Here is a 134,976-nt window from a genome sequence, read left to right as displayed (position 1 = left end):
CTTGTTGAGAACTTGAGACATAATCAAAACATCCAAGAATTGGCAACATTTACCACAGATCGTCACCATGAAAGCTTCATCTAGAAACCAAACAAGGACCCAACTATCAGTGATCATAACGCGAACAATTTCACACAAGCACAAGCCCGATAGATTCTGAAATTAAATTAGCACTGGAACTAGGCCAAGCAAAATTCTCGAGATGATAGATTACGTTCTCTGACTAGTTTCAGTTCAATCAATCAAGAACATTAGTTCAACCTCAATTCTCAACTCCCTCGGCACAGAATCGAGGGAGTCGGAAAAACTTCTCGTATCGCCGAATCAAAGAACAAAGGAAAGAATGAATCAAAGACAAGAACTGATCGGATCATGCGGACGCCAAAACCCACTCTTCATCTCGAGCAATGTCTCGGTTCTTCCTTCCCGCCGCCGTACAAGATGAACTCCGAGGCGTGAAACTCCACCTTGGCCGCCGCCTGCTGCTGCTGCCTCCTCGCGGCCGCCGCCGATGCTCCGGCCTCTCTGGACGCGGACTCCTCCCCGTTCCGGCTGCCGTCGGCGGTGCCGGTGGCCGGAGTCGAGGGGGGCTTGTAGTACATGCGCCCCGTCTGGGGGCAGTGCCCGTAGGACCGCACGGCGACCCGGGCGCCCATCTCCAGCAGCTCCTCGCACACGCGGCCGTACCGGCTGCCAATTGGCGCCGACTTCCTCCCCATCTCCTCCCGCCCGGGCAAGAACTCCTCCCAAGAACGGCGCGCGGACGACGGGACGGGACGAGCGCGGCGAGGCCGGAGCTGGTCGAGCCGAGGGATCGAACGTCGCCTACCGCGGGCGCGAGTTCTCGGCTTCTATCCTCGCGGCGGATTGATGGCTGGAGCGCGGCGCGACTTCTTGGTTTCTCTTGTCGCGGCGGATTGTTTGTTGATTGCTGGAGCGCGGCGCGAGTTCTTGGTTTCTTTTGCGCGGCGGATCGAGGCTGGCAAGAAGTACCTCGGGAAGAGGAATGCGTGGGTATTTGTAGCTGGGGGAGGGGAGGGGAGGAGAGGTGATGTCGGTGGTCGGCGGGCGGGCGAGTCCGACGACGGCGGGGGCTGCGACTGCGACTCGGTTTGGACTCCGAGTCGGTCGGGGGCGCGCGCGGCCGCCAAGGAAACTTTTCAATGGCCACCATTCAGTTACAACATCATAAGTGATTCAGTCAGTGGCCCAGACAGAGCCCAGGCATCAAACTTGGCCCATCTACAGACAATAGGGCCCAGCCCAATTTTCTATCTTCCAGTTCCGATCCTGAATCCTCTCCATTCCAATCCCCCCATTCACGACGAGCTCGCGGCTCAGGGCACCGAGAGCTGCCGGCGAGAGGTGGGGACGACGAGGGACCGTGAGTTGCCGCGGGCGGCGAGTTAGCTGCCGTTGCTGCGGCGGACGGGTTACAGATCCGGTCTTCTCCTTTGTCGAACGACACATCCTCAGCGCCGGCGACGATTGGCCGACGACTGCTGGTGAGGTCCAAGGTCCTTCTCTGCCTCACCTGCTCGGTCGCCGGCCCCCTTTTAATATTTCGTCAAGCTGAGCCTGCAATCGATTAGATTTATAGTGATTTTTTGCTGAATTGCTGAGTTAGACGATGTCTGCATCACCTTCTAGAACGTCGCGTTTTCTCTTTCCATTGGTTGCGACGATTCTATCTGTAATGATCAGTTGGATGGCTCCTTTTGGGGTTGGGGAAACACCTTGTTCCTGAACAGGTAGAGCATCGTTCTAGTCACTTTATGTGCGAGCCTCATTCTGCAAGTGGATTTAAGTTGTTCATTACCTTTCAAATCCTGTATACATTCTTTTTGTGTTAACTGACCACATGCATGCTCACTTGTGTTCAGGTATCGCTATACTTCTAACTAGTGAATTTCCATCATGCATCTCTGTGCATTCTTTTTGTGTTAACTGACCACATGCATGCTCACTTGTTTCTGTGGAGTGCTCAACAGTTTTCCCTTCATCATTCTTTTGCACAAATTCTCTCCACCTGTTGATCAAAAGCTTGAACTTACAGTGATCTGATGGAAGATCAGAGAAGCCAGCTTGGTCAGATCGACCCAAGAAGAGCCCGATTTCCTTGTTGCATCGTTTGGACTCCAATACCCTTCATCACATGGTTGGTGCCATTTATCGGTCACATTGGTATCTGCAGAGAAGATGGTGTGATTCTGGACTTCGCTGGTCCAAATTTTATATCAGTTGACAACTTTGCATTCGGAGCTGTTGCACGCTACATTCAAGTAAATTGTGATGAGGTAATACCCCGCGCCCTGCGGTTTGTGCTTCTGTCAATGACTTGCCACTGTTTGTAACATTTTGAAGTGGTGAATGCTTGAATCATGCTAGTGCTTACTGAATATTGATCTTTTGGAATCTGCAGTGCTATAAGCTTCTTGAACCTGAAGGAGGTGCCACATGGGACGGTGCGTTGAAGAAAGGCACGCAGGAGTTTCAGAACAGGAACTACAACCTATTCACCTGCAACTGTCACTCCTTTGTCGTGAACAATCTGAACCGACTGTTTTACTCCGGCCACGAGAAATGGAATGTGGTCAGCCTAGCTGCTGTGATGTTCTTACGAGGCCGCTGGGTGAGCACGGCGTCTGCGGTGAAGACTTTCTTGCCGTTCGCGGTCGTGCTCTCCGTCGGTACCCTCCTCGGCGGCATGACATTCCTGATTGGCCTTGCTGCTTTCGCCGCTGTGATGACTGGCTGGTTCCTTGTGGGCACCTACTGCATCAAAGGCCTCATAGAGTTGTGATTAGAGTAGATAAGACTTGTGTTCGGGGTTGAAGAGTGCGCATTTTTATATGTTAGCACCTTCTTGTATGTTTAGTTCTTGATGATATTCATCATTTCATCTATGGAGCCGAATGAATTATGTAGCTTGATGAACTGGTGGTTGTCACTATTAATTTGTGCTGTTGAAGGAACACGCCACAGCTTCAAGTCCGTACTATACATCTACATGGTCTATAGTCAAGAAAAGATTGTGTTCGATACAGAACTTTCAGTTGCCAATTTGCCATGATTCAAAGTGCATGATCTTGGGTAATCTGTAAGTAGTGTTGATCTTTTTCACTGGTTAATGACTTACAGTTAAGTTATAAGTTCACTTGTGATATTATTCTCTCTCTGTTTTTTTGAAAAGTAGCCATGCGAGTTTTAGGGGGTGTTTGGGAGACAGGGGCTAATGTCGCATCGGATGTTTGGACATTAATTAGGAGTATTAAACATAGTCTAATTACAAAACTAATTGCACAACCACTGGGCTAAATCGCGAGACGAATCTATTAAACCTAATTAGTCCATGATTTGATAATATGGTGCTATAGTAACCATTCGCTAATGATGGATTAATTAGGCTTAATAGATTCGTCTCGCGATTTAGCCTAGGGGTTCTGCTATTAGTTTTGTAATTAGCTCATGTTTAGTCCTCCTAATTAGCATCCGAAATTCGATGTGACAGGGCTAAAGTTTAGCCCCGGTATCCAAACGCCCCTTAAGGATTGATATTACATAGAAATAATTTAAAATACAAACTCAAACATAAATGGCTTAACATGGGGAAAACTAAAGGATCTCTAACTCCGGTGTGCCACAGGCAGCTTGACCTAACGCTACATCCTCCTTGGTAAGCCCAGCACTTGACCAGGTAGTAACCGTTTATGCTCAAAAATCCGCATTTGTGATATTATTACAAGTTCAGTGGCCTCGATGAGTCAGGAGCAGATTTTTCAGCAGCAACCATGTACATACATCCAGCCAGTTTGCTGCAGTTGCTCCAACAAAGATGAAATAATTCAAGAGTACGCAACCGACGGCCGCGATGTGTTCCTGGTAGCAGTCCAACGGCGGATGCTGCGCCGCAACTTGCTTATCAGTTATCTCCTCCCCCGCGCAGGTGCCACTGCAGCCACGCCGCGGCAAGCCGGCAACACCACCATGGCGCTTCTTCTCCATCCCCGCCTCCCCTCCCACCCTCTCCGCGCGGCCACCCAGCATCACCACGCCATCTCGGATAGCTCTTGCCTCGTTCCCCTCCCCGGCCTTGCGAGGAAGCGCACGCCGTTCGCGGTCACGTGCCGGGCGGCACGGGTCAAGGAGGCCGCTCCGACCACGCGCGCCGCCGCTCCTCCTACGCCGGCGTCGCTGGCGAAGGAGGCGCACAAGTACTTCGACCACGCTGTGGTCACGGTCCGCGCGGGCGACGGCGGGCACGGCGCCGTGCTCGCCATGCCGCCTGCCCCCTCGACCGACGCCGCCAAGCCCCGCGGCAGGTTCAACAGGGGCGAGAAGAAGAGCAAGAAGGTGTCGTACAAGCGGAACTACGACGGGTCGGTGGCGCTGCCCACGGGCGGGCACGGCGGCGACGTCGTGGTGTACGCCGACGAGGCCGAGGAGACGCTGCTGCGGTTCCACGAGAAGGCGCGGTACTGCGCCAAGAGGGGCGGGAACGTGGGCGCCGCCGGTGGCACGCTGAGCTCGAGGATGCACAGCGGGTTCGCCGGGGAGACGCTCAGGATACCCGTGCCTGTAGGTTTGTGGATTCGGTGCTGTGAATTCAGAGCATTTTTGGAATTCTAGTGTGTGAGGGTAGGTCCATAATCAATGCCTTGGCATCGAATTGCAGGAACTGTTGTGAAGCGCAAGAAGGGGACTGTTCTTGCTGATTTGGCTCATCCTGGCGATGAAGTGCTCGTCGCTAGAGGTGGACAGGGCGGGGTGAGTTTTTACTTATTGACTATTTTGACCCCCTGATGCAAGAAGAAATGTGCATTCCTAATCCCAAACTCATTTCATTCGGTCCCTAATTCATTTAACCCTTTTAGTAAGCATTTCACCATCATGTTAATTTTGCCACATTACTTTAAGCACAAATGTCAAAGGTGTAAAGTGTGCGGTAAGAATCACGGTTACCCCGACGTTTTGAGATGCAGCTGTACTGTTTGGACATATGCAATGAAAGTGCAGCACTGCAGCCTAGTATGACAGATCCATAACTTGATTTTGATATTGTACTATAAATGTTTAAATGGGTGACAGACTAACTGCGAACTTAGGTGTGCTTGATTTCCTTTCAGACAGCTGCTTCCAGCAATTATGCCTATTCCTTCATGTACTGATTGTTCTGTGTAAATAATTTAAACCGCTTAGGACTGGCTTACTTTAAGAAAAAAGGGAAAAAAAAGAAAATGGCCCCTTTCTTTCATTATGATTATTCCCTTTGTTTGATACAATACATATGCTGGATTGATATTATGGTTTTACATGTGTAATACATTTATTTACTTATTTTGCAGATCAGCTTGATAGATGTGCCTGAGTACAGGAGGAGGAAAGCCATGACTTTATCCCCAAACATCATGCGTGATGCTAGTGACAAAGTAAGTTGTGTCACTTACGGTTAGCTTCAGGGTTGTGCCACTTGTATTGCTCTTATTGGATCTTTTAAGTTGGGGGAAGGATTAGGAAAAAAGATGTGTCTGTACTTGTACAATCTGCCCATCAGATAGCAAAGTCTGGTCTCCAGTCTAGTTGACTGCCTCCTCTTAAGCTTTGCATACACTTTGCAAATGTCCAGTCGCTTGCATGTCTGTGATGTCATATTTGCCAATGCACAAATTGATCTAAACTTCCACAAACTGCACTTTACTGGTTGATGACTGATCATGGGAAGAAGATGTTAAAGTTGCTGGTAATTTTACCAGTCAGGAATCAACTATAGATTCTTTACTGAACACGGAACTGCTGGCATTCATTTTTGTTAACATGGCAGATTTTGATAGCTTAAACTTTTAAAAGACATCATCAAGTTGATTATACCTATTATTGACAATTTTCATCATATCTTTTGTGATTTTATCACCTCCTTGCCTGCAGGTATTAACTCATGGTCAGCCTGGTGAGGAAGTAAGCTTGGAGTTGATCTTAAGGGTAGTTGCTGATGTTGGCCTTGTGGTATGACGTTTCACTAATCCATGCATCCCGAGTTTTAAGGATCAGGAAATGTTTTTATCATTTAGTTAAAAATTTATATATCATATACCAGAGTCTTCCCTGTTTCATTTTTAAGATGTGATTATCCAAATTGTGAGGCTTGTTTCAAATCTATTTCTTTAGCATGTCTTCATGTTGTTATAAGTTGCCTTCATTGCATCTTCAGGGACTTCCAAATGCTGGAAAGTCAACACTTCTATCAGCTATTACACTCGCAAGACCAGACATTGCTGATTATCCATTCACTACATTAATGCCAAATCTTGGCCGTCTTGGTGGAGATCCTGCTTTAGGAGCCTTACAGTTTTCCTCTGAAGCAACATTGGCAGACTTGCCAGGTCTAATTGAGGGTGCTCATCTTGGAAAGGTAATGCTTTTTATTTATATGTTTTTTGTTGGTTCCTAGTTACAGTTTTTTGGCAGTTTCATGCCGCTTCCCCTCGCTATAACCTTGGGACTCATCATCCAGTTTAATTAAATTTCAGGGTCTTGGCCGCAATTTCTTAAGACATTTAAGGAGAACTAGAGTAATCGTCCATGTTGTCGATGCTGGTGCAGATGATCCTGTCAATGATTATAAGATTGTCAGAGAAGTAATTTCTAATTGCTTTCAACCATTCCCATTTGCTGTTTAGCATTCACGTCTCACTGTCTCAGCATTACAATGTTCACTATTTATCTGATGATCTGTAGTTATAGCTTTAAATCTGTTAGACTAGCATTGAAAAATATTTGTATATGTTGTCAGGAGCAGAATCATATTGCTTGTTTGTATATGGTAAGCTTAAGGGGGGGAAAGGAGTTCAAGGGAATACGATGAGTGTAACTAATGTGCTCTCAGTATCTGGCTGTTAGAATAAAGAAAGAGCAGACCAGTTCAGATTATGAGGATACTAGGCTTCTAGACAGTTAGTAGAAATATTGGTTCTTAGAATGAAACTTGCTTATTTAAAGGATTGAAAATTTCAATTGGGTATATCAAGTTTGTTTGTGGAAGTGAAAATTGAATCATTTGTCTATAGTTTGTTCACAAGTCAAGGTGCAGTGTTGAACAGTGATCTGACATGTATCTTTTTGCAGGAATTAAGGATGTATAACCCCCAATACCTGGAGCGACCTTATGTTGTGGTCCTGAACAAGATTGATCTTCCTAAGGTACACTTCACTTTCAACTCCTTAATTTGAGTCAAACTATTGTCTTCCTAATTCCGCGGATGCGATTTTCTGTTTGAAGTAATCTCCTGAAAATCTGACTTCATATTGACACGGTCGGTGTTTTAACTACTGGCGATGCTTTTTACCCCCTCCTTGTAGGCCCATGATAGGCTATCATCACTGGCTTTAGAAATATCTTCAATTGGTTGTGAAGAAAGGCAGGACATAAGTGGCAGCAAAGATAATCTAAATGGACACGTAAGCAAACATCAGGTCTCATCGGAGGCTACAGTTGAAGGTGGTGAAAAGCAACTCGGGGACTATCCAAGACCTCAAGCTGTTGTCGCTGCTAGCGTATTGTATGTCTCTTGACCTTACAAAACTAGATGCATGCTTATATTTCTTTCAATTTTAAGCAGTTCATATTCCTGACGAAAAGTGTATAAATTTGCTGTTCGATTCCTCTGGGCTGCCTAATCTCTTAAACCTGGAATCAATATCGTTCAAGTTTGATGTCTGCTTATTTTCATGTCCTGTTTTAATGTCACTTCATTCTGTTTAACCCCATTGCCTTGGTTCAACAGGAGGCATATCGGGATCGATGAGATGCTGAAGGAGATAAGGGCAGCCCTGAGAAAATGCTTTGATCACAAGTTACCAGAACAGTGAGCAGGAAATCAGTGTAACGTAGGCTTAGTAATAGTTTAAATATCATTAGTCCAGTAGCAGAAAGGGAATGAACTGGATGCCCCTTGTCACATGTTGAAGAATTTCCAACGGATTCTAAACATGTCGACAATGGGCGGATTCTAAACATGTCGACAATGGGACGATGCAACATATGTAAATAGGTTGGTTTGAGTTGAGAACACGAGATAGTTATGTCGACCCATCATTGTACCATCTCCAATCTGAACAGATGCATGTTGAGCACGTGTGGTGATCAGTTCTGTCTTCGATCATGTGTAAAAGAGATGCAGTTTGATGGAGCCGTCGCTCATAAAAAGAATTCATTCCACGCGTCAACATCCAATCTGTCCTGATACTTTTTTTTAATAGAATGTCCTGATCGCGTCGCGTGCTTCTTTCTCTGACGACGCGCGCAGCCTGTGTTGTGCAGTGCAGCGCGCACGTCTCACCAACGGCGGCGATAAGCCCTGTCAGCAATCAACTACGACGTGGCGCGGCCTTCTCTTCCGGTTCCGGCTGATTTAACCCCGGCAAACACTCAGGAAGGCAGCATTGCGGACGCAGTCTCGCCGCGCACACCCAGTGCCGCTACTCCTCGGTTCCGCGGCCGGGCGGCGGGTGCCGCTTCCGCGGGGTCGAGAGCGCCTTGGGAGCTTCACGGTGACACCGTCTCCTCCGGCCACGGTCTCCAGCCTCCAGCGAGCTCCGCTGGCAATGATGCACACGCCTATCCGCATGAAGCGAGTCCTTTCCGCCGGCGAAGCCGTGCGCACGCTTGTGCCGAGACGCGACGCCGGCATGGGCGCATGGCGCGGTCGGTTTCACCTTGCGCGGGGAAGACAGCGACGCGACGTGCCAGCCAGGCTAACGCATTTTTTTTTCTTTTTTTTTCTGAATACGGTTTCTTTGTATTAAAAAGATAAAAACCTTAACGAAAGTTACAACGCGAGCTTTTCGCCGGGCGCACGCACACGGCTTGAGAGTTCATCGTCAGTTACATAAAGCATAACAACCAAAAGGGAAAAAACCAACAACTGTGCGACGGGCTCCTCCGCTGGCACCGGCCACCCTAGGGTGGTGAGGTGCTTCCCTCCGGCTGCATACAAGAGCATGGCTTCCTGATGGAGGCGCCCTTCTGAATACCCTGCTATTTCGCTCCTTCCAGATCATCCAGGACACTAGCATGAAGCTTGAGTCAAATCTTCTCCTCTGCCGTGCAATGAAGCCTCTTCTGTTCTGTAACCACCATTCAATGAATGTTGCGTCCTGTGCTGGCGCTTGGTTTTCAGTTCTCAAGAGTGAACTGACGCCATGCCATATTTGCTGTGTGAATGAACAGCAGGCAAACAAATGATCTACGTTCTCTGTTTCCTGGTCACACAAGGCCCAAGCGGCATTGTCTTGCAGCCCTCGGCGTTGTCGTCTCTGTCTTCCAGAGACGGTCTCTGCAAGCCAGCCACATGAAAAAACGCACCTTCATTGGCGCCCATGCTTTCCATATCAATCTGCCCACTGGGAAGGTTCCCGATCCCACGAAGAAGGCTTTATATGCAGATCGGGCAGAATAAACACCTGAGGGCTCCCATCTCCAGGTGATGATGTCTTCAACGCCGGGTGTTAACTGAACACGCTGCGGCTGGTGCCACAAGAGCACATACTGATGAAGAGCTTGCACTGTTAACGATCCGACAACATCAGAGATCCACTGTTTATTGTGCAGCGCTTCAGCCACTAGGCGTCTGTTTCTTGTTCTCCGCCTGACAGTGTTGCAAAGATTTGGTGCAATGGTGCATGGAGAGGAGTTGTTGTTCCATCTATCAGTCCAAAACAAGGCTAGATTGCCGTCTCCAAGCTGCACTTGAATGGAGGCATGAAACATCTGTTTGAGCACATTGTCATTCACAAACTGAACTGGCAGTGACTTACACGGCCTATTGCTGTCTGTTCTCTTTAGCTATAGCCATCTTAACCTCAAAGCATAAGAAGCTATCCTGAGGTCTGATTTCCATTTTTTTTCCTTGAAGTACTAATCATTCATCTGCTGATAATTTTCGTAATATGTTTTGTTCAAGAGTGATAGGTTAGCATTGCTAAGCACTTTATTTAGCAACGATCACTGGCTATTTCCAGTGAACAAAAGCGTGGTGGCGCCATCTCCGACGTTGCTTGATGTCCCACAGTCCAAGGGTTGTGGGCGTGGTCGGTGTTGGTCGTGACGTCGGGAACGTGCGTGAAGTGCCGGAGCAGCTGGTAGTGTGGAAGCGAGACATCTTCTTCTCATACGCTCGGGCTAAGTTGCAGGCATGTTCTAGGTCCCATGGACCCTGCAATTCCACGTCCACGCGAATGTCGTCGACGAGGCCAGATGTGAACATCTGCTGCTCCTAGCGGTCCGTCAACGGGCCGGCGTGACTAAGGAGGGTGAGGAACTTGCTTTGGTACTCCGCCACCGATCCAGTCAGGCGTAGATGCCGGAGTTCTCCTTAGGGATTGCTCCATATTGGCAGCCCAAAGAGGTCCAAGAGACCCTGCACCGACGTGATGAGTTTGTCGACGCTGGTGGCGAGTTTGTTATTGTGCTCTTTGGTGTCCTGGCGTAGGAGCTTGATGGTCTCGCCTTGCTCAGCAATGAGCTTCTTCACCTCGTCAAGATCAGCTAGGGAGCCCATGGATGTAGACTCGGAAGCTGATACCAAGTTGTCACGACCATGGGATAGTCGTGGGAGTCTACTTGGTGATATCTGTGGGAGGTTGCCGGCCGCTGCGCTGCCGATTTCCTGCCCGTGATGCACACAGGGGTCACTGAGATGGCGACGAGCAGGAAGGAGATGAGAAACAGAGTGCAGGGAGACGAGGAAATAGATTAATTCTAGCTTGTTTATTTCTGATTTGTGGCTGCATGTAAATAGTCAGGATTACAGACTCAACAACTTCGCTAGAGTTCCTCAACTAATCGAACAACCTGATAACAACCAAATGTAATCCAATGCTAATTTGAAACAAAACTGAAACAAACTAAGACTTGCCGCTGAAGACAACTAACTGAATCTCATTGTTGCTTTATCCTTGGCGCCTCCTCCTCTGATAGGTGATGCCGGTGGCAGGTTGCATTGGGGGTTAGTTTGTACTATAGGCAAGAGTTGCAATCTCTAACTGTTGAAATATGCAATGCATACTTGGAATATTCTAGAAGATTGTGAAGATCTCAAGAGACTAACTTTGCCATGTAAAATGATAAAATCATGGCAAGGTAAGAAAGTTCTAGAAAATTAGAGAGAATGCATGAGTCATAGTTACCATGCTTCATGGTGAAGTGTAGAATACTCGAGAACTAGATATTTTAGTATGGTAGAAATATAAGAAACTAGATAAGAATGAGGAGGGTTCTAGAGTTAAGATATTTTGTATGGAAGAGTGTGGACACCACAATGATCATGAGCACCTATAAACAGAGGTGCTCCCCTTCCTCCTAGCCATACCATGGCATAGAGTGACATGTGAGTCATAGGTGAAGATGGCAAGGTTGCCATATAGTGTAGTGGTGTTATGGTAGGGTAGCCATATAAAGAATGTAAGAGTGAGTGTTGTATCAAGTTGTGAGTACGTGAATAAAAGATTGAGTTCTCTTGTAGAGAGTTGTCTCCTATGTAGGTGTCAGTGTAAAGTTCTCCTCAGATTAGTGTGGTATAAGATCCACAGAAGAAATGGTGTCACTATTTTGGTGCCACTTTTATGAAGTCGGTGTGATATTTGGGGTGCTGGTTTCTCAACACTAACCTAGAAACATAAGGATAAAAGGTTTTCATCTCTAGAATTAATCATTGCTGAAGCTATGGAAATTAGTCGGATCTTCTTAACTGATGTCTACTTTCTGTGCAACGGTAAACTTGTTGTGTCTGGTATGGTTTTCAGTGAACCATGTACTCTTCGAAGTAGACATTGCTTAAGAGGAGGTCACAGGACTGCACCAATTTCCTTGCAATCTCACATTGAGAGTCTAATGAAATCTGAAAATTGGTTTGAAAAGATTAGTCTCCCTAATGCATTACAGTCTAGAAATTTAGGTATAACCTATACCGTTGGTCTTGGAAATGACGCACAAATGATTGTATCAATGCTGGGAGAGGCTTTTGAGTACCCGCATGAAGATGGCTTTTCATTTAATGAGCTTCTACAGTTAAAAGACTTGTGGTATATACTTGATACTCGTTCTATCGAGATAAGAAACGAATTTAAGTTGGAAAAGCTGAAGCAACCTTTCTATATGAAAGATGTGCTGTTTATTAAGAAGTCTATCTTAGACAGATTCTTTATGTATAAAGAATCAGATGGAAGCTATCAATATCCAATGTATGTTGCTGAGCTTGCTTCATGGATTGTTGGTCTTAAAGATACTGGGGATGAATCTCGGCTGAAAATAAAAAGGTCAATGATATTTTCAAGCTCAGCAGGGCAATAAGCCTGTCAAAGAATCATGGAGATTGATCTTCTAATGTTATATTATCATAAGCTGCCTCCAAATGATGCTATTGCCTTTAGGAAAGTTCTCGGTGAGAATGATCTTGTTAACCAAAAGCGGTGGTCACGGTGTCATGCTGTGACTTGTTCAGAAGGGGCTCCTGAAATGAAATCGGTTTTCTTTTTTTACCTCCTCGCTCAAGTCGGAAGTTATTTAATTTTAAGAATTATGCTGATGATTTCTTTGGAAGGTTGGATTTTTCCAGGTGTTTGACACATGCAAAATGCTTAACGGTAATCATATCATCCAAACCACCTATTGCCCCTGAAAATGTACTTGTATCACATTCTTAGCTAACTAAGTTTTTGTCAGATCTTTTGCTACAGGGGAATGAAAAGCAAGCAGATGCTGCTTTGTACACTATTGCAAATAACCAACTTCAGAACTTGTGTTACCAATTACTTGTTAAATACAAACCTACCCAAAGAGTTGGCAGCTCTGCTGGGATTGGTTGTAGTGCCCCTGGTACTAGCAGCTGGAGAGGTTCATCCGTCCCTGGTGCTAGCAGCTCGAGACGTTCATCCGTCCCTAGTGCTAGCAGCTCGAGAGGTTCATCTGCCCCTGGTGCTAGCAGCGGTGTCACTTCTTATATTGACATCAGTAGTATTCCAGAAAATAATTACACGGAAATTTACGAAATCTTTGGCTTCCCGTCAAAGCCACCGAACTGAGTACTTGGTGAGGTTCTCATGTTGATTTCATATCGAAATACTTTAGATTTGCCATTCTTTCAAGTACTGAATCTATGTTGCTTTCTTATAAAATTTCATTTCTCTTGCCTTTTGCATTTTATGCTTTCTGCAGCTTGCCAGATGCTACATATAATGTTTAATTAGCCTTGTCTAAGTTCTATTGCTTTTGTCACTATGGATTCTTTGCCACTGCAGTAATGGATACACTTGAATTAGGTTGTACTGTGTCATAGACAAATAGCCAAGGGCTACTAAGATATTTTGTATGGAAGAATGTGGACACCACAATGATCATGAGCACCTATAAATAGAGGTGCTTCCCTTCCTCCTAGCCATACCATGGCATAGAGTGACATGTGAGTCATAGGTGAAGATGGCAAGGTTGCCATATAGTGTAGTGGTGTTATGGTAGGGTAGCCATATAAAGAATGTAAGAGTGAGTGTTGTATCAAGTTGTGAGGACGTGAATAAAAGATTTGAGTTCTCTTGTAGAGAGTTGTCTCCTATGTAGGTGTCGGTATAAAGTTCTCCTCAGATTAGTGTGGTATAAGATCCACAGAAGAAATGGTGTCACTATTTTGGTGCCACTTTTGGTACCATTAGTCCAGTAGCAGAAAGGGAATGAACTGGATGCCCCTTGTCACATGTTGATGAATTTCCAACGGATTCTAAACATGTCGACAATGGGACGATGCAACATATGTAAATAGGTTGGTTGAGTTGAGAACACGAGATAGTTTTGTCGACCCATCATTGTACCATCTCCAATTTTGAACAGATGCATGTTGAGCACGTGTGGTGATCGATTCCGTCTTCGATCATGTGTAAAAGTGATGCAGTTTGATGGAGCCGTCGCTCATAAAAAGAATTCATTCCACGCATCAGCGTGCCATCTCCAATCTGTCCTGATACTTTTTTTTTCAATAGAATGTCCTGATCGCGTCGCGTGCTTCTTTTTCTGACGACGCGCGCAACCTGTGTTGTGCAGCGCGCACGTCTCACCAACGGCGGCGATAAGCCCTGTCAGCAATCAACTACGAGGTGGCGCGGCCTTCTCTTCCGGTTCCGGCTGATTTAACCCCGGCACACACTCAGGAAGGCAGCATTGCGGACGCAGTCTAGCCGCGCGCACCCAGTGCCGCTACTCCTCGGTTCCTCGGCGGGTGCCGCTTCCGCGGGGTCGAGAGCGCCTTGAGAGCTTCACCGTGACACCGTCTCCTCCGGCCACGGTCTCTAGCCTCCAGCGAGCTCCGGTGGCGACGATGCGCACGCCTATCCGCATAAAACGAGCCCTTTCCGCCGGCGAAGCCGTGCGCACGCTTGTGCCGAGACGCGACGCCGGCATGGGCGCATGGCGCGGTCGGTTTCACCTTGCGCGGGGAAGACAGCGACGCGACGTGCCAGCTAGGCTGACGCGTGAGCGCCCGGGCCCGGCAGGCCGATTCGCGCGGTGCTCGAATCGTGAGCTTGCGCCAGCGCGGGCGCGCAGCCGGCGCGAGCATATCTCTAGTGGATACGGCCGACGATTCCGTGGCGCACTCCGCCCCGCCACGACTCCTCCGCCCGCGCCCAACGCCTCGCGCCACGGCGGCCGGCCGCCTCCCTCGTCCCGTCTCCTCCCTAAGAAATCCAAGCGCCAACAAAAGCAGAGCAGCGCCGGAAACCTCGCTGAGGCCACCAAGGCGCCACCGTCCACCGCTGCTCTCCTATGGCGGGGAACGGCGGCGAGGGTGCGGCGCTCGGGAAGGTGACATGCGCGGCGTGGATACGGCGGCGGGACGATGACGGGCCGACCGGCGTCAGCCGCCTCCTCGTCGCGTTCGGCCGCGGCGCCACGGCCTCGTCCCCGCCGCTCCTCGAGCTCCTCGAGTTCGACGTCAGGGCCTCCGCCCTCGCCTCCGAGCCCCTGGTGAGCGGTGAGCCGGTGACTGCTTCCCCACGCGGCCGCTCGAGGACCAGTCTGATACTCCGATCGCGCGATGAGCTTATGCTCGCTTGCTTGTGGTTTCGCAGGCGAGGGTCGTCTTGGGCGAGGATGCAGACGACACGGCGCGGGCGATCGCCGTGCACCCCGGCGGCCGGGAGTTGGTCTGCGCCACCGCCAAAGGGTGCAGGTGAGCCTCTCCTAGAAACCAACACATTTGCTTTGATGTTATACGAGGATCACTTACCTTTTTCACCGGTTTTCGCTTCTTGTAGACTTTTTATATGCTCTGTCACTCTTGTAGGGTGTTCAAGCTGGTTTATAGAGATTTTGGTGTCCACCTTATTTCAAGAGAAGCTTCACCTCTCCAATCTGTTGGGCCTCAGAAATGTTTAACATTCAGCACTGATGGTGCTAAGTTTGCTATTGGTGGTGAGGTATGATCTCATCCTGTCTTGTTATTATAAACTTCTATTGGTGATCTTTTCTGTTACTGTATTAATGATATGGTGTGAGTTCCATTTTTTCTCGAAGTACTAATAATTCATCTGCTGATAATTTTCGAAATATGTTTTGTTCAAGAGTATATAGCTTCAATGAGTTACTTTTCGAATCATGTTTTGTTCTGTTTACTAAATAATATTCAATTTTCTATTTAAACTTCCTAAGTGTATTTCGCTATGAGTCTATGACAGGATGGACACCTCAGAATATTTCATTGGCAAAGTCTCAATGTGATTTTGGACGAACCTAAAGCTCACAAATCTTTCCGTGACATGGACATCAGGTGAAGAAATGGGGGAGCTGCTTTTATTTGACTGATATTTCCCGCCTGAGTTGAGACAAGCATTATTGATTATTACCTCATGCTGCCTAGTGGCTACTTAGATAAATATATAGGATTCGGTCTGGCACAATTTGCACAATATGCCTTCTAGCTAGTATCTTGGTAGTTTTAGTGTAGCCTTTGTCTTAAGAGTTCCTTGCTTGGAAGAGAGAGTTACTGCATTCATAACTTTGTAAGATAAATGCCTAAACTCGTATTTTCTAATATAGTGCGTCTACCCTTCTCATGTAGCTTGGATTCAGAATTTTTAGTTTCGACATCCATTGATGGTTCTGCGAGAATATGGAAGGTTGATGAGGGGTCTCCACTTGTCAATTTGACAAGATCTCCGGTATATTATGACAACTTGCTATATTTCTCCATCATGATAGTTGAAAACTCAACTGTTGTTCTGATCTTCTTCTTCTTCTTCTTTATGTTTGTTTACAGGATGAGAAGATTGAGTGCTGCCGTTTTTCTAGGGATGGAACTAAACCTTTCCTGTTCTGCACACTTGTAAAAGGTAATCCTGTAAATGAAATTAAAAGAACTGCAGCAGCAGTAGCCAGCTATAATAAAACTTTTTGTCTCTGAAATAGGGCATAACGTTTGGACTATGGCTGTGGACATAAGTAACTGGAAGAGAATCGGATACAAAAAACTTTCAGCTAAGCCCATTTCCACACTCTCCGTTAGCTTGGATGGGAAGTATCTTGCACTGTAAGTGAAGGAGATGCTGACCGTTGAATTGATTCTGGCAACACATTTCCATCAAGCATTTTGCTTTTAGTAACAACTGTGTATTGCCAGTGTTTGAAACTACTTGTAATAGTTATTTTTCCAAGATTGGCAATTCAACTTTCTTTTGCATTTCCCATTGGATTGCTTCTTGTAGACTTTGCTGAGCTTAAATCATTGTTTTTATTATTTAAAATGTATATATATTATGATAAACAACCATGGCTACCTACTGCATGTTGAGTTGCATATTCCTAAAAAATTCCGAAGATGCAGCCTTTTTCAGATAAATAGTGACAGCATAACCTGAAGTTTAGCCAATGGACTAAAGAACATATTAGCTGGCCAACGTATAATGGTTATGCTGTTATTAACATGTTCTCAACCAATCGGTTGCATTGAAACAAGATTCCAGCTTTTTTTTCCTTTTTTAGGAAAGGAGGATATCCATTTGCTGTCCCATTTAACTAAATTTGTATCTGTTAATATTTGACCACCAATGCTGGATTTTCCTTTGGTTGTGAGGTCTCATTAATATGGATATACTTTTCACCTTTAATTTAGAGGAACCTGTGACGGCAACTTTTGTGTCGTGGAAGTACAGAAGATGGAAGTTGCTCACTGGAGCAAGAAGGTTCATCTTGGCTCTCCAATTTCTTCAATTGAATTTTGCCCTACTGAAAGGTAATCCTTCGTCTTTGCTGCAAGAACACAGACAAACCGAACATCACTAGAGTGATAGGTTAGCATTACTAAGCACTCTATTTAGCAACGATCACTGGCTATATCCAGAACAAAAAATGAATTGTCTTTCTGTAGCACCGGGAATTTGACATGATTCACAGTTTCAGCAAAGGTGCACAACATTGGTTATGAATTTGTGTATGCACGACTAAGATAGATAATTATGTATGCTAGTTGCTAGGAGCCTAGGATTTTCAGTGGAACAAGCAAAACATTTCCTCCACATGCATCTACACCATACTCAACATGACCAACATGCCTTTCCCCGGTGGCAAGTGCAAATCATGCTATGCACTATAATATACTTTCTTTGAATATTGCAGGGTTGTAATCTCCACCTCACATCAATGGGGAGCAGAGATAACAAAACTTGACGTCCCTCCTGAATGGAAAGGTACGCGTCTGTGTCTCTGTAAGCAGTCCTTGCTCTACTGGGCCTCATTTTCACTCTCCTGGCTGCTGCAGTGTGGCAAATCTGGCTGGTACTGTTAACCCTCTTCGTGTCATCGGCCGTCCTCTTCTACCTGTTCTTCAAGCATGCAAGAATTCACTTGTGAAGGCATGAAGTACACACACACACACACCATATTTCTGATCATTGGTCCATGCTGAACTTCAGCATGGATTTCTGCCGACAGCGATAATAACCCGGTTGCCCTTACGAGTTTTCCTCACAATCGCCCATCACCATTCGTTTCTTCTCCAATCCTGATGCTACAGCGTCAGCATCGGGCCTTACACTGTTGTTGACATCTCAATAAGTGAAGGAAGCACAGCCCCGTACGTTGCGTTCATGTGTGTTGCTAACCGTGGATGATCAGTCTCAATTCTGTTGCAAGTGTTGCTGCTGGGCGTATTGTTCAATCTGAATCTAATATGTGACGTGCTGACGCTGTCGGCTCATCGCCTTCAGGTCATCATCTGATAGAGATAGACACTTATACTGTAATCTTTCAGAAAAATAAATCTGATACTGTTCCAAGTCAAGTGTGAACGTTTTTCTAGAAGATGACAACAGCCAGAGCCAGAGCGCCGACTAATGAATGATGACTCACCGCGACGGAAATCACTATGGCGTCGGGCCACGGTGGGCACGGTCCCAGCCGGCGTAGACGGAGTAGACGGGCGGGTGCTCTGGCCACAGCACCACACCGCCGCCACCGCCTTCAGTATGGCGAACCCGTCGGCTTCCGCTGCAATGGCGGCGGCGGAGCAATGCGCGGCGAGGAACATACCCGCGCTCAGCGGCTGCGATCCCATCAGCCTCCACATCACCGGTATGTTGCAAATGTTGCGCCTTCAGTATGTGTGACCTCAACGGAAGGGAGCGCTGGACGCACGGCGGCGGGGCTAGCGGAGATCGGCGGTGCCGCGGCGGCATCGCCGGTTGACATGTAGCCGATCTGGAATATTTTTAAACACACCCTAGATCCTAATACTTGCAAAACCACCTCGTTTTAGATCGCGACTATTAATCGTGATCTGAATATTTACATAAACAACCTTATATTGGATCGCGATTAATAATCGCGATCCGAATGTTTGCACAAACCACCTAGTTTGGTTCGCGACGATTAATCGCGATCTGAATATTTGCAAAAAGCATGGCAAGCTCCTCCCGCCCGTCCGCCGCCGGCGTCCACGCCGCCCGGATCGCGAAGCCCTGTCTCACTCATATTGGTCATCTCCCCCTAAAGCCCTAGCATGAGACCGCCACTCATCTGACTCCTGCAGCAAGGACATGCCGACATGGAGGCGGGGGCGGTAGCCGCGCACAGGAGGCGCCGCATCGTAGCCGCGCGGGAACTCACGGCGCCGCCAGGCCCGTACGAGGCCCCCCCTCACTTTCGTATCGTATAGTAGCCTCCGACCACGGCTGCTGCTGCTTCCTCTGCGGATCGATGGCAGCACAACGTCAACACCACCATGCCATTTCATTTGCCAGCAGAATCACGCAATGCGAGAGCCCCACCGGGGCAACATTCGGATTCTGAACAATTACTCTTTGCAAATGTTCTCTGCACTAGTTTCCATCTCATAATCAAAAGGGACAGTGGCCGTTCTCAAGTATGTTGCAGTGTCGCTGCTGGGCTTATTGTTCAATCTGAATCTGATTTGTGACGTGCTGACGCTGTTGGCTCATCACCTTCAGGTCATCATCTGATGGACTGATGCTGTAATCTTTCAGGAAAAAAGAATCTTCTCATACTGTGCCAAGTCAAGTGCGAACGTTTTCTAGAAGGTGACAGTAGCCAGAGCGCCGTCGCTGGTCAGCAGTAGCCAGTTGCCATACAGGGATGACACTCAGACAGAGACTTGCTTTGACTTGCAGTACTGTGTTTCTGGTCACCGGTTAGACAGATCAGTCGTCTCAAATCCATGCCTTTCGTTCTGTGGACTGAGCTGAGGAGCATCAGCACTGCCTTTCCTGAGCTCTGAAACTGAACGCGTTGCGTGGGGACGGGAATCTGAGCAAGTTTGTGTCGCTGTGCTGTGGAGCACGCTTTCACTGACTATTCAGCTCGTCAGCAGACTTTGGGCTCCATCGCTCTCGCCTTTGGTTCCCACTTCTTGGATCTCAATCAGGGCCTATGCATTGGACATGAGATCCTCCTACTGCCAATTCATCACTTTTCTGCCCATGAAGCATTTGACCCCCATTGTAGTTTTGTTACATTTAGTACATTACATGGATGCATTCGCCTCCTTTGCCAATGCATTCAGAGTAGCCAACACTGCTTCGAAGTCTTGAAGAAACAAAGATGCCGCCTGAAAGGATCTCCTTGACCCTCCTACTGTGTCTGTCAGAGGGTACGTGGTTTCAGTTGAGGTGACCGGTCTGAAGATCTTTTAGATTCGCAAATCGAAGTTAGGCATCACTGTTATCCTTGATCATGGCCATGATGACCTCAAAACCAATTACTTCTCTAAAGTGGAAGGTGGAAAGTGCGATTTCAGAGGCAGGTTTTGGGTGCTTTCAGCGCACAAATGTGGGGGAGAATCTCCTTTTTCTTTCGTCCCCTCGTGCTCCTGCAGCTCCGATCTCTTGGCAGCTAGCTCTTGTCATGCTTGGCGTTGGCGAACGAAGCCGTGTTCTGTTCATCTTTGTTTGGTGGTGTGCCGACTCGTGCCCTGGAAAGTTTCAGCTCAAGTGCGTGGCAGCTGGCTAATAGGAACCCTTCATCCTGAAAATTACGTTTTCCTTTTGTCATTATATCGTCAGAGCTTTACTTTTTTAAACAAAGCACAGAAAGAAAAATGACATGCGGTTCATCTCCCATTACATTTACCTATCACTAATTAGCTGTTATTTTTTGTTTGCTATAGTTCATAACCATATGGTAAATATAAAATAAAATGGAAATGGGAGTAAAAGAACTAAGAGGGCCATAGCATGTGTTGCATGTGCTTTGTGTACCAAACAAAAGACAGAGAAGAAAAAATGCAACTCCATGGTGCTGCTGCCAATAGTAAACCAAAGGTTTGGCAGAGGTTTGCTTCCCCTTTACTTGCAGAATGTGGATTGATGGGCAGCCTCTGAAAGATACAGCGAGTGTGTGTGTGGCTCCTCCACGTTTTGGTGAAACGGACATGCATCTCTGTCAATTTCATGACCCAAAGAAAGAGCAAATCCATCCACTTTTGAATGTGCCGAATTCGTGGTGTATGTATGCATGCATGGTGGCAATGGCGATCACTTTCTAGTTTATACACCATGGCCTCTTGCAAGAGGATCTTGCTGTCTGGTGGTGGTGCACCACTACTTGCATTGACCAAGTTTTGCGGAGAGCTTGGCTGCTCGAGTGCCTGCAAATCCATCAGTGGCCGCCATTCTTATGTACACCACATGGCATATTTGGAGAGAAAGATATAGAAGGATCTATGAACACTCGACGTTGAGGCCAGACCAAGTCTTTGGGCTCATTCAAAATAATGTTCTCATGCGAAGGAAGGCGTGTGGTAATCCTTTACTACAAGAAGAACTTCTTGTTGTCTAGTGTTCCGAAGCTTTCCACATTTCTTAGCGATACATGAGCTTTGAATTTTACTATGTAATCTTATGTAATTCAGGTTCAAACTTTCTATCCTTCTTAAATCAAAGGTATCTTAAATCAAAGGTAGTGCTCCTGCCAATGTAAAAAAAAAGTGCCTGCAAATCCACTCGAGTATCACACTTCGCACAAAAAGGACTGCAAAAATAAACTTTTTTGAGTTTGCTGAAAAAATTACAGTTAAAAATTAGGAAAAGTGAGGGTCCGTATTTGCTTGTCGTCACAGTAAAGTAAAATGAAAAACAGTAGAGAATAAAGCATATGAGTGGTGGGTGTGCTCGCCCAACTTCTCGGCGCGTATGAAAAAAACAACAGCTGCGCACCAAAACTTTGCTTTCTGATCTCTCATCACTCGGATTATTCAGCAAGAAAAGAAAAGAAGTGTGCTTGGACAACGAGGACAAATACATGGGACAAAGGAATCAAGACACAGTCACTTGAGAGTTCGTTGGAGACTTGAGGTAAAGGTTATTCCCCTTATCTGCTAGCTTTTCCACCTGGGCAAACTATATACGCTGTTTCAGGGACCGACATGTCAGGAAAAAAAAAAGCCAGGTTATTAAGCCTCCAGTCAGGAAAAAAAAAAGCCAGGTTATTAAGCCTCCAGTCTCAAGTTATTTTAATAACATTTCAGTTCGTGTCTCCTAGTGTCAATCATGGAATTTCATGGCAGGCCAAAGTTCTGCTTAAATACAATGTCCCGAGAAGGCATGCATTTCCTAACTGCCGAATCCATGTAGACCAACTTGTCATGTGGATAAAGACCAGGGCAGAGACGGGCGCATGAGTTGTATGGTAGACCAACTTGTCATCAGAAGGAAAGATAAACCTATGACTCCGTCCCTTGAAAGAAAGATGAACATATGACTTGCACTCAAGCACGAACACGATCTTTGCATGCATCCACGCGTGGGCCGGGCTTTTTCACTTTATTCCAGCACTTTTCACGGTTTTTAATTAATTTCTGGGAGAGTTTTAATTTGGCTGGTCGGTGAGGAGATCGATCGATCTCTCTCCTGGCATTGACATGCACGATCTCCTTGGGCGAGATCTCTCGTGGCGTTGACGTGCACGAGCACGACGGTCCGTGGTGGTGCACGCAACGAGCAGTTCTTACGGTGGTAGGCTCAGAGTCCATGCACGCAAGTCAAGCACGCGCGATGGATGGGGCCTATCGCCTTATCCGGAGACATGGACAGTAACAGACCCGGAGAGCTAGTGCTCTTGGGGGTAAAGCTAGACTAACACGAGGTGAACGTGCCATGAGTAAACACGTTTCTCCATTAGCAGGCTGTGATGATGGTGCATCGTCTTGTCTTTGTGCTTCAATGGCTCAACGGATACAGACCTCTAATCTTCTGGGGTCTTATCATCAGCGACATTGGCCCTTCTTCTCATCATCGCAGAAGTCACTTTACACTGGCGTCATCATCCCATTATATACATTCCGGTGCCGACGTGGAGTTATCTGGAACTTATGTTTGGTACTCCCTCCGTTCTAAATTATAAGTCATTCCAACTTTCTTGGAGAGTCAAAACATCTCAAGTTTGACCAAATTTATACAATAAAGTGCTAACATTCATGATATCAAATAGGTACCATTAATTTCTTCATTAAATATATTTTCATAGTATATCTATTCGGTGCCATAAATTTTTGTGATTTTCTCTATTTTAGTCAAACATAAAAATGTTTGACTCTCCAAAAAAGTTGGAATGACTTATAATTTGGAACGGAGGGAGTATTTGGTAATGTTAAAGTTACAATATTTTTGAGGGTTTGTAATCTGGGTAACATTTTCTATATTTGAACTGAAAATTTGTAGCCGGAAGATTTTAGATTGAGACGTTGTTCGATGAAACTTAAAAAGCAAATTATCCAGACATTAATTCGCCATAGTTGAGGGGCTCATAAAAAGAAAAACAAAATATATGCTTTGTTTAGGGTGAGCAGCCAAGCCCAACCGCCCAAGAAATGTAAATTTTTTTTTGCCTATAATACAGTTCTTTTACCGCAGTGTGCATAAAACAAAGAGCAAGGCGAGCCGACAGAATTGAAAAAAAATAAAAATGTATGTTAACACCTATTGCATCCGTTGTCTCTCTCCAGCTCTCGGTACCCGTGCGTTGGCCTTACCACGCACGCTGTGCGTATACTACTGTATAAAGCCAGCTTGCCAATGCAAGAGTGTTAACTACTGTATGTTAAGGTTAGCATCTCGTGACACCATTAGCTAGCTAGTTGGTCCCAACATCATTTTACTATCTGATTAACATACTTGACCTAGGATATGCAGATCTTGACTAACCGGCCGGCGAGCCACACATGCCTGCGTGCTAGCGTGAAGCGTGCAGTGCAGACAACTTTAGAATAAGTAACCAACCAGCTGCTAATGCAGGTAACACGGACACAGGTTGCAGCACATAAACTTTGATCTCTGAACGTTACTATCTTTAGAGCATGCGTTACTTGCAGCTGTAGCCTGTAGGCAACGTTAATAACGACGATTGCACACGGTTAGTCGTCGCGGTTGTTACCGGTGAAGCCTAGCAATACGATTGGAATGCCAGCAGCTAGACTTTGCAATTGCAAGCCAGGCTTCGCGGTTGCCTGTGTAACGAGGGCACGCAGTTGCTTCAGGAACCGGGCAACCATGCAAAATTCCGATACACACCCGTCAACCGAGAAAGAAACGCCTCTAGGCCCTTTTTTATTTTTTTTCAGATATTCCTTCTTATCTCCTCGAATGGCCAGTATTAAATTATTTAGTTTACTTTTCACATAACAGATGAAAAATGATCGAGTGAGCCTCATGCATCCAAAAATAAGCCCTCGTTTCTGAATTTCCCCAAACTGACACGTGGGCCCAGAGGGCCGCATGTCATGATGTCTATATGCAGCAAGGAAAATTCAAACTTTCCGCCGAGGTGACTTCCTGCAAAGTGATCCGAAAGCATCATGCTGTAGTTTTCCCCCTTTTTGTCTTTTTCATGTAAGTAGATCGAAGATTTAACCAACTGTTGTATTCGATCTTGCCATATCAAGTCATACCTTCCTTTAAGAAAGTGCTAGTACATGGAATGACGCAGACCAATGAGAACGCTAGAACTGGTCTCCGATGTCCGTTGCCGTTATCTCGAGGGAACCTTGACAAAACTTAACTTGATGATGAGTGGAGACACTGTCCACTGTCATGATCCAGTAAATGTCGTTAGCCGTTGTCACTGCCGTGGAGTTCTTCGCCGGCGGCAGCAGATGCTCATTCCATGACGAGATTTTCTACACCCACTGCTTGTTAGTTTTTACCATTATTTAACATCAAGTTGTTGCTTTGTATGCATGCCATGCCATGCCATGCCATTGGGTATTTTTCTTTGCAATAATCCCTGATGTCTCCTTGTCAAGGAACGAAGTGGAAACATGGAATGGGATGGGCAGATGGCCATGGCAGCTTCCTAAGCACAAGAGGACACACGGGCACTTTGTTATTGCTTAATGACTATAGTTTAAAAAAGCTTACCCGTAGTTAATCACCTCGATGTTTTCATAGGAAGGAGCTGATCATCGCACTGCAGACACATGGCCACTTTGGTTGGTTAACCGCAAGATCGATACATCAGTAAGTTCAGTACAGTACATATCTCTGGTTTCTTAATCCTCCCCCATGTGGCACAGCTGCAGCCTCTTAATAGCTTTATGTCCTATCAATTCTTAGATAATATCACTTTCAGCGTAAATTTCGTCTGACCAGCCAAAGGAAAACACAAGATGGTTCACTGACAAGCCGGTCCAGCATCTTGGGATAAGCAGGAAAGCCAGTTGCAAGAGTCCAGATTCGCACACCACAGTATGCTTCAGCCACACACACTCTGTTTAGTCAACAGAGATCGCTCTCGCAAATCTTCCCGGTAAACCCTCGAGTCAAGGTCGTCGGTCCGATTAATCATGCAGCGACAGGTGATTAATGTATGAAAATTGCATCAGAGAACCTGAACAAATCTGTGAAAACCACATGCGGTCTCCAAGGATCATGGTCATGGCTGCCGCACAGAGCCAGCCAGCCATGGTTTTTCTACAGGTCGCTCCTGTCCTATTTCTATTCCCTAACGACCAGGGCAAACGGTAAACTGGCAGTCTATTCCTTGAGGACCATGGCATGTCTTGGTCCACAGCCGAAGACCCGCAGGATTGAGCTGCAAAATAATCTTTGCTACACTAATCGTCTAGCTTGCGACAAAACAACACTACAATCTAAAGTTACTTAAGAGGATTTTAAGCTTAGCACGTGTGGACTCTTACTTGGCACCAAAAGCGTATCAAATTTGGACAAAACATTCTAAAAATTTGGCAAAAATTGTGGTCATTGTTGGTGGCCTCAGAACTCCCTGGCTCCAATCAAAACATATCCATGTGCAGTGCAAGAGACATGCTAGCGACGCTCACTTTCTGCAGTGTCCATAAGAGTTTAGTCACACACCCTTCTCCTACCATCCACCCATCCCCTTCTATATATTGCACAGGCGCGCCGCGCTCTGTGTGCCTGTGTCACTCACCGGCTCGCCACCAGACAGGCGGCGGCGAAGCAGAGCGCCGCCGAGAAAGTAGGACGAGTGGCGCGATGGCGTTCGCGTCCGGGGACGGCGGCGGCGGCGGGCCGCAGGTGCTGACGGCGCGGTTCGTCCGGCAGGTGGTGTTGGGCCGTTGGTTCATGGTGTTCGCGTGCCTGCTCATCCTGTCGGCGTCGGGGGCGACGTACATCTTCGGCATCTACTCCAAGGTGCTCAAGTCGTCGCTGGGCTACGACCAGCGCACGCTCAACACGCTCTCCTTCTTCAAGGACCTGGGCGCCAACGTCGGCGTCCTCTCGGGCCTCATCAACGAGGTGACGCCGCCGTGGGTGGTGCTCGCCATGGGCGCCGCCATGAACCTGGTTGGCTACCTCATGATTTACCTCGCCATCGACGGGCGTACGGCGCGGCCCCCCGTGTGGCTCATGTGCATCTACATCTGCGTGGGCGCCAACTCGCAGTCCTTCGCCAACACGGGCGCGCTCGTCACCTGCGTCAAGAACTTCCCCGAGAGCAGGGGCATCGTGCTGGGCCTGCTCAAGGGCTTCGTCGGCCTCAGCGGCGCCATCTTCACGCAGCTCTACCTCGCCATCTACGGCGACGATGCCAAGTCGCTCGTGCTGCTCATCGCCTGGCTCCCCGCTGCCGTCTCCATCCTCTTCGTCCACACCATCCGCATCATGCCGTACCCGCGCCCCACCCGGCGTGGCGCCGCCGCCGGCGCGTCGTCGGCGACCAGCAACGACGCTTTCTTCTGCTTCCTCTATATCTCCATCGCGCTCGCGACCTACCTCCTCGTCATGATCGTCGTGCAGAAGCAGGTCAACTTCTCGCACGCCGCCTACGGGGTGTCCGCCGCCGCGCTGCTCCTCGTCCTCTTCCTGCCCCTCGCCGTCGTCGTCAAGCAGGAGTACAAGATCCAGAAGGAGCTCCAGGAGTCCCTCCGCGAGCACCCCACCGTGACCGTCGAGAAGCCAGCTGCTGACCTGCAGATGGTGGCAGCTGATGAGCCGGCGGCCAACAAGAGCCAGCTGCAGAGCACCACTGAACAAACAGAGGAGACGTCGCCGCCGCCGTCCGGCTGCCTGGGCTCGTGCCTCCGGCACATGTTCAGCCCGCCCGCGCAGGGGGAGGACTACACGATCCTGCAGGCGCTGGTGAGCGTGGACATGCTGGTGCTGTTCCTGGCGACCATCTGCGGCGTGGGCGGCACTCTGACGGCGATCGACAACATGGGCCAGATCGGGCAGTCCCTGGGGTACCCGGCCAAGAGCATTAACACCTTCGTCTCCCTCATCAGCATCTGGAACTACGCGGGGCGCGTCACCTCCGGGTTCGCCTCGGAGATCTTCCTGACCCGGTACAGGTTCCCGCGGCCGCTGATGCTGACGCTGGTGCTCCTGCTCTCGTGCGTGGGCCACCTCCTCATCGCCTTCGGCGTGCCGCAGTCCCTCTACGCGGCGTCGGTGGTGATCGGCTTCTGCTTCGGCGCGCAGTGGCCGCTGCTGTTCGCCATCATCTCCGAGGTGTTCGGGCTCAAGTACTACTCCACGCTCTACAACTTCGGGTCCGTCGCGAGCCCCATCGGCGCCTACGTGCTCAACGTCCGCGTCGCCGGCGGGCTCTACGACGCCGAGGCCGCCAGGCAGCACGGCGGGTCCCTCGCCGGCGGCGACAAGACCTGCATCGGCGTGCAGTGCTTCCGCAAGGCGTTCCTCATCATCACCGCCGCCACGGTGGCCGGGGCGCTCGTGTCGCTGGTGCTCGTGTGGCGGACCAGGAAGTTCTACAAGGGAGACATCTACGCCAAGTTCAGGGACAACGCCGCCGCTGCCGCCGCCGACGCCGAGGAGGAGGATCTCAAGCGGCCCAAGGAGACGGAGGGGGAGTCAACGGAGGTCAACGGGAGGACGGGCTAGTGTACTAGACTACTAGTGTCGTGCCGGCCGGGCGCTTGCGTTGACTCGGTCGAAGCAAGCAGCCACACCCACACACAGCGAGCTAACGCTCGGTTTTGACTTGGTATACGTGTCGTCTCCCAGTCCACGCCGTCCTCAATCAAGCTCAAAGAGAGCTCAACCGAACAGCGGCAATGGAGGCCTGGAGGGCTCTGTCAGAGTGCAGCTATCACTGCATTACGGCAGGTGATTGGGTGCACGATTAGTGTGTAATCTTTTTAGCAGAAGAGCAGTAGTGACAGTATAGAACAAGTCCTTTCTTCTTGCTGCTGTATGGATGTATACTTGTTACTGCCACTCTTAATCTTCTACTAATTCGAGAGAGAGGAGAGAAGAGGCCAAGTTCCATGGTTAAAATGTTCTTGATAAGCTGCATGACGAACCCGGACGACATTACACGACTGCAGGCGATTGTGATTGGCTCCATACTCTGTCCGACCGACAGTATTACGAGTGCTCCTTGGACTTGCGATTAGCGATGACGCGAGAAGTTGAGACATGAGACGGCTGCTTTTCAAGCTTCATGCTTGTCTCCTGGATGATCTGGAAAGAGCGTAGCAACAGAGTTTTCAGTAGAGCACCTCCCAGGCAACCGGCGCAGCTGCTGCGGCAAATCCAACAGGAAGCTATGCTTTGGTCTGCTGCAGGCGCCAAGCACTTGTCCGCCCTTGGCTGGCCGGTGCCGTCGGATGCCCAGGGAACAGTTTAGTCTGTTGCCGAGCTTCGACCATGCCTAAACGGTGGTTGATCATTTATGTAATAGCTAACAAACTCTAAACGTGCGTGTGCGCCCGGAAAAGACCCGCGTTGTACTAAGTTGTACACGTCTTCACTCTTCAAGGCCCTAATTAATCCACCGTTGCAAGCACTATTGGTGATGGCACTGTTCAATCATTCCTTGCATCCAAGGACACCTTTTTCCTCTCCTCTCCTCTCCTTTCCTTTCCTTTCCTTTCTTTTTAATTCAAAAATTACACCTTTCCGTTTTAATCACAAGCTCCATGAAGGATACGGAGACTGACAGTGACAGTAGTTCCTTTTTTTAGGGGGACAGTATTTTTTTTCATTTTTTGGGAGGAGGCAATGGTTCCATTTTTTATACCAAAAAAAAGTAATTTCATTTAGCAGTCCCATTTGGGCCTGAGGTGTCTTTCATACGTGGGCCTTTCGTATGAGCTCCTTGCAGCCCAGTCCAACGAACATGACTAACCGACCTCAATTAATCCGCTGCACAATTTACCCAGCCCACAACTCTGTGACGGCTTCCCTCTCATCTCCGACATGCCGAAGCGGGACCGCGACAGCGAGGGCCGGCGGCGCTCGTCGTCGTCGCGGCGGCGGCGCAGCCCGTCCCCGTCCGACTCGGAAGCCGCCTCGGACTCCAGCGGCTCGCCTCGCCGGAGGCGGAGCCGTCACAGCCGCAGGAGCCGCCGCCGGAGGGACACCCCGTCCTCCTCCAGCGACGCGAGCGGTAGCGGGAGCGAGGATTCCGGGTCGGACTCCGGCGGCGACCGAGGACGCAGAGGGAGGAGCGGAAGCCGGAGGCGCCGGGACGTCACCGAGGAGCAGATCGTGGAGTACATGGCGAAGAAGGCGCAGAAGAAGGTATTGAGATTGAGCGGGTAGAGGTGGGGTTTCCGGTTGGTTGGGCTGGAATTAGGGTTGCTTTCAGGGCTTTAATTGTTGACTCATTGTTACTGGTGGTGGTTGTGCAGGCTGAGAAGGTGGCGAAGAAGCTGAAGGCGAATGCGGTTTCAGGGTACTCCAATGATTCAAACCCCTTTGGCGATCCCAACCTGACAGAGAAGTATGTGAATTCTTTTCCCCTCCTGCAAAATTGTGGAACACTTCAGTAATTTTTCTTATCTGGGGAAGATATTTGGGCTCAAAATTAACAATTCTTGGAGGAGAGGGGAAACCCAGAGAGAATGGGGCAGCGGGGGTTCCTTCTGCATCGTTCATCCTTCTTTTATGCTAGAATGAGAAAATGGTGCATTGTCAAAACTAGTTCAACTATTGGCAGCTAGCCACCTATATAATAACATAGCAAACATCTTATTGCTCTTACTTATCCATCTTGTATCCGAATAAATACTGCTCCTAATGGCTTATATGATAAGACTATAGCAATAGAACTAACATCTTATGGCAACTAGTGGCACGCTCTACTTGGGCAGATATCGGGATGGTTTTATTTGTACATCAATACTGTTTACGCATGATAGATTTGTAATGATATTTTCCATTACCAGCAGCAAAAAATGATTTAACTTGCTGGGTGCAGCTAATAGCTCAAAGAAAATAATTTGGCTTCCTGACTTTAGGCTATTATGGTAATAATACATGATCAGTTGAACAGATTATGCTGTAGTAGAGCATTAAAATGAAAGTGGGGCTTAGTGATGCGCCAGCAAGTATGCATTGTTATTATCGCCGACCTGATAATTGTTCTTAAACGGCTAGTTTGACCAAGTTTATGTTTACATGAGAATTCTCTGACATGACCATGGGAATTCTGTTTGTTCGCATGACTTATATGGTTATTTAAAGACAGTCATGCAAATTTTAAAGACATCTTTGCATTAGTAATGCTGTTCATTCAAATTTACCGAATCATTGTTGCTTGTGTCCATTATTGTGTTAAGATCTTACTGTTCTATTTTATGTGATATATATGTTTTCAGATACCATATTTTGTCATGAAGTTTGGCATATCACTGCACTAAGTTCACACTCTTCTGGTAGTAAGTTTACCTTGGGATAATAAGTTTGCTAATGTTTATCGATATTGACAAAATAAAATGTTAGTGGCTTCCTTGAAGACCCAGATTATTTGCTACCCTATTTTTGCATTACCACTACAAGATTCCTTGAACAGCTGCTTTCATATGTGACAAAATGATATTCAAAGAAGGATGCCCTCTGTCTTGTCTATTTACAGTTTTGTGTGGCGAAAGAAGATAGAGCGTGATGTATCTCAGGGACAAAAGGTGGACATTTCTGTCAAATCAGAGAAGAAGAGACAGCTAGAAAGAATGGTACTACGATCATGAATTTCTCTACTAGTTCTATATACCTGTTCCCGTTTCTTTTTTTTAGTTAAAACTTTGAAGCTTAAATGTAGTCGTCATACCCCCTTAACTTGGAGATGTACTTACACTGAATTAACAGGGTTCGTAGCTTCATATATATTATTTTATTTTTAATTTTAATCAAGCTTTGTCATATAGCATACTGTACACCAGTAGTTTTCTACCCAGGAGATTTGTTCTTTCATTTTCTTCCAAAATAAAGTTGAAGATTATGTTTATATTTCAGTGCCTAATCCATTCACACTGTCAAATATAGGCTGAAATAGAAAAGGTTAAGAAAAGAAGGGAAGAAAGAGCAATCGAAAAGGCACAGCATGAAGAGGAAATGGTTTGTATTTGATGATCATATATCTCTTTTACGATAGTCTATCATATCTTAGATTCAAAAGTAGTTTTTACATTTGGAATTAATACATGTATTTGCCATTTTGAAGCAATTGCTAGCTAGAGAAAGAGCACGTGCTGAGTTTCAAGACTGGGAGAAGAAAGAAGAAGAGGTTACCATTTTAGAACCTGACAAAATGCAATTCTTGTTGGAGTCGATATGTACTTGTTATTTATCTATCATTTCTCATTTTGGAGTGCAGTTTCATTTTGATCAAAGCAAAGTCAGGTCTGAGATCAGGTTGCGGGAGGGGCGTACAAAGCCTATTGATGTTCTCCTGAAGAATCTTAGTTTCTCAGATGAATTTGATGTTGAGTTAAATGAGCCCTATCTGGTGTTCAAGGTAAGCATCATTTGTTCACCCTAAACCCATTGCAATTTTCAACTGAGAAACACACACACAAAAAAAAGACCTTAAGCGTTACTAACTGCCCACCCTCAATTTTGGTAGAGAAAAAGGACCATTCCATATAATTTTCTACATGGATTTTAAAACCATTCTATATATGTCATCACTATCATCGTACAATACATGTAAAAGAGATGCTTGCTTTTTATAACTTAGCACTTCCTGAAATATGTCTTTTGCAAAATATATCAGGGATTAACTGTGAAAGAAATGGAAGAGCTACGTGATGACATTAAGATGCATCTTGATCTGGACAGGGAAAGCCAAACAAATGTGAAGTACTGGGAGGTACATGTCTTTTTCTTTCACTTCAGAATAAATGTGTTGGCATTAAGATGAATTACTAATAACCTTCTTCTTGAATAACTGTGAGCAAGATTTATAAAATGTATAGTTTTTATGTTGGAATGCTTAATATGGAACAGTGTACTAATAGGGAGTGGGGGCATAAACTTAGCAACTGATAGTAGCCTCCATTTTCCTATGATAGATTTTATTTGGCTAGGAAAAAATACGATGTAGTTTGTCAGGATATAATCTCTATTCCCTCTGTTCCAAATTGTAGGTCATTTTGGCTTTTCTAAATACATAGTTCTTACTATGTATCTACACATAGCATATATCTAGGTACATAGCAAAAGCTATGAATCTAGTAGAGCTAAAACGACCTATAATTTGGATAGAGGGAGTAGCTCCTTATATGATTTCCCCTTAGTTCCTTACAGAAGCTATGTCAAGTTTGGTATTTTGTTGTCCCTACATGACAGTAAAAACTTTTATGTTCATGTTATTTGATTTTGTGTTGCTCTGCTCATATGATTAGTGAGAATGCTAATACTTAATTGTCCCATTGATCTGAATTCTTCAGGCACTCATGGTGGTATGTGACTGGGAGCTAGGTGAGGCTCGGAAAAGAGATGCCATAGATCGGGCTAGGGTCCGTGGTGAGGAACCACCACCTGAGGTTCTTGCAGAAGAGAGAGGTTTGCATGCAAGTATTGAGGGGGATGTAAAAAGTCTTCTGGATGGCAAAACTTCCACGGAGCTTGAAGATATGCAAAGTCAAATTGAGTCTCAAATGCGCTCTGGAACTGCGAAAGTTGTTGAATACTGGGAGGCTATTCTGAAACGGCTTCATATTTACAAAGCAAAGGTATGCCAGTGGGTCTGGTGGTCTGCAAATGACATTCCATATAGTTGTACATTCTCTCATTTGTATTAAGCGAGTAAAAGGATGCATGGTATATTAATCAGACCTCTCAGGAATATGCAAAAGGCGCTACTTTGCATGATCTGAAACTTCTTTAAAGGCTTACAATCTGGAGCTGCGCTATTGAAGTTCTGAATACTTATTTTGCAATTTTCTTTGTTTGGATTGCAGGCTTGCCTGAGGGAGATCCATGCTTCTATCCTAAGGAAGCATCTACATCGTTTGGAGCATCCTGGCACTGCTGAACTGGAAGTGGAATCTGAGAAAGAAATTGACGATAAAGTGGAGGATGAGATGCATGATGATGAAGGTTTGCCTTCATTTCTGATTACTCAACCAACTCTGTTTTCGAGTATTTGAGTGATTTCTGATACGTGTTCTATTTGTAGATGATAAACCATATTCGCCTGAGCCTATACCTCAGCAGACAGATAATCATTTGGAAGAAGAAGATGGATCATTTTCTCCACAGCTAATGCATGGCGATGAAGATGAAGATGCAATTGATCCTGAGGAGGACAAGGCTGAACTGGTAGAGTCCTGTGTTTCTATCTAATAATATAAATAGAAATGTGATAAGAACTGTAATAGTTATTTGCTGCAGCGCAGTTAGCTGAGTAGTTTATTTGTCATAGATGGATTGTTAGTAACTATACTCCAAATTAAGCAACAGAAGAAGCTAACCGACAATATTAGGGCAAAGTTGCCCTAAAAACAATATTATGACAAAAAGGTCTACTGAGTCTTTTTTTTTTATCTTAGGACAAGTGGATAACCTTTCAAGCTTCTGCAAGCTTTCAAGCATGTCTTACCCTGAGAGTAGCATTGATTCATTTAGATCTTATTACTTAGTTTTGATTGTAACATTCCTTAACGTTGACTTCCATATGAGGGCTCCCAAGAGTTCATTTGCAAACAAAATGGGAAAAATATTGTTCTTAATAACATCATGTTGCTAGGGTTCATTTTTTAAGTTGATTTGACAATTGGAATGAGTTTGGCAACTCAGACTTATGCTCTGCGCTTTTAATTATCTCCAGGACCGAAAACGTGAAGCTGTAGTTTTTGAGCATCAAAGAAAAGTTCAGGAAGCCATCAAAGCAAAGGCAAGAGTACCTGATGAGATGGAGATGAAGGCCATAAAAACGATGGGAGCTATGGAGGAAGGGGATGCAGTATTTGGTGCGGGTGCTGAAGTGAACCTTGATTCACAGGTTTGCATCGTTTGCCTTCTGGGCATTTTTTGGGTCCCATTGCATTTGTGGCGTTGTAACATGACAGTAGCTGCGTATCCACATTCCGCTATTCTGTTATGTACTGGATTGGTGAGAGGGTTCTCAGAATCCAGCTGGGATCTGGCATAATTTTGACAATTGTTTAGTGCTGCTCCAGAAAGACACCTATAGTTACATTCAAATAATCTTGTTTTATTCTGAACCATATAGAACATGCCTCAAGCTATATCAACATTTTCAAACAATCTCATAATATTTATCTGTTGAATTCCAAATTCATTTAATTTGTAGTTGAGTATATTTAGACAGTTGAATACAGGGCTAATGCATATTTAGGTTTGATAACTGTGGGTGGTAACGAGCTTTATGCACTAGAAGCATGATTTAGCAACTTTTGGCGCATCAACCTACTGCATGTGAACATTTTACTCAGCTGGTTGCTGATGGCATATTCTTGTTCCCTTTTTCGCAGGTGTACTGGTGGCATGACAAGTATCGACCAAGAAAGCCCAAGTACTTCAATCGGGTGCATACTGGATATGAATGGAATAAATACAACCAAACTCATTATGACCATGACAACCCACCGCCTAAAATTGTTCAAGGTTACAAGTTCAATATATTTTACCCTGATCTTGTGGATAAATCAAAGGCACCAACATACAGTATAGAGAAAGATGGAAGCACTGGTGAGACGTGCCTCATAAGATTTCATGCCGGCCCTCCATACGAGGATATTGTAAGCTTTGTGCCTTCATTTGTTTAGTTTTATTTTCCTTAGCTTTATCCAGGGGCAGCTTGCTCACTTTGTTTTCCTCCACAGGCTTTCCGTATTGTGAACAAGGAATGGGAATACTCGCACAAGAAGGGGTTCAAGTGTACGTTTGAGCGTGGGATTCTCCATCTCTATTTCAACTTCAAGCGTTACCGCTACAGGCGTTGAAGTAGTACCTCGGAGGACTGCTGCATGCGGTTCTGCTGTCTGCTCACATGGATATCTTAGTCAAGTATGCGTCCACAGTATAGATCCTGCGCCAAATGAGAACGCACTTTTACAGTACTGATTTCTTCCATTTTCGGAGGTTGTACGATATTACAACCTAGCAAGCTGATAGTTGTCTATCAAAAGTTTTAAGCTTGCTAGTTTCTACTTTCAGTAGAATGGAGATATGTACTAGATTTGTGTAAACCATAGCTCTGTACATGTGTTTTACTGGTATACACTAGATGCCCTTCTAATTTTATGGAATTTTCTTTTGCAATGAAACAAACGAGACTGCTTACAGTCTGAGGCTTGTGCTTGCTTTACACTACTACTACTACTAGTGGTGTTTCAAGTTACATATAGGTCCTGGTCCAATCGAAATATGGCCGCGGTTGCTCTTGCACGTCGTAGGTAGAGCAGCCTGCATAGCCTGGCAGAGTCGCCTGTAATAGCCTGGCAGAGTGGCCGTGACATGCCGTCCGTGTGCCGGAACACGGTTGAGACGTTCTGTTCACTGCCCGGCAATGGCGTAACGAACTCAGCAGCTGTACCTGCTGAAGAGTTCCAGGGGCGGAGCCAGGATCTGCTCAAAGGGGGTCCTGATACTAATAAACTGAAAAGCTAATCTTATGTTTTCTGTGCAAAAATTGAATATTAAAAGGCTAACACTACATGGATATGCATGGCCGAAGGGGGTGCTGCAGCACCCCCTGCAGATCCGCTCCTGCACTAGATATTGAATTCCAACCAAGGCAATAATCACGAACCAAACCAACACCAGGGCACTTTTCACTCTGATAAGCATTCCTGAACTCTGGAATTAGTGGGATGGCATCACTTGCAGAGTCTCGCCAAGGAGGCGACAGACCTTAGCGCCTGTGTCCCCATGGCAAGCAGACCAAAACCCACACCAGCAATGAAATCTTATCTTGTATCCGAACTTACAAAAATTATGACAATGCAGCAAAGGATTCCACTCTATCCTTTGTACAGTGGATACAGGCCAGAAACAACAACGAACAAAACTTGCAAAACCAGTCAATACTTGAAAAGACTCACAGTTGCTATTCTCAACAACCATTTGGTTCTGCTAACTCATTGGAAGTCAAGTTAAAAGCCACGAACTTTATGAATTTGTAACTTGTAAAGGGAATTGACCATCCAAAGTCCAGAACCAAATAGATCAGGACCGATGTAATCAAAAAGATTCAAATGAATCTGAAAACTTCATCTCGTTTTCTCCAGAAAAATAACGTTTTAAGCAGACCAAGCAGCAAGGCAGCTGAGCAAACAGGAGCAACCGAGAACATAAAAACTTATAAGAGTACTTGCATTGGTTCCATCCAGAGTTTCAGGCCTTGAAGACCAACAAGCTCAGTTATAACCTAGCTACTTGGAATACCAAGATGACAGTACGTAACCAGGACCAAAATCAGGACAAGTCCACCATAGGAACTACCACCATCAACCACTGCTCACCAACATCTTGGCATCCCGATCAAAAAAGAGAACACCCCATCATTAAGCAAAAAGAAAGATTGCACGCCAAACTTGGAGGAGTTCAGCAGTAGAACATAACGTCCTTGACGTTGTCCTTGATCTTCGGAAGTTGGCGTACCTCCACAGGACCCTCACGAGCTACTGCTTGTCCGCTGCTGCCAGGGGTTGAGCCACCGTCCGAGCTTTCTCCTTCCACATAGTAGCGAGCACGGAAAGCAGCAAGGTGGGCATAGTAGGCAGGCGGGACTGGAAAGCAAAGAGCATCCCATTCGTGATGACTGGTTAACCAAATATTTAACAACTACAGCATATAAGAAGGTTCAAAAAAAAAGTAGGATTAACCGTAACAAAGAAAATATGGTCATGAATCCAGCAGATAAAAGATTATTTTAGAGCTGACAACAGTATCTTTGGCTATTTATTTCAGTGAAAATTCAGATAACACATTGCAGAGACATTAAGAATACTATGTGTGACTCAGTGAACCAATCTACATGGCAATACATCAATAATTTTCAAACAACATGCTACCAAGACTGTTACCCACTACTACAATTTGCAGTAAGAATTTTATCAAGAACTTGAAATTTTCTCAAGTTTTATGTTCACAGAGAAAGAGCTATCAGTGAATCAAGCTTCAACTGAGCAAATTACGTTAGAAAACAAAAGATACACATAAAGAACTTACCCACTGACACAGCACGGGTGCAACGAGCATAGCTGCATTTCACCAATTCAGATAGATGTTAGGTAAAAGCGAAGAGTTAGAGAGAGACAGAGCACTCATGAGGGAAGAGGAGTTGAACTTACGTGTAGCAAAGATTGTTGGTCAGTGACTGTAGCGCATCAGCAGTAAAACGATTCTCATCATAAAGGACATGGTAATGGGTGGGCCGACTTGTTCCCTGACATAAATATTTTGACACTCAATATCCGATAATGATGTTGGGTAAAGAATATGCACCAAGGTACTGACATGTAATTACCTGAATACCAGCATGACTACACAAGTAGAAATCGAACTCAGTAGGATGACAAATCTTTTGGTCAACCACAGTTCCTGCAGCACAAAGCACAAAATAATCCCATATCAGAAAATGCTTGCAGAAGAATCAGTTATATGTACTCAATAGCAGTGACACCAAAACCACTAACCAGGGAGAATGTTTCCACTTTTGTCAGTCATATCACGCCTTCCGTGAACCTCAGGGAAAAGCCTTGTGTGATGCCTTTTCTGGACAACTACGAAGGTGACTGGAGGTAAATATCCCTCCTCCAAAGAAGCACAAGCCTTGAAACAGAAAAGGAGCAATAGTCACAAACCATCAACATATAGTGACGCAAACCATATTTGACAAACAAATTAGGATGCAGGGAATCGTTACCTTTCTTATGGCATCCATTTCATGAAGCAGTACATGGCTGAATTGACCTTCACTTACACCATCCCTGTATAAGAGAGATCAGTCAACATAATTCAGTCAACAGAAGACAAATGTGAACCAAAAACAAGAATCTGAAACACATACCTGTAGAATATTATCCTCTCAGGCCTGCGGTTTGTCTTCCTGCGGAAAGCAATCAGTAGCTCCCTACAAACAAGACCATGTCAGTTCATTAGATAAACCATGTGAGAACTGACAGTAAATCTACTCAGATCAACCACAACTAACCTGATCATGCCACCGTTAACATTGTGCCCCTTCTGTGGATCTTTACTGACGGTAAACAGGTCTTCTATTATCTCTTGTCGGTGTGGTTGAGCAGAAACAAGACCTCTGTACTTGGTGATTTCTGGCCAGTCCATTGATGCCACCACCTAAACAAACATGAAAAGTAGCAACATGTGGGAGCACGATTATCACATTGTAAGAGCACATCGTAAAACTAAATAATAATTAAGAAATTGACAGTGATAAGGAGAAACTAACAGCAGCAATGGATGATGCAGAGTCCTCTCCTGGTGGGGGGTGTGTGACATCAGCGCCAAAGATTATTGTTGGGACTTCTGACACAAAGGGTATGCCATTGCGTACAAAGGCTCGCTCAAGAACTGTGTTGCGCCCTCCAACCTGCTCAAGGAAAAGAATCATTACATTCCTGCAAGAAAGAACCAAAACAAAAACTTTACTCAAAGAATATATATATCTCACCTTGACATTGATTTTGAGTGCAACATTTTCCAGATATTGCTTGTTTGGCCTGCTAGCATGCTTTGGCAGGCAACACTGGGATACAATTCCGATGTCAGTCTCACAGACTCTTTTAATTTTTCCTGCAAAAGTAGGAGTGTCATAAGTATATTATTTAAATTCCAACAAATTGCAAAGGTGTGTACAACCTAGATAACTGTGTGCATACCATAGGAACCACTAACGTCAGGCAGAATTACAATTAGAAGCTGTAGCTGATTTCGTGCTCCCTGTTGGGCAGCCATTTGTGTGGCCCTCCTGTGTACATCTCTCAAAGCATTCTCGATATGGTTAGGAGCAGCTGACTTGACTTCAACAAATGGCCTTGGATTGACATTCTACAGGTATGATAATAAGTCAACCGTCAAATATAGCAAACTACCTGGAATAACCACATAACACACCATAATTCAGAACGCATACACATAGTGGACAACTTACCATTCCTGTGGCATTGCACATATGGGTCAGATCCATACAGAACCTCTGTACCTCCTCAGGACGCATGCGTGAAAAGTTCAAACAAGTCCAGTTATCAATAGTTCCACCGTTGATCATTTTCTGGAAAAGGGCACCAAAACACATAGTAAGAAAGCTTCCTTACATCTAAAGGCTGATCTACATAATTGGTACTGATAGTTTCAGCATCAAACAAAAAGACATATACCCTCAAATTCCTGAAGGCTTCACAAACAGTCAACAAAGATGCTTGACAATTTCATAATAAATTATTGACAACTAAAGCGATACTCAACAAGCTTCATATAGACATTTGTAGCTAAGAGCATAGAATCACCTTGTTAATCATGTTCCATTGTCCAACACTTGGGGCACAAGTTTTCTCCCTACCAGAGTCATGATATTTCAACTGAAATACAATAAAGAAACTTAGTACTCCTTAAAAAATTAAACGACAAAGTGATTCATTGACAATCAACTTCTTACAAACAAAAAGGGAATCTAGCAAATTTACCAAGGGTGGAGGCAGCACACGGGCTGGAACAGACACAAGGTCGCTGCAGACTTTGATGCCAAATTCCTGAGCAAACTTATCCTCAGCATAGTTGTTATGCAGAACCATCTGTGGCACATTAGAAAAATCATCAAAGAAATGATTTCCAACAGAGAAAAAATATTCTAATATACATCAGAGCATAAATGGTCAGGATGCGTACATCACGGATGCTCTGCTCTCTCTCCTGGGGACGTTTACAGGTCGCTCTAAGTATGTTCGTCACTTGTCTGTCATTAAGCTTCTTAGAGTATCTCTGCCCTTCTACGATCTTGCAAACCTGAAACCATTTTTTGTATAAAACACTAAACATAGACAAATAATTAAAGTACAACAGAATGACAATAGATACATTACCTCCATAGGCAAATATACGGGACGCGAATCACTGCCAGCCTGAAGACAGGGCCAAGAACCAAACTTCAATCTGTAGTTATATTTGTCCCAAAAGTACTGCACAACAGTCTGTCTTGTTCCCTTCTCATCAACAGGAAATCTAAAATGACAAAGAATGAATGTAAGTTGATAAAACAATGTTAACATAGGTCAGAACAATCAAATTGTGATATTTGTGTACAAACAAGTTAGAAGTTAGTAAGTGTTGTACAAGCAATTCAGAATTAACCTTCAGTAAGGAACACACATCATAGTTGCCAACCTCAGACAATATTTTCTCCAAATTATCTTACTCCTAAACCCTCTATTATACCTAGTACACATACAAGCATGCACAAAATCTTATAACTAATTTTCTAAAACATAAATGTAGTATAATAAGAGAAAAAGGAAGGCAGTCTTTACAGATAGATACTTACATCAGCTGGCTCATAGGGATGGGAGTGATTCCAGTTATCTTGTATCTTCTGATCTGGTCCTGTTGGTGACTTGTTTCAATGCGAACTCCACGTAATGCCTTCTTTATCTGAATACGATTGAATCAAACAAGATTAGTTAACAAATAGCAGCCAAGAGCATGCCGTACTGTACAGGAGGTTTTTGTAGATTCTCGGTGTGGAAATCTTTACCTTCACACGATCTCTGTCTGACAAAGGACGAGAGGTATCACGTATGCTCAGGAACTCTTCCACAAACTTGATCACTGTCACAGGCTTAAAAAAGGATGTCGCAGATATATCTGAAAAAAGAAACATGAAAAAACAACGTTAAATTACTGTATCAAAACAGATCATATAAAAGGCATGGGTTCAAATGTCAACAAAGACATAAGTGGGTGTTACCTATATTCAGTGAAAGCCCCATTTGTGTTGGACGCAGGCTCTGGTAGTAACCCCTCCAGCACTCAAGCCCCTCGCCAATGTCTCCTCTGTGACCGAAAGTAGTAGAGAAAAAGGATCTGGACACGGTGACATAACTGCAATGTTTACCAAGAATTTGTTAGTGCCCTGGATAGAAGGTTAGTCTTAGAATTTCAAGAAAAGAACTTGAGTATAGCTATTATACTTCCAAGATGGCGACTCCCTGAGGACAACATCAAGTACTTGTATGGTCTCTTGAGGCATGTCCCTCTGTCTTCCACGTAGAAACTGGTGAAGGTGGTACAAGTCTGTTCTCCCAGCAATTCGAATTGTGATCTTGTATTCTCTCTCCGCCCTACAAAATGAACATCATTAAATAGCTGCAGATAGGAAACAACATTCATATTGAACTGAAAAAACCAAGATGTGAACTGGGAAGACCTTTCTTTCTCCTTCTTTTCTGGATCAACCAGTGTAACCGCAAACTCCTCTGATTCAAAAGGAAGCGAACCAGCAGTATACAGACTCTTCCTTCCATCATAGGCAGGCAATTTGCCACCCAAAGCTGTCTTCCCATGCAACTTGATGAGTTCATTAAGAACTTCCCGATTCGTTTGTCTTGACTTTGACTCAGGATTAATGGCAACCTAGAGGTAATTGCAACGCAAAGTTAATCATAATCCTTGAGTTAAACTAAACGATAGTTTCACAAATAACATCATACAAATAACAGAGTAGCTAGTTCTTTATCCTGCAGCAACATAGCAGTAGAGATTGTCAGGGTGCAGAGTGCTAATATTCACATAATGGATAATTAGGTATCAATTTTGGACCAAGCTGTTCACATTCATGCAAGTAAACAAAATTTTAAATGAATTGCAGTATCCTAGATTCAGTGCACGAGCAACAAAAATCACATCCTAGATTCAGTTGACATCATAGCTGGTTCATTATCCTAGGGTTAGGTACCAGTACAGATAGTCATGGAGCTAATAACCACACAAAGGGTATCACTTTCAGACAAAAAAAATTCACATTCATCAAATAAGGGACTAATTATAAACAAAATGAAGTGACTTACCGCAAATTTACTAAGAAAGTCGTAAAGATCTGGGTGGAATAACAAACCAATCAATCTACAGTGGGGTTGAAGTGTGTCTGTGTTTGGCAAATTTAAGTGTGACTGATTCGTTGGCAACACGGCCGCGGCAGCGAGCGGATCCAGCAGCTAAGACTGCTGGCGAGTGCATCGAGTTCTATCTTATTAAACGGCTGTGGGGATCGGGTTGAGTGAGGATTGGGGACGAAGCGCCTGACATGGACTCCATAAGATCTTAGCCGTTGGTGTGGGATCCTACGGATTGCTTTACTTTGCAACTCAAAACAACAGAGATGGCAATAACCGACCCTGAACAAACTAAGTTCCTTGCATATCTAAAACAATTGTAACACAGGTCATTATTAAACAAAAAAACTTTTATTTTGGAACAGTTCTTGACATATTTAGCCGTGATAATAAACTAATACATCTAAAAATGCTAAATAACATTGTTAAGTGATTCAAATAAAGGATTACAGGCAGCTTTTTTCAATTTGCGGGTCATGCAACGAGGCAAAATGGTTCAACAAAAACATCTCCTGCGGTGAATTCACTACTTCGTGAGGCTCAAAAAACTCATCAATGAAGAAAACTCAAACTCAAAAAAACAGGTCAAAAAGAGAATAGCACAAATAGTCTCGCTCGTCCAGAGAGACCAGCTGAGAGACAACATGGCCAGGGCCTCTGCAAGTCTGCATAACCATCAGATGTTTTGGAACTTTTTGTATGCTTGTAGCCCACAACATGGGAGGCACACTGCTCTAAAAGCAAAGTTCAGCAAAAGGACGCTTCAAATCGTAAAAAACGCAATAAAGAAGAGCAAAAGGATCAAGAGGAGAACGAAAGTAACGAAGCTGCCAAATATGTACCAAGCTGCTGCTGCTGCTGCATCAAAAGCTGCTGCTCCAATGGCAGCCAACAAAAGAACACGCCCCCCCCCCCCCCCCCCCACAGGGATGGTGGCTCAACCGGCTGAAGAAATTGCAGGATGCGAACGGCATCGCATCTGCATTTTTTTTTCCGGTTTCATCGCAATCCAACTTTCCATGTACAAAGCTCTAGTCAAAATGAAACAAGGACATTGCAGCCTTGTGAGCACAAATGCACAACATAAAGCATCCGACACAATCCTAGCTAGCCACAACAGAGGAACAAGCAAAAAGTTATTGGAGAACCTAGCATGAAACGGGTTCCCGATCTGCATCCCCACTTGCTCTAGGAAGCGTCCAAAAGACGACCACACAAGTCTCAGACACTGAGCACTGCGACGCACAGCTATGCATGGCTGGTCACACACCACGACGAGAAGCTCCAGAAGAACCGGGACCCAAAGCTCGCAACAAAAAACGGGGAGACGCAGGAATGGAACTATTGTGCACAAGTGGCACAGGGGAAACTCCAGGAATGGAACTATGGTGCACAAGCGGCACAGGGGAAAGTCCCGTCTGGACATGCACTCCGACCAACGTCCATGACATTAACAGAACGAGATCAGAAGTGCTACAGTTCACGGCCTGCTGCATATGTCCCCTCAAAGCGACCAACGTACAAGAACTCATGCGCGCACCGCGACGAGCACGAGAAACACAAGAACGGCTACTGCATGCTATGGCTACTGAAGCACCAAAACTTCGACAATCCAGCAGCTCTGCAGATCGCAGTGAGCCCAACATCCATGAGCAAGGAGGGAACGCAGGATGGGGAACTATGTAGCACATCGGCTCAAGAGAAAGTCCCACAAGAAACTGCGCTCCGACCAACATCCGTGAGCAGGATGAGAGCGGAAGCTGTGTTCATCTACTGTCGACATCGTTCCCTCCAAGCAAATCACGTACGAAAAGCAAAAGGATATGCAGAACAAACTGCACCTGTCAAATAAAAAAAGAATAAAAATGAAGACAGCACGGCTGGGGCCTCTGAGCAACCATCAATCGTTTTGGAACTATGCGTTGCAGGACATGAGCCGACCAACAGATTTGACAGTTCAAAAGGAAAAAGGTTTTGTAAACCAGTACGCGTCAAAACAAAAGAACCACAAGAACGAAAGCCTACGATTTGACAAGAAAATCGAAGTCTTGCAAGGAAAAGCTTGTGCTCAAACGACAGCCATCGAAAGAACACGCACCACATGGATGCAAACGGCCAAGTGTGGCAGGATGCGATTTTGATGCATCTGCGACCAAAAAAAAAATTCCCGTTTGATGTTCGATCAGGCTTGCCAGCTTTCGCACAAGAAGCTTTTCACAAAACGGGGAGAATCTGAGATCTGCAGCCCTACTAACTTAAGAACTAGTCCAAAGATCATAGCTGCAGACAAAGACCTGCTTGCTGTGTGCTACTGGACGCAAAAGACTGAGCAACGGGAAGAAATCAGACGGTCCACTTCAATCTCTCATGGACTATAGAGAGTGGCCTGATCAAGAGCACTCCTCTCATCGCCGACCAAGAAGCCCAGAAAGGATCAAAGAAAAAGCGACTGGAGCAGGGGGGAACGCGGGACTGGGAGCTATGCTGCACAGTGGCACAAGAAAAAGCCCCTCATGAACGAAGGATGAGATCGGTAGCGCAAGGTGTTGATGTCCTGCTGCAACGTTCCACACATAACCAAGAACAAACGGAAAGCACAAGAACAGCTGAAGAAAAACCGGATCTGGAATACAGTAAAAAGCAACGATCAAACAGGAGCAGAACAACACACACAGCATGATCAACCTCATACGCATCCATATTTCACACGATAACCACTAGATCTAACCAGGCATGCATGTATATGAGCAGGAACAAGTAGATCAGCGTAGATGGAGGAGGAGGGCGGGGTAGCTCACATCGTAGTGGAAGAGGTTGTTATCGGCGACGTCGACCAGGAAGTGGTTGGCGCGGATCATCACCTTCTTGCCGACGGTGCCGAGGTCCGGCCGAGCCGGGTGCGCGAGACCCTTCTTGGAGACCGGCGCCAGGTCCACGTCCGTAGCGTCCTCCGCGTCACAGGCAGCGGCCCCCAGCGCGGCCGCCACGGCCGCCGACGCAGCCGCAGCCGGCGGCGCCAGCGCGGTCTCCGACACGAAGAGTTTCTTCTCGACCTCCTTCGCCAGCGCCGCGGCAGTCGGCGCGGAGGAGGCCGGGGCCGGCTCGGGCGCTCGCGTGGGAGCACCCTGCGGCAGCTGTCGCGGAGCCGGAGCCGAAGGTGGAGCCGGCGACACCGAGGAAGGAGGCGGGCGGATGGTGACCGGCGCCGCAGCAGGCGCAGGCGAGAAGGAGACCGGAGGCGCCGCTGGCGCCGGCGCCCGGTACACGGCCGCCGGCGCCCCGTACGCGGCCTGGTGCGGCAGCACCATGGGCGCGGGGTACCCCATCGGCACCTGGTACTGCGACGGCACCGGGCGCGGCGTGGACGCCGGTGGCGGCCACACGAAGCCGCGGCCGCCACCGCCCCCGCCCCCGCCTCCTCGGTACGGCGGGCGCTGGTCCCCGCGGTCGCCGCCGCCGCGGCCTCCCCGGCCGCTGCCGCGGTAGGCCATGGGACAAGGGAGTAAGGAGAGGCTCTGGTGGTGGTGGTTCCCTTGGCAGTGGATAGGAACGAGGGGAAGGAAGAGGGAGAGGTGGAGTGGTTGAGGAGGGAGGGGAAGGAGGGGCCTCTATATAGACGGAGGGGGCGAGGAAACCCTAGACCCGTGAGGTGGGCAGCGAGCTCGGGAATGGAGGCGGAGGACGCCACCACACCCAGTCACCACGCCACGGTAACGTTACCGCCACTCTGCTTGTGTCCGTACGAGGCCCTAATCCTGCTTAGCAACTGCCTTGATGATCAAGTCATGATTAGCATCAGAGAAAATCGTTCTTTAGGTTTCGAATTAACTTTTAGGCCCAAGTCTTTGTTAATCAAACCAGCTGCATGCAGGTGCTATGGGGTGTATGGACACGGTGCACAAGACCCGGTGTAGCATGTTGGACACTTTTTCCAAGGGATGAATGACAGTTTGGTCCCCAAGGTTTTCCTTGAAGTTCATTCTGGTCCTTCTCATGTTCAAAATGTGCCAAACCAGTCCTCGAAATTTTCAAGTTTTAGGTTTGAGGTCGAAGAAGCATCTGGATTGGCTTGCCATGTGTCATGCAAGGTCTGCCGGATTTGCTTTTTTTATTCAAAACTTGGGTTGGGGCCGTGAGATAACCTGTTTAGATGTGCTATTGCTAAAGTTTAACATTTTTATTCATTAGCACTCCCGTTTGGAGACATGACTAATGGATAGAGTTAAAGTCCATAAAATGTCAATTTTACCCCTTTATCTCCTCACCTCCTCCCCTTCTCTCTCCCCCTTTTTGTCTTTTCACAAAGCCATTAGCACCCATTAGTTCCTCCACACCGGCTGATGCTTTTGCACCTTTTTTAAGGTGGGCTAAAGTTTAGCCCTCGCGGATGGGCTAATGCATAAATGTGCTAAACTTTAGCACTTTCCCTCATTAGCTATGAGATCTAAACATGCTCTAACTTTGGTCCTTCTCATGTACAAAATATTTTTTAAATAGATAAATCTACTAGTTAAATCTATACTTTTGATTACAAACATGATGCTCATTTTACCTTGTTTAATTAACTCATTAAATAGGTATTATTGGTCAAATTTGGAGTAAAAAAGTTAACTCATAGTATATTTAAGAACGGATTGATTAGTTTTTTAGAATGACAACGGGTGAGCCATTTCTAGAAATGAGAAGGATTTCCAGGGCGGCCCATCTCATGACCTGCTCCTGAAAATTGATTTTTAAGCGTGGATAAGATGCTACGGTGCAAAAAAATTGATCGAGGGAACTTATCATCCACACTTAAAAAAACAAGTGCTTAAAATTCTTTTTTCTGCTAGTGGCATTTGAGTCTTTTTCCCAAGTTGCTAGCTCTCATTAGCACACATTATCTCCCCTCTTTTAGAAAAATAGTTTACAGCTTTTTTAGCCTAGTTAAAATTTGACCAGCCCATTAAGGTCATATTTGGATGAGCTAAGCTAAACTTTAGACATTACATGTTTGTAGACATGCCTAATGGATAAATCGAAAGTCTATAAATTGTCACTTTTATTCCTGTTTCTCTCTTCCCCTGCATAAAGTTGGGGGTATTTTGATCTTTTTCCAAATTGCTAGTTCTCATTAGCACCCATTTAACTCTCCTCTCCTACTAATGCTTTTACTTTTTTTATAGCAAAGCTAATGTTTAGCGTACCCATTATCTCTCTTATTTAGATGATGATCTAGTACTAAACTTTAGCCTTAGATTCGAACATGGTCTAATTAACCCTCATATCTGAACGGACTACCCTTAGATCCAAACATGGTTCAAGCCGATGTTTGTTGGTTTGTTCTTCCGATCCCGTATGCGTGCGCGTACGGTGCGGCAACCCACTCACCAACCCCCTCCTCTCCCCGTGTCACCGCAGCAGGCCCACATGGCCCGCCGGGGAGGGCAGGCGCTGCAGGGGGTCGCAGAGGGCAGGTGGTCGGAGCTCTGGCCTGCAAGCTCTGCGTCGCGTGCCGGCCGGCGGCGCGCCGTGCTCGCCTTGGCTGGCGCCGCGAGATCGATCGGTTGCCGTGTGCCGCATCAATTAGCATCGTACTAGCAAATAGTAAAAATGGGAAAAATTGCATAAAAACGGATCAGGCATCATGCCAAGGCTGCTGCATACATCAATCATGCATTACGATCTACTATGAATTAAGATAGCGATCTCACTGATCATCACAGACACACACATGTTCGATCTGTAGTTGGATACAAGGGAAAGTACTCATCATCTCGCATGCAGATAACCCTCGAAGTACTTAATTGATGCGTAAACAAGGACAAACTAATTAATACGCGACTTACTGGAACACAAAACAGTAGCAATTAATAGAGACTAAATAGTAGTGGCACGGCCCAAGGCCATCCCTCCTCCAGATCTAAGTGATTCATCGCCGTCGTCCTCCACGAGGTCGAGGACGCCGAAGCGCTGCACGGGGGCCGAAAGCACCCGCTCTCCGCCCCGGAACCCCTTGGCGAACCTGAAGCCCCTCCTGCATGAGCTTCACGCCAAGCTTCTCCGGCTTGGGCATCGCGCGCGGACAGGGTGCGGGCCACGTCCCACCCGGCCGACGCGCGCTCGCGGGTGGTAGGCGGGCGAGCGGTGGTGGAGTCGCTGCGGGAGCTGTGGGGCTGCCTTCCTCTTGCCCATGCTTCGATCGCTCGCGGGGGTGTAAGAAAAGAGGAAACGTGGTTGACTATTTTAACTCGTCATGGTTGCGTGTTTATATAGGGTGTAAAACTATCAAGAAATTTATATGAATACAATTATGATCACCTAGCTCTCGTTTGCTTTATAACTTGATTTACAAGAGAATCTATAAGCAATCCAAGATCACAATTATAGCACACGTGCACATTAGATCATGGAGCACGGCGCACAGTAGCAAGAGCTACCTGGTTACAAACACAATTCTAACATCCTCCTTCAATCTAAACTTCTCTTGTTCTTGAGGTTTAGATTGTGCTTGAAATCCTCTAGCTTACCAGCTGTCAAGGTCTTAGTGCATCCATTCGCAACTTGATCATGAGTAGATACTAATCTAACTTGTAGTGCTTCTTGGCAACACGCTCTCGAACAAAGTGAAAATCAATTTCAATATACTTTGCTCAAGCATGAAAAACTGGATTTGCTAAAAGATAAGTAGCTCCCAAATTATTACACCACAAAATAGGTGGTTGTGTCAATTGCACACCAAGTTCACGCAGCAGAGATTCCAACCAAATTAATTCTGCAATAGCATTAACCATAGACTTATATTCTGCTTCAGTGCTAGATCTTGAGACCGTAGTCTGCTTTCTAGCGCTCCAAGACACAAGATTAGGCAAAAAAAAATATTGCAAATCCTCCATTAGATTTTCTATCATCAACATTACCAGCCATAATCAGCATCAGAGAAGCCACTCAAGGTTATAGAACTGCATCTTCTTATATATAACCCAACATCCATTGTAAATTGAACATAACGAAGAATTCGTTTAACAGCACTCCAATGAATAGATGTCGGTGCATGCAAAAATTGACATACCTTGTTAACCGAAAAAGCTAGATCAGACCATGTAAGGGTAAGATACTGTAATGCCCCAACTATGCTTCTATCATGTGTGCTATCTTCCGGTCCTAATGATTCACCATCAAAACTTGAGAGCTTTTCAGTACTTGACAACGATATTGGAGATCCTTTACACCTGACCATACCAACCCGTGTTAGAATTTCTCGCGTATACTTTTATTGAGATAACAACAATCCTTCCTTACTCCTTTGAACCTCAATTCCCAAGAAATAATTCAAATCACCAAGATCTTTTAGATCAAATTCTCATCTCAAATCCAACAACAAGGCCGAGACAACTTCATTAGAAGAACTAGTGACAATGATGTCATCAACATATATAAGTATATAAATAGTAACTCCTGGTTTTTGATAAATAAATAGAGAATTATCTGATTTTGATGCTATGAATCCAATATCAATAAGCTTAGAACTTAATCTTGCATACCAGGCACGAGGAGCTTGTTTGAGACCATAAATTGCTTTATCAAGTCGACAGACTAAATGTGGCGCATCACTTCTCTCAAAACCCGAGGGTTGTTTCATATATACATCCTCTTCCAGAACACCGTGTAAAAACGCATTCTGAACATCCAATTGTCTTAGACACCAACTTCTAGAAATTGCCAAAGACGGAACAAGCCTTACAGTAGCAATCTTGACAGCTAGACTAAATGTGTCCTCATAATAAATTCCATATCTTTGCCGAAAGCCTTTTGCTACCAATCTCGCCTTGTATCTGCCAATTGTCCCATCGGCTTTCTTTTTGACCTTGTACACCCATTTGCAGTCAATCAATTTTGCGCCAGCATTGGGTTCAACCAGATGCCAAGTGTTGTTTCTAAGTAAGGCTAAAAATTCTTTTTGCATAGCTTGTTTCCATCGTGAATCATATAATGCTTCTTGTAAACTTTTTGGCTCACCAGTTGCACAAAAATTCTCATATCTAACAGTCCCATATGTAAATATTTTAGGCTTGATAATACCGTGTTGGAGCCGCGTGTGCTGTTGAGAGGAAATATTAGGCTCAAGATGTTGCATCGGCACATCTGATCTAGCAGACTCCGCAGAAGATCCGACAGGAGCTGTCAGAGAAACCAGCGGCGAAGCTGTTGGCGCGAGTGGAGACCAAGTGACGCGTAGCGGCAGCGGAGAGGCGGACGCGGCGGGCGTCGCGTGCGCGGGTGAGCAATCCTCGGCCCTCCCCACACGGCGCACTTGCAGAGGCTGCGGGCGAGCGATCCTCTGCCCTTCCCACGCGGTGCACTTGCAGAGGCCGCGAGCGAGCGAGTGGGGCTCCGGGAATCGGCATTCGGTCCACGCGGCGCATGCGGAGCTACTGCAGATGAGCCAGTGGGGTCGGGCGGATCTCCCCGGATTTCAGTGTTTGATTTAGCAGTGAGCGCAGGCGAATCCACCTGGGATTCGGTGACGGGATCGTTTGCGGCCGGGACTTCAGCAGCTCCTAAGTTATTATCGTATGCGCCTTCTTCTTCAACATTGAGCTCCAAATTTGATGGATTTAATTCTTGCACATCACCAATATTCTCACCAGAACCATTAGATAGATTAGCATCATTATACACACAACTTACATCCACATAGCTAAGCAAATGTGAAGGTAAAAGAATATTTTCTTTGTGTAGTTGGGTGCCGGCATTAGGATTGAGATGAGCAAAAGGGAAAAATTTCCACATCAAAACAACATCTCTAGAGATGTAGATGCGTCCAGTAGAGATGTCAAGGCACTTAAACCTCTTGTGCATAGCACTATAGCCTAAGAAGGCACAATGAGTAGAGCGAAAAGCAAGCTTGCGCGAGTTATATGAATGCAAGTTGGGCCAACAGGCGCAACCAAAAACTCGAAGGGGTGTATAATTAGGAGTCTCGTGAAGAAGTCGAATGACAGGGACATCATAGTCGATGAATTTGCTTGGAAGAAGGTTAATGAGGTAGGTTGCGATTAGAAAGGCATGATCCCAATATTTCAAGGGTATGGATGCATTAGCAAGAAGAGCAAGCCCTACCTCAACTATGTGATGGTTCGGCAACACCGTTTTGTTGATGAGCGTGGGGACAAAACACATGATGTGTGATGCCTATGCGTTGGAAAAAGGAATTCAGCTTCTCATATTCGCCTCCCAAATTTGACTGCATAGACTTAATCTTTCGACTGAATTTTCTTTCTACGAGTTGTTGGAAATTGTGGAAAACTTGAAAGACATTGGATTTTTTTCTTTAGCAGATAAATCCAAGTACATTTGTTGAAATTATCAATGAAGCTAACATAATAGCTATGGCGCCCAACAGATAAGGGAACAGGTCCCCAGACCTCAGAGAAAATCAGATCAAGAAAAAATTCAAATGAACTATTTGATATAGGATATGGAAGCTGACAACTCTTGGCCATCTGACAAGAATTACAAATAGACTCTGAAGTTTTAACACTAGTACAAGGAAGTTTATTCAAACTAAGGATTTTCTCTATAATAGGAAAAGCTAGATGACCAAGTCTACTATGCTAACATGTAGCTGAAGGTTTATTGACCGAAAAAACTTGTTTCCTGGGATCTTCTGGAGATATGTTTGATCCTAAGGGATAGGGACCTCCTTGGCAGCTACCTTGATGGATGACTTTCTTCGTTTCATGATCCTTAATACAAAAGAAATTTGGATGAAATTCTAAGAAGACATCATTATCTCGAGCTAGCTTATGAACAAAAACTAAATTCTTGCTAGCACCAGGAACATGAAGAATATTTTTGAGAATAATATTTTTGCTAGGGGTGTGTAAAGTTGACCAATGTTACTAATTGTTATACCTATTCCATTGGCCATATGTACTTGATCTCGCCCATTATACTTGTCATGGACTGTCATCTTCTCAAGCTCACTAGTAACATGATCAGACGTCCCACTGTCTACATACCAGTTTGTGTCATAGCCATAACCAGTAGTAGCTGCCCCTACGGACTTTTGATTTTGTTTATCTTCATTGTCATCATATCCATACCAGCAGCGATCTGCTTCATGTCCTACTTTCTTGCATGACAAATTGTCTTGGCATTGCGTCCACCTTGCTTGAACGTGTTACTTGGGCCGGTGCTACTGTTATTGTTGCCACGGTATGATCCACCGCGACCACCATTGCAATGGCCACGACCACAATTGTTATTGCCTCGGCCATGGCCACCATAGCTGTTGCCGTAGCCACGACCTCTACCAGCCATATTGGTTAACGACTGGAATTGGCCACCTTCTTGATACATCTTCATGAGTTGATCATATGTAAGCAGTTGAGAGTACAGATCACTCAAAGAAAGAGAATCAACCCGACCAAGCATAGAAGACACAAAGGGATTATAATCAAAGTCAAGGCCATTCAAGATAAAGTGAATCATCTCATCATCATCTATGAACTTCCCAACCGTGGCTAATTCATCTTTGAAAAAACACATCTTGGTGAAATAAGTTGAGGACCACATGTTACCCTTCTTAGTTGTAGATAGTAGGACGCGCAGATTTGCAATCCGAGCCTTGGAGTGCACTGAGAACATCCTCTCAAGCGCCTCCCATGCTTCTGCTGCTGTGGTTGCCGTTGCCACCGGTGCTAGTGCATCCTTGGTGAGAGAATTCAGCAGGTAGCTCAATACTTGCTGATCTTTTGCAACCCAGGAGTCGTACTCGACAGTGTGGACGATCTCCTTCTTGCCGTCCACCTTGACCACCTCCAGAGTCTTAGGTGGCTTAGGGATAGATCCATTTAGAATCCCCATGAGTTGAGCTCCTCGTATAGCAGGAAGGAATTGAGCCTTCTATAGGAGGTAGTTGTCTCAAGTTAAATTTCTCGGAGACAACCCCTAATAGTGCCGGCATGGAAGTTGATGGTGACGTCATTGGAGGTTGTGGATGTTTGTGGAAGAGGATGCTCTGTTTACCATGTAATGAAAGAAAAGAGGAAATGTGGTTGCTTATCTTAGCTCGCCACGGTTGCGTGTTTATATAGGGTGAAAAACCACCAAGAGATTTACATGAATACAATTGTGATTATCTAGGACTCGTTTGATTTATAACTTGATTTACAAGAGAATCTATCTTTAAGCAATCCGAGTTTATCTCTAAGATTACAATGATGGCACACGTGCACAATAGATCATGGCGCATGGCGCACAGTAGCAAGAGCTACCTGGTTATAAATACAATTTTAACAGGTGGAACTTTTTCGTGCGGTGGTGGTGGGTGGAGGGGCTAAGGGTTTCGCGCAGACGAGACGAGGGATGCACGAAGAAGAATGGCCTGGGTAGGTGGTGATTTTATAGCGAGCGAGAACTCGAGATAGGCTGGCATCCCCGGCACGCCAAGGATGCATGGGACGGCCGGGCGCCGGCTCTGGCTGTGGATCAGAACAAACGAAACGCCATCAAAGTTTTCCCGTTCTCTTTTACTGCCGCAGCAGCAAGCTCGTCGAGAAATGCACGGTGCGCGCGCCTTCTCTGATGACGCCGTCGAACGAGACGGCCGTCTGCGGCGATGCGTCCCTGGCGCGCGCGACGGCAGGGTGCTCGCGGTGGCGCGTGTGCGGCTCTAGATCCTACAGCATTGTGCCGAGACGTGCACCACCGCGGCTCGGTCCTGGTGCGGCGTGCGGTCCGTCCTCGTGCATAGAGCTGAGCCCAGGTAAAACGGCCGGCCGACCGGGGTGCCGCTGCTCAGCCGGTGTCGTTGTTGTGTCGACGCAGCGGAGGAACGACGCGAGGGTGAGAGTTACTCGGCCATGATCGACTCCACTGACCGCGCGTGTAGATGGACCCAGCCTGAACAACCCCCCGGCCGGTTGAAGCTACTCACCAACTTCAAGGTGTAGCAGGCAGATGGTGTGTGCACCGTGCACGCACAGCCTGCTCATCCACACACACACGCGCCTAGCATCGAAACGTGACAATAGAGGGCCATGCGGCACGTATGCGGGCTCGGTGAGAGTTGCATTGAGAAGGGGTTGACAAGAAATGACAGGGGTATAACCAAAGTATGCATAATTTTCTAAAGTATTTCTTGGTTCAATTTGCCCTCTAGACCATGTAATTTATTTTTTTATTTCTTCATGTACAAGTGGAGTCATAAGTTAAAATTTTTAGGCATCATAAGATATATGAGAAATATATCATAAATTTTTCATCATTATTTTGATTGGGTTTGAATATTTAATAATAGATTTATCCCTCTATACAAAATTATATAAAAAATAATGATAAAAATTATATTATATTTTTTAACGTAGATTCTGATGTCCACTATCACCTGCAAAATCTCAAATTAAAATTTAACTTGTGTATGGAGAAAACGAAAAGAACAAATTGCATTAGGGGTAAGTTGAATAAAAAGCATAGTTTAGGGGGGGATAAATTGAACCAGAAAATAGTTTAGGAGGTTATTTGAACTTTTGCTATACTTGAGGGGAGTAGTTTGGACTTTTTCTCCATCACATCTACGATAACCATGACTACTTCGCGTTATTCTTATCACCATTGGTCCTACCGTCAGTGGAAGAGAGGAGATAATAAATAGAGAGAACCATGCAAGATCTGGATCGGAAACCTCCTTATTCAGATTTCCTTCACTGCTCCTTTCGTAAAAAGCCTTCATACATAACTAGAAATCTTTTTAGAAGAACATAATGATGCAACCTAAAACTACTGAAGCTGCCGTGTACAACATCAATCTCGTTGTACACGCTTTCCCAAGCACTGTTCGTAGGGTAACACTTACATGTTCGGTAGTAGTAGCAGTGTTAAGAGAGCGAGGCTTTTGTATCTTGAGCAGTATTATTGTAGTATGAAGCCAAAATCTCTCTCGTCTTCTTCATACCCAGCCTTCGTCTTCTCAACGCTTCCTTCAAGGGCATGCGCAAGAGATGGCTGTGGACTTTAATGTCGTAAGCATCTGCACATGGCGTCAAATACAACAACCCTACTTGCAGACGCCGATGTTTGTATGTCAAGGGACCGTCTAACAGACGCTATTAAACGATTAATGTTGGCCCTTTCCTTCCTAAATACCGCCCACCGCCATAGCACCCCCATAGACTTGAGCTCATCAAATTCGTCTCTCAGTACTCTCATCCCAATTCGCTGCATTATTATTTCTCGAGACAATGACGACCTTCAGATTATTTCATCCGCACGGTATTTGTGTGTGACGTACATGTCTTTAACATATAGCTCGGACTTTTTCCCTCTGAGCTTCAACACAAACTTCCGGAGTTGTCGCCTGAAAATTAAATCAGACATAAACCACCTTGTAATTTATACCGTACCGCCTAAAATTCACACTAGCGTTACGACTACCATTGGCAATTCGGTTATATAGCTGTACCTAGAATATGAGGAAAAGAAACAAAAGAATAGAATGCATGCATTCATCATAGATTGAAAAAAAAGAGTGTAAACCTGTATCTCAATTCGTCACGTTGGCCGATCTGATCCATCGGTTTCAAAGGTCAACTGATTGTCGAGAAGAATAAGACAAAGAAGAAAACGTAATAGCCCTCGTTATTTTATTATGAGCCCGGCAACTCTCTTTTTTTCTTTTTCTAAAAAAACTCTAACTCTTTTTTATTCGAAAAATAACTCCAACTCTTTTTTTTTATAGGGACTCCAATTAGGTAGGTGCAGCTAGCTGATTCTGTTTCTGTGCACATTGCACGTATGGATGGATTTATTTGGCTCCGACTTCAACTTGCAGCCGATCGAGCCCGATCGCCAAGGTGTTTGCCAGGTGCCGCCGCAAGCACTCGACCTAGATAGGCAGGAGCAGAAGAAACCCTTTGCCTCTGGCGGTCGGGATCCGGCCTGGCGCCTCGATCTCGTACGTGTCGTGTGCTCTGTGGCCGTAGTATGCACGCGCGGCGCGAAGCGATCGTACGTGGGGGACGAGCGCGCTGGGCTCTGCAGCGACGTGCTGGTCTGCTGCTGGTCCTCTCATCGTCGCCTGCGCGCGCTGCCGTGCGCCGTGTTCCGGTCGGCCGGTTCCATTGCAGGCTGCAGCGCGGCTCGGGTCGCCTCCGCCCTGCTTGCTTGCTTTTTGCCACCAACCGCGCCGCGCTTTCACGAAAATGGCAAGCGGCGGGGCGGTAGCTTTTCTCCTCGGTCGCCAGCGAAAAGAGGGTTTGCGTCCGGTCACCCTTGGCAGGACGCGCGCGCCAACAGCTAGCCTTCTGCATACTGCGTGCGTGGCAGGCGGCCAGCCCCGAACAGCTGATCTCTGCCTGCCTGGCCTTTGCGCAGCGCCATCGCCCCTGCCCGCCCCCGGCCGCGCAAATCCGGCCATGCATGTGGCCTTGCAGCCTGTGCAGTTTCGCGAGCGAGAGACGGAGTAGATCATGCTCCCCAACGTTCATGGACACGTCTACCTAGGGTTGCTACAGGGCCTATTTGGAGGGGGTTTAAGTGGCTTTGGCTTCACCTATTTTATGGAAATCGAGGCAAAAATGAACTAGTGGAGAGAGGGCCTCGTGATCGCGTGAGCGGCAAGGCCACATGGCCGGGCTGCACACGGCTGGGCGGCTGGCAGGGATCAGCTGGACAGGGTGGGCCGGTGACGACGCTGCATGCAGCAGAGGGCGCGGCAGGGTAGCGCGTCGCGCCAAGGGCGCCCAGACGCGAATCCTCTTTTTGCCGGCGAGCGAGGCGAAAAGCAACCCCGCCCTTCCCCTCCCCTCCCTCGCCCGGCGTCGCGGGCCAGCTCACCGTACCCGCCGCTTGCCGTTCCCGTGAAAGCGCGGCGCGGCGTGGTGGTTGGTGCTGAAAAGCAATCAAAATGGCCTGGTCAGGCAAGCGAGCCGTGCGGCGTCGTGATCCGGCCTGCACCGGAACGGGCCGACCGGCACACGGCACCGCGCGCAGGCAGGCGGCGAGACGGTGGTGGCAGGAGCCCCTGCTGCCCCACTGCAGCCGACGACGACGCGGACCACCACGTCGCAGCAGAGGGGAGGAACCCAGCGCGCGCTCTCGTCTCGCTCCCTCGCTCGCACGGTCGCCTCGCCCTCGCGCGCGCGCATGCAGCCACGGGGCACGCGACACGTGCCAGATCGAGGCGCCGGGCCGGATCCCGACCGCCAAGATGGGAAGGCTTTTTCTCGAAGCCTTGGATGCGGTGTCCTCTTCCTAGCTTTTATCCTCTTCTCCCAAGCCTCACGGCCAAGAGGGGAGAGTTCTATGTTTATCTTTCCTTCCCCCCTTTGTTTTGTTTTCATGAAGGAAACTATTGCAACCTTTGGTTTCAAAAACTACTGCAACCTTAGACTGCATGAAGCCCTGAACTTCTTTTTTTCTTTGTATATAAATCTCAGCTTATCTCTTTTGGTGCATATTTTGCGTTGTGTGGTCTCAGAAATTCAAAAAATGAAAAATCGAACACCAAATGGTCGATCTCCTTGCCACGTAGTTTGATGAAGCTTTTTCCTCCTTTTTGAAGGTGCCAGTTCTACTGGATCAGAAGAAAGCACACCTTTTACATTTGTAAAAAGATAAAAATTAGCACACCTTTTATACATAGGTAAAAGATAAAAAAAATGCAAAGCAGTTGCGTGGTGAAAGATGTGAGGGGCCTTTGCGGTGCAGGGCTTTTTTTTTCCGAACAACATCGGGGGAAGATCCCTACCTACATTTGAATTTCATTGAACGAAATAGTGGCACAGTACATAGGATGACCTGGCATACCAGGTGGAAGTTTACAGGTTGAGATGGTAGAGAGAGATTACAGTCGAGAACATAAGAGAATCACGCCAGCAATTCCATTGTGATATCGTCTTCCCAAAGCGACAGCTCCATGCATTCATGCTGTTGACCACACGCCGCAGCACTTCCGCAGCCGAAGACGGGGTATGGTCAAAGATCAGTGCGATTCGCGCCTTCCAAATATGCCAGAGCACTAGGATGACGACGTCCAGGTGAACAGAGCTTGGGAGCGAGAGTTCTCTGCCCAGGATCCAGGGGCGCCTGAATTCGTCAGGGTGAGGGGTGATGCCTAGCAAGCTCCACAGTCGTTGTGCGCTTGGGCATTGCGAGAAGATGTGCACGTCCGTTTCTAGGACCCCAACACATTGTTCACAGTATGACTCTTCTAATTTCCTGATGTGCCGGTGGAAAAGCGATGCTCTACTGTTAAGTCTTCCATGATGAAGTAGCCACCCAAAGAACTTCACTTTGGAGGGGAGCTTGGTGCGCCACAAGCGGTGTGCATCTGGGTCTGGAGGTTGCTCGCTTTGGAGGGCATAGTAGATATCTTTAGAGTTGAAAGGAGCGTTGGGTTGATGAATCAGAGAGCGAGTATCTGGGCTGTCGGACAGAGATGGACGGACGAACGGTGTGGGAGTACAGAGCAGGGAAGGTCTCAGCCAGGGTGGAGTTGAGAAGCCACTTATCCTGCCAAAAGTCTGTTGATTTTCCATTCCCAACCCGGGCCACCGTGATGAGACGGTAACGCGGTAGCTCCTCAAATAGCAACCTGGCAATGTACGAGTCTGGTTCTTGTTCCCCCAGGGCGTCTTGGTGTTGGCTCAAGAACCAGTTCTTCCAAGGTAGCACCTCTGATTCATGTAGTTTGTGGACAAATTTTGAGAAGAAGGGCGTGGTTTTGATCTGCAAGTTATCTGATTCCGAGCCCCCATTCTCTTTACCTTGGCACACACGTTCCCAGGCAATGAGGCATTGCGAGCCGTGACATTTCTCCTCGCCGGTCCAGAGAAAAGCCCGTCTACGAGCGTCCAGTGCTTCAAGAACCGTCTTTGGCAAAAGAGTAGAAGACATGAAGTAGATGGCCAGACTGCTGAGAACTGCATTGACCAGAACCAGGCGGCCCCCAGTGCTAAGCAGCCGAGCCTTCCAACCTGCTAAGTACTTGTCAAATTTGGTCAGGAGAGCGTGGTAGTCTGAAACTCGAAGTTTGTGGGGTGAAAGTGGGAGCCCGAGGTAAGTTTGTGGGAAAGAGGACACATGACATCCGAGGGTCTCTGCCATGGTTGCCGCGATGTCAGGACTTATATGCATAGGGACGAAGGTAGACTTGTGAAAGTTAATGGTGAGCCCTGTGGCAAGCGAGAAGTCGCCCAGAATTGTTTTAAGAGCCTCCATCGATTGGGTGTCCCCTTTGGTTAGGGGGTATCATCCGCGTACTGAAGAACTGGGCAGGGGAGCGCTGGATCAATAGGGTGTCCAAGAATGCCATTGCTGTAACCATGCATTTTCAAACATTTGTGCTAAGGTTCCCGGGTTAGGTTGAAGTCACCAATGATGATCCAAGGACCTACAATCGAGTCTGCTAAGGAAACAAGCTCAGCGATGAACGCTGGCTTCTCGTCGTGCGATGCAGGCCGCATAAACATTTGTGAGAGTGAAGGAACTCTTGTCAGCAGCTAGCAAGAAGCGCGTTGTGAGGGAGAATGGCCGTTCAGAGGAGGACTCTAGTACGCATACAGACGAGTCCCAAGCTGACAAAATGCCTCGCGAGACACCAACAGACGGGCGCGTGGAGTAGGAGGCGAGGCGAGAAGGTAGAAACGTTTTCCGTTTACAAGTGTCTATGTCCTGCAGCTTAGATTCCTGCAAGGCCGCCACAGTGGGCCGTTGAGCAATGAGCTCTGTAAGCACCCCCGGACGTTCCACGAGAGAAAGGAGAAGGTGTGCGTTAACATAAAAAACAAACTCACACCAGACAACAAGCCAAACAAAAAACAGCGAGCAGGGAGCACAGCAGTTCACGAAACAAACTTAACACATTTGACATTACAGACATGGGTTACGCCGGCCACCTCTAAACCGGGACAGCAACCACAACGACTCACAAAGCTCCCAAAAACAGGCAGGGAGAAAAGCTTTTGCGAGGAACGGCCTTCGCAAAGCACTGACACAAACTAAACGACCAGCATCGAGCTCCCAAGCACAGAGAAGGGGAGAAGCATCTGTGTGTGACAGGCCACCCCACAGAGCACACACGCTACAGCTACGAAGCACACTGATCAACATCAAACAGAAGGCACCACCTCATCCTCGACCTCAGAGAGGTGAGCGAGGCCGCAGACACGCCCCAGGCAACGCAGCTTGGAAGAAGAGATCTTCTCAGGAGGAGGACGCTCCAGCAGGCAGGAGGCCTCAATGGCGGTCTTCATGCGGTCTGACGCCTTGGTGAGGTCCATCTGCGCCGCCTTGATGCGCGAAGCCTTGGTGGTGGCGTCGACGTAGAACGGATCCTCGGCCGCCAGCCGCCTGCTGCGGCGAATCTTGGAAGCACTGTCCGCGGCACGCTTGCGACGCACGCGCCGGCGCCGGATGCTCACCTCGTGCTCTTCCTTCTCCAGGAGCTCGCTCAGGGATGGGATCCTAGAGCGGGGCTGACGGCGCGCCGACGCGATCTCGTCCGAGTCGCTGATCATCACCGTCGGAGAAGGCGGCGGAGGTGGTGTGCGTGGACGTGCAGGCGTCGGCAGATCACGGATCACCAGCTGTGGCACCCCAGCCAGAGAGAGGGTGCGGGAGAGCGCAGTAAGTGCCCCGGCCGCCCAGGTCCATAAAGGAACCGAGGGGTACAGCATGCTGCCGAGCGCCCGGCAAGTCCCCCCACGTGAGGAAGCACCGGAGAAGCCAGAGCGGGGGAACTGCGAGCGAGAGCTTGAACCTTGGAACGCACCTTGGCGCCCGCGCTGAGGTGTGACGTCGTCCTCCTGGGGTGGGCCGTCGCAAGACCCATCCGAGAAGTGGTGATCATCAGGAGGCGGGGCGCCGGGCGCATGAGGCCAGCGCCCGACCACCCTAACGTTGGCGATGCCGGCGATGTCGCCTCTCGGGTTGCGGACCAGGAGCTTCGACGTCACCTTGCGATCGTCGTCGATGAGGACGAGGACGCGGACCACGGAGTAGTCCGCGATGCCGTAGCCCCGGCGGTCCTCCACCTCGCGGAGGCTGCTCTTGGCCACGCAGCACACCTGGCCAAACGCGTGGAACGCGGTGCGGATGCCATCTTCATTCCAATGCTCCGGTGTGGAGCTTTCTTGCGCGGAGGCAGAGGCACTGTGTCTCCGAGAGGGGTGTAGAGGGGGCGGAGGTGCGTGGGTGAAGGAAGCAGAGGAGGGGAGGCAGATGCTAGGCGAGGGTAGGCAGCGGGTGGCTCGTCGGCGGGGGCGGCGCCCAGAGCGGCGGCGCGGTCGCCCGTGTCGCCACCCAGAGCGCGAGGGGCGCTCATGCTCTCCCCCCAGTGTTCAGGTCATCAGTTCTGAATGTAGGTGCCGCTGAAACTAGACGGGCCTGAGACGCAAAAAAGCTTGTCGTCAAGCTTCTTGGTAGCCATGAAAGAGAAATCTTGATACGGTTTTGCCGAGGGCAGGATTCATGGACTAATTTTTTTTTATCATATTGAACGTTTGATACCGATTAGAATAACTAAATCTGAATTAATTATAAAACTAATTGCAAAGCTGTGACTAATTCGTAAGATGAATCTAGTCTAATTAATCCATAATTAGCACATATTTACTGTAGCATCACATGATCAAATCATGAACTAATTAGGGTTAATAGATTCGTCTCACGAATTAACCTTAATTTATATAATTAGTTTTGTAATTAACCTATATTTAATAAATTAGTATCTACACATTGACAAGGAGTAAACTTTACTCCCTGAATCCTGGAACCGATCACTAAGGGTGCGTTTGGTTGCGAGGACGAAGTGGGACGGGACGGGACGATCCCACTTCGTCCCGCGTTTGGTTGGAGGACAGGTGGGACGGGGACATCCCTACGAGGGAATATACCCTCCAGATGCGGGATGCCCCCGTCCCACCAAAACGAGCGGACGGGGGCATCCCACTTCGCCCCCGTCACGCGCCGTCTGTCCACGCGGGCGGGCGCGGGCGAGCGCCGGCGGCCGGCGGGCGCGGGCGGGCGCAGGCGAGCGCCGGCGGGCGCGGGCGGCGGCCAGCGGGCGAGCGGGCGCGGGCGGGCGAGCGGGCGGCGGCCGGCGGGCGAGCGGGCGCGGGCGGGCGATCGGGCGGCGGCCGGCGGGCTAGCGGGCGCGGGCGGGCGATCGGGCGGCGGCCTGCGGGTGATCGGGCTCTGCCGTTGGTCTATCGGGCTCTGGCTGCCGTGGGCGGCGGCCGGGCGGGCGAGCGGGCTCGATCGTCTGCTGGCGATCGGTCGCGGGCGGCGGCCGGCGGGCGAGCGGGCGGCGGCCGGCGGGCGAGCGGGCGCGGCCGGCGGGCGAGCGGGCGCGGGCGGGCGCGAGCTCCTCCGCGGCCGGTCGGTGGAGGAAAGAAAATACCTGTTTAGTATGACAGGTGGGGTCCCACGAACGGTGTTAACAGGAGAAGAAAACGGTGCTTGTCCCGTCTATAGCGATCTCTCCAACCAAACAAAAAATAGGATCATCCCATCCCATTCAACCAAACAAGAAATGGGATCATCCCATCCCGAAAAACTGGAACGGGACCGTCCCGTTCTACATTGTCTCCCAACCAAACGCACCCTAAGATAAGGGGCAAGAAAGCGCTGATTTGATCAGGGGGCTTGCAGAGCTGGCCAAGCAGTGCTCGGACATATGTGGCACTAACAGACCGTCCATGAAAGAGGTCGCCCCGGTACAGGGCTTTTGGTTTTAAGCAGATGCGGTTTCAGACTTCGGCAGTTGTCTTTTGCATTAGAGGTCTTTTATGCTCCTTGAGTGCAGGAAGGAGTAGCACTGGTTTTGAGCTTCGTTTGTCAAACGGTAGTCATGGTGTAATACTCTTATTATCACTAGAAATGACTTTTCATCAAAGACAAACATCTTGATTGTTTTTGACCCGGGACTAAAGAGCATTAATCCCGAATCTAAATTTCGTAGTCCGTGGGAGGTCCTTTTAGTCCCGGTTGGTGATTCCAACCAAGACAAAAGTGGAACTTTTAGTCCCGGTTGGAGCCACCAGCTGGATAAATGAATTAGTCCCGATGGGTGGCTCCAACCGGGACTACATCTTTTCTTATTTCCTCCGACTCCTTTTTTATCTTCCCCCACCGGCCTATCCTTATCTCCTCCCAACACCCCACCGGCCTCCCTCACCACCGACCTTATCTTCCCCACCCCACCGACCACTTCGTCTCTCCTCCCTCCACAGCCTCCTCTCCTCCCTCAGCTCTCTCCTCCCTCTGCTAGCCGCCCAGCCTCCGGGTCGCACCGTCCTCCAGGCCGCAGGCGCGGGCCGCCGGTCCTCCAGTTCCTGCTCGCTGCGGCTTCATGTTCTTCGTCGATGGCATGCTGGTTTTCGGTAGTTTCATGTAATAAGTAATACTACTACATGAAGAATGTTTGTAAGATGCATGCTAAGTTTTTGTTGGTTTGTAGAAACCTTTGAGCAGAAATCAGATTTACTACTTGATTGGTTGTATTGTGTGATATTGGTTGTGAGGTGCATTGTGATTCTTGTTGTGATTCATGTGATTGTGATTTTTTTTATTCTTGTATAATTCGCATGCTCGCATAAGGAATTTGTGATTGTGATTCTTGGAGAAGCGGGCGTATTTGGAAGCTGGAGCAGATCCGGCGTGTGTTTTTTTTCGAAAAATATATTTAGTCCCGATTGATATTATCAGCCCGGACTAAAGACAAATGAGTGACCTAGGACTAAAGAGGGGGATTTTTAGTCCCGAAAGATTAGTTCTGGTTGGATATTCGAGAGGTATGACTCTCTCTAACAGGGATTAATGCTCATTTTTCTACCTGTGTATATTATGGTTTCTGTGAAGCTAGGCTGCAAATTCTATTACCAAAAAGAAAAAAAATAAAATTACACAAGTTGTTCATTCAATGTACCATAAATGTGCATGTGCACGCACTCATTTTTTTTTAAAAAAAAGATCAAAACCCATCAAATTATAGCATATTTATTTGGTATTATATATTTTAATATGTTCTTTGAAAACTTGGACAGAGACAAAATTAAACTGACTTGTAATTTGGGCGGGAAACAAAACGCCACGAGACAAGGAGCTCCAGCTCCAGAATCTTTTTTTTTTAAGTAAACAGCTCTAGAATCATGACAAAACAGCAACATGTGCAACCAATTTGGGAAACCACGCAGATCCATAAGCTGGTGTGCTCTCCAACAATTGAGCGCGCGCTACGGGTCTCCAGCAGATGCATAACAACAGCCGTCCGATTCTCATATAAACATGGCTAATTTCTACTTTCAAAGCAATTAACCAAATACCTGAAAGCAATAATCACGTTCAAGTTCCATGTACGACACGCAGTCATTCAACAAGCAAGCCAAATATAGCAATACAATTGTGCTATTAGTGATGAGAGGGAGTGATAGTTATGATTATTGTAACTAGGCGGATGGGGCGCTCGCTGTGCCGCTCATAGTTTTGTGCTTCATGAATTATAATAAAGGACTGATAATATATAGGTAGCTGGATTATAGATTTTGAAATGAAGTATTCAAAATAACAGATGTGTATCATCATTTTATTAGAAAAAGAAACAAAAATGCATTATATATAAACATATGTAGGATATGTTAGAGATTTAGAAATAATTTTGATGTTAGGGTATGAAGGAGAGAACATTTGGAGAAAAGAAACGAAAGTTTATTGTATACAAAGTTACAAACATATGGAGAAGGGTACTGATGGCGACGAGAGTGAGGAACGGAGGAAGAAAAGGTTTGTCATGTAGGTGTTAGGAACTTATATTTCTTTTTTTACTCAGAGTAGTACTATTGTTGTGAGTAGCAACAACTACCAGATATTTCAGCAGCATGATGTCTCGGGAAACGTACAGATGCACCAAGTCTACCTCCCCCCGTGTCAGTGTCTTACCGGCTTGCAACAGTGCCTCATGCGCTCCTCATTCGCCTAAGCAAGTAGCTCTAATATAGAGTAACAGATAAACTACCTTTTAAATTCGCCATCATTGTAATGACCTTTTTGTGAACTATAAATAAATAAAAAAGAATTCTCCGGTGAATGGATGAAGCACAATGAAGTTACAATGGCACATGGTGCCAGTGTTTGATGTGGCGAATCAATAAGCTTCAAAACAAAGGCAGAGAGAACATATTGTGTGAGAGTGAGGAGGGAAACACACATATTTCAACACCCATTACCGAAGTGCCCAAATCAACCAAGAGATCTAGGTTCCTTATGGCAGGGCTGTGGCTGTGACTAAAACGGTTCCGAATGTGGCTTCTCCGGTGAAGTGGCTTCTTCGATAGAGCTGAAGCCATTATGAAATTCTTCTGTATTTTTTATGAATGGATGTAACAGGTCAAATGTCATATATGCCCTCAGCTATGTGATTTGGATGTATACATTAGTTTATATTTGCCCTCAATTATAATATGAGTTGTCATATAAAATGAAAAAAATAATGAATAGAAATTAGATTAACCAATAGAAAAAAAATTATTGAATATAAATTAAATTAATATTGAATTAGTATTTTTATTTTTTAACGCGCTTATTTTTTTATCTTTCCTATCCCGTGCCTTTTTACTTCCTTATCGGCTCTTCTTTCCTATGCGGCTCCTCCTGCTTCCTTCCTATCCGCCTGTTCCTTCTTATCTGGTAGCTACTGGAACATGCACCACTGTGCACTTCCCTGCGGGCATCTCTCCGAGGTCCAACCACCTGCGCTGCTCTCTTTGCTACTCCACTCCGACCAGGCCACGCGACGCCCCAATCTCCATGCTCCATCCACGCAGCCCCATCCCCTGCCGCATCTCCGCTATTGCTTCCGCCCCTCGCTGCCATGGGCACGCCGTCACCGTTCCTCGCCAGTGTGGGCTGCCACTGCTCTTCCCCAGCATGAGCCATCGACAAGCATCGCCAGAGCAGGGCATTTTCGCCAAGAACCACGGGAGGTGAGGGAGGAGCCACGGGGAGTCACTTTTTTCGGCTCCCTTCGCCTAGTTCATTTCAATGGCCGGGTTCGATGCAGCTTCACCCTGAAGCCGTTTTTGCATGGTCCGTTTGGCAGGACTTCAGGTGAAGCCGGTGAAGAAGCACCTCCCGAAGCCCGCCAAAGGGGACCTAGTAACGGAAAAAAAATAACCGCCCACCCTCAACTGCTACCTGCTCTATCTACTATCTGTACACTGACGAAGTGTTCCAACTGAATCAGCCATACGGCATATCAAACAATTGCAGTTGTTTTATTCATTCTCAGTGACATGCTGAAAATTCAAGTGGGGTGGTGCCTTCCAGCCTAGCCTATTGTGAATTTGCATTGTGAGCACCCAAATAAAAAAAAAAGACGTGAAACGTTGTCTTGATTCATTTCAGCATATGGTCCCTTGACTTCAATCCTTCATCACTGCCAAATAAAACAATGTACAAATTAAACCATGTCAGTGCTAGCAATGTAATGTTGGCTGGAGTGTAACCAAAAAAAAATCAAGACAACTACTAACGACGACACACAGATTAAGTATAAGCAGGATATTTCATATGATAGCTAGAGTACGTGCACTAACTAATTAACAAGCAAGACACGAGGAGAAGTAAATAAACAAATTTCAGTAAGCATGAATCGCACAGTTCATAGGAAGAAATTGCAGTAGTAGGACGACGACAAGCTGAGCAACCGCAGGACCGAGCATCGGCTTCTGCTTCACAAATCACGATCGATGCTTTGCTGCCGTCTCCTCTTGCGTGCTGGCAGCTTGTTCTCGCGTGGACAGGGAGGAGGATAGCACTTGGTGAAGAAGTTGCCGGGTAAGATAACAGGCCACATGATATGGTAGTCGACAACAGTTCCGTGCCACAGGGGTCTCTTGCTGCGCATGTCGAAGCGGCAGACGATGCAATCGACCTCCTCCCTCCTCCTGGGGCGCATTTCCCCCAGCATGAGGCAGAGGGTACCATCCGGCATCAGCACGGGGTACCGGGGCTCCACGTCCCACAACTCCGCGTGGTCCGTGAACATGAACGCGACCTGCTCCCAGAGCTCTTTCCAGAGGAAACCCTTCTCGGCCTTCCATTCCTTGCGGTCCAGGTCCAGCGTCCACGCCCTCACCATCACGTTGCAAGGATGTCCCCGGGGACGGTCGATGCAGATGAACTTGATGCAGCCGCCGACGCAGCCGATGGTCCGGTTCATCTCCGGCGGCTCCGTCAGCTCATGCACCGGCAAATCCTTGAAGAGAATCTCGTACCCGTAGGGCAACTCGATGAAGCCGAAGTCGAACTGCACGGCGGAGTTCCCCCTGCCGCGCAGGCGCAGGTCGCAGTACGCGAGGCCTCGTGAGAGGTCGGCCCAGAAGACCTTGCTTTCGAACATCACCTCTGCCTTGAAGGAGCCAGTGAGATGCGGGAAGCGCATCGCCTTCGTGGCCCACGGGTCGGTGGTGCCGGACAACGACGTCGTCTCCGGAGTGCACAGGCAGAGGAGATCCTAGTTGCCGTCGCGTTTTCGGCGAGCCTTGCAGAGTCACGGCGTACCTTGCGCTTGCTCATCCGACGTTCAAATAGGATCCGACGGCTGCAACTGTTTTGCTGCCCAGGCTCATCTTTTCACCGGAAGGAAACACAGACCGTGGGCGGAGGCAAAATCGGCAACGCCAGCGGACTCGTCTCTCCCCAGCGCGCCCACCCCCGCGCACGCTCTCCTGCGTGATTTGCGCGACGTGCTGCCCCAGAGAGAAGGGCCGCGCCCCTTCCGGCACGTCGTGGAGGGAGGGAGGCGGCAGCCAGGGCGCGACGAGGGAGACGGGCGGCTGCTGGGACGCAGCGGAGGCGCGAAGGGACGAGTGCCTGCTGTGCCACGGCCAGACCACCATGGCGGTCAAGTGCGTGAAGGCCGGTGATGATGAGGAACACTCCTTTTAAGCGCGTCCGGACATGGCGCTCGGCGACGCGGCCGACCCAGCCTCCGGGGCCGCGCGAGCTCCACCTCCTCCCTCTCCTCCGTAGGGCCGTGCGGCGTGGAAGGCCAGCGCGTCCGCCGGTCCGCGCGCGAGTGCTCCTTGGCGCTCCCGCCGCCGTCCTGGCCGTCCTGCCTGCTTTACGCCCGTGGAAAACCAAGTCCTGGAGTGCTTGGGTTGCTTGCACATGCTGGGAGCCGTCCAATCGCGTTTGGACGTCGTATAGGGGGCCTCAAGGTACGCCGTGACTTGCTGAATCCGGCTCCTCCTTTCAAAGGCCCAGTACCAATTCAAGGCCCATTGAAACCCATTTCACAATGTTTTTATGAGAGCAAGCGCTTAACCATGATGTACTAATCACCAGCAGAATCAAATAAGAAACAAATATGTAAGCTTGATTGAAAATTGTGCGGCACCGGCACGCCTACAGTTACTCTACTAAAATCACTGTAACGGCTGCAGAGACGAGAAGATATAGCTCCAGAGGTAGCTCTGCATATACAAGCAAAAGAAAAAAGAGAGAAAATTTTACCCAACTGTAATCCCCACGTAAGGGTGAACTCTCCAGGCATCAGAAACAACTTCGTGGAGACTTGTTAGATCATTTGGCATTGACTGACTTCTTGAGGGATCGAAGTACACTCCACATGGCAGAAGATACAAAGAACAGAACTACTCCAGTGATAATCGCATATTTCAGACCGAGATTCATGAGCAAGTTCACCAGCAGGCCTGCTAGGATGACTCCCATAAAATTAGCTGAGAAACCTGACCAGAACGGCATGCCTAAGACAGATGCAATGATCGCCCCTGTCCATGCCCCTGTTCCAGGAAACGGAACGGCAACAAACAACATCAATCCAAGCCATTGGAATTCCTCAACAGGCGCAGCCTTCCGCCGTGCCCGCTCGAAGAGAAGGTCCATAAATCGGGTTGCAGAGGCGCTTCTCTGGGAGAGAAAAGTCGCAAGTTTTTTCAGGTAGAGGATGATAAATGGCACAGGCACCAAGTTCCTGGAGAAAGGCACAACTTAAATCAGAATCTGTATATCTATCGCGAACCTTTTTATGTAGAGAATCAATAGTATGTTCTGTACTAATTCCAATAACAGGCAGTTTTCCTCCTGGATGTGTTACTAAAAGGGCATAAATATCACTGCTGCATTAACAGTAGTCACAAAGCATGTACTAAGGACTAGTCAGTCAAATGCTGAATAAACTAAAGAATAATTATCTTAACACGCTACTGGTCACTATGCTGTTTTCAGTCCCTTGCTTCTTCATCCTGTGTTTCCTTTGGAATTTTATACTCCTTTTTAGGTAGTGCAGATTTAAATCTGTAATCAAGTGTTAGCATCTTCTGATTTCAGCAACTTATTCACCAAGAGAGAACTTACAGTCCAGAGCATATACTAGGTGTGCATAAAGATAATAGGTAAGCTGATCTAGGGATGAACTTTGGTTAACTAAAACATTCTGTTAAACCACTGAATAAAATGAGCCTGCATATCTTCAATTAGTTCACATGTCATGGTAGTTATCATTTTGCAGCATACCCTACACAATCCAGCCAGGTAAATTAAGCTACTACCCCAATTTTACCATGTGAATTTCATTGCATTATTAAGCCCGTGCTGAAATGTTCACCACTTTTGTTCTAGACATTAGTTACAGAACAAATAGCACATATCCAACAATTTTAATTGGCATTAAGAACTCACTAATCGGCATATAATCGCTGCCCCTCTGTACTGTACTACCGCACATCGGCAATTCTTCGAACACCTAGTGGTCAAGTACTAGCTAGCACAGCATTCGCCAAAAGAGACAGCAACACCAGAGATCCAAGGGGATACAATCATACGAAGTTACAAACCCGAGAACGGATAGGACGGTGAGGCGGACTGGGTGGAGCCGCATCCAGTACCCGACCGGGATCGCCCCCCGCAGCTCGATCACCGGCAGCGTGGCGAGCGCGAACACGACGGCGTCGTCGGGCCACCCGAGCCTCCGCAGCGACTCCGCCACCCGCAGCCCGAACCCGGACGCCCTGATCGAGTCCTCCGCCGACGCCCGCGCCGCGCCGCAGCCGAGCACGGCGGCCGCAGCGCAGCAGCCAAGCGCGACCAGCGCCACCCGCTTCAGACCATCCCAATCTGGCGCCTCCCGCTCCGTGACCTCCGCCTTCGCGCCACCTGATACCGCCGCCGCACAGGGCGTCCTCGCGACGGCGGCTCCGGCACATGGATTGCCGGGAATGGAGGTCCAGAGAGGAGAAGCGGGCGCCCGCGGGCGCAGGGCGGGAGACCGATTCGCCCGTGGATGCGCCGCGAGGAGAGGTCTCCATCTCCACGATGTCAGCGGGGGCGAGGCCGCCATGGCCATCGGGATCGCCTCGTGGATTGGATAGAGCCCGAAGCTTTGGATTGGTTGATTCCGGCGGCGGTTACGAGGCAATGAGGCGTTGGAGCCTTGGAGGAGGACGGACCGAGGCTGCTAGCGCCATGCCGGCATGCGGCCATGGGACTGTGGGAGGGAGGGAGGGCTGCGGCTTTTTGGTGTCTTTTTGCATGTCTCCATCCGTGCCCCTCCGCACGTGGAGACCACCTATTGGCTTTCCATCATTATCCCACGCCACTAGGAAACAGAACCGTCGTCTAGTCTGTCGCCGCTCCGTTCTCCGCTCTATCCTTTCCCCTTGTCTGCTCCAAGCTGGTCCGCCTAGCTGCTGCACAAATCAAAGAGCTCGATCTCAGCGGGACTTTACGGGGGTGTTTGGGAGAGACAGGGGCTAAATTTTAGCCCTGTCACATCGGATGTTTGGATGCTAATTAGGATGACTAAATATGAGCTAATTACAAAACTAATAGCAGAACTCCTAGGCTAAATCGCGAGATGAATCTATTAAACCTAATTAATCCATCATTAGCGAATGGTTACTATAGCACCACATTGTCAAATCATGGACTAATTAGGCTTAATAGATTCGTCTCGCGATTTAGCCTAGGGGTTGTGCAATTAGTTTTGTAATTAACCAATGTTTAATACTCCTAATTAGTGTCCAAACATCCAATATGACAGGGGCTAAATTTTAGCCCCTGTGTCCCAAACACCCCCTACATCTAGTAGCAAGAAGCTCAATTGGTGCAACAACAAGGTAAAGTACGGTGGTAGGGAACTGATTTGGTGTGTGGAATCTCGATTATTGTTGATTTTGATTTGGGTGCGTAGGACCTCGATTCCGGCTGCAGGATTTCGATTTGAGTGGCCACAACCTCGATTCCTGCTGCAAGATCTCGATTAGGGCAGTGAGGATTTCTATTTTGCGGTTTCCTCGTCGCTGCGTCCAGTTAGGGTCACCATGGTGGGACATCGAGCTAGGAGGATGATGCATGAGCTTGCTGATAGCAGGTGCTGTGAAGACGATGGTGATGGTGTATCCTTCAAGGTCCTCTTCTCAGAGCAAAGAATCTTCCTCCTAAAAAATTTAGTCTGGTTAATTGCCTTGTGCCTTCCCTTTTTTTCGTGAGGAATATGCACTTTACCACTTCAGTGTGATACTTGCAATCGGTTGATTAGTTTGTGAACAGAAATGAAATTGTATTAATTGTTTATGAACAAAACACAAAATGTAGTTCCTGGTAAGACAAATTGTTTGATACAAAGGATTCGATAGATAGTGCGCAGAACACATCCATTCTCCTAAAAGGACGTGGCTTTTGATAGTTCAATTAAAACGAGAAAACATATTATTGTAGGGATTTGTAACAAATGATTGAGTGGTATTTCCTTGCTGTGTATGTTGACCATGATCAGGGTCCCAAAGAAAGAACCGAAGGATGGATGCATCAAAGCATTTCCAACTGGATAGTAGCCTTGATAGTAGCCTGGTGTTTGTATGTGATGTTGATCTGTACTAGTCCCTAAATGGTCCTGTTCAAAACAAAAAAGGGATTTGAATATCACTACTGAATATGTGACCAGTCTTATAATAGTAAATAATGTTGAAAAGTTATACCAATATAGCGTGTGGTTGCAAATGTGTCACAATATCTTATTCTATTGCTCAGCCAGATGCCTTTGAGTCATTGTTGGTCTTTTTCCTCTTTCGTGTTGCCTTCTCAAAATTAGATGCAGAACCAGATGTCTTTGGGTCACTCTTATTCTTTTTTCCCTTTTGAGTTGCCTTCTCAAATCCACCAATTGGTCTGTCAGATCCATGGATTGCCTTCTCTTTAACCTTGACACCTTTTGGTTTTATAGCCTGGTCTGGTTGTAGTGTAGCTGCAAAAGTTATTTTTAAAAAAAAATTACAAAACAAATAAATTGTGTGGCATATGTGGGGTTAACACAAGTAGTATTCCAGATGAAGTACCCGTATCTGTATCACCTCTATTTTTCAGGCTTTTCTCCACGTCCTCTGCTAATTTCTTTGCACTGTTCACAACAATAGAGTATGTTTCATCCGATTCAGCAGCTCGGTTAGCTACCTGAAGGAACATTCTGCACAACTCTTTTCTGCGTTTTGATAGCTTTATTTTGGGATCTTCATGTATCTCGGGGTTGCTCTTAAATATGAACTACTTTTGCATCAATTGTCTAGGAATTTTTTTTATATTGTTAATATCAAGTATCTTCAATTCCTGGCAGCATAAGATTCCAGCAAATTCGAACTTTTTGCAGCTACACTTCACATGACTTTCCAGTGCAGAAAACTTTACGACATGCTCGTTTTTCTTGCCATAAACCTTTATTTTGTACACCTTTTCAGCATCATATCACCAGAATAGAATGGATCGCAGTTTAGTGTTTGCATCACTTGTTCTTGTACTAGCTTGAATACTGCTAGGGTATAACTTTTTGCTGCATGCCTTAGTATTCTCAGGTTTGGTTTCAACTTTGGTATACTTTGTGTTGCCTTGAAATCATATTTTACCTCTTCATATCTTCTATCTCCCACCAACCTGTCAAAGTGCTTAAAAAAAGTAAGTATGTCATATTTGACACTAATATATCCCTTCAATTCATTATTCATGCTTCCACTTCTTTGAGTGCTAACCATATCAGCAGAAAATGTATTTCGTCCATATGCTAAGGCCCATTGCTCCCTTTTATCAAATAATCTTTCGAGCCATTTATTTTCTTGTAGCTTATACTTATCTAGCAAATTGTTCCACACGTTTATAAAATCCTCCTCGTCCTCTTGATCATAAATACAGTTTTGAAAATATGTATTGAACTTCTTATATTCTTCCACACCTCCAGAAAGGTGCTTGCATGCATTCTGGTTCATATGCCAAACACAAATCCTGTGATGACTCTCTGGTAGTACTATCTTTGATTGCTTTTGCCATTGCTGCATCTTTATCATTTAAAATGATCTTTGGCTTCTTGCATGACATAACAGCTAAAAAGGTTTTGAAAAGCCACACAAAACTTTCAACAGTTCGTCATACAAAAGTGCAGCACCAAAAATAGTAGTTGTCTTGTATTGTTCACTCCAGCTAGCAAATCGAATGGACGCCCATCATTTAGCTTTTTGTATGTTGTGTCAAAGCAAATGGCATCACCGTAAACTTCATAGTGTAGAAAATATTCGTTATCAAGTCGTCATCGTCAACCTGAAAGGAATGGAAAAACTTCCTATCTTCTGATGCTTTCTTCTCCAAATATTCCAACACTGCTCCCGTGTCTCCTTATTTTACCTTCAGTGATCTCTTTGAATATAATTTATTTTTCATATCTTCACGCATAAATCCAAGATTCTCATTTCCACCGGCTTCTTTTGCCATGAGATCAAAAGTGGCTTTATTTGAAATCCCAACCGCTTTAGCAGCTTTGACACTGGCAATTTGTGCTGTAGTTATTCTCCTTTGAGATCTTAAGTGCTGGGCTTGGATGGCAGTAGCAAGAATATGGTTATGCTCATGCTCAAATTCATAGATGTAGTACAACCCATCCGTGAGACTTATCTTCATGCGTGCTTGACACATGCATCATGTCTCAGGCCTACTATACTTGGATTTTTCTTCTCTTTTATCAGGACCCGAATACCTATTGATAATAAAAAATTGATTAAATTGATGTTCTATCCCAAACCATGAAGAAACTAGTATAAAAAAAATTTAATTTGATACCTGCACGAGAACAACAAAAAGTTCTATTCTTTATTGTTGTAGTATTTTTAACATTGTGTGAACTACTCCTTCGGATACTGAAACCCTTGTCTCTGGCGTAAGCATTGTAAAAGTTATAGGCTTCTTCCATAGTGTAGAATTTCATACCAACCTTTGGTATCCTATCTTGTAGAGAATTTTCTACTTGAGTAGCAAAATCCATTTTACCAGAATCATGTTTGGGTTTGAAAAGGTTATCATACGCAGCAAGTTAGAAATCATATAAAATATGCAAACATATTTACATTAGTACAATATGACTTACATTTTCTAACTCTATTCTTTCCTTATGACCATAAGGAATGTTGATCCCAAAGAAATTCGGCGAGGATGTGGCACTTGCAACCGGCGGCATGACCATGCTTGGTACTTGTGGAAGTAATGGCGGTGCTAGATCTAAGTAGTTGTCTTCGTTGATAGGCATAATGTGATTTGACTGAGATGCCATTGTTGTTGTGTGGGAGATGAGGAAGATGCAAATCTGATAATTATCTTTGCGTTTTTAGTGTTGTTAGCCTGGCCAACAAAAACTGCACCCGCTGTAATTGGCGTCATTTTTTTCAGAATTAGGCAGCTTTTCCTTGCATTAATTCTCCCTAACCCTCGTAATTACGTTAGCGGGGCCAAAGAAACAAGCGCACGTTGGGATGAAGGACGGACGACGACTCCGTTTTCTGTTGTCGTGGGCTGAGGAAAAATTTAAAGGGTCCAAGGAGTGAACGGATGGCCTCCACGTGTCCAGAGACATGGATGGAGACATGCAAAGGAGACAGATAAGCCGCACCCGGGAGGGACTGGACTATCCGCGCGAGCGGAAACCGGGGGCGTCTGGCTTGTGACGCTGGAAGGTGGGGTAAGTTGGGGCCACCTGTCAATGAGGCTAGGGATTTCGGGGCTGCCTGTCTATGCCAATTGGAGGAAGAAGTCAAACTTCGCATGGACCGTTCGAAGCTCACTTGGAAACAGAATTAAACCCACATGTGAAGCTGAGCCAAAATGCTCCGTAAACTTGCATAAACACGGGAAAATTTACATGCGAAGCTGAAATTCATCAACGAAACCTGTTCGAAACACGCCAAAAGCATAAACCCTGGTGTTTCGCCAAGCAGAAACTACCAGCACAACATCATCACCTCCAGCTCTGTCCCAATTCTGAAACCCACGCAGCAAACTGATATAATTCATCTCGAGTAAACCGAACAGGCACACTGACACATCCACATCCAAGTTTCAGAAACTTTATTAACCCAGGGACGTTTATCACAGGCAGACTAACACGATCTCACAAGCTGTGTCATTGCCTCAAGCGCTAATCAACAATCTTTGCTTTTCGACATTCCTCTCCAGCTCGCCCTTGTTCGCCCCAACCACACGGCTCACCTCCTTCCCACGCTTGACTAGTATGAATGTCGGCATCGCCTCTACCTTCCACTCCCCTGCGACCTCCTGCAAATAATTCAAAGGTGTCAACGTAGTAGCCTTGTGAATTGCAAAATTCAGGTTCATTGCTGGATATGTAAACTGTCATTGCAGCCTTGTGAAGGAAATTTTAAAGTAGCCTTCACCTACACTAATGCAAGGATGCAGCCAGATTCCCAGCCTAGCAGCACCGAGCTCGATTTTCCCACAGCTACTCCATATTGGAACATCTGGATGATTGGTGGGAATCACAACAAATTCCTAAATCTTCCAGTCTCCGAACTGTTAAGTGAGACTCCGCGAGTGATCAGAATCTTTCCCCAACCGCAACACAAGCGCCAATTCACGCTGGTTCCTCACATAGTCACATCGCAGCTGCCGAATTGACTACGAGGCCGCGAAAAGCACATGCGAAAGAAGAAACGAAAACTGAATCAGGGCCGCACGCAGGAGGCGTACCGCGAGCTCGTCGACGTCGATCTTGATGAACTCGACGTCGGCGAACGTGGAGGCCATCTGCTTCAAGGCCGGCTCGATGAAGCGGCAGGGCCCGCACCACGACGCCGAGAAGTAGATCACTGCCTGCAGCGCAAGCAAGACAAGCTATAAAAGGTCAGATAATGCCCAAGACGGGGCTAACCAGAAGAATTCAAAGGAAAGAGGAGCAGGGAGGGCCAGCTGACCAGCTTGGCCTGGGCGTTCTCCTTGAGTCCCGCCATATGCAAGTCCTAGTAGGCCTTCTTGTGGAGGGAAACCACGCGCGAGTCCAGGTCGTCGGCCTCGGCGGACGGCTCCGACGGCGACGACCCAAGCACGCTCGACAGGACGGAACCCATCTCGCTTGCTTGCTCTGCTCCGTTGCTCTGCTTGTCTGTCGGCTTGCAGTCTTGCTCGTTGGTTTGTTGTTCTACTACCAGCTACTGCTGCTGCTCGCGAAGGTGAAGAAATAAGCGCCGCGCCGCGCCGCGCGGCCACGGCGGCGAAGCAAGGGATATGGCCGAATCGTGGTGTGGGTCTCGGGGCAATCAGGCCCCTGCCCTCTCCATTTCACCCCGAAAGCGCCGTGATACGTCCTGTCAATTTTTGTGTGGGGCAGAAGATAAGGCCGATTTTTCAGTTTAGCCCTCAAAGAAAAAGGAAATCGTGATCTTAAAGTTTGAGTCTTGCTGTTTTTCCCAAAAAGCCCTCACAAAAGTTAGATTCTCGCGATCCAGTCCGGCTTTAAGCTTTTGCGCGTTAGCCCTCGAGTTTCCGCACGAAATTAGGTTTGTGCCCTCGGCTTCTCGCATTCAGCCCCTGAAAGTTTCTAAACCTCTCCAGCAAGTCCCTAGAGCTTCGATAAGCCATATCTTTTGCGTTTTAGCTCCGTTTAACCTTCCTCTTGTTGCGTTAAATTCATATCAACTTAAATTACGCAATGGAAACAGTGTCGATCATATTCTCTATTTTTTAATTTATTAAAAATATTAATATAATTAAATATTTATATACTTGCTTTTCTAATTAAAATCTAATTAGAGTTCAACCCCGCGTTTTCATAACTAATGTAAACTTGGTTAATATTTAATTAAAAACTCTTCCAATTAAAATCTAATTAGAGATATACCTCGATTTTTCATCAATTAAATTCAATTTGATTAATGTGTATTTAATTTATTTTATAAATAAAAGCTACATAGGTTATATATCGAGTTTTATTTATTAAATTTTAATTTGAATAAAGTAAATATAAATATGTTTTTAATATAATCTGCTTAGTTAAAAAGTTATACGCTTAGATACTTTTACATGCTTCTTTTAAACTCAAATGCTAATTTTCATAAATTGTACTTAAATGTTTATAAATAAAATTGGATTAAGCTTTACATCATCTTTTCATATGTAAATATGACTTTGATTAATTCCAACTAAATGTATTTCTCTGAAATATTTTACATTATTTTTTCAATTAAAATATATGAAGCACGTAGGCTTTTATCTTTCTTTTATAATTCAAATCTTTTGATAGCTTTGTCTTTTCGACTATAGTTTCGTTCCAGCGTTTCTTGCATTCGCGTGACCTAGATTCAAGTCTTATCCTTTAGTACGTTCTTTTAAAGCTTTTCTTTGATTGGTGTATTGTTCTTAGTTGTACTTATTTGTTTGTTTGTATGTTTGTGCCGATGATTGCTTCGAGTAGAAGGATTGCTGTTCGAAAACTTGGAAGATTAAGAGTTTCAAGGAAATCAAGAGCTGAAGAGCAGTAAGAGTAACTTTTCTTTGAAGAAAGGAAGTGTCCCTAACCATTCTTCTATCTATGCTTATTTTACAAAAATACCATGTATTAATTGGAACATGAAGAACCACTCAGGAAAGCAGTGCAACCATAAGGACTAAATGGCTCTGGTCTTGGCTAATTAATTAGAGACTCCAGTCTGAGGTAATCTTATCGAAAGGGCAAGAGGGGAGGCGTTGATGGGGTATAACTCGCCCCTTAGATTGATCTGCTCTATAGTAGCTTCGCAGTTTTGAGAGAGGTTTATGCTCTGTTTCGACCTGAAACTTTAACGGGTTACTAAGAAATTTTTATAAAGATCTCGTAGCGTTCCTACACAGTCACACCTTGTCTCTGTCCAAACATGCCCAAACACGCCACGCCCTTGGCTCTAGCGTGCGCTGCCAAACTACTTCGGCCGGCCAAAATCTGGCGAAGGAATCGGCCGTCCCGATTTGGCCGTGAACGACCAATGAACTGCGCATAGGCAGCCTGTAAAGTGCCCTGCCAAATCGCGTCAGTCGTCCGAACGCTGCCTCCACCGTCAATGGCCGAATATTGGCTTGGCATCTGCCGGCCTCAATCCAAACGCGCCCTCAGGCAAGTTGGGGATGGCGACGAGGCAGTCTTGTTCGAAAGCTTGTTGATGAGGCAATCGCTCACAAAGCGCTGAGTGCAAACCCAAAGGAAACTAGCGTTCTGGCTTCAGGTCACGATCGATGTACTGCCTCACAGCATTCTGTTTTACATGAAAAATAAACCTCAACCTTTATCTGCAAGATAATTCGGAAGCTGAATAAGAACAGCATGGGGACACTTAATGAAATGCACCGGTAACGTCTCAGTGAAATAACACGGGAAGAGGAGACTATATTTTTCCCAAAATCAAGGACACCGAACTAGAACGGCAGTTAACTTATGGAAAAGTAATTGTTGCATGTCTGCTCACAAATCACCACCACATTGATGTTATGATACTACCAGCACAACATCATCACATCCAGCACTGTTCCAATTCTGAAACCCATGCAGCAAACTAATATGACTCATATGGAGTAAACCGAACAGCCAGACTGACACATTCACATCCAAGTTTCAGAAACTTTATTAACCCAGGCACGTTCATCAGCACTTCACACAAATTTTGCAGCATTCATAGAGGAGAATGACATGGCATTTCAACCTGGGCGAACCACAGGAGCCCCTAGAATTCTTAGTGAAACCAGAAACCTGTACTATGATGGGATTGCATGCACTGTTAAGTTAGTATGAGGAAGACGATCTGAACATGCCGATCTTCCTCTCAAGCTCATCCTTCTTCGCCCCAACCACACGGCTCACCTCCTTCCCACCCTTGGCTAGGACAAATGTCGGCATCGCCTCTACCTTCCATGTCCTTGCGACGTCCTGAAAAATTCAAAGGGGTCGTCAATTAGAAATGTTCAGCACTGATTATGTAAACAGCCATCGCAGCCTTCTGAAGGAAATTTCAAAGTTGCCTTCACCTACATTAACCAATCTTCTTTTTTCAGCTCCTGGATGTGGAGCTGTGCAGTTTTTAAAATACAAAAATTTCTCAAAGCACAATCACTAATGAGAAGTTCAGAACATGCAAAAATTACCCCCGTATACTGTCTTCCATTGAATACACTTTATGACTGAACTTTTCAAATCCCTGCAACTTATGAATTCAGATAGATACAATTGATCCATCCAAAAACGTGCCACGAGACCCCCATTCTAACATAGTTCTTTAGCACCATTAGCATTAACACTTTCACATAACAATAATGCAACACATTCAGGTGGGCACAAATGCAATTTGTCTTAGCTGTGAATATGATGAAACAGTTATTATTTGAGGCTCTAATCGTGCCCCTGAAAATCGAATCAGATTCAGACGGCCTATATCTTCGCTTTCAGGCTCACAAGAACAAATGCATATGCGCAGAGTATTCTAATTCTACAAAGAAGAGACCTGCTTGAGCCCTCTCTTCTTGATTTGGTTCTACTGGAGTGAGCTCTAAAAGCCGCATCAATAAAACTATACTAGTTTTAGTACATATGCGAGTACACGGTGAAGTTTGAACCTAATTCCAGTGAACGAGCAGCCACCATGATTAGTACCCTCAACATCAAACTGGCTAGAACACCAAGATTCCCAGCCTACAGAACTGAGATCGATTTTCCCGCAGCTACTCTATACTGGAACATCTGGATGATTGGGGAAAATCACAACGAATTCCTCACTCTTCCAGTCACCGAACTGTCAAATAAGACTCTGTGAGTGCTACTTACTGCATGATCATACCAGGATTAGATCAGAATCTTTCCCCAACCACAACACAAGCGCCAATTCAGTGACCTCTCATGGTTCCTCACAATCGCAGCCGCCGAATTTGGCCTCCGAGGCCGCGAACAAAGCGCGCCGAAAGAAGAAACGAAAACCGAATCATGAGGCGTACCGCGAGCTCGTCGACGTCGATCTTGACGAAGGCGACGTCGGTGTACTTGGAGGCCATCTCCTTGAAGGCCGGCTCGATGAAGCGGCAGGGCCCGCACCAAGACGCCGAGAAGTCGATCACCATCTGCAGCGCCGAGCAACCAAGACAACTCAGATCCAGAGCACCCAAGACGGGGGAGAACCAAAGGAAGGGGAAGGGAAGAGGAGCGGGGGGGAGGGGCCAGCTGACCAGCTTGCCGCTGCTCTTGGCGGCCGCCCACTGCTCGTCGTAGGTGGCCTTGGAGTGCGCGGCGACCACGGCGCAGTTGGGGTCGTCGGCCGCCGGGGGCGGCGTGACCAAGGACGAGAGGAAGGAACCCATCTCCCTTGCCTGCTCTGCTCGGTTTGCTGGTTGCTGGTGGAGTAGGTTGCTGGTTTGTTCTCCTCCTGCTACCGGCTGGTGCTGCTCGTGCGGGGAAGAAATAAGCGGCCACGGCGAAGCAAGGGAATCGTGCTAGTTTATGACCGCCCCGACCGCGTGGGCGTGGGTATCGGGGCTTTTTGGCCTTTTGAGTTTGAGATGATGGGGACGGCCGGGCGGGGATTTTAGAACGCATATGCCGAAGCAGAATGCAGAACTGTGTCAGCACTCAGCACACAGGGCAATCAGGTTCCTTTTTAGGTAAAAAATGCCACTACCGCACACCGCCTTTCCAGCGTCAAGAGCCGATTCAGAGTTCGTGCTTCAAGATCATGACTGAAGAAAGTATTGTGGGTAAAAATGTTGCGAGGATCCAATGGTTTCTTGCACTAGTGCATCCTCCTGTTCTACACTAGAATCTTCCCTTCTTTTGATTCCTTTCCACGCTTGCGATGGTTGGCTCTTGGCAGTCACCACAATCTACGGTTCCAGTTTTCAAATGAAATTATGCCTGGGAGTGTCAGTACCCAGTACAAACTGAAAGGAACGGTGCAGGGGCATCAAGGACTTGTGATCGTCAAACAGCACAAAACGCATGGCATTACACGACCACTGACCCAGGTTCGACGCAAGTGAGACTTTACATGATCACATCAAGAAAAACTCCAAGTGAACAGTGCTTGCTCAACATTTTACTGCTACTGGCGTTGTTAACGAGGCAATCACTCACAGTGTGCCAAAGGAAACGAAACTAGCGTTCTGCCGTTCTGTCTTCAGGTCACGGTCGATGTACTGACTCACAGCATCCTGATTTACATGAAAAATAAAGCTCATATCCTTTATCTACAAGAAAAATTGGAAGCTGCAAAAGTACAGCATGAGGATACTTAATGAAATACATTGGTAATTGACACAGTGAAATGACATGACCGTACTATCTATTTCTTCCCCCGAAAATCAAGGACAGCAAACTAGCACAGCAGTTGATTTAAGGAAAAGTATTTGTTACATACTTACATACCTGCTTACAAATCACCACATATCGATTCATATATTTTAAATACTACCTAAAGTCCAAAATAAAACAGAATCACAAGATGTGAAGTTCTAGTAATTACGTCCTATCAGTAAAACCATAAACTATATAGTAATTCATAGAAACAGCTTATGAATATTGATTACAACATAGATGTGGAATACTCTCTATAGTTGTATCTCAAAAGGATATGAAAGAATCACAGGAATGGTAACAAAAAAAAGGGTTCACTGATTAACCACCAAGTCACAAATGTATTCAAAAGTGAATATTTCAATTTTTTTAGGAACAGGGCAGGTGCTCTGCCTTTCATTATAGGAGGATTGTAGGAAGCAAGTAGTCAGAACATTAAGCAAACAAGGACTGGCTGAAAAGATCAGCCGGAGAGAAGGGGAAAATAGCATACGAGTGTTTCAATTAGAGGGGCGATACTTTTAATTAATGAGTCAGAGCTTAAGTTGATGCGCTTGCAGGTTGGCATTTACTTGCTATTGACAAATATTGTCAGAATAATAAATGAATTAAATATAAAACACGGAATTATCATCTTTTAGGGCAGTGTGCATACTAAAGGGGAACAGGAGATGTTGTGGTCAGTAGAATGCAACTAACTTGGCGCCACAATGTGAACAGAGAGACTTCCATTGTTGCTTTTGAATATGGTTCAGAGTGCCATGACCAAGAGAAGTATTGCAAGAGTTATTGCAAGAGACAGTATGAGCAACAAATGCCACACTTTCAAGTTCCAATTTCCAAACCTGTGGCCAATTTACACGGCTGGAATTTTTTTTTTACACAAAGCATTCAAAACAAAAGTGTTAATGCTGCAAATTCCCCAACTGAAAACACAAACACATTATATTAACAAAAGAACCTAGATGAAACAATAATCAACGCCAGCTTTCCAGCCCCAAGCGGCCAAGCTTATGGGATCAAGTTGACTGCTTCGCTAATTCAAGCAAATCTCACAGCCTCCATGCTAAAACATGTTTAAACAGCATCAGAGCAACAGCCAGACACATATAGTACCAATGCTTATCAAAGCCATCACTATTCATGTTAGAATTTGAGATTGGTACTTCATTTAATTTATCTGTATACAGCGATATATTGCAAAAAAGATGGAAGGTTTCAGATAACTGGCACATAGGGTTTTTTGAGGAATTTGTTGTCAAACTATCATAAAAATTCTATACTTCAGAAGTTTCATGCCATTCTTTGAGGAATAGGAAGAGGGAGTTACACTGTGGCAATTCAGACTACATAACAGTGTTCTCCAGAGTTTCACACTGCAATCTTCAACCATTCCTGGGGCCTGGTAATTAGTAAGGATTTTTTTCCTTTTGAAATGATAGCATGAGAAATCAAAATGCTAGTGCTCGTTTATCAAGCCAGCACATCAAACAAAGAAACCACAACACTGTTTGATTATTTGTATGTAAATTACCACCAAACTCCGATCAGCAATTTAGTGATTATATAAGTAAACTATGGGAAACAAATAAGAAAAACCGCATGAGCACCAAAAGAGGGAACAGTAAAATTGTTACCTCAAAAAGTGCAGTACCTGATTTTCATTATGCAACCAGCTATGTGGCTGCTATAATATCATAGCTCCATGGATCATGCCTGAAGATACAATTGCCATAATTCATTTAGTTGCTTGTAATAACTTGTCCTTCATATGTTCTGCAATAATACTATTTGAGGGCAGAACTAAATATAGCGAGACCCTATGAATGTCGAACAACAACGAATCCTGATAGATTATTTATATGCGCTAACTGAAGCCCATGAGGCATGCTTTCAGGTAAAGCTAGTACAATGTACCTGAGAAAATCCCTGAGCCTTTCATTAGAAACAATTTCAGTTGTAAGGCCAGGAGCAGAACTGAGGACGAGCGGGTTTCTAGGTTGCGTGAACTGAGGAAGTGGAGTGGTTTTCTAGTGGGAGTGAGGAGGACGAGCAGAACTGCCACCGAAAGGAAGATCGAAGCCAGACCTACACTACACTGGTAAAGCCTCCCTCAGCCACACCCAGGGAATCGAGCGCATCCACATGCCCCGACCCGATCGGACAGCTTGCGGCTGGGCGATGACAACCTTGGAGAGGTTTAGTACGGATCCATGTCAATCTTTTGCTGGACATAATAAAGATATAGCTTCTTACATTTATAAGTAAATACATGGATTACTCTCATTGGTTGTATCTCTATCAGTTCCCATTGCATTTAGTAAACATATGGAACTCCCCTTCTACCGCGATACCTTTTTCCAGTTGCATTAGTTCTATGATAATCCCAATTGCATTGCCTTAAAATAGTCATTTGAGTGAGCAGTGTGATAGACATTATGATACACGCAGCAACGCGCGGGATTTCCATTTCTATATACGTAGTTGCGTCATCTTAAAATTGTTCACGGTGAGAAATTAGTCAAGAAGAATGGAGCTCAAAGTATCAAAACACTTTCAGAGTGAAGTTCAGCAGTCCAGCTCAAAGTATCACTAACACTTTCAAAGTAAAGTCCACAAAACTACAGCTCAATAATGGTGAACTGTAACATGTGCCAATTACTTCTGGTGGGTAAACAATTCAGAGGTAGCTTGATTTTTACCTGTTATATTGAGCAGCATACTAAGCTATTAAATTGTTGGAGGCAGCTAATGAAACGATTGCATAGAAGTTGAAGCAATATTCCGGTCAAACCCAATGCCAATGGCAACAAACAACAGTGTACCCATTTTTCATTATTTATCAAGCAGTACAATTACATTTTGACCACACACTAGAGATATCACACCATTCCAAATAATTTTCCACGCAATGCACCCTAAACTAGTTCCCTGATCTGATTTTTCTATGAACGAATGAAGAGATGTATCTTACAGATAAGCATTCTCCACCAATGTCATCCAAGATCAGCATTTACCATCTAATCAAAATCATGGTCCTCATCATCCATGTCGATTGTCGGGGCAGTTTGGAATGATTCAGCTGCTACATGGTTGGTACACCAGTACATGGTTAGAGCGACCTGACCTATGTGTCTTTCTTTGCTTTTGAAATAGCTTGGTTCCGTTCCCTGAATAGCTCCTTCCAGAGGTTCCAAATCCACAGGTTGCTGACCGCAATGGCGGTGCCAACAACAACAATCCAAGAGATCCGCACCCACCACGGGATGACATCGACAGCCTGGCCGGACAGGTAGAAGACGGTCATCTTGAGGAGGAAGAGCGGACCGGCGACGCCCCTGACCAGCGTGTAGAGCACGTAGAAGGGCGGAGAGAGGGCGCCGTAGACACGAGCGGCAGCAGGGGACTGGTCCCGCCAGATCCCGGCGAGCGTCCAGACGTTCTGCAGCAGACTGGTGACCTCGGCAAGGACGAGGAGGACGAGCAGCGCGTAGGCGCCGTGGCGGACGATGTAGCGGCAGGTGAGGAAGACGAAGAGCGTGGCGAGGTGGTGCGCGATGAAGAGGACGTCTCCGGGCAGAAAGGCGAGGTAGTGGAGCAGGTCCATGGTGAAGTAGGCGACGCTGTAGTCGAGGACGTGCTCCTGAAGGCGCTCGTTGGGCGCGGCGAAGGAGCGGGACCCCGCGGGCAGCGCGAGGATAGCCCCGGCCGCCGCGAGCGCGGCGGGGGTCCCGTGGAAGAGCGAGATGAGACAGCTGGCGCCGTCCAGCCGCTGCCGTGGCGCCCACCGCCGGAACACGACGAGCTGGCCGACGCAGTAGATGGCGGCGTACATCACGAGGAACGCGGGGAACAGCCACCGCTCCTCGGCAACCAAAGACGCCAACAAATCCATGGCGGCGCTGCGCCGGGGAGAGAGGAACCCGCCGGATCGAGGGCGGCGGGGCAGGGGAGATTGGATGGAGGAGTAGGGTTAGGCGTGGAGAGCTGCGGCTGGGTTTGGTTTGTTGCGGTTGGGAAGGGGAGAAGGCGATTGTTGGAATTGGTGTGGGAATTTAACAAGGGCGAGAGAGAGATTTAAACGATGAGGGTTTTTGTTTATTGTTTGTTTGTTTCGTGTGATATGAGGCTGCTGATTTCTGATAGGACTAGTGGTCAGTTTTAAATTCGCTGAGAAAAAGGTTTGGGTCGCGAGGAAGAGGGGTATCTTCTAGAATTGACAAAGGTTATTTAAAAAAATTTGACCAACTCTTCTTTCTTTCTTTTATCAATTTGTAATGGAGTCGTGCACGATTTTGCATATGAGGAAGAATTGCATAGGAGAGAAAGAGATGAAGAATCTTCTCATATACAATTGCTGCCTTTTATTTATGCTACCTTGAAAGGAACAACCACTAGGAGAAGATCAAGTGGATGAGATGAGCATATAGGTTATAACTAAAAAGATTAGAGAATTTAATAGAACAACACTGCTTCTTCAATTAGTAAACAATTGATAATCCATGCATACGTACAACTAATATAATATGTAACATGATTTAATTTAATTCATTTATTATCAATTATACAATCAACTCATACAACAGTACTAATTCATAATTTCATAGTAATTATTTTTGAGATAGATTGAGAATCAAATCCTAATGTTCCGTGATTATTTATGATGTTGCACACTAGACCTAAACGACGAGACAAATCGATATATACAGAAGTTAGTGAACCTTAATCTTCATATATTTCTCACTAGATCCTTCTTGCTAGCTATCCTATATCATTTATTGCACAATGGACAATCCGTTAAACTACAATTTAACTTTTGCTAACAAGCATAGCTCCACTTTGATAGCCAGCATTAGTTTTTATTCCAAATCCCTCCATACATAAATGTTTAGATCTATGATATTGAGATCACGTAGAAAAAAAATGGTATGGGACATCGCACTACTGACATCTTACTATGTGTTTGATACTAATTTTTTTTATTGTAGTCATTAGCTGAACAAGCGGATATTTTTTTCTTGAAGTTGCATGGTATGATACATCGCGCTACTAACATGTAAAATTGCTCTTCAGTCAACCATATTATGTTAAGGGTAAGAGTGTTTTAAATGTTACACCATCGTAATAAGATGGGTGAGTGAAAAGTTTTAACTCTTTTAGTTTGGAAGTTGAAAATGTATTTTTTAAAGCTTGCTATTTTCTTTAAAAAAACTTAAAAATAAAATTTATCCTGTTACAAAACTCCAAAATAAGAGCATAGCAATAGCTTAGCAATAAAGAAACCTTACAGAAAAAAAATCTATCTCAACTATATATAAATAGAAGACATACAACCGTATCTACTACCCGATTACCATGTTTATATATTTCATGAAGCAAAATACACAATTTCAGTAAGGTACTGAAATCCCAATAGTAGTACTAGTACATGGTTAACTTTGATGTAACAAACCAGTTCAAATCCGGAGCCAGACTGTCAGTCAGCCGTCGCCACACCCGCGCGTCAACCCGACTGATCCCGATCGACCCATAATAAAAACTAGTAGGAAAAGAAAAATAAATAAAAATACGCGCGACGAACAGAGAGCAGCAGAACACAAACACCCGCACCGATCCAAGCCAACACAGCCCCCTCGGGGACAGCCCACGCGAGATCCAACCCCGAGTCCCGGCGCCGCGGCCGAGGCCGACCAGATCCACCTCACCAGGCGGCGCGCATGGCGGCAGCATCGGCGGCGGCGAGGATGCTCCCCGACGGCGGCGCCGACGACGAGGAGCGGTGGCTCGCCGAGGGCATCGCCGGCGTCCAGCAGAACGCCTTCTACATGCACCGCGCTCTCGTAAGCCGCCCCGCCGAACCCTAACCCCTCCGCCTCCACCTCCCAACTGCTGCTTTCCTTCCTCGGTGTGTGCTCCAATCGTGCAATTTGGGCGCAGGACTCGAACAACCTCAAGGACGCGCTCAAGTACTCGGCACAGATGCTCTCCGAGCTGCGCACCTCGCGGCTCTCGCCGCACAAGTACTACGAGCTCTGTGAGTAATTGTGATCCCGGGCTGCTGGGTGTTTAGAATTCTGAAAGTGGGATAGGTTGGGGTTTGATGATATTCACTTGTCGGGCTGCAGACATGAGGGCGTTTGATGAGATGCGGAAACTGGAGATGTTCTTCAGGGAGGAGACCCGGCGGGGCAGCTGCTCCGTCGTTGATCTGTACGAGCTTGTTCAGCATGCTGGCAACGTCTTACCGAGACTGTGAGGCTCCTCAGCTCTGCCCCCATTTTGCATATTCTCAGTTCTCATTGCTACGCACTAAATGCTAGTAAGGAAAATAAAGCACATGCCCCCTTTTTCAAAACGATGAGATAGTTTGCTTATCTTGAGAACACAACTTGTGAGTGGCTCTTTGCTGTGCTGAAAAAACTACTTTGAATAAAGTGCACATCTGCTGACACGTCATGAGTGAAGTAGAGTTTATGCTCATCTTTCCAGTATCCACTCTTGAACCCAGTACATCATCATGTCAGGTTACCACTAGTTGTTTCTCTTTCTGCTGTAGTTGTTACATGCTCAAATGAAAAAAATGTTTTTTTTCACAAGGGGTGTAAATGTTGCAGCGTTTTAGGATAGCTCCCAGAATTGCATGTTAACCAAAACTTCATCCCACAAGGCTCATAGTCAATGTCCCTGACTTCTCTAGAATGTCATCATCCAGATTAAAGAACCTCATCATACTGTGTGCTTATGAATCAAGCTGATGTGCTTCCTTTTCTGATGTCTTTCAGTTAATGTCCACATAATTGATGATGTGATTGCAGTCACAGATATCCAATTTGATTGGGGTCTTACATGTTTAAACTAAAACAAGAACACAAAACATGGAAATTCTTTCACACTGGCATGCGAGCCTTTACTAATACTTTATTCGTGGAGACCACTTTGCAATTTCCCTGTATATCTAATCAAATTAAATCCACTATAAGCAAACTAGCTCTTTTAGCCTTGCTGAGGAGATTAATTTTCTAGCCTCACTGAGCACTTGTCTGCAGTTTATTTATTCTTAACATACCCCTTTTATAAAAGAAGGAAGTTAAGGCACTGTACAATGGTAGAATTCTACATAGATCATGACTGCAACCATTTTTGGGGTTTACCTGTTCGCTGTTTACTGTAGTTAACTTGTATAAAAATCATTATCTGAATATCATATCAACTGCTATTCATGTTCGCTATCGCTAGTATACTTTTGTTATGATATTTTTTTGCGAAACACTAGTATCAAGATTTTGAACATTTGTGAAACTTATGAAGATGCATGTTTTCATGCCAGTTATCTCCTGTGCACAGTGGGGTCTGTGTACATTAAGTCGAAAGAGGCTCCTGCTAAAGATGTTCTTAAAGACCTTGTTGAAATGTGTCGAGGCATTCAACATCCTCTTCGTGGCCTTTTCCTGAGAAGCTACCTTTCTCAGATAAGCAGAGACAAATTGCCGGATATTGGTTCCGAGTATGAAGGGTATTGCACCTTTACCTCATGCTGTGCTATTTCTCAATCTAGTTAATTTTGATTTGAGTTTCAGTATTATCATGCTAATTCTACGACACTGTGCTGCCAGTACACAACTACACAAGCGTATAACATTGTTTCTTTTTGCTTCACTATGGAAGTTTATATACATGATTAGATAGTTTGACTGACACAAAGAAAGGCCTTTTAGTCTGAAGCAGTTGTGGTAGGCTGTTTAACCATTTGGTTATGTAAATAACTAAATATTATACTGCATCATCCTGTAGCATTACTCTTTCCAAACCATACAACACGCTGATTGTAGATATGCATTGGCACCAATATCAATTAGTTCCCCTTCATTCTGTACATTGATACAATCTTGCACATGCTTTGGTGCTGCATGTCCTGTGCATTCAGGATCATCATTGTCAACCCTTCTCTGTCATTAATCTGTTAGAGTTTTATCGACCATATTAAATGCATCTGAATAGTCCAATTCCTAACTCTCTCCAGTTGGCACTGGCAGTTGCCCTGTATGAATACGGATAATTACAAATGAGGAACATCTGTAGTTTAGTTCTATTCATTTTAGCTGGGAGTTGGAAATGCATAATGTAACAAGTTGTCCTGATAGTATATTTCCTCTTCAAATGTAAATTTGTTCTATTATGCAATGATTTCTATATGTCCCATCATGCTTTGGAATTCTAATTATGCAGGGATGCTGAAAGCATTAATGATGCAGTTGAATTTGTTCTTCAGAATTTCATAGAAATGAACAAACTCTGGGTCCGGATGCAGCATCAGGTATGTTGCATGCTTGTAATGTACAACATAAGCTGCCTTCGCTTCTTAAATCTTTGCCATGCATTTATCACACTATATAAATGACACAAGTAACTAAACCATTCATTTGTTACCATCCTAGCTGAATCCAGATAATGATTTGTCTGGTCTGCAGGGGCCTGTCCGGGAAAAGGAAAAGCGGGGGAAGGAAAGAAATGAATTGCGTGATCTGGTAACTCAATGACATTTCTGCATATTCTACTTGAATCTATTTTCTGAGTCATGTACTCATGTCACTCATTAATTTTTTATAACCATCTTCTAGGTAGGCAAAAACCTTCATGTTCTAAGCCAGATTGAGGGTGTTGACCTTGATATGTACAAAGAAACTGTTCTTCCAAGGATATTAGAACAGGTTTGAAATCAGAAGTATTGATGTAAAATGACCGTGCTGCTTCGATTTCATTGGAAACTGAAGTAGTAATATGTTGGCAGGTGGTTAATTGTAAGGATGACCTCGCACAGTTCTACCTGATGGACTGCATAATCCAAGTCTTTCCAGACGAATATCATTTACAGACATTGGAAACATTATTGAGTGCATTTCCCCAGCTACAGGTTGGCAACTTTACCCCCTTTTTTTGGCTTGATCCCCTGCTGCATTTGCCAATTTGAATGCCCTATTGTAATGCATCATGCTGATACCTTTAATTGATTCTGTCAACGGTCAACCAAGCACTTGACTGCTTTGCTTTGCCTGGCTTTTTGTTATCTATGGATCAAATTGGAAGATAGATTTTCTTCTTTTCCTTGTGAATGGTAAAAAAATTGGCAATTTTGTAAATTGTATGACTGACAGTATTATACTATTATATATGATTCCAACAGGATCTCATCTACAATGAGCCCACATGTGCACATGTCTCTGGCATTTGTGTAAAACCAGTGCCTTGTTGGAGCAAAAACTAAGCTATGACTGTATTAGCATACTGTGGTACTATAGTAGAATATTTAGATGATGAAAATATGATTTACAGTCCTCTGACATAGCTATAAGTTGCATTTATTGTTCATGTGCTACCTTGTAGAATAAATATATCCAACCAAGCTCAAACACCGAATACTGTGAAGTTTGATTTATTTTGGGAGTTTACATGCAATTTCTATTTATTTCGCCAAGAACTGAACTCATTTTTAAATTTATCTTGCAGCCAAGTGTTGATATCAAAACAGTACTCTCCCAACTTATGGACAGACTGTCTAACTATGCTGCCTTGAGTCCTGAAGTAAGCATCCATAGATCACTATCACTTGATCAAGGCAAATTGTATATTATTGACATAAATGAATTATGCAGGTATTGCCAGAATTCTTGCAAGTTGAAGCTTTCGTGAAGTTCAGTAACGCTATTGGAAAGGTAAAACTCTAGGTGTTGCGTACTAGTGATCATTCATATGATGATCTAATGATAAAAGTTTGCAACTATCATACATACTGGGCAATATGACTGTGCCCTCGTTTATTTATTCACTGTTCAAATTGCAAAGCTGTTTGGCTTTGGCTATAGGAAAACTTAAACAGCCGAATTATGGTTTTTTGGCAGGTGATAGAAGCCCAACCTGACATGCCGGTTGTTGGAGCAGTAACATTATATGTATCGCTTCTGACATTTACTCTCCGTGTACATCCTGATCGGCTTGATTATGTTGACCAAGTGCTGGTAATCTTCTTTAGACAATCATATGATTTATGTTTTTCTCTCACGGTCTGTTTGCTAACTCTGTGAAGCCATTGCACTATAATTGATAGTATGCCAATGATGTAAATAAATTAATGATCTCATGATAGTATGCCAATGATGTAAATTCATTAATGATCTCATGTCAATTGAACTTTCCGGCTCACATTATATTTGTCATTGGACAGGGTGCGTGTGTCAAGAAGCTTTCAGGCAAGGCAAAACTTGAAGATAGCAGGGCAACAAAGCAAATTGTTGCACTTCTTAGTGCTCCCCTGGAAAAATATAGCAATATTGTTACTGCATTAGAACTTTCAAACTATCCTCGGGTTATGGATTATCTGGATATTTCTACAACCAAAGTGATGGCTGTGGTAATAATTCAAAGCATAATGAAGAACACAACTTGCATATCGACTTCTGACAAGGTAATATTTCATGTTATGATGATGCTCTTCATATTACTCAGCAATTAATCATGTCACCCTGTGTTATTGTTTCTTGCAGATTGAAGCACTATTCGATTTAATTAAGGGGCTTATAAAAGATATGGATGGGGCTCAAGATGATGAGGTGAGACCGTACATTTTGTTCGACTTGTTTGTTATCTTCTTTCCTTTGCTTATTGCTGTCAATCTTGTTCAGCTACATCAGCATGGAACATTTCAATTTCATTTTCTAATCAAGTTTTCTCAAACTGTAACTATGCTTTTTTTAATCATTTTAGCTTGACGAAGAGGACTTTAAGGAGGAACAAAATTCCGTAGCACGCCTTATTCACATGTTGCATAATGATGATCATGAGGAGATGCTGAAGGTAAAGTTTAACTACTGATGAAAGTATACAAAATTGCACTGTCCCCATCACTGATTCCACTTTGTGGCCACATTCATGTACTATGCATCTGTGTTGCACAAACCTTTTTTATTTTGAATCAGCTTGCATAAACTGAATTTTTTCTCTTATTTTGTCATATCACTGGAACATGTTCATTCTCTGAAAATTAGGAAAAATATTGTTTAATGTTAGTTCTAATCATGAATCTCTGTTGCTAGGCAGCACTTATTTATATCAGCATTCATGTGTTTAACCCTTTCGGTTTCAAAGTTCTCATTGCAATATGCTTCTTTGTCTTTCAGATCTTATGTACTGTTCAGAAGCATATACTTCTGGGAGGACCCAAGCGGCTAACTTTCACTGTGCCTTCATTAGTATTCTCAGCTCTTAAGGTTTGTTCTACAACTCTTTGAAAATGTTAAGATATAAGGATTTTTTTAATTTCAAAATACTTTCATGGTCAATGCTCATGCTCCTTCAAAAACCTGAAATGTATACGATTGAATGATGTTTTTTTAGTAAGCAACAAATATTTACTCCCAATAAGACTGGGTCCTTTTCCACTTGTGCTTTTAGATTGCCTTTTCTTAAGACTATGTTAGTGAATAGTCACATTCGTATACAGTATCCTCCTAAATTGAAGAAAAACATTCATGGTACTGGCAAAACATCAACAGATCGTACTTTTTTGCACATTGATCTATGCAACCATTATCATTTGAAGCATCTAATACATGGATGACTTGTCTTATTTGCAGTTGGTCAGGCGATTACAAGGTCAAGATGGAGATGTAACTGGGGAGGATGTTCCTGCAACTCCAAAAAAAATATTCCAGATCTTGCATCAGGTTTGTTCATTGATTTATTTTGTATGCATATAACTTAGTTCCACTTTCAGAACAAACGCAACCACTATAAAGTATGCCCTCCCATCCCAAATAGAGTGTCATTCTAGCTTTATTGTAAGTCACACCATCTCAAGTTTGACAAAATTTGTACCAAAAAAACACACCATTATTTATGATACCATTTACGTATCATTAGATTCATCATGAATTTTGATACTATTCTCTATGATAGTTTGACTTAGGACAAAAGCTAGAATTACACTCTTTTCGGTGAGGAGAGAGTATGTTTTTCAGTTATGTATCTTTGCTTTTCACAATAGGAAGATCCAAGGAACAGCGCATATTCTCTGCATTTGTTAACTTTAAGCTGTAGGCAAATTACGGTGAATATAAGTAATAACCTGGCACGCCTAATCTTAGATGCATAATTGCAAAATATTTCATGCAATCACTCCATATTCTTCCACATTCTCATTGTTGTTGTCTTTACATGTCCAGACTATTGAAGCGCTTTCATGTGTTCCTTCTCCAGAGTTAGCTCTGAGACTATATTTGCAATGTGCAGAGGTATGTTTGTAACAATATATTATGTTCCACGAGAAACAATTTATTGTCAATCTTCATAGTTGTCCCTATTTTCTGATTATGATTATTAATTTAGGCCGCCAATGACTGTGATTTGGAGCCAGTTGCTTATGAGTTCTTTACTCAAGCATTCATCTTATATGAAGAAGAAATTGCGGTATGACCCCCTCCCCACCATCTGTGCATGACTACTTACCTGAGTTTGATGCAATTCCTTTCATAAATGTCATTTGATGTGCCTTTTGTAAGGATATTTGATTGCATTTATATGTTCCATTTTCCCTTATAATGTTTCTATGCCACAAGCAGGATTCAAAGGCTCAAATCACTGCAATTCACCTAATAATTGGAACCCTTCAGCGGATGAATATATTCGGGGTGGAAAACAGAGACACCCTCACTCATAAGACAACAGGGGTAATGACTCTTGCTTTAATGTAGCCTTCTCAACTCCAGTAGTCTGTAGCATGAAATCGGTTTTTTTTTGGACAAACTGCAAAACGTCTTGTGTAAATAACATGGCTACTGTTTTGTGCAGTACTCAGCAAAACTTCTCAAGAAACCTGATCAATGCCGAGCAGTCTATGCGTGTTCACATCTTTTCTGGACTGATGACCAAGATGGAATAATGGATGGTGAAAGGTAGTACAATTGATCTAGAGTGTTAGAACTGCTGTTGGCTCTATCTGATATATTAAGAGGTTACTGACTTCCTAGTTGAAACTTTGTTCCAGGGTTCTCCTTTGTTTAAAGCGTGCCTTGAGAATCGCAAATGCTGCTCAACAGATGGCTAGTGCGACAAGGGGAAGCAGTGGATCCGTTACTCTATTTATTGAAATTTTGAACAAGTAAACTCCAGAACTAACTTTGATATGTTTTTTGGTGCATGATTGACATCTGCTGGCTTAAGCCTCATACCCTCACCATTTTCAGGTACTTGTACTTCTTTGAGAAAGGAATTCCCCAGATCACGAACACTGTGATTCAAGATTTGATTGAACTGATTAGGACTGAGAAGCAAAGTGAAAGCACTGTAGCCGATCCATCTACAGAGGCCTTCTTTTCTAGCACTTTGCGGTACATTGAATTTCAGAAGCAGAAAGGCGGAAGCATAGGTGAAAAATATGAACAAATAAAGACAAGTTCATGAGCCAGAACCAAGCACGGCACCATGACAGGTTTCGATTTTGTTGAGAATTGAGTCTTCTTTTTTGGCATGCTTCAGTGGAACAGAAACCATCAGTTTCAGCTGCCTTCGACCAAAAGATGTTTATATGAGCTGTTATTTGCAAGTCTCACGGTCCAAGCTGGTCTGCTCGATCATTGGCAACACTTGTGGGTTTAATCAGGTGGCAATAAGCTCGTGCTTTGGGGAGCACAGGTCTGTACAGGATAACTCGTGTTCGTGTACCGGTTTCACTTCCGACCTGAGTGTCATTGTTGTATATTTTCCCCTCTTCTGCAAAGCGTATTGGTTTAGGTTTCTGTAACATTCAGAGTACAAAACTCTTTTCTGACTGGACATTAATGATTGGTTCATAGTGGTCGGTGGTGAACTTATGCTGGGTGCTCCGTGCCCGCTCGATGGCATGTTGTTACTCCCTTCATCCCAAATTATTATGTTCAGGTGATTTTGTAGATAACATTGCGAATGTTGAAGCTATGTACGTAAAAAGATCAATTTAGAACGGAGGGAGTACTAATTGTAGATAACATTGGTGGCTTGAGCCTATATCTACTCAGCAACATCAAGCTACTGGTGATCCCAAGAATAGCTCCTGAGATCGGATGGGAGCTTCATCCGCACGGAAAGGGCGAGTCAACGAATGTATTGCCCTGGTCTGTTGCGTCTGTTACAACTCGGGGGTGTTTCATTTCCGATCTGGAACAAAATGTCACCACTGCGCTGCCGACAACCGTTTCTCAGCAGACGTTAAAACGAGCAACACACGCGTTAGAGGAAAGAATAAGAACAAACTGCTATCATCAGGACACATCAAAAGAAACAATCTGTGGAAAATTGCTTTGCGCCGAGGGGGCAACGTTCTCGCACATTGCTCATTGAGCAGTGGTGAAGGTAGAGCGATAGCTGATAAATGGATGAGCAAGAACAAAAAAGATCTGCTCTATATGAGGGCTTTGACGCCAGCTTGTTGCATCTCACGCAGCCGCCAAACTGGGTAATATGATTCTTCTTCTGGCACCTCGTCGCTGTCCAGAAGTTGCATAGCCCACGAATAAAAGACGGTTTGAATGGTATCCTGCAACATTTACACCAGAAAATACAAATGTCAACCACCATGTCACCTATCGACTAAGATAAGCCAATTACGAGCACATTATCACTTCTGAAAACTCCAACTAAACTATTTATGAGGTGCAGGAAATCTTGGGCTTTTCACTCATATATATCATGGTAATCAATTCAATATATAGTGGATAAAAACTTGAGCTATTCATATATACGAATATGAACATCTAATGACCTGCTATGTAAGAGTCACCATGAGGTAACTCAGGTTCAAGTAACGAACCATTGTTTGCAGAGCAAGCAATAATTAATTACCCAAACTCAGGGGGAATGTTTGCGATGTTGCTTTGGTTTTATACTTAATTGCACTAAGATTCGTAAATGGGGATAAAGTCATTCACCAGATTCTATCAAGCATGAGAGAGTTCATGATTGAGACAAATTAAGCAACCCAGATAACATTGGAGTTACCTTATAATCAGCTTACCACACATGACAAACATATAGAAAAGGATGGTTAGATATATCCCATACAAATTGCCTACCTGTCCTCCTTCGGTGACCTCTCCTTCTCTATCTCGGACACAGTATATCTGCTGCGTCTGGAACTGAAATATATATTGGAAACAAGCATATGTTGTAAGTAGGACAAACTCGACCAAAAAGAAAAAAATCAACATACAGCTAATGTACTTACGCGCAAGATAATCATGGGTGAAGATCCAAACATTTTTGTTTCCAATACATCAGCTTCTGAAATGTGCAGGATCTGAAAAGACAATGAACTATAAGATTTTTTTTCTTTGTTCTTTTTTAACAAAGCCAGAAAGCTCTTATGTGGCTCTTCTCAGATTAGGAGTTAACAAATAATATTCTACAGAACATAGTTAAAAAGAAGGGGAAAAATCAATATTGGATTCAATAAAGCTTTGGGAAAGGGGAATGCTCAAGACATGAGTCAACAAGGGCCTACCTTGTGATCGAAAAATATGCCCTGTGATGCATACGCTTGTCTCTCTCCTTTGCAGCGCTCGATCACTTCCTTGGTGCAATATTTTTTTAAAGTCTCCACATCACCCTGAAAGCAGCATATGTAATTGTCAATTTGTCATATAACCAAAGATTCTTAAAATGTATGTATGTCGGGTGCGTGTGACTTTTCATGTAAATTAAACAGAATCTTAATTGATCCTTTGAACTTATCAAACAGATCCCTTTGAACTTTGCATTATAAACTTATCTGAAACTCATTAATTTCATAATAACTGCACCGAATTTTTTAATCTTTCACCAACTATACATAAAGAAATACTCCTTTTCAAAATGTAATGCTCAGATCACCATTAATATCTCATATATTATAATGTTCATGACCATGACATTAACATCATATGAAAATGCTTTCAAATGTGAATCTGGTGGTACCAAATTTTCATGGTATAATCTGTATCTTTAGGCTAAGTATTGGTCAAATATGAAAAAGTTTGAATCTTCAGTTGCATGTGCGCCATACAAAAGCTTTGGTGGGAGTAATACACAAACCAGCATCTCATTAGGACAATCAGCAAATCACAATGAATGGAAGGATTTGTCCTTAGTAAGATAAAGGTTACCTTTGAATATGCAGTGAGAACAGGCTTGATCGTTTCTTGAACATCAGCAACAAAATCAGTTAGAGAAAAGGACCTGTGCACAAAACGGTGAAACAGAATTCAGCTACCTCCTGAGTTTCTCAAAGTTATGTTACACACGGCTTACGGGTCTCGTTGCCGAATTTCCCTGAATGTCACCGCAGCTGTGGTTTCTTCAAGCAAAGATTCGTTCAAACTACAAGAAAATAACAAAGGAAAATCAACAGCATGTCAGACACAACAATTTTAATGATTTGCATATGCAAGAAAGAGATCTGCATTTATGTCTTATGCCCATTTGTGTTACTAACGACACCAATGGATTTGCAGCCATGAATGCATCTACAGTAGCCATACTTGGTGCTTTCAAGACGCAATATCTAATGTGCTAAGTGCGCTAGAAAAGCATAGTTCAGATCGAATCCATCTAATTAACCAGACAGAACAAAGAAATGATGGAGTACATCGTACTCTTGAATTTTCTGAACTACTGGATTGTCACTTGTCTCCCATCTTTCTCGGACATCCTCAGCTACCTGCATTTGCATAAGCAAAACATGTATATCCCTACAAGAGGAAACTTTTGACCAGATACATCAAATACAACTGTACAGCATTGTGATGGTACCTCTTGTCCCTTGGTTACAACAGGCTTGGTATATTCATCCACTCTCTTATAGACTGGATGACCTCGGATCTTGTAGAGAGAGAAATGGATTTCAGATAGGGGATTTATATGAAAAAAGATAGGAACAGAGTTTAACAATATCCTCTAAAGATACCTTATCCTTAAATGCTTCCCATTTTTCACCCAGCACCGACTTCTTTGTTGGCGTAATAACTAAATCGGTTCTTGTACTCTTTTCTACTTTAGCAGAAGCATGTCTAGCTTGATGTTTCTTCTTTCTGCTAGAGGTAGAGCTTAACTCTTCCTTGATGATTTCATATCCCTGCTTAGCTAAAGTTGAGGCTCTTGTATCCTTCAACTTTGCAAATGCACCAGATACAACTGGTGAAGCAGATGAGATTGTTGACTTCAATTTAGTAAACAATGTATAGCTGCTTGTGGCATCTTCAGACGTGCCATCTGAATGCGAGGATGACTCAGTTTTCTCCTGTTTTGAAGCTCCAGGAGAACCATCCTTGCAACTTGTACTCTCTTCTTTTCCAAGTCCAAAATTTTCCTTTACCTGTTAACAATTCAACCAAGGCAAAGAATATGTGTTTAAAGAAATTCATGATCCATACTGTATCAAAGTGTTATTGATTATCACTCACCTCTTCTTTAGCAGCAAACACTTTCTCTTTTATATTTGCAGTAACCTAAGAGTGAAAAAAGAATTGCCCCCATAAATTTATGAGCATAAAAAAATAAAGATATGAATAGGACACATTTGTCAATATTAAACAATCATCCTTCACAAACACTGTGGCTGACTACCTTTTTAGATGTCTCCTCAGCTTCACTCCAAACATCATCAACACTTTTGTATATTGTCTCAGTCGTTTTCTTAGTTCTGCATAAATCATATTGTGATGTCTTCAAGTAAGACACTTAAAAGTGCAGAGCTTCATTCATTCAAGTATATACGAAATTTAAACACTATGTAGAAGATTCAAAATGAAAATAGTGCAATACTTCGCCAATTTATACCTTACTTTGAGGTCTTCCTTTACCACACCAATTTTCTCACCGAACTCCTTCATGGATTTTTGGAACTCAGGATTACTGCAACAAATAATAATAATAAACGAAGGGAAAAAGTGCTGATATGCACAATTCTCTATAAAGGTGATCAAATAGTATATAATCAAAGGAGAAACACCTAAAGATATTTAACTATCATATGCCTGCTACATTGATCTTTTTGTGGTCACCATGGCAGTGGAGACCTTAGAAAGTAACACATACCTCTTGGCCTCCCCCTTTAGTTGCTTCGAGAACTCATTGAAAACACTTAAATTCCTGTTATTCAAATGTCTATATCCAGTAATTGCTTGCACATTTGCGCTTGTTGCCTACACCACGTAACAGCAATTGCATGGCAATTAGTAAAATGCAGGTAGTGATGTAATATAAAGGAATACAGTATGAAAATAGGGTTAACGAATCAAACTCCATAGGCATCCCACATTGGTTGGACCATATATTGGATAGAGAAAAAGGCCTAGTCATCTAGATGACTTCGTTTTTTAAGTACAATAAACAAAGGAAAGTCTACCTAACCTATGAAATCGTATTGTTTGTGTCATTGTAAATAAGCAACCCATAATGAAATGAAGATGCAAACCAAGTTTGAATTGTCATTTGTCTTGTTTGCGCAACCATAAAAATAATCCATGGAACAAATTAATTTCACACAAGTCTTCAAATTCAATTAAACACAAAGCATGTGTAGCACAAACTTAGCAAACAAATGGCTCCTTTTTTTTTGTTGGAACTGCAGGACTGAACAAGTTTTCCCAATGGATCCACACTAGTGGCTACTCCTCAACAACAAAGAAAATGCTCATCAGCTATTTCAGACGATAGACTATTTCTCGACAGAACAGAGCAAATGACCATCTGCTATTTCAGAAAAACATGACCTTTACTCATTTTTGTCTCGCTGTCCCCTCCTAAACCTCTTCTAGACACCAACGCCCACATGTACCTTGCTATTCGAAATCTATTACCAAAGAGCTAAAAGAGACTGAACTCCACTCACCAATCGCAGCGCGGCTTCGGACGAGGGCCGCCGCAGAGCCCGGAGCAGCGCGGAAGTCGCCATCCCTAAAGCAATCAGCGGGCCGCGGGGCGAAAGCCTGCCGTAGGGTTCCCGCGAACCTTCTGACGGTGGTCGGGGCGGCGAAGCGGCTCTCCGAACTGCCTTAACTGGTGGCGCGCGTGCGGAGGGAGGAGGCGGCGGGAGGATCGCCGGACGCCGGAGCTGGCGGCGCGCGTGCGGAGGGAGAAAGCGGCGGCGGGAGGGATTATAGGTTTAAGGGAAGACGGGAAGGGGAAGGACCAGGGTGTAATAATAGTAAAATTTTGTACCTTGTGTAACTCGACTTTTGCAAATTGTGCGTGAGCGGCGAGGGCTTATATGTAATACTTGAAAAATGCGTGTGCATTTTTGTCACCAACGTGCAGATATTTTCTTGGGGCGAAAGATGGTCGAATCATGATCGATTCGAACTCCTATCTGGCGGTCAACGGGGGGAAGGCCAGGCAAATTCTTCACGGTTTTGCAAGCGTTTTACTCAAATTTATGCAATTTTGTCCGTGTTCATTCATTTCGTTGATGATTCGTCAGTTGGGCATGGCACAATCAAAAGAACTCGATTCCTAAGCGGCTAAGCACAATCAGACAATTATGCAGAGGCGCATTCACTGTTTTTTTAAAGCATTCCACAATTGGGAAAGGTTTTAGGATAAACCTATTTGGTAAATTGGTGCTGCAGAAGTTGCCAGTATCTTCAGGTGTGCACCACCAGGAAAAAAAAACTTCTCCCTTTAGTCTCCAGACGTTAAGCATGTCTAACAAGTAGTGTTTGTTGATGTTAGCAGCAGCCAAAGGGACAGCTGCAATCTTGTATAAAAGAAATCCGGAGGAATCTCAAATGTTTTTATCAGAAAAGTTCTGATTATAGCAGCTAAACATCAAGTGATAACAGATGCTACAATGTTGACAGATTACCAACCATGCTCCCTATCAATGTGTGAACTACAACTACAATGTATAAACTACATGGCGTGAAGTTGGAAGGTAAGCCCCTTTCCTGAATTTGATTCGATAGATGCAGCTCGACAGGTCAAAAAAATGCCACTGTGACTCCACAGTCATCCTTGTATGGTAACCTTGGACTAATCTTGTCTTTTCTGTAAGAAAGCATTCTTGTGAGACTACAAGATGCTCCTGAACACAATCATGGTGAGGCATACCGCATACTTGAACAGAGTCTTTGACTTCCCTTGCAGTATTTTCACTAAACTCTTTTCCTTTCGGCAACAATCACCAAAAAAGGGCAACTGAAAAAAATGGGCTCCCACCAATAGAGCACAAATTTACACAACTTTATCCAAACTCAATGCCTAATTGCCGGACTTCTTGAATAGGATTGGGAGACAAACTGTTCTCATCTTTCATCTCAATGACGATGGTGTCAGAGTTGATGATCACTCTACATGGTCCAAGATACCCTCCATTAACAAGTTCGCAGTTTTCATACAGACCTTCAGCTGGTGGCATATTCAACATGCAGGAATTAGGGAATACAATCTTTTTCCTTTCATGAAAGCACTTTTGGTTAACCATTAGCACAAGACGGTGTTTCCTCCCGAGTAATTCAGAGACGTATTCCATGTCACCCATAGCCAACGCATGTCGGACACGGCTGGAAGAAACCTGTCCCTTATCACTTGAATTTATAGCAGCTGCAACTCCATTATGAGCTCTTTTTGCTGTGTCCATGACAGAGCGTACAATGAATGCACTTAAACCAAATTCCTCACATAGTTTCACTAACTCAGCTGCATCACCGGATGCTTTATAACCAAATCTATAATTTTCACCTGTCATTGTAAAAGAAGAAATATATTATTGAAGGGGCACGATGGTGAAGCACAATACAGCACCTGCAGGAGAAAATAAAATGCATGTACCTGCCACGACACCTTTTATTCTAAGATCCTTTGATAACCTTTCAACAAACTGTCGTGGAGACAGGGACCTGACCTTTGAAAACTCAACTTGGTATTCAAGAGGTACCACATTCCTACAGTAAGGAGCCCAGGATGAAAGGACTCGCTTGCGATCACACTGAGCAACTATAGGAGGCCTGTACAGAAGGAAATAGTCATGTGAAGCTCTCCCTGATTTGGGGTTAATGATTGCCAAAGAGAAGTCTCTAAAGGGAAGCTAGGAAAGTTTTCGTGCAGGCCCACCTATATGTCCAGCCAAGTACTTCGGCCATTCCCACGAAAGAAAGAAGAAAAGGAGTCCCTGCTTTAGAAGCATGCATTGCCAATTCCCGATGGCCAACGTGAAGGGCGTCAAACTTTCCCAGGGCGACTATGCCACCTAAAATGTGTATGGAATATGAGAGAAGCTTATACGTAACAGAAAGGGACCAATAACAGAAGTGTGTAACAAAATCTCATAACTACAAGAACAAAAGAACATGTGGTCTAGTTCTAAAGAAAAGAACATGTGATCTAGCCATATAACAACAGCGAGGGGCAATAGAGACAATATAACTTCAACTGCAAGGAGCAACAAAACGGACTAAACAAACACTGCGACTTTCACTACAGAGACCTGAAACTTTGACCAAGTGGTTGCCTTCTACTTCAGTTTTTTTTTATCATATTTAATTTGTACCATATGCGCCATGTCCTATGCCATTCCATAGTATAAATATGCTATTATGATGTACCATTTCTAGACTTGCCTTCCCAAAATGGACCAAGTTGCAGATACTGATATCTGCACACACAGAAAGGAGAAAAAATATTGCAACAAAAATCTAAAAATGTCTACATTTACTTTAGACCAAGTGAGTGTAAAACTGTCAAGTTGATCTTTTGCAACATATGGCCTAAAATATGCATATTTACCTTGCAGGTGTTCGAATCTAGAACTGGCAGGCACCAATATTCAAGTAAAGGATAAAAAAGCACCACATGCCAATCCACAGACCATGACTAATGAATAAGTTCCCCAATTGTTGTCGAGTGTTTCAGTGGGATCTGGCTGAGAATGTTTCTACAAATCTTAGAATAATATGTTTTACTTACTTTTAGGGCTAAATTTGCTAAGTTTATTCTACTTTGATGTACTGAAATGGTAGAAATGAGTAAATCTGTAAGCTTTATGTTCTATGGACTGCGAACAGTATAAGACAAAATACAAAATCAATTCCGGCTCAAGCCCAAACTCAAGTCGTTGGAAGTTGGAACCAACACCTGGAAGGCCTCATTTGTTTCTTTTCTGCATGTGAAGCAGAGATGCTCCTTCATGCATCTTCCATCACTATATCCAGGCGTCTCCAATGCAGTAACAAACATCCTAGAAGCCCATACATACCCAAAGTCCCAACTCCAAACTCAGGCGTGCTTCAGTCAGCATAGAACATAAGTAATGATGGACTAAGCAATGGTTTTATTGGTTTACTCAAGGATATGTACCACACAAAAAAGGGTGAGTGATACGAGGAGGCACTTCACATAATACCTCTAGGGCTTTGGAAGGAGACAATTAGAGGAAGAAATGTAGTGGTTGATCAATATAGCATGAGAATGAGAGATATATCATAGTCATAAAGATGGTTACACAGATGGCATGCAACCTTCTCTGAAGTATACAAAACTCCAAATTGTCCTTTAGATAAAGTTTGCTATGACTTCAATACTGGCCTCATATAAAATCTAAGCATGTTTAGCATTTTTATTAGCAAAGCATAAAGTGTATCTTATTATCTTTAATTATGAGTGCGCAGTTACTAGCAGAACAGTTTTACCTGAAATAAGCCGATAACCACCTTATAGAGGTGCATGATTTCAATTCTGTTTATAAATCAAAGTAGCATTTTGGAACTTGGATGGTACAATAGATTGTCCACATAAACTTACCAAGCACACAATCTTGATCTTCTCCACAATCTATTAGGAGCTTGTCATTAACTAAATCATCATTTTTCTGTCTGACCCCTGAGTGTCCAGATGAACTGAAGGTCTTAATTGAAATCCTACTCTGCCCCTTCTTCATGTCTAGATGCCTGTTTTGACTGAAGTAACATAAGTGTGTCGCCAAAATCTCAAAGCTAATAAAGATTTAAGACTAAAAACAGTTAGTTTTAATAAACAAATTCAGAACCTGTGCTAATGTACACCAAAAAAATTACTTTCATTTTGATAAGAAAGTAGAAATCATAGTGCTAAAGGAGGATACATGTATCTTTACATGCCTACAAATTTTGAGTCTTAAGCAATTGATAGATTCGTTAGTCATTCCATACTCCAATTTGGACCAAGGATCTTATATAAAGTTCAAATTAGTAAATATAAATGATAGCTAACTTCTAGGGCTCCGCAGGTTGCATCGTAAACAATTAGGGAAACAGTAAAACCTTATGTGGTCTGTACACAAAATATGGTGGTTCTATCTTTTTTCTCTCTCTCTCAAACACGCAGGAGAACTCGTGTCATTGTATTAATAGAAGGAAACAGTCTGAATACATGCCGATTCCATGGCTGGGATTAGTTATTTGTTACATTCGCACCCTTTCAAGATCTGAACTACCCTATTACAGCCTTTAATGCAAGAGAGGCTTTCTAATGCCTTTGCCCCAGCCATTATCCACAGGGTTGCCTGTTCGATAACTTCCTGCAGCAGCAGATATGGCTGCTGTACCTTTTTTCCAAACCCCTTTTGCCCGCACGGTTGCAATCCGCACCTCCCTTTGGTTGATTTTGACATGCAGCCTAGCTTGGCCGATAGATCCTAGGTGATAGAATTTAACCCAGCGGGTTCCGTAGCAATACGACACATCTCACACACATAACGTAACGCTTACTACATCATAGATTCCAACCTCCCATCACAGAATCATGTACAAGCTAACTTCAACTCCTTACATTAAATCCAAAATTATAGTTTGTCGCCTACTAGAAAGTCAAAGCACAGAAATTCGTTGCCTTTGAAAAGCGTTAGTATGGCTCATAAACCCTAGTAACAAGCCACATAGAACTTAACCCCTCAAATATGACCGGCATTCGGATCCCCAGTCTTGAATATCCCAAGCTTCTCATCATGTTCCAGTATATATAGAAATGCTCTAACGGAACAGTCCTTTCAAATATGATTGCAAATAAGAAGGTGCTATCGACTGCCCCCGACGCTCAACGGAACAGTCCTTTCGTCGAACAGCTAGCAAGCGCGGGCACCATTTTCAGTACCTGGCGCTGACAGCAACAGAGATGAAAGGCGGAGCTGCAACGACGACAAGAACAGGAGGCAGCTCATCACCTGAAGCGGAACGCGGGCGGCAGGATGGGGCGGGGAGGCCCGGGCGGGCCGCGGCGGGGGCAGCGGAGGAGCGGCGGCCACTGGGGCGCCGGGGACGGGGAGGGAGAAGGGGAGCGGAGGGCGCAGGCGAGCGCCGCGGCGGCGGCGCCCCTCTCCATCCCACTCCCACCCACCACGCGCGGAGGGCGCCGCCTTCCTGTTCCTTTTCGCCGTGGGGAGCTTGGCGGGCCGCGTCGTCGTCTTCTCCGCCGCTTGCTCGCTGCTGTGGCGGGTGGCGGCAGCCTGACCGGCCGCTGCCCGTTAGATGAGGTGCGGTTCGCACATCCCGTGTCGCCGTCTAGGCCGCGGGGTCAGGACGGGGGCGTGCGATGCGCGAGCAGGTTCCAGTGTGCCACGCACCAGGCACCAGGCACCAGGCACCAGGCCAGGCAGGGACGGGGAGAGTGGGGGACGGGCCACGTCGCGTTTGGCAGGGAACGAGTCGAACTATCGAGTTCATAGGTCATCATACGTGATTCATGTGCAAACTATGGCCTGGTTTGGTTTATGCTGTTTATTTTTAAGCACTCATCACATCGATGTTTAGATACTAATTAGAAGTTTTAAACGCAGACTATTTATAAAATCCACTACATAAGCGGAGGCTAAACGGCGAGACGAATCTATTAAGTCTAATTAGTTCATAATTTGACAATGTGTTGCTACAGTAAATATTTGCTAATGATGGATTAATTAGGCTTAATAGATTCATCTCGCCGTTTAGCCTCCACTTATGTAATGGGTTTTATAAATAGTCTACGTTTAATACTCCTAATTAGTATCTAAACATTCGATGTGACACGTGCTAAAAATAAGTAAACGGAACCAAACAGCCCCTATGCCATTTTGATTTAGATTTTCTGAAAGACAACTTGGATTATCTAAGCACTCTTCTTATAATGACTGAAAATAGAAAAAAGATTTGTTCAACCAATGTGAACTGCTCAAAATCCTTCCTTGTTTTTTCCAGATCGCAAGAAGCTCGGTGAAATACATCTAATGGAGGCATCCCCGAAAAAATAAAATCCACAAAAAGAATTGTGAACAAATGTTATGATGTGACGTTAGAGTTCTTCTAGGGAGGGGAGTTGCGCTATGCGGCCCTGAAGGGAGGTTTCTTGTAGCAATCTTTTTTTGAGTAGAAGGCAGGCTTGTAGTGTGGCTAGAGACAGTGGTAGATGGTAACCCAGAGCGAACTGCTTCGATAAAAAAAGAAAGATATAGAATTGTAATGAGAGAAGATGAAAGGATATAGACTTTAGGAAAGGAAAAAAAATAGACAGGTGTAATATAGCATATTCGTAACTGATTAATTATGTGTAAAAAGTTAATTTATTTCTTTGGACATAGCTATCGTATGCTACTAGGTGAACCGCCCATATTGTTGCAGGGATTTGTAGAATAGTATTAGGTGAGATATGGTTGAATAAATAATACGGAGCGGTTGATGTACGAGGAGTAAGAGAGTCTTATGTGCACCGTGTACGTATCTCTTTGGTTACTCATGGTTCTTTTCGGCAATCCTAGTGCATGAACAAATATATGGTGCTGCATGCAACCAGTCATGAAGAAGAAAGCAACGCCACCATGTACATACTTGTTGACACGGGGGATCGCGTGAGCTTCAACGCACACGCACGGCCGAGGCAAAAGCATCTTCGAACCTCCTTCCTCGCGTCCCCACGTCGACGTCGTCAACTCTTAACACTCCTCAGTGGGCCGTCCTTTCGCCAATTCGCCTTGTCATCCGAAAGCCCAACCTTTCAAAAATTGGCCGAACCCAACAACATCTACGTGAAGCCCATAACAGGCCTCCTATTCTCTCCCAACCATAAACCCTAGCCCAACAAAACCTCCGGTCTCATCATCGCCGCCGTGAAGCCCCCAGTTCCCACGGTTCCCCCACGACGCCGGCGATGGGCAAGCGGAAGCAGCGCGGCGGCGGCGGCGGAGAACCCGCCGGGGAAGGCGAAGCGGCCACAGGCGGCACTGGAGGTGGGCACAGCCCGTCCACCGTGTTCGTCTCCAACCTGCCCTATACCTTCAAGTCCTCCGATGTAAGCGCGCGCTGCCGAATGCCCCAACTGCTACCTTCATCTGCGGTTGTAGCTCGGAATTGAGCGTTCCGTTGTTGTGCAGCTCGAGGCGGTGTTTAGCGAGGTCGGCCCGGTGCGGCGTTGCTTCATGGTTGCGGAGAAAGGTGAGCTGGAGAAATTCGGATGCTGTTTAGTCGGGAGTGATATCACGCTGATTGGGATTGGCTAGTTATGCTTATCCTGCTACGGTTTTACTGCAGGATCGGAGACGAGTCGAGGCTTTGGGTTCGTGCAATTGTAAGTTCATTCAGAAATCCATGCTCTAACACTTTTGTTAGAATCTATAAAGTGTTTTATTGTTAGCAAAGTTGTTGACAATAGAGGCATAGAGCATAATTCAACATTCACTTGGCCAAAATGACCAAATGATATAAACTTACCATATACCTTGATGCCTGTTCCAATACTTGACTACTTGTCATGATTGTTCACGCTTAACTGTGCTGATGCTAATAACATTTTTCTTGACACTGTTAAGCATTGTTTTGGTTAACGTAATGTGTTACCATTGGTACCAGCGCAACTGTTCAAGATGCTGAGCGAGCTATTCAACAAAAGAATGGATTTCCTGTTGCTGGTAGGAAAATCAGAGTTAAGCTAGCAATAAATCGTGCCCCACTGAAGGAACGCTTGCAAAAGAAAGAGAATAGTAAGGCTCTATTCGTTACAATTTGTTGCCACTGAAGTTCAATACAGAGTGAATCTGATGGTCTTGTGTTCTTCTCTTGTGAGCAGTACAAGCAAAGGACTCTGATGCAAAAGATGAAGCAGATGATACTTCTGCTACTGTAAAGCATAAGGAGAGTTCCATTAAGGCAGATTCAGGTTTTAATGGAAACTATTTTTCTTGTTGTGTATTTATTCCGTTGTTAATATTCCTCAATACCAATACAATATGCTATGTTGGACCAGAGAAACCACAGCTGTTGGCAAAGGATGCTATGGTATCAAAGGAAGCTTCCATTGGTGACAGCGATAAAGTGAAAAGTTCTGAAAAGCAAAGGTTTGTACCGGAATATTTTACTTTAAGAAGTCATTGCCTAAATCTAATTCATCATATTTTATGTAAAATTTGCCTATATTATCGTCGACTCATTCTTAGTATTTCCTTGTTGCCATAGATGGATGATTTGGTAGTATGTAATGCTTAATTATAATTTTGTTAAGGATGTTCTGTTTTTTCTTCCCTTTGGATTGACTGGCAATTTTAATCTTGTTGCTATAAAGGGTTGCAAAAACGGTGATTTTTGGTGGTCTGCCAGACTTTGCCATGGCCAGTGAGGTTTTCCGTCAAGCTGGAGAGATTGGTCCGGTTGTATCTGTAAACTATCCACTTCCCAAAGAGGAAATGGAACTCCATGGTATGCTATTTTCATGTTTACATTTTTTATTTTAGTTTAATCATGTAAATTGTATTTATGTGTTGTAATTTCTCGGTGGAAGTACTTTAAATTAATTCTGCAACAGTCATTGAGAGCTGCATAATTATTGGTTTCTTGTTTGGCTTGAGTGATGATACCGATCTAACCTGGCAGCATCAAATGATCTATTTCTTATGTTTGTACATTGATTACATCCATATATGTGAATGGTGATGTTACTGTTTTTCTTTTGAGTTAGTTTTCAGCATATACTATATTTGACATTTCCTGGAGGCTCTTTTGACCCATTACTTGTTGCTTTAATGTTTCAATGGGAAAATTTAAAAACTCTTGCACTGTACATGACAGTTTCAGTCCTACCTCCCTTCTTGCTACTTGACCAAGCACCTACTGTTATTCACTTATTCTTGCTTACTGCAGCTAGCATGTGTAGTAAGATGCCTAACCATAAAATGTGACTGCAATTCCCTGCAGGACTTGCTCGAGATGGATGCACATCAGATGCAGCAGCTGTACTCTTTGCAAGTGTCAAATCGGCTTGGGATTCTGTTGTCCGCCTACATCGTAAGGAAGTCAAGGGAGCAATTGTTTGGGCTCGCCAACTTGGAGGAGAGGTGACTTAATAGCTAGTCGTATTCCTATTATGCAATTAATATGTTTTGTTTCCTGCAATCGTTTAAATGTACTCATTTCCGAATTTGTTTGTATTTGAATGCCATCTGCATACACTTACTCCTAGTACTAGAATGTTTGTTACGACATACTAAAGAACATTTCGAAGTGCTTTAATGAGCAATGGATTTAGATTCCAAATTTTGTCTGTCTCAAGAAATCCTGTCAACACCTCATACAGTAATATATCACAAATGTTCAGAATCTAATTTTCAAATAAATTAGTCTGCTACAGTCCTGCATAAGTCTTATTCATTTAAGTAGTATTCTTTTTGTTGCTTAGTAGAATATTACAGGTTAGCGAATTAAGAAGTATCTGTGGTTTTATGTTACTAGGTAATATAATGTTGGGAGGTTTAATAATGGGTGTTGACGGTAAATAGTTGATAATGATGAATCATCAAGTGTTAATAGATTAAAAGATAAAGTATGCTTTCTCTTTAAATAAGATGCTCCCAGATATTGTATTCATGGCTGCTGACTAAATCCGTGCTAGTAAGACTTGGCATGAATTAACAGAAAAATCTAGTTTTTTTTTATTGATTTTGTTTCCTCTGGTTATCTGTAGAACCACCGCTACCCTTTCCTCATTTGCTTGCAAGTGCCTGAAAGTTGCTTTCTTTATATTTTAGGGTTCAAAGATCAGGAAATGGCGAGTGATTGTCAGGAACCTGCCATTCAAGGTGCTCGATTAAGTGGCTGTTCTTCCAATCTGTTTTTTTTCTTTTCTCTATAGCAGATAAGCTAAAATGTGTGTATATCGCTGCAGATTACAGAAAAGGAGATAATGGATATGTTCAGTTCAGCAGGGTTTGTCTGGGATGTGTCTATTCCTCATAAGTCTGATGAGGGGTATGTTAATTTTCCATTGAATCCTTTGTTCCTTAAGTGAATTAATAAAACTTGCAAGATATGATAGCTTGATTATATTTACTCTTTAATTTAATAGGTTATCAAAAGGCTTTGCTTTTGTATCATTCACACGGAAGCAGGATGCAGAAAATGTATGGTCAGTGCCCTATTCAGTAAGAGTACAAAAATGCATTTAAAATTTCTAATCATCATGAATTTTTCTGAATCAGGCTATAAAAAATATTAATGGAAAAGTTGTAGCTAAGAGACCGGTGGCTGTTGATTGGGCTGTTCCAAAAAAAGTATACACTGTTGCGGCAAAATCAGGTGCCGAGGATAATGGTAAATACAAAGTTTCCTTTATCTTCACTCTTCTTTTTCATTCCTCAAGTCATTTGTTTATCAAGTGCACAAAATTAAAGAGTTCTCTCATAGCTAATGCAAGATTTATGTCACATGAATGATTATGAATGGCTTACCATGTGCCTTTCACATTTGTGTAACCAAATATTCGATATTGCACTCTTTATGTCATCTCAATTATTATATTTGCTCTGTATTTTTCTTAGTTTACTATTTGGGAGCCACATCTCATGTATGTGTTGTATTTCCAGAGCTTGCGAATGTACCTGACGATGGCAGTGATGATGACACCTCTGAAGAGAACCTTGTTGGAGAAGATGATAGCTCTGAACTTGATCAGGAGATTTCTAATCGTCCATCTGAGGATGATTTCAAAACTGAAGTAGATATTTCTAGAAAAGTTCTTGAAAATTTGATCAAGTCATCAGAGAAGTCTGAACCATCTGGTGTTGACGGTTCAGATATTGATACTGACACTGAAACAGAAAATGACACTCCAGAAAAGAAGAAACCTGAGTCACCTGTAGCTGGCAAGTCGGCTAAGTCGAAACGTGTAACAGATGCAAAAATCACTGATCCTGCTTCCAAACCTGATAAAAAGGATACAGACCTGGATAGGACTATATTCATCAGCAACCTTCCTTTTGATATAAGTAACGAGGAGGTAACAAAGCGCTTCTCAGTTTTTGGGAAGGTTGAATCTTTCTTCCCGGTTCTTCATAAACTCACAAAGTATGTTTGACCATCATGTTTATCCATCTTTATCTTAAGTTATATATCAACCAGTGAACATTCACTTGGCATTCTTGTTGATGCTAACAGTTTTTGTGCTGTCTATGCAGGAGACCTAGAGGTACTGGTTTCCTGAAGTTTTCTACTGCAGAGGCAGCTGATGCAGCAGTTTCTGCCGCCAATGCTGCTCCTGGCTTAGGTATATTTATGAAGAGTAGGGCACTTAATGTTATGAAAGCAATGGACAAGGAGTCGGCTCACAAAAAGGCACTTGACAAGGCAAAAACTGAGGTTGAGGATAGACGGAATCTGTACTTGGCCAAGGCAAGTTCTTCAGCATTTCATTTTGCATGTGAATTGTAGCGAGTCTCGTCCATTATTATGTTACTGAAAGTTTGGTCCTCAAGCAGGAGGGTGAAATACTTGCTGGAACACCAGCTGCTGAAGGTGTGTCAGATGCTGACATGAATAAACGTAACTGGTAAGAGCTTATCCTTATTCTTCATCATTTCTTATTCTAGCTAGTATGTGTTTATTTTTTCTGTTGATAATGTGTTCCATACCTGTTGTTTCCATATTCTTTTTGCAACTTGTCAGAATCAGGTTACCAGGCCATTGGCAAATACTACCTCCGTTCGTTTATATATAACGCCGGCTTGCTCAAAATTAAGCTGATCAACGTCATATATAAATGAACAGAGGGAGTATGTGTTTATTCCTTCTAGTAAATGATTTTCACATTTTTGGATGCTATATTCATGCTTGGAAGGGAACTGCACTTCTTTTTGTTACATACATTAAAAAACTTTTATATTTGCAACCATAGCTGCTGACATCATTTGGCTTACATATTCTGTCAATGAATCAATGATAATTCTTTTCCCTGATATACTTGCTACCCTAGCTAATGGCAAATATTTGGTCATATATTACATTGATGATCTGACAGTATCTTTTTTATTTGTCTGTTTTAGGTTGGCTAGAAGGAAAGCGGAGATGCTTCAGTCTCCAAAGTTTCACGTGTCCAAAACAAGGCTTATCATCTACAATTTGCCTAAGACTATGACCATTAATGATGTAAAGAAGCTTTGCAGAGAAGCAGTCATTTCTCGTGCTACCAGACAAAATCCTGTCATCCGGAAGGTTTCATGGAGTTCCTTTTGTTTAGTTTCTTCTCTCATTTTTGCTATGTGCGTTTTGTGATGCTGATGCCAATACATTTTTTGAGCAGGTAAATATCCTGAAGAATGAAAAGAAAGGGGTACAGAAACATTCGCGTGGTGTAGCCTTTGTTGATTTTCAAGAACATGAGCACGCTCTTGTCGCTCTAAGAGTTCTAAACAACAACCCTGGTACTCTCCGCTCTTGAATAGTTACTGCAGTCATGTTGTGTTAATTGCTCTGTCTCCCTGTTGCAACTTTTGTTGTCTTTCAATTAATTGATTTTGTCTATTTAGTAATCCTTATGTTGCCACCGTCCTTAAGTTTTGTATTGGGTATACAGCACACTTGGACCAGGGTTGCTGCCAATATTTTGCACTGGAGAAATGATAGATCATCACCGTGCCTGTCTTATCATACTGTTACTATCTTTGGTCTTTTTTACAAACATATTGGCTGTTTGCTTCTATTTTTTTCATAAAGCCATCCCCTACATGGTAATTGGTAGTGAACTGACTTAGTTCCAGTTATAATTTATTAGTGTTTTCGTTCTCTGCAGAAACCTTTGGTGCAGAACGGCGTCCAATTGTGGAGTTTGCTCTTGAGGATGTTGAAAAGGTTAGGCTTCAGAAGATTCGAATGGAACGCAATCGGAAGTCAGCAGCAGAAGCTGCAGAAGATCAGCAGAGTCCTTCAGGGGATCAACCTGCAGGCGATGGCAGTCATGCAGGTAGCAGAAGGACATTCAGAAAAGGTAACAAGCAGAGATCACATGATAGACCATCTAAACCATCCGATTCTGGCGAAGGGCCTGCCAAGGATCCTGTTGCTGGAGATCAAAGTGCTGTGGAAGGTGTAAGAAAGGGAAGACCTGCAAAGAGATCAAGGAAGTCAAATGAGGGTACCGTTTTGGCAGATCGAGATCGAAAAGATGCAACCCCAATTGCTGCTGGGAATGTAAGTTTTTTTTAAAAAAAACAAAAATCTTTCCTGAATATACACCTTATTAAGTTCTCCAGTTTTACTGCAGTAAAGTGATGTTAAATGGTTACCTATTTCATTTGATGCAGCAAGCTGTGTCGAGCGAGCATGATCAATCAGTTGCTCCCAAGAAAAGGAAAAACAGAAAAGACGGCCAGACAGAGCAAAAGAGAGGAAAGGCTACAAAAAGGACAAGGAAAGAACCTACCGGGGAAGGAGGCGTCGATAAGTCACTGGTGGAGCAGTATCGTTCCAAATTCTTGCAACATGGCGTGAGCAAAACCAAAGCGTAGTTTAGTGGGATTGCTGTTGGAGTGCAGCACGGTGATTTGAACCAGCGTGTCGAAGGCTACGTTTCCAAAGAGCACGCCTCCACAAACCTTTTTAACCCCTTCCGGGTATGCCAAAATTTTGGTTGTAATGTTGTGATCGTCTTGGTCGATCTGTACCCTGGATGATATTGACTGATATTTGTCGAGGAATCTATTTACAGCCGTATGAGTCAGCTTTCCTATTCTGGGATGCTAGATCCAGTGACTAACAAAAAAGCTGTGATGCACTTCTGATGGAAGCTTTGCAGGAAACGATGAGTGGATTCTGATTGCTTATCACGTGACCCGTTTCTGATTGCGTGTTAAGGGAGAGGTGACGTCGTTCTTGATGGGCATTCTTCTCGCACGAGTGTGCTGCCTCAGCTGCGTGTTCCTTGTGGGCGTGGTGTTTGCTACATCAGATCGCTCTGTAAAATCGTGACCTACGAGAAAGGTGATCCATTGCGACAAAATGGGTAGCTGTTGGATAGCAACAGTTTTCTGACACCGCGTCTGCCTAGTCGGACTTCTTTGAATTTCTGTGCACCATTTTTCGCCGTGGAGCGCTTTCGACGCTCGGGTGTGTGGTGGCACTGGATTGCTTGATGTTGTTACGGAAATGACCAAAGAAATTGTTTAGCCAAAGCATTTAGCACATCGACTGTGAACACAATATCAGAGTTACTCGTCATTGATTGTGTAACACCAGGAGAGTACTAGTAGTTAGCCGGGAGAATCTTCAAAACTTCATCGTACAGCGTTGCGTGCGCGCAACTGCCAGGTTTAAACTGGAAGAAAATGACATGTCGGAGTCGGAGACCCAATGTTCGACAGTACTACGCGGTCTATCCTAGTCGTACGTTGGCGTGCTCGGAGCGACTGCTGCCCATGTCCAAAACGTGTTCCTTTTTTTTTTCTTTTCTTAATTAAAGACGAGCTCTGAGCTAGCAATAGCACTGATCAGTGATCATTCATCAGCGTATGCAACGGTCACATCAGCGAGTGCTGAATATGCAAATACTCCGTATCAAGTACGGAGTAGCTTTTGTTGTTGTGCGACACGCCGACACCTTATGCCAAACTGACTGGCCAATGCTTCCTCGCTAAGTCACTTGGCCGTCGGCGGGGAGCTCGGCTGATGCGCCGCCCATCTCGCGTACGAGCCTATCCCAAATCACAAGCCAAGAACTGACTCCTCTCGTTGCCCGTGTGCCACCGCGTAACTGTTGAGTGCACGGCTGCCGCACCCTGAATATCCGATGCACACCCGAGCAGGATGCCGGTTGCCGGGCCATGTTCCAGTCGACCGGTCGGCTGCCAGGCCCCACTGCGCAGGAGTAGATCTCGGCATCTCGCTCGCAGGCCTCCAGGTCAAACCAAACTCGCCAGGCGCCGCCGCATCAGAGGATCTACAGGACCTCACGTGCCTCTCCCCGTACTCCACGACGAGCCAACGACAACGACAAATACCGCGTGAAAGTTGAAAGGAGACGCGCCGAAGAAACTGACAGGAAACCGAAAGAAAAAAAAAACAAAAAACCTTGCCAGGATGGGCAACCGCGCGGGATTGGTAAACGAAACCCCGCGCGCCCCCATTTCCGCGAACCGCCAGGTCGGCACCCGACGTGCCCCCGCCGCCGCCCTGCCGAACGGGTCAAAACCCCCCGTCCCTCCCCGGGCTCCACACGCCCGCGTCTTCATTAACGCCGCCCCAGAACAACTAGCCAAGCCACCCGTCCTCCTCGTCACCGGTCAGTCACCCCATCCCACCGGCCACACCAACCTCTTCTCCTCCCCTCCCAGTAAACCCCCATCGAGAGATCGATCCCCCCCCGGCGATGGAGCTGTTCGCGCGGGCGAAGGTGGTGCGGCTCAAGAGCCACCACGACAAGTTCCTGTACGCGGACGAGGACGAGGTGCACGTCACGCAGGACCGGAACGGCGCGTCCCCGAACGCGCGGTGGAGCGTCGAGGCCGTGCCGCAGGCCCCCGGCGTCGTCCGCCTCCGGAGCCGCTACGGCCGCTACCTCACCGCCTCCAACGAGCCGTTCCTGCTCGGCATGACGGGGCGGAAGGTGCTGCAGACGGCCCCCGCGCGCCCGGACTCGTCGGTGGAGTGGGAGCCCGTGCGGGACGGCTTCCAGACGCGCCTCAAGACGCGGTACGGACACTTCCTCCGCGCCAACGGGGGGCTCCCACCGTGGCGGAACTCCGTCACCCACGACGTGCCGCACCGCACCGCCACGCAGGACTGGGTGCTCTGGGACGTCGAGGTCGTGCAGGTACTCACGCCGGGGCCCGAGCGCGCGGAATCCGCGCCCGTCAAGATGCCGGACTCGCCGCCCGCGCCGGAGATCCGCGACCCGCCGCCGCCGCGGCACCGGCCCTCCAAGTCGTACGCCGCGCCCCCGCCGCCACCGCCCACGCTGGAGCCCGAGGCGGTGGAGGCGCGGCCGGCGCCAAGGCTCTCGAAGCTCGAGGTCAGTGGCCAAATTGCTTTCGTGCGTTGATTGAATTGCCTTGTGCCTGACGGCGTGTACCTAGCATTGTTTGTGATGGCGTCTTGACAAAGGCATTGACTCTGGCATCGTTCCGCTGTGCTTACCGCTCGCTTGGTCTAGTTTTTAGGCGTAGTAGCTCTGTTTTTCGTACTGGCAGACTGAAAAGTGAAATGCATTGGTGATTTTCAGAAACTTTAAAATCGTGGTGAGGGAGGATGCTTTTTTCACAAGACACAGCGAGTAGCTATGAATCTATGGATTTCACGCTGCTGATCTCGATCTGTTTTCTTTGTCCAAGTGACAATGCTGTAAAAACTCGTTTCTCATTTGAGAATTTTGCCTTCAATTTTGTAGGATTGGACTAGTTCTATATCTACCGTATAGGCTAGATTCTTTAAATTCCTCCAGACTGCTGTCGAGAGATTGCAAGCAATGTCCATTGTGGTATTCATTGTCCATCTTGAACAATTTATCCGACCTGTTTGTTGAATCACAATAGCAAAACTACCTGCATCATATAGTCCATGGACCATGGCACTGCTTAGCTTCTTGATGAATTGGATTGGTTAGTTTCCTTATGTTGTCAAACCAACATATAGTCACTTTGGTTAGCCTACAGTAGTTCTGTACAATTGGCCTGAACTGCATAGCATCTTAGTTGGTCTTTAAATGTTCAGAATTCCTTTCTTCTATGGCATGCTACTTCTCGGCTTTAGTTGGTTCAGAATAAGAGTCGACATTGAATTTTTTTTCATATTTCCAGTCCTCCGATTCTTTCTCCGCTCCCTTGCACAAGGTAGAGGGACGTGCCATCCATTACCACATTGCTGATGATCTGGGCAACGTGGATGATGGCACAGAGGGACACTCATTTACATTTAATGGCAGCAACTTGGAGGAGCTCGCCAACAAGTTGCAGGAGAAGACGGGTATGGATGACCTCATCATATGCACACGCAGCCCTATCAATGGGAAGCTCACTCCTCTCCGCCTGCAACTGCCACCGAACAATGCAGCAATGCATATTGTGCTCGTCCAGGAGTCCTCAAAAGGTCAGCTCACCGCTCCTTATTTTCACCATGTCTAACTGTCTGTTTCTTCTCAAATACTTGCTTTGGCATTGAATAAATATAGTTGCTATCATTTTGGTCTTATGGAGCCTGACTGGCTAGTTGTTGAAGCACGATAACCTGTATTGTTTTTTTAGATGGAATCTGCAGCCATGGTCCAATGGCCCCCTGTTCTCTGTGTTTTTTAACCAACAACCACCCCCTGTTCCCATCTTATTCTTGCATTGCTAACTGATAAGCAGAAGCAATTAGATATTTTCAAGTTGTGCCGACCTTAAAAAACAACTGCTAATTTTAGCAAGCAACCACCCCTGTCATGATGTTTTTTTTTTCGAGAACATGCAGGAGAGCTGTGCATCTTTGTATTAAGAAGAATATAATTGTTACAACACGGTCCTTTGCGGTCGCTGCACACACGCATATTACATTACTAGAGGACTATACAGCATAAGATTCAACCGGGTGACTGGGGCTATCTTATTTGCCCTATGCTCTCATGATGTCAATCACCACTTTAAAGAGTTTTTTGCGGAGAGTGAATATCCACATAACTAATTTACAATGCTGTAGCATCTTCTTTAGGCCTTGTTCGGTTAATCCCCTCACCAAGGGGATTGAGGGGGATTGGAGGGGATTGAAGGGGATTTTAACTTGTAGGGGATTTAATCCCTCCCAACCCCCTTCAATCCTCTTCAATCCCCCTCTAACCGAACAAGCCCTTAATGGATTTGTAAGAAAGGTCCATATGCTCAATATAGTTGATTCTTTCTACCATAAGTCAATTCAACATACAAAGCAAGTACTAAGCATGGGATTATTTTGGCCTAATTTCACTTCGACATCTAATATGTCTCAACCTACTTAATATATCACCCTCAATTTACTATAGCAGTTGCGGAATCCTTCCATCTATCTGGTGGTATGCTTGACACTAACCTTATTTCTTGAGAACGAAACAGCGAGAAATAAACCAGTGCATGCCTGAGATTTTTCATATCACGAATTGCACTCTGTTATTTAATGTGACCACAAATTACTCATGTTAAATGGCGTTAAGTCCAGCAGACACTTCTTCCAGTTAATGTACTGAAAAGCGAAGATGGTTTGTCTTGGTTTAAACAAGATGGTATTATTCTGTCAGTGACAAACAAAATACAGTGTCTAGTGACAATGCACTGAGCATGACTATTGTTGGTCCCATCATGATATTCTCATGCCTCATGGGTTTGTGATGCATTGTCATGATATGCTCATGTCTCATGGGTTTCTGATGCATCGTAAATGGTTAGTAGTAACTATCCACCATGTCCTTTATGGCAGACCATGTGCAGAATCTTCGTTCAATCAAACCAACCCAATTCATACAGATATCTAGTTATAATATTGTAACCAGAGATGTGATTTTGAACTGTTAAATCTGATTTGGTCGTTCGAAAGTCTTCACATAAAAGCCATCTCCTAACAGATTTCTCTTTGGTTCATTGTACCATTGCTTGTTAGAATCATTGACCAGATTGTGCAACTACTGATCCTGTTGTTGCTACAACTCACCAACTGTCAACTGACCATTCTTCTTTTCTGTTGTAAATTTCAGTGGCAAAGACATTCCCATGGCCATATGGTTCATAGATCATAATATTTTTTTTGGTGAAGATGGCGCCTTGAGTTTTGATGGATTGCGCATCTACATCAGTCGATCCACTCATGCTAGTTCTGCAGCTGCAGTGGGTACCAGTACCACGAGCAACTACTGCTGAGCTTATGCCTCCATCAGGGGTCTGTCTCATTGTTGCACATGTACAAAGCGTTATAGTAGCTTTAAACCAACGGAGATTGATTGTGAAATCCGGAGGAGAGATGTTTGATTAATTTTATAGACGAGAGTTTGACCCTGGACCCGTATATCTTCGATTTTAAATTTAGTTGTTGGAGAGAATTTCTAATCTCTGCGGACTCAAGCATTAGCCGGCTCGTTCCTCCCCCAGTTGGATCCTGCCAGTATGTATATTCTCGGATCAATATATTTTGAACCATCTGTCGTTGACTTTGGGGGCGAGGCAGATTGTTTTTTTTTTTGTTGAGTTTGTGTCAACAGGTTGAGTGTCGATAGCATAGATAGCGATGGACATGGATAAAGAAGGAATGCCGCAAGCCTGCAGCCATGAGCCGCTGAAATACGCGTCACGGGGAGAGGACAGGTGTTTTGGTTGGATCATGCTTTTGGCATTGCTGCGTCATCGGATCGGATCGGATCGGATCGGATGCATCCATTCGATGCGGAATGGAACGAAGCAGCTTTCTGACGATGGATATGCAGGCGGTTCCTACTTGAGCACCAATTTCTTGGTCAAATTCTAGGCACTGGCCCAGGATCTCTAACCTGCAGTACAAGGTTTCTGACGACAAATGAGTCCTGAACTCCTGAAATACGAACTTGTATAGCCTGAAGTCACCTACACGAATTTCGTACTCTTTTTTTAGAGAGGATCGTACGCATCTTGTGGTGCGGGGTAATGGTGGGATCCGTCGGTGTGTTCCATGTTCCAGATGGAACGGGCCTTCCGCTAAAAAAAAAAGATGGAATGGGCCTCATCACTACACTAGGCAGGATACGGCCTTGCTCGCTGCTTTGCGACCGAGACAGGTAACCGAAGGCGCGTCGTCGCAAAGTGTGTGCCGCCTTTGCTTTCCAGTCTCTGCTCTGTTTCCCCTCCCATCTCCTTTCGCTGCGCTGCCCGTCAAAAGAATAGCACGCCGCGCCGACTCGAGACTGGATTAGCAGTTGCAAGCTGCAGAAACGTTGTGGATGGAGCACGCCGAGGTTTTAACAGCGGCTGCTGCTGCAACTTTGCCAGACCAGACTTGCACCGGATCCTCCTCGGTCCCAGATCGCCGTTGGTACTAGTCCAACGGAAATGCTCTCTTCGTCAAAGAAAAAAAAGAAAGAAAAGATTTTTTTCTCTTCCTAAAATAAAGATGGAAATGCTTTCTCCCTTTTTGCTAGAAGATGGATATTCTCTCATTAAAATAGGAAAGGGAAAGCTACAGCTTGCGGTGGACCTGGACATGGAAGCCGGTCAACGCAACATGCCAGCCGGGCCGACTACCCGAGCACCAGTCCCAGTCAAAGAATGAAAGAAAGCTTTGGCACGGAACGCCATAAACTAACCATCCACGTAGCCGACCTGTCCGGTGCGTGCCATCGACTCGATCTCCTATTCTCCTCCTGACCTCCTCCCACCAGGTCTTGGCACAAGTACTCTCCTCCTCCTGCTGCACCTGAACCTCTACTACACCATTATAATGACTTGACTTGACCGTCACAGACAGCTAATCACCCACTAATCCTCGTCGGGCGACAGTTATTACAATTTGCAAGAACTATCAGCTCACGTCCGTCGCGCTGCATTTTAGCACCTCGTCAAGCGAGTCGCTGTTCGAAATGATGGCTCGATCGGGTCGCCGTCGGCGAACATGCGGGGGGCGGGCGGCAAAGGCGGTCACGTCACGTCACGTCACGCCCGCCCGCCTGGCCGCCCTTGGCGAGGCGGCATGCCGTATTGCGCTGCCCACTATGGTGAATTGGTGATGGATGCCGGCTGCGTCGCCGAGTTAGGCCGTGTTTAGTTGGGGAATTTGGGAGGTGCCAAATTACTGTTACAGTACTGTAGCACACTGTAGCGTTTCGTTTGTATTTGTAAATTATTGTCCAAATATTGACTAATTAGGCTCAAAAGATTCGTCTCGCAAAGTACAACAAAACTGTGCAATTAGTTTTTAATTTCATCTACATTTAGTACTCCATGCATGTACCGCAAGTTTGATGTGATGGGGAATCTTCTTTTTGCATAGTGTTAAAGTTGGGAGTTGGGAGTAACTAAACATGGCCTTAGAGCTAAAGGAGTTGACCCTAAATACGTCGCCTATCCACTAACCAATCTCGCCTTTTCTGTTAAACGTCCACATCTGCCGCCCCGCTCGCCCAACCACGGACATAAAAGGGGAGTAAATTCCTTGCCGGGAGTGAGAAAATACGGGCTATTGGCCTGAACTCGATTTTCATTCTAAGATTGTTTTTTTTTTTGCGATGAAAATTGAAGTGTTTCGTGAGAAACTCAAGCCTTTTGAACAGTGACAACGTAGGTTCACGAAACATCAACGGCTACAAACTTAGAGGAAGATTAGAAAGGAGGGTTTAAGCGAAAATCACGTATTTACGGCATGGTTCACGGTGGACGTGTTATTCCGGTACCGCTATAGTGATGTAGCATTGGTGACGGTGATGAGAATACCGTCGTGTTAAGGTGGTTTGGTTTTGTATTACACGGTGGAGCCGTGGTACCCGCTACATGGCTAGCATTGTATAGGATGGCGTGTCAGAGGTGGTTTATTAGTTTGGTGTTTGTGTGGTGCGGTGAGCAATAGATGATGGTCAACGCTATATTGGGCAACATATTGAGGTAGCGCGGTAGGACGAAGGATGATGATGTGGAGGGTGGTATCGCAAGTGGTCGATGTTGCATAGGACATGTGAGGTGGTTCTGTTTGACGTTGTGTGGGGTAGGGATGTCGCGGTGGTGGCTGATGGCGGTAGACATTGCATAGGGCGGCGTGTCAAGGTGGTTTGATTTGGTTGTTGGAACGGGATGTTGTGGTTGCGACGAGCGGTGGTTTGGGACACTGCGTAAAATGGCATGTTAAGTTAGTTTAATTTAGTATTTTATTTTAGAGTATGGTAGCATCGTAGTGACACGGATGGTACTCCACCGTGGAACTATTCATGAAGAATAAGCAAATCGATGTTTGATATGAGTTCCACTCATATTTGGTACGAGCCCTCCTTTCAACTCAGTCATATTGATCAACCTCAAAAGATTCACCATCCGCTCGATTCAAACGATGATGAATTGTTGTTTGGAAAGTAGCAATTCACGAGAGTTTTATAGAAAATCCATCCGATTTCGAACAATTTATGCCGAGCGCGAGCAGTACACTCGTGGAAGTTTTTGGCATTCCAAACAAAACAAGGATAGCCTGAACTGAAAGCGGAGGGCCCCGGTCGCACTCGCCTGGCCCACCGGCCATGTGATAATGTGAAAGCGAGAGTGGTGGAGTGGTAGCCTTGCGCGGCCGCGTCTCGGCATCTTTCTCTTCTCTTTCCTCCCCGGCTGCTCGCTCGCGCATCTCGCCTCGCCCGTGCGGGCCTGGATCGCTCGCGCCCTCCAAATGCGACCGCATCTCCTCCTCCTCCTCGCCGCCGCCGCGCTACCGTTGCCGGCCGATTGCCGCCACCCCGGCGTCGTCCACCACGTGCCGCCTCCGCCGCCGCACCACGGCAAGAGCACCAGCAGCGCGCTAACCGCCGCGCTCGCCGCCGCGGCGTCGGTCCTCGCGCTGGTCCTGCTCTACCTCTGCGCGGCCATCGCCGTCCGCCGCTTCCGCTCCCGCGGCGCGGTGGGGCGGGAACCGGCGGCGGCGGGGTCCTCCTCCTCCTCCTCCTCGGCGGCGTCCCGCGCCGCGGCGTTCCTCCGCCGTAACGGGCTCCAGCACCACCGCCCGTCCTTCACCTACGAGCAGCTCCGCGCCGCCACCGCGGGCTTCGACGCGGGCCGCAAGCTCGGCGACGGCGGGTTCGGGACGGTGTTCCTCGCGTACCTCCCGCCCGCCAGCCGCCCCGCCGCCGTCAAGCGCCTACACGTCCCGCCGTCGCCGTCCGCGTCGTTCCCTTCCGCAGCCGCCACCATCACCAAGTCCTTCTGCAACGAGGTGCTCATCCTCTCGGCGCTCCGCCACCCGCACCTCGTCCGCCTCCACGGCTTCTGCGCCGACCCCCGCGCGCTCCTCCTGGTCTACGACTTCGTCCCCAACGGCACGCTCTCGCACCACCTCCACCGCCGGGTCGGCGGCGGCGGCGGCGTCACCGCGGGTGCGCCGCCACCCCCGCCGCTCCCCTGGCGGACCCGCCTCGCCATGGCGTCCCAGATCGCGTCGGCGCTCGAGTACCTCCACTTCGGCGTGAAGCCCGCCGTCGTGCACCGCGACGTCACCTCGTCCAACATCTTCGTGGAGGCCGACATGCGCGCCCGCCTTGGCGACTTCGGCCTCTCGCGGCTCCTGGCGCCGCCGGACGCGTGCTCCACGGGGACCGCCCGCGAGCTCGTGTGCTGCACGGCGCCGCAGGGGACGCCGGGGTACCTGGACCCGGACTACCACCGCTCCTTCCAGCTCACCGAGAAGAGCGACGTGTACAGCTTCGGCGTCGTGGTGCTGGAGCTCGTCACGGGGCTGAGGCCCGTGGACGTGGGCAGGGAGCGGCGGGACGTGACGCTGGCGGACTGGGTGGTGGCCAAGATCCAGGTCGGCGAGCTCAGGGAGGTCGTCGACCCGCCGGTGCTCGGCGAGGGCCCCGGCGTGATGGCGACCGTCGAGGCCGTGGCGGAGCTGGCGTTCCGGTGCGTGGCGCCGGACAAGGATGACCGGCCCGACGCCCGAGAGGTGCTGGCCGAGCTCAGGAGGATCCAGACGATGCTGCCCGACCTTCCCGGCGGCAAGGGTTCTTGATCCGGGTTGTGCAGAATGGTATTGTCTGCATCATCAGAATTGAGCTAGCCCTGCTCGATCTCAGGGCCGAAAACCTTCCATTGTCCATTGCTGCGACACTATGCTGACATCTTGACTGAGGATTAGCATCACATCCTGAATGTAAGAAGAATGTTTGCGGCTTGTGCTGGCATTTGTCAAAGGCATGTGCCTCATGGTTGACTACCAGAAACTCACCGAGAACTACAAGAATTAGCATCAGGCAGTGTGTAGTCTAGTTCTGTTGGTATGTACAAGTTCTACAAATAGTAACAGCCCCCAAAGTCAAATGCACTTCTCCAGACTCCAATTTCCTCGGTTTGTCGGCAATTTTGCATTTCAGCTGCCTTGCGCGTCGTCACCGAATCAACCACCGCCGACCCATGGGCCGTCGTTGTCCATGTACGCTGTCGATGGCATTGCGTTGCGCCGCGCCGCGCGCACGCTCGTCCAGTCCATTGTCCACCGGGCTTCCCGTTTGCTTCAGAAGATCGTGTGGACTCTCACAACGGTGCTGCGGCGGTGAGTGACAGTCTACGCCGTGGCCATTGTCCATTGAGAGCGTCGACACGACTGCGCGAGCGAGCACGGCCAAGCCCGAGGCCCACCTGTAATAGTAGCAGCATCCGTGGCCCAGCTGTAAGCGTGTGTGTGTGGAGACTGCAGAACCCTGAATTTGACTCTGACTGAGAAATCCATCTATCCGAAGTTCTGAACTTGGAACCTGCAGCCGCCGGCATCGCCCATGCACCCGCTCACGCTCTCCTCCACCGCGCTGCTCCGCCTCATCAAGTCGCTCTCGCCGGCGGCGGGGCCGGGGACCCACCTCACGGCCTTGGCGATCCACTGCCTCCTCTTCAAGGAAGGGCTCCTCCACGCCGGGGCGCACCTCCCCACGGCGCTGCTCTCCGCGTACGCCGCGCTCGGCAGGCCGCGCCACGCGCGGGACCTGTTCGACGAAATGCCCGAACGGGGCCTCGTCGCCCGCACCGCTATGGCGCGGGCGCACGCCGCGTCCGGGCAGGCGACGCAGGCGCTCGCCGTGTTCGGGGGCATGCTCGCGGACGGCGTCCTCCCGGACAACGTGGCCCTGGCGGTCGCGCTAACGGCGTGCCATGGGGTGGGCTTGTCCTCCGCAGCGGCTAGGAAACCTGGGAAGATGGTTCATGCTCTCATCGTGACAAGCGGCATTGTTCCGGATGTGTTTGTCTCCACCGAACTGATCAGGGTCTATGGGGAGTGCGGCGAGCTGTCTGTTTCCCGGAGGGTGTTCGATGAGATGCCAGTGAGGAGTACTGTTTCGTGGAACGCCATGGTGCATCAGTATGTCAGGCACAGTAATGTTGGCGCTGCGTACAAGCTGTTTCTTGCAATGCCAAGGAGGGATGTGGTGTCATGGAACACGATGATTGCCGGGTATTGCCTCGTTGGCCAATGTAGGGAGGCACTAGGATTGTTTCGTCAGATGGTATCACCGTCTTCATGTCCAGTGCGGCCAAATGGTCCTACGATGAGCACTGTCCTTGCTGCTTGTGCGGGTGCAGGTTGTTTGGAGACTGGGATTTGGGTCCATGCGTACATTGACAGGAACCGCTTAAATGATGATGGATCATTGGATCGGAGCTTGATAGACATGTACGCCAAATGTGGAAGCATTGAAAAGGCCCTTCAGGTGTTTGAGAAGGCACCTGGGAAGAGGGACCTGTACTCATGGACAACGGTGATTTGTGGATTGGCAATGCATGGTAGGGCTTCTGATGCTCTACGGATGTTTGATGCTATGCAAGATAATGGTATACGCCCTGACGATGTTACTCTTGTTGGGGTACTAAATGCATGTGCGCATGGCGGGCTCGTAGATGAAGGCCTTTGCCACTTCTACTCCATGGAGGAAAAATACGCAATCGTACCCAAAATTGAACACCATGGGTGTATCATTGATCTTCTTGGTCGGGTCGGGAGATTGCAAGAAGCATACAACATGATCAGGACCATGCCGATGAAGCCTAATGCAGTAATCTGGGGTGCATTCTTGAATGCATGCAAAGTTCACAGCAATGTGGAACTTGGTGAGATTGCAGCTGCTGAAGTCAGCAGGTTGGATCCAAATGACCCCTGGGCAAGGGTGATGCTGTCCAGCATGTATGCAAAAGCGCAGGACTGGAGCAGTCTTGCCAGGGAGAGGAAGGAGATGAACAGCCTGCAGATGAAGAAAACACCAGGGTGCAGCTCAATTGAGCTTGATGGGGAGGTGCATGAGTTTGTCGCTGGTGGTTTTCAGCATCCCCAGCTTGGTGAAATTTGCACTATACTAGAGAATATTGAAGCAGGCTAAAGAGATGTGGATGCCTCGTCTTCTGAGGGTTTTTTTTTCTGCCATTGATACTAGTATGTAGTTGCAAGTTTCTTGACCTCCACAAAGAGTTAACTGACCTCAGTGCTTTCCATTAGCTGTGAATGTCCTGACTCCTGAGGAAAGAACTTTGAGTTTGGTCATATTGCAAAGAACCGAAGGAGGTTAACGTTAGGGCCCAGAGTAATGATTACATGCTGGGGCCCAAGCGATCCAAAACAGAAGATGGGTTGGTGACATAAAAGGTGCGCTTACAGTTGATGTTTTGTTTGAATATCTTCACATTTGGGATATGGTGGATAGCCTTGTTCTACAACAGGAGGTGCCAGATCAGTACAAATGGAAATTGACACATACAGGCTCTTATAGCAGTAAGTTGGCCTATGCAGCCTTCTTTGTAGGCACCATCAAGTTTGGCCCGTGGAGAAGAATTTGGAAAAGCTGGGCTCCCCCGCGTTGCAAGTTCTTCATCTGGCTGGTGTTTCTTAACCGGGTTTGGACGGCTGATCGGTTGGCGAAAAGGGGACTTCCCCATCCGGAGTCCTGTCCCTTCTGTGATCAAGCTGAGGAGACAATACATCATTTGTTGGTTGGCTGCGTCTTCACTCACCAAGTTTGGGCCCTGATTTTCCAGCAGTTAGGCTTGTTGAATTTGACACCAGACCCAGACCCATCAGTGAGTCACTTCCCAAGCTGGTGGAGAAGAGCAATTTCTTCTGTTCCTAAGGAAGTGCGAAAGGGTTTCAATTCCTTGATTATCCTGATAGCTTGGGAAGTTTGGAAACACCGTAATGATTGTGTGTTTGACAATTCGAGACCAAACATTCTGAAGGTTGTCAGTTCTGTGAGCACGGAGGGTGGCCTCTGGTGCATGGCGGGAGCCTCCAAGCTCCAGGAACTCATGTCCAGGTTGTCCAGGTCGCTGCCTCTTGGAGCTTAAGCTCTGAAGGCTGCTGGTCGTCTGTTTTGCTATTCCGTAGTGCGATCGTGAGTTTTGGTTTTCTGTAAGTGTGTGGGTGTGTTTGTGGGGTTTGCCTGGTACTCGGGTTGGGTCTTTCTAGACTCATGTACTTTTATTTCTACCTTAATAAAATGATGCACAGTTCTCCTGTGTGGTTCGAGAAAAATGATTACATGCTGACAAAAATCTGTTTCAATTGATCATACTGGAAGTGGAATTAGCAATTGAAGCTAGTGGAGGTATAGCACTGACTAGTGGACAAAAGGTACAGGGGAAAAAAACGCACCACATTACTATTTTGTTTTGCTTGTCAAGTTGTCATGCTACAAAAAATGTATTCTGGTATCCCATCTTGATTGTTCATTAACCATGTTTTGTTTTTTGACAATGGATATCGGTAATTATACAGGATTTCTAAGTTACAAAATCTAGAGTATGTTTGATATTTCTCAGATTTATAAGTGAACTGATATTTCTCCTCCTTTATTCATATGTGGGAGGCTTTGAACCTTTTGGCATATGTACATAGTCATTTTTATGACCTAGATAATGATGTAATTATTTCGGTCCACTTGCAGTTGTCTTATTGAATGTTCGAATGGTTTCTTTGAGAAATTTCAAATGAAAATATCATACATTTCAGTGGGATCCTGTAATCCTGCTGACACACTTTACACAATCCATTGCTAAGTTCGAGTATTTGACAAGACATAAATTTATTGAAACTTTGCGACTACTATGTCTTTATTGTTGCTTGGTGGATAGCATAGTTGTAACACTAATTATTGTATAAATACTTGTTCTGATCACATCCCCCCCCCCCCCCCCCTCTCTTTCTCTATTTTGAAGTTCTTTTTGCATAATCTATGGCATACTGTTGTGTTCCAGTTGTTTTATTCTATGATACTTTGATGTTCCCAACTATAGGTATCAGTGTGTTCCTTTTTATGACCCTTTTTCTTTTTGCGCATGCAGGATGATGCTGGACATTTAGCACATCCTTTTCTACTCTGTTTTGTACCAAAGTGAGGATTTTAATTCCATAGCATTTTGGATTCAAACCAAAACTGCTTTATGGATCTGGCATTTATTTTACCCTGATTGAATGACAGTGTATTTTTCATATAACAAAATTCAATAGAACTTTACACATGTAGCTGAATATTGTAGCATCAATAACTAATTATTTAATCTGAGATATTTATTCTGCAATGTTTGAACTTTGCTTGTTTTCCTTGATCTAGACCTGGCTCTGAATTTAAATCGGTGGTGGGAAACTGCTAAGTGCTATCAAGAGCCTGTGCAATGTTTGCTCGTTCATCTAATGTGTACTTTTAATTAAGTGCTGTGACCAATGACTGTATAATAACTTTGGTACTTCTTACTGATCTCAACTTGCCGTTGTGCAAAATGCAAGCTTGAGCCCCTACTTTGATTTTTTAATATCCTAATAAATAAACGTATGTTGGTGACAATTGTGTTCTGAAATGCTATTGTTCTAGTAACTCAAGATTTTAAATACTTTTCCATCTATATGATTTATCCAATTTCATTTAGGGCATGGACCTTTGTTTCCATACACATGTCAAACATATTCTAACATATGAAGACTTTGGTCCATCAACATGTCAAGAACTCGAAATTCCTCAATGCAAAATCTGTTTCTGTTTAACATGTGGCTGCACACTAGCTTATTACTGGATTCTTGCAGCTGGTACAGAGATTGCCTCCTCACACATCAAACGAACTTGGTAAATCTAGGTAAGCTACTGGTATCCATAGCCTACTGGTTACCCAAATGGGACGGGGGTGCAGTCATTTTCTTTAGAAAGTCAGTTCTGGAGTTCAGTCAGAATTAGTTGACATGGGTCTGATTGGGTGGACCAGGAAGTAGGGGAGGATTATTTGTCGTGCCAGCTGCTAGCTTGACTATGATGTGCTATTAGGTTGGTATCATATTCACAGCCACTATTATAACATGATTGGAATTATCAAAAGTATTGTTGCATTAGTGAATCTGTTTTTTTCAGTTTGTTGTAATATCCAGGAATCAAGCAAATGCATGCTTATCATTTTAGCCTTTTTCCGTTGTATCATTGATACGTAAAACTGCATGCAAGGATTTTGGAATGTGCTGGTGCAACTGTTTTGCTTGCATGTATTCTACATTTTTCCCAATACCATCTACAATGTGGTACTACACTTTTCCTTCATGAAATTTTGTTTCTGTTGGCATGCATACCATAAAAATTCCACTCAGTTTCCACAGATCCTTGATGGTGTTGATGTGTATAACTAACAAATAGCTGATGTAAATTTTCTTTTGAGGAATATGTATAGCTGATATTATGACTATAATGCAGGTGCATCCGGATAGAAGCACTTCAAGATCAATATGGAAGCACTTTTCAAGTTAAACAAGGAATGAATCATTAGATGCAAGAAAACAGGACCACCTACTGTTTCCTGCCTATCTTCCAACCCTTGTAAACTGAATGCAAGGTGGCCTGTGATAATTCCGATGCTTTTTTTAGAAAAAAAGAAGTCTCCCTTTTAAATAAGATCTTTCTTATAACATGATTCCCTTGCTCGCAGATTGGAGGGGAACACCTTGGAGATCTGGGAGTCCTGGATCTTCACGCTTTCAGCCGAGCACTGAGAGTAAGGTGGCTGTAGTATGAGTGGACCAATCTGGACAGACCTTGGCTTGGGACACCGCCACTTGTGATGCCGTGGACAAGTAACTGTTCCGGGCAAGGACCATTGTGAATGCGTGAGACGGGAGTCATGCCAAGTTCTGGCAATGTAGCTGGCTGAATGGTGGAGCTCCAATGGATGTCGCGCCAAATCTATAAGGCGGCATGGTGGAAAAGGAAATGAGTTCGTGAGGATCTAAACAACCACAACTGGACGAGGGGGTTGTGAGCTTGTGGCGTATGACCACGATTTAAGAAATGGCAGAAATTGTGACATTGTGGGACTTGGTTCAGAACATGCAACTACAACTGATGGACGGGGCGGATGAAATCACATTGAGATGGACTATTAACGGCTCTTGTACTTCTAAGTCAGCTTATCTCGCACAGCTGCAAGGGTCGTACTGCACATTTGATGGGAAGAGAATTTGGCGAGCACATGCAGAGGAAAGATCATAGTTTTTCGCTTGGCTACTCGTCCAAAGCAAGTTATTGACTGCCGACAAGCTGCTGGCCCGGGAGTGGCCATGCAATCTGGTTTGTGCCCTGTGCGATCAGGAACAAGAAACAGCGATGCATTTGTGTCTAAGCTGCAGCTATGCAAAAGAAGTCTGGTTCCTGGTCAGTAATTGGGTAGGAACGCAGTTATCAAGTCCTAATGGTTTGTCTGATTCGTTGGAGGAGTGGTGGCTCAAAACGTTGGCGCCGTTGAACCAGAAACAGAGGAGATCAGAAGCTGCTATACTTGTGTACGTGACTTGGAACATTTGGAAGGTTGCAGCGCAACCGACGGGTGTTTGAACATTGAAGGCAAGCAGCTGCGGCCGGATCAGGTCTTTGTGCTGATTCAGGATGAGGTGAATTTGTGCCGAAGGGCCTGTGGAACTTCAGCGTTGGGGTAGTGTATCTGCTTTTATTTATGAGTGAGATTAGTCATTTATGCAATAGCAAGCATGTTGTAAACCTGAATTTCTTACAAGCAAGACGCACCACATGTAGCAAGCACTTGATGAGTGAGATTATTCATTTATGTGCTATGTAGCACTTGATGAAGAGCATGTGCGTTTTCTGTGAATTCACGGGTGGAATCAAATGTACACAAACAATATAATGGCAATACACATCTGATGTACTCGTCGTTTTGCTGATGATATAGGAGTAGCAGATATGGCAGATTTGATACATGCATTCAGGCAGGTCGTACCAAATAACATTCAACAGTGCCCCCCAAGATTGGACAAGATTTAATTGGCTGAATCTTAGTACTCCAACCAAGTATGCATACATGTATGGACACATAGCATGCATATATAAGATGACTGAGCATACACCAAGTCTACAGCTTTGCGTGCAAGCAGCATACATAGATAAATTAATAGTAGATAGGATAGATACGTACTAAAGCCAACTGATGTAGTCATCATTGTCTTGGAGAAGCTAAGCAAAGAAGTCCTAGCACACATGCATCTAAAACTGATGCTGGGGTGGCCTGCTTAGAACCAGGAACACAGTCCGCGCCAAGTCCTTGTATGTGTTTAATGTTATGAACGACGTATAGGAATATGAAGTAAAGAAAAGTCACAGAGGAGACACATGATTTAACGTGAAAAATTCCTCCGATGTGAAGGGGAAAAACCACGGGCACCAGCCAACAACAATCTCACTGTCTCAAGAGTTTTAGGTTACACGCCTATGGCAGCTTACAAGAGAATCAAGTCTCCTCGAAACCCTAGCAATGGTGTATATACCGTACCGTTGGCGACGGGCCTCCGCTCCGTCAGAAGCCCGGCCTATATCCTGGAGTGAATTTGGAACAACTCCAACATTTATATCCGTCAGAAGTCCTTGTATGTGTTTATGTTCAAACGCTGCGGCACCTCTGCGGATGCGCTTACACATGGTAGACCAATCACTGAAGTAGGAGTCAAAGCTGAAGATGTTGTTGGAGAGCGGCTCCGCCTCGTAATACCGGAGCATGGCTAGATACCGGCGTAGCCACGGCGGAAATCGGATAACAAATTGATAGAGGGCTAGCCTGACCTCCATGCTGCTTGAGTTTGGGTTGCAAAGGGCGCGCAGGGCGTAGAACATCGGCTCCATACCTACCGCCACGCCGCGCATGGCTTGAAATACCCACCCTGGAAACCCAGCCAACCCCAGTAGGCGCTGCTGTTGGGGTTGCCGGTGCCGCTTCCCACCAAGTAGGCGTCATCGTAGAACCTCCAGATGCCATTGCGGATGAGGCCGAGAAGGTATAAATTTCTGAAGCTAAATACCAGCAAGATGTCGCGGACCATAGTGGGATCCCAATCTGCAGGCGGCTTCACCGGCACGGTGAAGAAGCCACCGTTCGCAGTGAACTGGAAAGTGTGCGTTCGCCCGTCCACCTCAACCTCAGAAACGGATTGCCGCCCTCAGCTGCGACTTGCGCCGCCAACCGCTCCTTTATCCATTTAAAGAGCTTCTTCATGGATCGGGCCATCTTGAGGGGGTTCTGGTAGAGCAGGGGCGAAGCCACGTTAGGCTTGCCGAGTGCACAATCACTAGGGAAAAAATTAGAATTTCAAGATTAGAACTTAATTTCCACCACTTATGCACTCGCTGAAATCCGATGCGTGCACCACCATCCGACCTAGCAGTCCACGCTTGCTGCGCTTGCATACTTTCTTTGCATGCTGGACAGCGTAATAAACAAACGGGGCAGTTCAAAGTATTGTATTAGAAAAAGCTCACACGGATGGGCCAATGATCGTCTACTAACAAGCCAAGTGTGTCGCGCGCATGACGAGTAAGAGTTGCACTAGTAGAAAAACGACCTTCCATTCTTAACAAAAATCTCAGTTATTTTTGGAATCCGGACTAAAGATAGTCCTGGTTTAAATTTTGTAGTTCGTGGAGACACCTTTAGTCCTAGTTGGTGTTACCAACTACGACTAAAGGAGGTTTTTAGTCCCGGGTGAAAGACTCGGGACTGAAGATGGAGACCTTTAGTCCTGATTAATTAGTCCCAGTTGGTAAAACGACACCGGCGAAATTGTGGTTGCTCAAACGCAAAAACTTCATCGTCTAGGTTCCAAATTGCAAGTCGCGAAAGATGGGGAGGAATCATTCGCTCGTCGCCGGTCGCTACAGCACGCCTCCTCGCTAGATCGGTGCCCACGGCCTCAAGCTGCTCGTTAGCTTCCTTTTCTATTTCTCTCCACTACAACATCCTTCCGGAATCATGTTTTGCTCCAAATTTCAATGGTATGCGACTAATTTCCTCACGAATGTTTTGGGTGCCAATCAATTTGTGTGAAGTAATAAGGTAGTGTTTCAATTTTTTTTATCACCAATTCTGATCCATTCATTTAAATTGCAATGTTAGGGTCTGTATGTAGAGGTTTTGCTTTTGCAAATTGTAACAAATAGGTAACTAAGAAAGGATCCATCGATATTCGAAACTTGGGGAATTGGAGTAATAAACAAAATTATGTAATTGGAGAATTGGTGTAATAATATTGGAAATATGTATTTTTTTTATCTCTTAAGTATTTTGGAAGTGTCCCTCATGTTTTAATTGGTGCAAATCAATCCCTTATTTTATTATATCGATGCACTAATCATCCCCATCCTAACATTTTTTTTCTACAATATTTGATCAGATACATCATTTTAGTAACATTTTTACCGTTACCAACATGTTGTGTTTGTAGGTAACAGTTAACTCAAATGAAACCAACTAATTGCAGACCGACTACTCTAGCTACTTTCATTGATCCATGGTAAAAAGAATAAACTACTACTACTATAATGAACAATTGCATACCGATCCTACACACTCCATCTTGTTTATTGACTAGGAATGGAAACAATTGCATACCTCCTTTTTGCATCCTTGCCACTGACGCCACGATATCGCTGGAGCCAGCACGGGATGCGGGTTGGGAGCTCGTAGCTGCTGCGACACAAAATAAATATATGATCCAACAAGTCACTCGTCCTTCCACACGCTGGTCGACAAAGCCTTTCATCAAGGTTCTTACTGACATACAGATCTCGAGGACACAGCCAAACTGGTTCGACACTGCAGGGCGTGCCACTTCCACGCAAAGC

General features: G+C 45.5%; 19 protein-coding genes and 1 pseudogene across 23 annotated transcripts; 10 read left to right on the top strand and 10 right to left on the bottom strand.

The window, feature by feature from the left end:
* Window positions 1–395: 395 nt before the first annotated feature.
* LOC101753673 lies at window positions 396–719 on the bottom strand. The gene has a single exon (XM_004986122.1). The coding sequence runs from the start codon at window positions 717–719 to the stop codon at window positions 396–398; it is 324 nt and encodes a 107-aa protein (XP_004986179.1).
* Window positions 720–1,302: 583 nt separating this feature from the next.
* Window positions 1,303–3,063, top strand: LOC101761070 (protein RTE1-HOMOLOG). 2 transcript variants are annotated; one of them, XM_004981355.4, is made up of 3 exons: window positions 1,303–1,505; window positions 2,057–2,297; window positions 2,423–3,063. In XM_004981355.4, exons 2-3 carry the CDS (start codon window positions 2,064–2,066, stop codon window positions 2,801–2,803), a joined length of 615 nt encoding a protein of 204 aa, XP_004981412.1. In that variant the 5' UTR covers window positions 1,303–1,505; window positions 2,057–2,063; the 3' UTR covers window positions 2,804–3,063. The 2 variants fall into 2 exon arrangements, with proteins under 2 accessions (XP_004981412.1, XP_012704656.1); XM_012849202.3 differs by having other exon boundaries at window positions 1,303–1,517.
* An 880-nt stretch (window positions 3,064–3,943) lies between these two features.
* Window positions 3,944–8,223, top strand: LOC101760668 (probable GTP-binding protein OBGC2). Its single transcript, XM_004981353.4, has 9 exons — window positions 3,944–4,582; window positions 4,676–4,767; window positions 5,346–5,429; window positions 5,926–6,003; window positions 6,209–6,409; window positions 6,528–6,635; window positions 7,123–7,197; window positions 7,357–7,556; window positions 7,782–8,223. The coding sequence occupies exons 1-9, from the start codon at window positions 3,988–3,990 to the stop codon at window positions 7,864–7,866; spliced, it is 1,518 nt and encodes a 505-aa protein (XP_004981410.2). The 5' UTR covers window positions 3,944–3,987; the 3' UTR covers window positions 7,867–8,223.
* Window positions 8,224–14,549: 6,326 nt separating this feature from the next.
* LOC101759979 (SEC12-like protein 1) lies at window positions 14,550–18,172 on the top strand. Of its 2 annotated transcripts, none has more exons than XM_022822939.1 (10): window positions 14,550–15,022; window positions 15,112–15,212; window positions 15,327–15,459; window positions 15,718–15,809; window positions 16,101–16,200; window positions 16,299–16,371; window positions 16,448–16,568; window positions 17,151–17,270; window positions 17,654–17,724; window positions 17,796–18,172. In XM_022822939.1, exons 1-10 carry the CDS (start codon window positions 14,807–14,809, stop codon window positions 17,885–17,887), a joined length of 1,119 nt encoding a protein of 372 aa, XP_022678674.1. In that variant the 5' UTR covers window positions 14,550–14,806; the 3' UTR covers window positions 17,888–18,172. The 2 variants fall into 2 exon arrangements, with proteins under 2 accessions (XP_022678674.1, XP_004981409.1); XM_004981352.2 differs by having other exon boundaries at window positions 14,551–15,007.
* A 7,690-nt stretch (window positions 18,173–25,862) lies between these two features.
* LOC101759573 lies at window positions 25,863–28,741 on the top strand. The gene has a single exon (XM_004981350.4). The coding sequence runs from the start codon at window positions 26,002–26,004 to the stop codon at window positions 27,868–27,870; it is 1,869 nt and encodes a 622-aa protein (XP_004981407.1). The 5' UTR covers window positions 25,863–26,001; the 3' UTR covers window positions 27,871–28,741.
* Window positions 28,742–29,146: 405 nt separating this feature from the next.
* Window positions 29,147–35,525, top strand: LOC101759171 (cactin). Its single transcript, XM_004981349.3, has 13 exons — window positions 29,147–29,514; window positions 29,625–29,716; window positions 30,851–30,947; window positions 31,258–31,329; window positions 31,436–31,498; window positions 31,589–31,729; window positions 31,988–32,083; window positions 32,664–32,948; window positions 33,177–33,315; window positions 33,395–33,537; window positions 34,046–34,219; window positions 34,713–34,979; window positions 35,064–35,525. The coding sequence occupies exons 1-13, from the start codon at window positions 29,191–29,193 to the stop codon at window positions 35,181–35,183; spliced, it is 2,013 nt and encodes a 670-aa protein (XP_004981406.1). The 5' UTR covers window positions 29,147–29,190; the 3' UTR covers window positions 35,184–35,525.
* Window positions 35,526–36,523: 998 nt separating this feature from the next.
* LOC101758764 (protein argonaute MEL1) lies at window positions 36,524–45,733 on the bottom strand. Its single transcript, XM_022822810.1, has 22 exons — window positions 45,110–45,733; window positions 41,627–41,832; window positions 41,391–41,540; window positions 41,168–41,301; window positions 40,955–41,064; window positions 40,745–40,851; window positions 40,287–40,425; window positions 40,093–40,209; window positions 39,891–39,998; window positions 39,714–39,785; window positions 39,359–39,478; window positions 39,087–39,255; window positions 38,879–39,000; window positions 38,657–38,797; window positions 38,399–38,544; window positions 38,255–38,317; window positions 38,111–38,174; window positions 37,881–38,016; window positions 37,712–37,785; window positions 37,536–37,630; window positions 37,414–37,445; window positions 36,524–36,971 (listed from the first exon to the last, which is right to left on the bottom strand). Exons 1-22 carry the CDS (start codon window positions 45,635–45,637, stop codon window positions 36,787–36,789), a joined length of 3,018 nt encoding a protein of 1,005 aa, XP_022678545.1. The 5' UTR covers window positions 45,638–45,733; the 3' UTR covers window positions 36,524–36,786.
* A 20,797-nt stretch (window positions 45,734–66,530) lies between these two features.
* On the bottom strand, window positions 66,531–68,520 carry LOC111258487. Its single transcript, XM_022829817.1, has 2 exons — window positions 66,952–68,520; window positions 66,531–66,729 (listed from the first exon to the last, which is right to left on the bottom strand). The coding sequence occupies exon 1, from the start codon at window positions 67,735–67,737 to the stop codon at window positions 67,027–67,029; it is 711 nt and encodes a 236-aa protein (XP_022685552.1). The 5' UTR covers window positions 67,738–68,520; the 3' UTR covers window positions 66,531–66,729; window positions 66,952–67,026.
* A 135-nt stretch (window positions 68,521–68,655) lies between these two features.
* LOC101758073 lies at window positions 68,656–70,824 on the bottom strand. Its single transcript, XM_004981347.4, has 2 exons — window positions 70,154–70,824; window positions 68,656–69,291 (listed from the first exon to the last, which is right to left on the bottom strand). The coding sequence occupies exons 1-2, from the start codon at window positions 70,660–70,662 to the stop codon at window positions 68,880–68,882; spliced, it is 921 nt and encodes a 306-aa protein (XP_004981404.1). The 5' UTR covers window positions 70,663–70,824; the 3' UTR covers window positions 68,656–68,879.
* A 1,519-nt stretch (window positions 70,825–72,343) lies between these two features.
* Window positions 72,344–74,814, bottom strand: LOC105915096 (annotated as a pseudogene).
* A 648-nt stretch (window positions 74,815–75,462) lies between these two features.
* LOC101757269 (thioredoxin H2-2) lies at window positions 75,463–76,915 on the bottom strand. Its single transcript, XM_004981344.2, has 3 exons — window positions 76,556–76,915; window positions 76,332–76,454; window positions 75,463–75,899 (listed from the first exon to the last, which is right to left on the bottom strand). Exons 1-3 carry the CDS (start codon window positions 76,589–76,591, stop codon window positions 75,756–75,758), a joined length of 303 nt encoding a protein of 100 aa, XP_004981401.1. The 5' UTR covers window positions 76,592–76,915; the 3' UTR covers window positions 75,463–75,755.
* A 2,267-nt stretch (window positions 76,916–79,182) lies between these two features.
* Window positions 79,183–81,106, bottom strand: LOC101757666 (thioredoxin H2-2). 2 transcript variants are annotated; one of them, XM_004981345.4, is made up of 3 exons: window positions 80,820–81,092; window positions 80,592–80,714; window positions 79,183–79,533 (listed from the first exon to the last, which is right to left on the bottom strand). In XM_004981345.4, the coding sequence occupies exons 1-3, from the start codon at window positions 80,949–80,951 to the stop codon at window positions 79,390–79,392; spliced, it is 399 nt and encodes a 132-aa protein (XP_004981402.1). In that variant the 5' UTR covers window positions 80,952–81,092; the 3' UTR covers window positions 79,183–79,389. The 2 variants fall into 2 exon arrangements, with proteins under 2 accessions (XP_004981402.1, XP_022679131.1); XM_022823396.1 differs by having other exon boundaries at window positions 80,592–81,106.
* Window positions 81,107–84,743: 3,637 nt separating this feature from the next.
* Window positions 84,744–86,002, bottom strand: LOC101756866 (TLC domain-containing protein At5g14285). The gene has a single exon (XM_004981343.2). The coding sequence runs from the start codon at window positions 85,832–85,834 to the stop codon at window positions 85,067–85,069; it is 768 nt and encodes a 255-aa protein (XP_004981400.1). The 5' UTR covers window positions 85,835–86,002; the 3' UTR covers window positions 84,744–85,066.
* Window positions 86,003–87,500: 1,498 nt separating this feature from the next.
* Window positions 87,501–95,801, top strand: LOC101756461 (vacuolar protein sorting-associated protein 35B). Its single transcript, XM_004981342.4, has 22 exons — window positions 87,501–87,779; window positions 87,877–87,973; window positions 88,065–88,191; window positions 89,267–89,452; window positions 90,166–90,253; window positions 90,408–90,464; window positions 90,558–90,647; window positions 90,728–90,850; window positions 91,444–91,518; window positions 91,590–91,649; window positions 91,836–91,952; window positions 92,159–92,398; window positions 92,478–92,543; window positions 92,698–92,787; window positions 93,111–93,200; window positions 93,567–93,656; window positions 94,155–94,223; window positions 94,318–94,398; window positions 94,551–94,658; window positions 94,780–94,883; window positions 94,976–95,089; window positions 95,175–95,801. The coding sequence occupies exons 1-22, from the start codon at window positions 87,657–87,659 to the stop codon at window positions 95,389–95,391; spliced, it is 2,412 nt and encodes an 803-aa protein (XP_004981399.1). The 5' UTR covers window positions 87,501–87,656; the 3' UTR covers window positions 95,392–95,801.
* Window positions 95,802–96,045: 244 nt separating this feature from the next.
* LOC101756060 (mitochondrial import inner membrane translocase subunit TIM44-2) lies at window positions 96,046–101,126 on the bottom strand. The gene is made up of 14 exons (XM_004981341.3): window positions 100,832–101,126; window positions 100,036–100,142; window positions 99,778–99,852; window positions 99,565–99,640; window positions 99,402–99,446; window positions 98,906–99,313; window positions 98,752–98,820; window positions 98,595–98,659; window positions 98,251–98,319; window positions 98,106–98,178; window positions 97,466–97,570; window positions 97,190–97,261; window positions 97,038–97,100; window positions 96,046–96,502 (listed from the first exon to the last, which is right to left on the bottom strand). The coding sequence occupies exons 1-14, from the start codon at window positions 100,892–100,894 to the stop codon at window positions 96,368–96,370; spliced, it is 1,425 nt and encodes a 474-aa protein (XP_004981398.1). The 5' UTR covers window positions 100,895–101,126; the 3' UTR covers window positions 96,046–96,367.
* A 530-nt stretch (window positions 101,127–101,656) lies between these two features.
* LOC101755660 (FAD synthetase, chloroplastic) lies at window positions 101,657–106,447 on the bottom strand. Of its 2 annotated transcripts, none has more exons than XM_022823354.1 (5): window positions 106,133–106,447; window positions 104,737–104,891; window positions 103,051–103,186; window positions 102,769–102,944; window positions 101,657–102,678 (listed from the first exon to the last, which is right to left on the bottom strand). In XM_022823354.1, exons 1-5 carry the CDS (start codon window positions 106,288–106,290, stop codon window positions 102,182–102,184), a joined length of 1,122 nt encoding a protein of 373 aa, XP_022679089.1. In that variant the 5' UTR covers window positions 106,291–106,447; the 3' UTR covers window positions 101,657–102,181. The 2 variants fall into 2 exon arrangements, with proteins under 2 accessions (XP_022679089.1, XP_004981397.1); XM_004981340.3 differs by having other exon boundaries at window positions 104,737–104,882.
* Window positions 106,448–108,010: 1,563 nt separating this feature from the next.
* On the top strand, window positions 108,011–114,937 carry LOC101755250 (RNA-binding protein 28). Its single transcript, XM_004981339.3, has 19 exons — window positions 108,011–108,228; window positions 108,311–108,371; window positions 108,468–108,504; window positions 108,786–108,916; window positions 109,003–109,092; window positions 109,180–109,270; window positions 109,495–109,628; window positions 110,124–110,263; window positions 110,954–111,004; window positions 111,091–111,173; window positions 111,271–111,325; window positions 111,404–111,515; window positions 111,788–112,268; window positions 112,379–112,592; window positions 112,679–112,749; window positions 113,243–113,411; window positions 113,500–113,620; window positions 113,989–114,386; window positions 114,500–114,937. The coding sequence occupies exons 1-19, from the start codon at window positions 108,088–108,090 to the stop codon at window positions 114,701–114,703; spliced, it is 2,784 nt and encodes a 927-aa protein (XP_004981396.1). The 5' UTR covers window positions 108,011–108,087; the 3' UTR covers window positions 114,704–114,937.
* A 1,420-nt stretch (window positions 114,938–116,357) lies between these two features.
* On the top strand, window positions 116,358–120,365 carry LOC101754849. The gene is made up of 3 exons (XM_004981338.3): window positions 116,358–117,201; window positions 117,986–118,274; window positions 119,887–120,365. Exons 1-3 carry the CDS (start codon window positions 116,560–116,562, stop codon window positions 119,919–119,921), a joined length of 966 nt encoding a protein of 321 aa, XP_004981395.1. The 5' UTR covers window positions 116,358–116,559; the 3' UTR covers window positions 119,922–120,365.
* A 3,153-nt stretch (window positions 120,366–123,518) lies between these two features.
* On the top strand, window positions 123,519–124,853 carry LOC101754450 (LEAF RUST 10 DISEASE-RESISTANCE LOCUS RECEPTOR-LIKE PROTEIN KINASE-like 1.5). Its single transcript, XM_004981337.2, has one exon. The coding sequence runs from the start codon at window positions 123,519–123,521 to the stop codon at window positions 124,851–124,853; it is 1,335 nt and encodes a 444-aa protein (XP_004981394.1).
* Window positions 124,854–125,308: 455 nt separating this feature from the next.
* Window positions 125,309–128,351, top strand: LOC101753639 (pentatricopeptide repeat-containing protein At3g29230). The gene has a single exon (XM_004981335.3). The coding sequence runs from the start codon at window positions 125,617–125,619 to the stop codon at window positions 127,204–127,206; it is 1,590 nt and encodes a 529-aa protein (XP_004981392.2). The 5' UTR covers window positions 125,309–125,616; the 3' UTR covers window positions 127,207–128,351.
* The last annotated feature ends 6,625 nt before the right edge of the window (window positions 128,352–134,976 follow it).

Source organism: Setaria italica, chromosome IX (assembly GCF_000263155.2).
Source record: "Setaria italica strain Yugu1 chromosome IX, Setaria_italica_v2.0, whole genome shotgun sequence".
NCBI classification, from domain to species: domain Eukaryota; kingdom Viridiplantae; phylum Streptophyta; class Magnoliopsida; order Poales; family Poaceae; genus Setaria; species Setaria italica.
The sequence above is the reverse complement of the archived record's forward strand: the minus strand, read 5'-3'. Positions and strand labels throughout refer to the sequence as shown.

What these genes read in the sequence shown, in the direction of transcription:
- LOC101753673 (XM_004986122.1), bottom strand. Translation starts at nt 719, where the DNA reads ATGGGGAGGAAGTCGGCGCCAATTGGCAGCCGGTACGGCCGCGTGTGC.
- LOC101761070 (XM_004981355.4), top strand. Translation starts at nt 2,064, where the DNA reads ATGGAAGATCAGAGAAGCCAGCTTGGTCAGATCGACCCAAGAAGAGCC. An exon ending in TTCAAGTAAATTGTGATGAG is followed by an intron (nt 2,298 to 2,422) that starts GTAATACCCCGC and finishes TGGAATCTGCAG; the next exon opens with TGCTATAAGCTTCTTGAACC.
- LOC101760668 (XM_004981353.4), top strand. Translation starts at nt 3,988, where the DNA reads ATGGCGCTTCTTCTCCATCCCCGCCTCCCCTCCCACCCTCTCCGCGCG. An exon ending in TGCGTGATGCTAGTGACAAA is followed by an intron (nt 5,430 to 5,925) that starts GTAAGTTGTGTC and finishes CCTTGCCTGCAG; the next exon opens with GTATTAACTCATGGTCAGCC. An exon ending in ACAAGATTGATCTTCCTAAG is followed by an intron (nt 7,198 to 7,356) that starts GTACACTTCACT and finishes CCCTCCTTGTAG; the next exon opens with GCCCATGATAGGCTATCATC.
- LOC101759979 (XM_022822939.1), top strand. Translation starts at nt 14,807, where the DNA reads ATGGCGGGGAACGGCGGCGAGGGTGCGGCGCTCGGGAAGGTGACATGC. An exon ending in TTCCGTGACATGGACATCAG is followed by an intron (nt 15,810 to 16,100) that starts GTGAAGAAATGG and finishes CTTCTCATGTAG; the next exon opens with CTTGGATTCAGAATTTTTAG. An exon ending in TCAATTTGACAAGATCTCCG is followed by an intron (nt 16,201 to 16,298) that starts GTATATTATGAC and finishes GTTTGTTTACAG; the next exon opens with GATGAGAAGATTGAGTGCTG.
- LOC101759573 (XM_004981350.4), top strand. Translation starts at nt 26,002, where the DNA reads ATGGCGTTCGCGTCCGGGGACGGCGGCGGCGGCGGGCCGCAGGTGCTG.
- LOC101759171 (XM_004981349.3), top strand. Translation starts at nt 29,191, where the DNA reads ATGCCGAAGCGGGACCGCGACAGCGAGGGCCGGCGGCGCTCGTCGTCG. An exon ending in CGAAGAAGGCGCAGAAGAAG is followed by an intron (nt 29,515 to 29,624) that starts GTATTGAGATTG and finishes GTGGTTGTGCAG; the next exon opens with GCTGAGAAGGTGGCGAAGAA. An exon ending in AGAGACAGCTAGAAAGAATG is followed by an intron (nt 30,948 to 31,257) that starts GTACTACGATCA and finishes TGTCAAATATAG; the next exon opens with GCTGAAATAGAAAAGGTTAA.
- LOC101758764 (XM_022822810.1), bottom strand. Translation starts at nt 45,637, where the DNA reads ATGGGGTACCCCGCGCCCATGGTGCTGCCGCACCAGGCCGCGTACGGG. An exon ending in GGGGCTTTCACTGAATATAG is followed by an intron (nt 41,065 to 41,167) that starts GTAACACCCACT and finishes TTCTTTTTTCAG; the next exon opens with ATATATCTGCGACATCCTTT. An exon ending in GTTAACGGTGGCATGATCAG is followed by an intron (nt 38,318 to 38,398) that starts GTTAGTTGTGGT and finishes TCTTGTTTGTAG; the next exon opens with GGAGCTACTGATTGCTTTCC.
- LOC111258487 (XM_022829817.1), bottom strand. Translation starts at nt 67,737, where the DNA reads ATGCGCTTCCCGCATCTCACTGGCTCCTTCAAGGCAGAGGTGATGTTC.
- LOC101758073 (XM_004981347.4), bottom strand. Translation starts at nt 70,662, where the DNA reads ATGGCCATGGCGGCCTCGCCCCCGCTGACATCGTGGAGATGGAGACCT. An exon ending in ACCGTCCTATCCGTTCTCGG is followed by an intron (nt 69,292 to 70,153) that starts GTTTGTAACTTC and finishes GCCTTTCTCCAG; the next exon opens with GAACTTGGTGCCTGTGCCAT.
- LOC101757269 (XM_004981344.2), bottom strand. Translation starts at nt 76,591, where the DNA reads ATGGCGGGACTCAAGGAGAACGCCCAGGCCAAGCTG. An exon ending in AGAACGCCCAGGCCAAGCTG is followed by an intron (nt 76,455 to 76,555) that starts GTCAGCTGGCCC and finishes CTTGCGCTGCAG; the next exon opens with GCAGTGATCTACTTCTCGGC. An exon ending in TCGACGTCGACGAGCTCGCG is followed by an intron (nt 75,900 to 76,331) that starts GTACGCCTCCTG and finishes AATTATTTGCAG; the next exon opens with GAGGTCGCAGGGGAGTGGAA.
- LOC101757666 (XM_022823396.1), bottom strand. Translation starts at nt 80,951, where the DNA reads ATGGGTTCCTTCCTCTCGTCCTTGGTCACGCCGCCCCCGGCGGCCGAC. An exon ending in TCGACGTCGACGAGCTCGCG is followed by an intron (nt 79,534 to 80,591) that starts GTACGCCTCATG and finishes TGAATTTTTCAG; the next exon opens with GACGTCGCAAGGACATGGAA.
- LOC101756866 (XM_004981343.2), bottom strand. Translation starts at nt 85,834, where the DNA reads ATGGATTTGTTGGCGTCTTTGGTTGCCGAGGAGCGGTGGCTGTTCCCC.
- LOC101756461 (XM_004981342.4), top strand. Translation starts at nt 87,657, where the DNA reads ATGGCGGCAGCATCGGCGGCGGCGAGGATGCTCCCCGACGGCGGCGCC. An exon ending in ATGCTGCCTTGAGTCCTGAA is followed by an intron (nt 91,519 to 91,589) that starts GTAAGCATCCAT and finishes TGAATTATGCAG; the next exon opens with GTATTGCCAGAATTCTTGCA. An exon ending in TTTATTGAAATTTTGAACAA is followed by an intron (nt 95,090 to 95,174) that starts GTAAACTCCAGA and finishes CACCATTTTCAG; the next exon opens with GTACTTGTACTTCTTTGAGA.
- LOC101756060 (XM_004981341.3), bottom strand. Translation starts at nt 100,894, where the DNA reads ATGGCGACTTCCGCGCTGCTCCGGGCTCTGCGGCGGCCCTCGTCCGAA. An exon ending in CTGAGGAGACATCTAAAAAG is followed by an intron (nt 99,447 to 99,564) that starts GTAGTCAGCCAC and finishes TTTCACTCTTAG; the next exon opens with GTTACTGCAAATATAAAAGA. An exon ending in AGGTCACCGAAGGAGGACAG is followed by an intron (nt 96,503 to 97,037) that starts GTAGGCAATTTG and finishes TAAATGTTGCAG; the next exon opens with GATACCATTCAAACCGTCTT.
- LOC101755660 (XM_022823354.1), bottom strand. Translation starts at nt 106,290, where the DNA reads ATGGAGAGGGGCGCCGCCGCCGCGGCGCTCGCCTGCGCCCTCCGCTCC. An exon ending in AGATCAAGATTGTGTGCTTG is followed by an intron (nt 103,187 to 104,736) that starts GTAAGTTTATGT and finishes TACACATTTTAG; the next exon opens with GTGGCATAGTCGCCCTGGGA. An exon ending in AATAAAAGGTGTCGTGGCAG is followed by an intron (nt 102,679 to 102,768) that starts GTACATGCATTT and finishes TTACAATGACAG; the next exon opens with GTGAAAATTATAGATTTGGT.
- LOC101755250 (XM_004981339.3), top strand. Translation starts at nt 108,088, where the DNA reads ATGGGCAAGCGGAAGCAGCGCGGCGGCGGCGGCGGAGAACCCGCCGGG. An exon ending in AGAGGAAATGGAACTCCATG is followed by an intron (nt 109,629 to 110,123) that starts GTATGCTATTTT and finishes AATTCCCTGCAG; the next exon opens with GACTTGCTCGAGATGGATGC. An exon ending in AAAATCCTGTCATCCGGAAG is followed by an intron (nt 113,412 to 113,499) that starts GTTTCATGGAGT and finishes TTTTTTGAGCAG; the next exon opens with GTAAATATCCTGAAGAATGA.
- LOC101754849 (XM_004981338.3), top strand. Translation starts at nt 116,560, where the DNA reads ATGGAGCTGTTCGCGCGGGCGAAGGTGGTGCGGCTCAAGAGCCACCAC. An exon ending in CAAGGCTCTCGAAGCTCGAG is followed by an intron (nt 117,202 to 117,985) that starts GTCAGTGGCCAA and finishes TCATATTTCCAG; the next exon opens with TCCTCCGATTCTTTCTCCGC. An exon ending in CGTCCAGGAGTCCTCAAAAG is followed by an intron (nt 118,275 to 119,886) that starts GTCAGCTCACCG and finishes TGTAAATTTCAG; the next exon opens with TGGCAAAGACATTCCCATGG.
- LOC101754450 (XM_004981337.2), top strand. Translation starts at nt 123,519, where the DNA reads ATGCGACCGCATCTCCTCCTCCTCCTCGCCGCCGCCGCGCTACCGTTG.
- LOC101753639 (XM_004981335.3), top strand. Translation starts at nt 125,617, where the DNA reads ATGCACCCGCTCACGCTCTCCTCCACCGCGCTGCTCCGCCTCATCAAG.